Here is a 113,273-nt window from a genome sequence, read left to right as displayed (position 1 = left end):
TGTCCCCTGCATTGGCAGGTGGACTCTTAACCACTGCGCCACCAGGGAAGCCCCTCCCTTGCTTTCCTCGGTCATTTAATCCTATGTGCAGGTATCTCCAGACAAAGGCGGTTGTGGGTCTGAGACATTGATCCCATCGATTAAGTGACTCACCTTTCCCGGGGCCCAGTCTCTCTCTCCTCGAACTCTGCTGGGTGAGCTCAGCGAAGCCCCCTGAGCAATATGGATCACTCGCAACAAGGGCTGGCTTTCGTTTTCTCTTTTTCTCTTTTTCATGACCTCAGACAGTGACTCTAATCATAGGATCAATCATAGAAGATTGTCCAAGAAGACTCCTTGGAGGAGGGAGATCTGAGTTGGGAAGGATTTGGGTAGATAGAAAGGAGACGGAAGGGAATTTTTGGAAGTGGAAACAGTATAAACTAAAGCAGAGTTACCTTGAAAGCAAGTTTATAGCAAGACCCGTCGGGGCTTCTGTTGGGGAGTGGGGTGGGGGAGACACTAAGCTTGGAGAGGCATGGGTTGGAGTGGACCTGCCCTGGGCAGCGGGAGAGGAGGGGGCTGAGTATCACTTCCTTTGTCCACAAAAAACGGTACATGCTTCCTCAAGTTGGTGCAGACTCCGTAAATTGGCCAGGTAAGGCTAAGCTATGCTGAGGTAACTACAATCCTACAGTCTTAATTCTCACTCATGCAAAGTTCGCTGCAGTTCGGTGACTCTCAAGAAAAACTGCCCTCTGGGCAGTGGTATGATGATCCAGCCTGTAGGAGCTTCCACTGCCTTGTAGCTCCGAATTGGCAAACTGCAGCTCTCGGGCTGCCTCCTGTTTTTGTAAATAAAGTTTTATTGGAACACAGCTCTATTTATTTGTTTATGTATCATCTATGAGTGCTTCCGTGCTACAACAGAGCTGAGGAGTTGCAGTATGAACCACAAAGCCTAAAGCGTTTCCTATCTGTTCCTGTGCACCAGCTAGAACTTGGCAATGAGAGGCTTGGAGGGTTGAATGTCGGCAAGTAAACACTTTAGCCCAGAAGTAATACACCTCTGCTCATGGTTCATTGTCCAGAAGAATCACATAGCCTCTCCTGACTTCCAGGGAAAAGCAAAGTCGATCTTCCGCACACCCAGAAGTAGAGATCCAGGGACTGGTGAACATGAGCAGTGTCTAAACCACCTACATGCGGCTCTTCCACAGGTACCAGCCTGTTGGGCAGTGAGGACGAACCTATTTTCACTTGCTTATCTCTAAATCCCAGAGTCATAGAGGGGATATAAATGGACCAGGACTCAGCAGAACGGAGAGAAATATTGGAGAGGTCTGTAGTTTCCAGTGAGATGCTGCTTGAGGTTTTGGAGAATTTCAGAAACACAGGAAGCCAGCGTACATTTGGGGGGAAAAAAAGGGAAGGCAAGTCCTGGAGGAGAAGCATTTGTTTAAAATAAAGTCCCTGGTCATTTTTTTTTTTTTTTGCAAGTTTGGCAGTGACAGGTGCCCTCCTGTCAGGAACACAGGGCACCTCGGGTCAAATGATGGATGCGTGCTATTTCCTGACCCCAAGAGCCCACACCGCTCTTTGGAGCAAGCAGGGTGCTGTTAATAAACACAGGGCAGTGTTCCACATAAAGAGGAAGGAAGTCTCTACTGAGAATGAGAGCACTGGGTTGTACACAACAGAATTGGGAAACCACCAGAACACGCCTTGTCACCAACAAGATCCATGCCCATCAAGCCTTGGACCCTGGGAGCAGGCGGAGAAAGTCCTGTGACCTGCCCTTGGGGAGCTGCCAGGCCAGAGCTGTCCTACTGCCTGGGGTGTGTACTAAGCCCAGTCATCAGATGGGATTGTGCAAGGACACAGGATGTCTGTCCAGACCTGAAGGCGGTTCCAAAGCACAGGGTTCACCGAAGTGTCTATAGGAGAGAAGTTTAAGGCCAAGAAACACTTCCATAGACAAGAGGAGATGGGGGTCAAAGGCCTTGTTGAAAAATGGTCCTAATTCAGAGGCGGAGATGAGGTAGAAGGAAGTGGGATAAGGAAGGCAGATTAAAGTTAGAGAGACAAGGTGAAGGTGAGGTGGAGAGAAGTCCCCACGAGTCGCCCCTTTTCACTGGTGCCACTACAGAGAGAACTATGCTGCTGGCTCAGTGACCAGCAGGCCTGGCACAGGGACAGGTTTTCCCCACGGAGGCTGGTAGGACAAGCGATCTGTGGGGAAGACCTGGGGCTTTAGGCTCAGGCAGTTTCCTGCTCCCTGGTGGAGTGAGCTTCAGTTTCCTCATCTGGGAAATGGGAACAATAGTCCTACTTACCTCTAGGGGTTGTTCTGAAGATTAAATGAGCTAACGCATTCAAAAGGGCTTGGATGGAGTTATTGTTCAAAATCGATTATTCTTTGTAAGTATTTAACTAGTCATTTATCTAATGACTCTTACCCATACCGGAAACGATGTGGCCAGTCCTTCTGGGGGATTTGAAGAAACCTAAGGCCAGGGGTGTGCTGGCAAACTGGCTCTGGGGAGTGGGGGAAGCCCTGATTGGCAGCATTTGATGCTTTCTGTGGTTTAAATAGTCCCATTATGGCCAGTTTCAAGCTACTGGCCGTTTCACAACTTGGCTGGCAAAATTCCGAACAATCAGCTCTGGAGAGCAGGCCCCAGCCCAATGGGCTTTCTCTCTAGTTAGCAGATGACACATAAATGAAAAGTTAACAATGGTGGCTCACAGATACACAGCCCAGTCCACAGATGGCCTATCTAGAGGGCCTTTGAGGGTGACATTCGCTTCCAGTGCAGACACTGGGGCTGCCGTGCGTTGGGAAGAAGGAAGGGGTGCAGGCTGGCTTTTTATCTGGCCATTCAGGAACCCACAGGCGTGATGGCGGAGATGTGTTCCTGGCAGTTTGGGTTCCAATGGCGCAGAAAGGGGGTGTCTCAGGGGATCCAAGCCCTGGGCTCTGCCTCCCTCTATTGTAGTTCTATCATCTGCACCATGAAGGCAAGGGTTTGTTTTTTTTTTTTTATGTTTTGGCCGCGTGGTTTGCGGGATCTTAATTCCCTGACTAGGGATTGAAACTGGGCCCCCTGCAGTGGAAGTGTGGAGTCTTAACCACTGGACCGCCAGGGAATTCCCAAAGGCAGGGTCTTGAATGCACATCCTGGCTCAGAAATCCTGGACCCCTGACTTTAAAAAGTTATCTTTTGGGAGCTTCCCTGGTGGCGCAGTGGTTAGGAATCCGCCTGCCAATGCAGGGGACACGGGTTCGAGCCCTGGTCCGGGAAGATCCCACATGCCATGGAGCAACTAAGCCCGTGTGCCACAACTACTGAGCCTGAGCTCTAGAGCCCGCGAGCCACAACTGCTGAGCCCACGTGCCACAACTACTGAAGCCCGCATGCCTAGGGCCCGTGTTCCGCAACAAGAGAAGCCACCACAATGAGAAGCCCGCGCACTGCAACAAAGAGTAGCCCCTGTTTGCCACAACTTGAGAAAGTCCGCGCACAGCAACAAAGACCCAGTGTAGCTGAAAAATAAATAAAAAACAATTATCTTCTGGAATCCAATTGCTTCATAACAATATTTTTATTATTGAAGTTTAGTTGATTTACAATGTTGTACTAGTTCCAGGTGTACAGCACAGTGATTCAGTTATATATATCTATTCTTTTTCAGATTCTTTTCTCTTATAGGTACTAACGATTTTTTAAATCAAAAAAACGTTAGCATTTATTGAGCCCCTGCTGTGTGCCAGGAACTGTGCTAGGGCTTTACATAGCTTGTCCAACTGAATGTTCAGACAGCTCTTTGCTGTTCTCATGTTCATTTATAGAGGAGGAAACTCAGGCTCAGAAAGAATGAGGAAATTTCCCAAGACACACAGATAGTAATATAAGAACTGGGCTTAGGACCTTGTTCTGATTGGCTCCAGAGCCTGATATGCCTTTTGCTTTTGGAAGCTGGGGACATCCTGCATATAAGTACATATCAAGTGAGGTATACAGAAATTTATTCACACAATAAGACTTCTGAGAAAAGAAGAGCCAACTGTGGGCCACGGTTCTCAGAGGCGGCTTCATGGAAAAGGTCAGATTTCAGCTAAGTGGGATTGACCTCAGCACACAGGTGTGACACAAACCAGGTTTTTTATGCGCAAACACATGAGCCGGAATGACAGCTGTTTTCAGGGTACGAGCGGGGTTTATTGGGACACAGAGGGAGAAAAGGGCTCGGGGATAAAATATCTGTCTAGTGTAGGGTAATAGGGAGCCACTAAAGGTATGCGGGCAGTAACATGATGACAGGTGTGTATCAGGAAAGTTAAGCAAAGAGTGATTTTTAGAATGTATGAGAGGAAAGAGGGCCAAGATGCCGGAAAAGCAGAGAGGAAGCTGATGAAATTGCTAGACCTCTTTTTATACACAGATAGCATCTTGGACTATAAAAGGTAACAGTATATGACGAAGCAATATAATAAATATACACCTCCTGGTACATGAAAGAGATCTGAGGCTTCCAGCAGAACCACAACAGCAAGTGGTATCTCCGTTTATTACTCTGACAGGCTCAACACATGATCTTTGAAGTGTCCCTGATGAAGATAGTAGATGTCACCTAAATGGACAAGCAATTAGCTCAGGAATAAATGTGTCTTTGTAAACGGAGTCACGGAATTGGCCAGTGCTCAGACTTTAGCAGGGATGCACCGTGAGTGTGTATGTGACACTTTTAACCTGCTTGCTAAGAATCTGATCTAACCCTCGGTGGTGGGTCTCGCCCCCTTTCCTCATCTGCCCTTGGGTTCCCGTGCCTGGGAGGAGATGAATGACTGATCTGACCTCAGCTCCAATTTCAGGGGAGTAGAGGGAGTGTGTAGGGAGACTCCAGCTGAGAGAAGTTCTGTGGCTTCCTTTCGCCAGCTGGAGCTCAGGATTGGATAACTTCCACGGCAGGGTGGTTTATCGTGTGTGGGCACTGGTATCACAACAGGTGAAGATGTGTTTGTGTTGGATTTCTGAACTTATTCCTTGAGTTGATTTGTCCTCTTATACCAGCTCTAGAAGTCAACCTAATTTGCAGAAAAAGAAACCAAACCAGCAATACGGGTTTCCCACAGCGAGGCCCAGTGCGCGAAGCCTGGGATCCCTGGGTTCTGAGCCAGGCTTCCACTGCCCTGGCCTTGAGAAAGTCCCTTCCCCTCCCCAGGCTGTAGCTGCCTCATCGGTCAGGTGAGGGAGCCTGGACTAGACGGTCTTCCGACTTCTTTCAGATCTGATGCTCCAGCCAGGACTCGTGTTGTCAAGAAACCCTGGGAGACGGAAGAGAATTTGTTCTCAGTTTCTCCCTTGGATTTTCTTTTTTTTTTTTTTTTTTCACATTTAAGGATATTTTATTTTTTTTTTTTATTTTTTTTTTTTAACATCTTTATTGGAGTATAATTGCTTTACAATGGCTCCCTTGGATTTTCTAAGTAACCGCAGTTGAGCATAGAGGTGTGGAGGCTGTCACCATGCTGCCTCTTCCACATTCTGGTTTCTCTGGGTAGCAGGAGACAGATGCTGGGCTTTTTGCCTGCCTGAGTGTTTCCCCAGGAAGAGCAGAGGGGGCAGCGGATCCAAACTGGGCTGAAATGTTAGTGGCGCCTTCTTTCACGCTGACTTTACCACACAGCATGTGTGGCCCCAGATGGGGCTGAGCTCAAAACCAGAAGAAGGGCAGGGAAGTGAAGGGAGAAGCGAATGTACAGAAACGAGCTTTACGGGCTCTAGTGTTTGATAGAAACAATCTGGGACTAAGGTGAAGCAAAATAGAACGAACTCTCCTAATTTCTTTAAAGGAGTCCTTGCATGGGATTAATGTCCCAGGTCTTCCATTTCTCCAAATGCCAGATGCCTGGGCAGCAGGGCTGCAGCCAGGGTGAGGCACCTGCGTGACACTAACAACGAGTGCCAACTTCAAGGTCCCACCCCAGGCACCTCACCCCACCCAAAGCCACACCAGTGTAAACACTGTCTTTCATTTCAATCTTAACTTGAAAAGTAGATTAAGAAGCTACAAACCCAACTGTAGTCTGAACAGTTCTCCTTTGTTAGGGTCACACAGCTGAGCAGGAAATTAACAATGAAGAATTCACCCTTGGCAAGAAGCGAAATGTGAAAGGCCGATTGCTGATTGCCTAATGGGCAAGGTTATTTTCCTCAACAGAGAGCCTTAGGTCGTCAGAGGAACCGTTTGCTGGGTCTCAAAACACTTAGGCTCAGGCGCCTCTGTCAGCGTCAGCCTAGCACACTGATCTGAAGCAGGATGTGAAATTCCCTGCTTGTGCTTTTAGCTTTAATCCATTTAAGCCATGAGCTTAAGATCAGGGGCTGTGTGTTGTGACTGGGCCCATCTTTTGGATACTCAGAACAGCCGGGGCCCTAACCTTCCTGTCCCCCCAGCCCAGGCAGAAGGGCCAAGCCAACAGCCAAGAAGGGGCCTGTCTTAGCTCCTTCAGGTTCCCAAGGGATTCCCTGCTCTGCTGCCTTAGGAGCGCTGTGCTACGTACAGGGCAGCGCCCATCAGCCCTTCGCCTACAGGCTCTCTCTCCCTCCTGATACAGGAATCTGTGCAAATCTTCGAAATGAATGGATGTGTTACAAAGGTGGAAAATGCACATCTGAGCTGAAACCAGGACAGCCAAAATGAACAAAATTAAAAGCTCAAGGGGACTAGCTGACCTAGAAATTACTCATCCCTCTGTTCCCCTCCCCACAGCCTTCTCCTTTCCCCCTTGGACCCAAGGTTGAGAAGAAGGGCGAAGACCTGATAAAATACGTAGCTTCTACCTCCCTGCCTTCCTCGGATGCTTAGAGGAAACCCCTGAGACCTTTAAACGCAGGGCTCTCCGCTGGGCTGCATCCACAGCGTGGAAATGGATAGGACGCCTTGAGGCTATTCACCCAAAGGATGCATGGTATTTGCATGTAATTTCCCTATGCGCTCTGCGCCACCCCTCCCCAGACCTTTCGTTCAAGTTAAAAGTATTTTTATGGCTCTCTTGCTGGGAGTCATTTCTGGATTTTTCCTCTTGTCGGTGCCATCTTCTCCCTCAGGGCCTCTCCTTGGCCCAGATCTCTGGCAAGGGAGTCAAGAGGCACCAAGGAAGGACCTGGGAGGAATGCAGTGGCGGCTCTTCCAAGGGTTTGCTTATCTCGCTTGCACCCTGAGCACCGGTAGAGGTTTTTCTTTTCCAAAACTGTAACATTATGTGATTAGTAGACGGTGGGACTCTAATTCAATTCACAGAAAGTCTCTTTGAGCTAGAATTTTCCCTCCTTTTCTCTTCTGTCTCATGACCCTAGGCAGGGACAAGAACAGATCCTTGCAAGCAACGGGATGGCGCTGTCTCATTGAGCCACAACCTGCCTGGCTCTGGCTGGGACAAAGAAACCTGAAGACGTGGGTAAACCCATTAAGGGGATGGTGCCCCCTTTACCAAATGCTGAGGGCAGGAAGGACAAAGCCTTCTTAACAGGGTCTAAGATTATGAGACATTTTACTCTGTGAAGTGCTGAAGGCCTTCTGCTTTGAGGAGGTTTTAGATGACTTGTATCTTCCCTTTACCCAGTAGTTACAAGGTGGGCCTATGTGTGGTGAAAGGAGTATCCAGGAGGTCCCTTCCAAAGGTATGTCCAAAAGCCTTCTAGTGATGAGGGTCGAGGGCTTGGGGGGAAGGATCTGAACTCCTCTAGGGAGACCTGGTACTTGGGAGAGGCTGCCCATCCGCTCCTCTGGGCCAGGGACTTGCCCTGTCGCTCAGGCCCTCCTCGGCATCAGTCGAAAAAAATGACAGGGATGTGTTCCTGCCTTCCTGGGGACCTTGGAGAAAACCAAGGCAATTGGGCGTCAGTATCTTCGTCACCAGGTCTGAAGCTGAAGAGAGGGCGATGAAAACTACAAAAGACAATCAGGAAAGAGACTCTCTGGTATGGCTTTGCAAACCTAATCAAGGGAACTCGAGGCCCCAAACTGTACTGTGTGTAGAGACGCTCTTGAAATCATGTTCTAGCAGTTGAAGTTCTTGCTGATCAGTCCACCCTCTCAGGAAAAAACACCAGACACACACTCAAAAAAAATAAAAGGTTTAAAACACAAATTTCTGTAATTAAGCTCTGGAGTGACGTCTTCTGCCTGTCCAAGCATCCCACTGTTGTTGGGTGTGTGCTCTCATCCAAAGGAGCCCCTGCTCTGCCTGGCCCACTCGCGTCCCACTGCGTCGACTCTCCTCGCTCGCAGGGCTTTCCAAAGTTTCCAGAAGGTGCAGAGTCCGGGGTTGAATGTCTTGATCTTCCTTTGGCTTGATGGTCCCCTAACTTCAGGACTACATGAGCTGCCCAAGGGACCCATAAACAGAACATGTATAGCTTTCTGCGCTTTGAAAGGAGCTAAGTGACAGGGACGGCGACCTCGTCCTAGCGGGTCCCCAGCACTCACCAATCTCCCCGCCCCCTGGGAGCCCCTTTGGGGCTGAGGCTCTGGGGGCGGGAACCCACCCGAACTGCCCCGGCTGGGAGACTGGGGCGCCCCTCTGCGGGGTTTCTGACCACTGGCTTTGGCAGATGCTGAGGGGTGGGGCTGGAGAAGGCTTCCCCCGGGCCGGGAAGCCGCGTGCGCCTTTCGGATGTTGGGGGACAATGGTGACCAAACTCCCGGCCTCGGCCTGGAGCGCGGCGAGGAGGCGGCTCCCGCGCGGTCACCTGACGGGGTCAGCGGGCTCCGCGGGGCAACGCATCCTCGGCGCCTTCAGCCCGCGGAGGGCCGCGAGCCCCGGGTCGGCCCCGCGCGCCCGGCCGCCGCTCCGCCGCGTCCCGCTGCCCATTGGCTGGCGCGGCGCGGCGCGGCCGCTCCCGCCCCGCCCCGCCATTGGCCTTGGCCGCCGCGGTCCCCGCGCGCGAGCCGCCGCTGACATCACCAGGCCTGAGGCGGCGGCGGCGCCCCCGGCCCAGCCCGCAGCCCCCCTCGGCACAGGCGCCGCCGCGGGGCCCGGCGGAGGATGGTGCGCGGCGCGCCGGGGGCTCCTCGCCGCCACAGCCGCAGCACCGAGGCGGAGCCGTCCGCGGCGGGCAGCCGACCACCGCATCGGGCGCGGGTGGAGCGGCCGCGGTGAGGCGCCGAGGGCGGCGCGGGCGCAGCAGCCATGGGGGCCCTGACCAGCCGGCAGCATGCGGGCGTGGAGGAGGTGGACATCCCGTCCAACTCCGTGTACCGTTACCCGCCCAAGTCCGGTGAGCACGACCCAGGGCCGGGAGGAGGTCGCGGTGCTCCCGCGCGAGGGCTCCGAGGGTCCCGGGGACGCAGAGGCCGACGTCGCTGCAGAGCGATCTCGGAGGGTGGGAGGTGTTGGAGGAGGTCTGGAGGGGTGCTTTAGGGCCCTTGGCCGGGTCGCTGGAGTGGGCAGCCCTTCCGCCGGGGGACGGGAGCGGCCCCCACGCAGTCGGTCCTGTGACAGAGACGTGCGCTCGGGGCACTGCGGCTCCCGAGGGGCGGGGTGTCCGCGGCGCAGGCCGGGTTCCCGCTGGCCGCAGCGCTGCATCCCTTCCTTCCCGCCCGGTGGTCTGTTCCCCTCGGGAGCTGAGGTTTAGGTCAGGCGGGCTTGGCATCCGAAGCAGGCGCCTGTGCCAGGTGCTGGCCCTGGTGGCCTCCGGAGAGGGAGGGACAGACACAGGTTTGAATTAGGTTTCTCAGGGGAAAGCTCCCGTCGCCTGCTGGAGGATGGAGGCCGAAAATGCGTTGGCTGTACTGGTGCTTTTTAAGAGGCTGTCAGAAGAAAGAAGGTGTTTAACAGAAATGTTGAGGAATCTAGTATCAGAGTCACTCGGGTTGCCGCTTTGCCAAAGTAGTGGCAAGCCTGGTTTTTGGAATGAGGATAGCTCTGGGACAGGGCACAGGTATTTAAAATGTAGAGAAGTATTATGTTTGTTTTCAGAATCATTAAAAAGATGAATGTCTCCAGCCTCTGGTTTGGAGCACAAATATTGGAAGTGTAGGAGAATTTTGACAGCACAAAGAGGATGACTAGTGGATCGAGCACCAGCCAATGCTGAACTGCTGGCACGTGACCTAACTCTCTGCTCTTTATTTTTCCTTGCTTTTCTCAAAACTTCTGGGGACCCATGGCTATCATCTTCTCTTTGGCTTAGGACCTGATGAGGATTTTCGTGATCTTGGAGAGATGTCAGAATTGCAGCAGGAGAATAAAGACATAGTAATGAGATGAGCTGGTTTCTCAGCAGTCTGTCCAGTTTGTGCCAGCCCAAAGTAGGGACCAGACAATGAACCTGCACCCTGCAGAGTGCCTGCCAGAGCTGTGTTGCTCACTGATTTGTGCCAAAGAGTGAATCCTTGCAGAGATGAATATGCTTAAGAGCTTGCTTTAGAACAGTCTACGATAAAGCCGTGCATCATTGGTGTTTTAATAAAGCTCTAGCTGATTATGACTATAGGAAACCAGGGCTAAAGGAAGCATGCATTTTGCTTTTTAGTAGACAAAAATATGCACAAGTATTGTGGATTTTTCTTTTCTGAAATCACTTAGCTTTCATTGCTCAGAATATGGAGCAGGTTTTGCTGGCTTGGAGTTTGCAGTAGAATTTGCTGCCTCAGAAGAGTATTCACCCCTCCTTCACTCATGGGAATAAGCAAAGGTAAATCACTGGAGGGCTAGTCCTCAAAGGACATTAATACAAGTATGAATCTTGGATGGTGGTAATCAAAGGATAATGGACCAAACTAAAACTTTTCTTAACCAGCACCCTCCATACCTACAGTCTTAAATCATCCTCTCCACTCTATCAATCTTTTAAAAGTTTTACCTAATGGTAACTCTTTTTTTTTTTTAATAAATAAATAAATTTATTTATTTTTGGCTGTGTTGGGTCTTTGTTGCTGCGCGCGGGCTTTCTCTAGTTGAGGCAAGCGGGGGCTGCTCTTCGTTGCAGTGTGCGGGCTTCTCATTGTGGTGGCTTCTCTTGTTGTGGAGCATGGGCTCTAGGCACACGGGCTTCAGTAGTTGTGGCCCACGGGCTCAGTAGTTGTGGCTCGCAGTCTCTAGAGCGCAGGCTCAGTAGTTGTGGTGCACGGGCTTAGTTGCTGCGCGGCATGTGGGATCTTCCCAGACAAGGGCTCGAACCTGTGTCCCCTGCATTGGCAGGTGGATTCTTAACCACTGCACCACCAGGGAGGTCTCTGGTAACTCATTTTTAGTCAGAGCTTTTGCATGAGAGAAATCTTTGTATCAAGTGGACCAAATTATGTATGTTTAAGATAAAACACGGAAAATAGGAATCAGAACATTCATGTCCCAGTCAGCAAATCTTTGTGTACGTGAAAATATGCTGTAGTCTAGAGGCATCTCCTGTCCTTCATCTGATCTTTAGATTCACCTGACTCTTTATTGGATTATAGTATTTTATTTTTTTTTTAATTAACTAATTAATTTATTTATTTGGCTGTGCCAGCTCTTATTTGCCGTGTGCGGGATCTTTGTTGCCGCGTGTGGGATCTTTGTTGCCGCATGTGGTATCTTTAGTTGCGGCATGCAAACGCTTAGTTGGGGCATGTGGGATCTAGTTCCCTGACCAGGGATCAAACCCAGGCCCCTTGCATTGGGAATGTAGAGTCTTAGCCACTGGACCACCGAAGTCCCTGGATTATAGTATTTTAGACCCAAAGGAACCTTGCAGAGAATTGGGCCCCAGACCCGTTCATTTCACCGGTAAGAAAATGGAGGCCCAGAGAAATGAACTGGTAAGGCCAGGGTTACCCAGCAAGTTAGTGCTCTTCTTACCAAAGCCTCTGCCTTTTTCAAGGAATTGAATTTTGAACTTGTCCTTGATGGTTTGTGGAATGGAGGCTATTCTGCATCAGAATTGAGACAAAACTCAGAGGCCTGTCTCCCTGTCGAAAAATCAGACTGGGTTGATTTTGAGGTCTCCCTATCTTGAGTACGGAAAGTAGAACAAAGCAAATAGCAGAGTCAGTTTTCTCCAGGTGACTAAACTGGCTGAGCTGAGACCGCCCTCTGGCTCAATGGAAAGTCTCTGTTACTCGATGGCCTTGGAGTAGTTGTTTCAGCAAGCACATGGTCATCTGTCCCTGTAATGATGGTCACAGTGCCCAGAAGAAATTGCTTTTTCTTTCTTTTTTGTTTTTTGGCTGCGTTGGGTCTTCGTTGCTGCGCGCGGGCTTTCTCTAGTTGGTGGCGAGTGGGGCTACTCTTCATCGCGGTGCCCGGGCTTCTAATTGTGGTGGCTCCTCTTGTTGTGGAGCATGGGCTCTAGGCAGGCGGGCTTCAGTATTTGTGGCACGCAGCCTCAATAGTTGTGGCACACGGGCTTAGTTGCTCCGCGGCATGTGGGAACTTCCCGGACCAGGGCTTGAACCCTTGTCCCCTGCGTTGGCAGGCGGATTCTTAACCACTGTGCCACCAGGGAAGTCCCTCTTTTTTGTGTTTTTAAAGGAACCCCTTAGTTTTGTATGCACATTGAACTAGAAGCATTTAAAAAGTATTGAGAACAGCCGATTTCATGTTGGAACTTGGGTTTACAGCTTTTTTTTCTTTAATAGAGATAGGTGAAAATAAAATAGCCTAAAATTACTTAGAATCATTTATTTTTTTGAATAAGTAATATGGTCACGTGGTTCAAAGTTTAAAAGAATGAAAAGGCGTACAGTGAAAGTCTAGTTCTTACTGTAGCTGTTCATCCACCCAGCTCCTCCCCATACACCTCCTGTACACACGTAACCACTTTCTGGAATTCTTCCAGAGTTTCTTGTGTAAATACAAGCATAGCATGCTACTTAGACTGCTCTGCACCTTGTTTTGTATTTGTTTTGTTTACTTTCAAACATATTGGAGATCTTTTTATATTATCTCCATATTAGAGAGGGTTTTTTTTTTTTTTTTTTGCGGTATGCGGGCCCCTCACTGTTGTGGCCCCTCCCATTGCGGAGCACAGGCTCAGGATGCGCAGGCTCAGCGGCCATGGCTCACGGGCCCAGCCGCTCCACGGCATGTGGGATCTTCCCGGACCGGGGCATGAACCTGCGCCGCCTGCATTGGCAGGCGGATTCTCAATCACTGCGCCACCAGGGAAGCCCTTAGAGAGGGTTTTTTGTTGTTGTTCTTTTTATTAAAAAAAACAACTGTATAACATTCCTTTGTGTGCACATGCTATCAGTTTTTAACATAGTCTATTGGTGAACATTTGGGAGTGGTTTTTTTTTCAGTCTTTTACTATTGCAAACAATGCAGCAATGATTAATGTTATACATATGTTCTTAGGTGATTTTGGGCTTCGTTAATAAATACATAAATATTACTCATTTAAATAGCAGAAGGTATGATGGGAGTTTGTTTCTGTAGAGTATTTCTACATTATCATAGAAAGCTGTTTATAGCACTGTTCTGCATTTGGTCGTGCCTTCGTAATTTTTCAGTTGGAAACCATACGTGCTTTTAAATCCTTCTCTGAGATCTTTGCGTCTTTCAAAGCCCATGATCGTTGGTTCAGCAAAGTTAGGGCTTTGCTGAGGTGGTTGTTTTTATGCGTGTAGGCCCGACTTTTGAAAGGGGTCCCCATGTTGATATGAGTCATTATTTCTGTTTTCTCTGTCTAGGAAGAAATAGGCATACTATAAAGACAATTTAATCCATTTTAATTCAGTACCTGATAAATCTAGTTCATTTTTCTCTCACATATTTGAGCAAATTGGAAAATAGGAGTAATTCGTTTTGCTCAGGTGTTAAGAGGGAAACCTATTATAAAAATTCAGAATGGTAATCAGAGTCCTGAGCAGCTAACATCATCATCTTCCAAATTTTTGTTATATTGGAGTACACATATGCTTGTCAAGTGGGTCTGTCCTAGGGCAGACCACATTTCTAAAGCGTGGGTACTGAGCCTTTGCTTATCAAATAGTTATAAAAGTTTCTCTTAGCTTTTAGGAGCATCAGGTAAATATGTTTCGAAACCAGGGGCTTTCAAAGATGGAACTTACTGCAGAATAAAGCATTATTTGGTTTTGGCACATTTTGATTGGTATGTTACCTAAAATTAAGTAGGTTTCTGAAATTCATAGTAAATACATTTAATACCATAAAAAATGTAAAGGTTCTTCCATTTAATGATGGAATCATCAAGATCAGGAGTTCAAACGCTAGTATTATTATTATTTTTTAATAAATTTATTTATTTTTAGCTGTGTTAGGTCTTCGCTGCTGCGCGAGGGCTTTCTCTAGTTGCGGCGAGCGGGGTCTACTCTTCGTTGCAGTGCGTGGGCTTCTCATTGCCGTGGCTTCTCTTGTTGCGGAGCACAGGCTCTAGGCACGTGGGCTTCAGTAGTTGTGGCACGCGGGCTCTGTAGTTGTGACTCACGGGCTCTAGAGCACAGGCTCAGTAGTTGTGGCGCACGGGCTTTGTTGCTCTGCGGCATGTGGGATCTTCCCGGACCAGGGATCGAACCCGTGTCCCCTGCATTGGCAGGCGGATTCTCAACCACTGAGCCACCAGGGAAGCCCCAGTATTATTTTTGAACACTTAAAACGTGGTAATTCTTCTACTTTCGAAACCTCCAGTATTTTTGCTTTATTTGTACTTTACTTCATTAAGAGCAGACTGATTTCTTTCACTTCTTGATTTTGTCTTGTGATTTGGGGCCTTTCACTTACTTATATGATGGTGGTTGTGTTCTTTTGTTCTTGAGCGTCTCTTTTCTCTTTCTGTTTATTGCCATCAGTGCACATTCTTGGGCACCTGCTACGTGTTTATCATGCGTTGTGCTGTGCACCAGTGTATAGATTCTGATCCTGTGATCTTGATGCCTGTGGCAATCAGCAGGATAGAAGCCCTCAGAATCAACTTTGTAATTCATGATGTGGGTCACAGAAGGGAGGATTAACAATATAAGCTCTTTGATGGCTGTATCAGCCAGGGTTCTCCAGAGAAAGAGAACCAATGGGAGATACATACATATAATTGGCCTCCATTATTGTGGGGGCTGGCAAGTCTAAAGTTGGTAGGGCAGGCCAGCAAGCTGGAAGCTCAGACAGGAGTTGACATTGTATTCTTCAGTCTGAAATCTGTAGGACAGTCTGCCAGATGAGAAACTCAGGCAGGATTTCTATGTTAGTCTTAAAGCAGAATTTCTTTTTCTCCAGAAAACCTCAGTTTCTGCTCTTAAAGCCTTCAACTGATTGGATGAAGCCCACCCACATTATCAAGGGTAATCTGTTTTACTTAAAGTCAGCTAATTATAAATGTTAATCACATCCAGAAAATATCCTTGCAGCAACATCTAGATTAGTGTCTGGACGAACAGCTGACCACCATAGCCTAGCCAAGGTGACATAAAAATTAACAGTCATAGTGGCTTTTTTTTTTTTTTTGGCCATACCCCGCAGCCTTATGGGATCTTAGTTCCCCAACCAGGGATTGAACCCACGCTCTCAGCAGTGAAAGCACAGAGACCCAACCAATGAACTGCCAGGGAATTCCCAGTGGCTTCTTTTATTTTTTTTTATAAATTTATTTATTTGTTTATTGGCTGCATTGGGTCTTCGTTGCTGTGCGCGGGCTTTCTCTAGTTGCGACGAGCGGGGGGCTACTCTTCGTTGTAGTGCGTGGGCTTCTCATTGTGGTGGCTTCTCTTATTGTGGAGCATGGGCTCTAGGCATGCGGGCTTCAGTAGGTGTGGCACGAGAGCTCAGTAGTTGTGGCTCACGGGCTCTAGAGTGCAGGCTCAGTAGTTGTGGCGCACAGGCTTAGTTGCTCCGCAGCATGTGGGATCTTCCCAGACCAGGGCTTGAACCCGTGTCCCCTGCATTGGCAGGCAGATTCTTAACCACTGCGCCACTAGGGAAGTCCCCCCAGTGGCTTCTTATTTCAACAAGTTATTCTTGCTAAATAGGTGCTGAGCTCAACTTTTTAGTTTCTGAAAGAGTGCTTGTGCTGGGAAAACATATTTTTAAAAGTCTAAAAATTGCAGTCTTTAAAAATCATTATTTAAAAATTACGCTCCTTCCTGGACTTCCCTGGTGGTCCAGTGGTTAAGAATCCGCCTTCCAATGCAGGGGACACGGGTTTGATCCCGGGTCGGGGAGCTAGGATCCCACATGCCGCGGGGCAGGTAAGCCTGAGAGCTACAACAAAGAGCCCACATGCCGCATGAAAGATCTCGTGTGCCACAACTAAGACCTGATGCAGCCAAAAATAAAAAAATAAAAATTACACTCCTTCCAAAATTTCAGTGCTTATCATCTAGTATCAAAGATAGAATGCAGGCATACAGAGATAAATAAGAATACAGAATATACCATGACCAGGGATCTATCTCAGGAATGCAAGGTTGGTTTAATATCTGAAAAATCAATCAGTGTTAATACACCATATTGGTAGAATAAAGAATAAAAACTACATGATCATCTCAGTAGACACAGACAAAACGTTTAACAGATCCAACACCTTTTCAAGATGAAAAACACTCAGCAAACTTGTAATAGAAGGGTACTTCCTCAGTCTGATACAGGGCATCTACGAAGAGCTCATAACTACCACTCTACTTAAAGGTGAGATACAGATGCTTTCCTGCTAAGATCTAGAAGAAGACAAGGACGCCTGCTTTTGCCATTCAGTATTAACTGGAGATTCTAACTAGTACAATAAGGCAAAACAAACAAACACATTTTTAAAAAAAATTAAGGCAACCAGATTGTAAAGAAAAAAGTGAAACTGTCTTTATTCATAGATGACATGATCCTATGTATAGAAAATACCAAAGATTCCACAAAAAAACCTACTAGAACTAAAAAATGAGTGAGGAACATTGCAGATACAAGATCAGATCAACACACAAAAATCAACTGTGCTTTTATATACAAGCAATAATCTGAAAATGAAATTAAGGAAACTGTTGCCATTCCCAGTAGCATCAAAAAGAATACAGTTCTCAGGAATAAATTTCACATAGTAAGTATATGATTTGTACAATGAAAATTCTAAAATGTTGCTGAGATTGATGCTTTAACTAAAAAAGTTTAAAGAGATCTAAATAAATAGACGTTTCATGTTCATGGAATGGAAAACTCAGTATTGTTGAGATGCCAGTGTTCTCCAAATTGATCTGAAAATTGAGTACATTTTCTGGTAAAATTCCAACAGACTTTTTTTTTTTTTTTTGCGGTACGCGGGCCTCTCACTGTTGTGGCCTCTCCCGTTGCGGAGCACAGGCTCCGGGTGCACAGGCTCAGCGGCCATGGCTCACGGGCCCAGCCGCTCCGCGGCATGTGGGATCTTCCCAGACCAGGGCACGAACCCATGTCCCCTGCATCAGCAGGCGGACTCTCAACCACTGCGCCACCAGGGAAGCCCTCCAACAGACTTTTTTGAAGAAATTGACCAGCCAATTCTAAAATGTATGTGGACATTCAAAGGACCTAGAATATCCAAAACAATTTTGAAAAGGAAGAACAAACTTGGAGGATTTTCACTACCCAATTCCAAAAATTACTATCAAGCCATGGTGTGGTATTGGTACAACAAGAAGCATATAGATCAGGGACTTCCTTGGTGGTCCAGTGGTTAAGACTTCACCTTCCGACACAGGGGGTGTGGGCTCGATTCCTGGTCGGGGAGCTAAGATCCCACTGGCTTGCTGCCAAAAAACCAAAACATAAAAGAGAAGCAATATTGTAACAAATTCAACAAAGACTTTAAAAATGGTCCATATCAAAAAAGAAAAAATAGGGCTTCCCTGGTGGCGCAGTGGTTGAGAGTCCGCCTGCCAATGCAGGGGACATGGGTTCGTGCCCTGGTCCGGGAAAATCCCACATGCCGCGGAGCGGCTGGGCCCGTGAGCCATGGCCGCTGAGCCTGAGCGTCCGGCGCGTGTACTCTGCAATGGGAGAGGCCACAACAGTGAGAGGTCCGCGTACCGAAAAAAAAAAAAAAAGAAAAAATAACTTAAAAGAAACAGCATGTAGATCAATGGAACAGAATTGCAAGCCAGAAATAAATCCTTATATTTACGCTCAGCTGATTTTGACAGAAGTACCAAGACAATTCAACAGGGAAAGGATAGGGTTTTCAGCAAATGGTGCTAGCACAACTGGATATTGACAAGCAAGAAAATGAACTTAGACCCTTTCTCCACATGACCAAAAATTAACTCACAATGGATCACAGAATGAAAATACTACCCACAGAATGGGAGAAAATATTTGCAAATCTTATGTATGGTAAGGGATTTATATCTAGAATATATAAAGAACTTGTACAATTCAAAAAACAAAAAGACAACCCGATTAAAAAAGGAGCAAAGATCTTGAGTAGACATTTGTCCAACAAAGATATACAAATGGATAGTAAGCATGTCAACAATGAAAAGATGCTTAACATCATTGGCTGTTAGGGAAATGCAACTCAAAACTACGGTTAGATAATACTTCATATCCATTAGGATAGTGATAACTTAAAAAACAAATAGTAGGGCTTCCCTGGTGGCACAGTGGTTGGGAGTCCGCCTGCCGATGCAGGGGACACGGGTTCGTGCCCCGGTCCGGGAGGATCCCACATGCCGTGGAGCGGCTGGGCCCGTGAGCCATGGCCTCTGGGCCTGCGCATCCGCAACGGGAGAGGCCGCAGCCCGCGTATCACAACAAAACAGAACAGAACAAATAGTAAGTGTTGGTGAGGATGTGGAGAAATTGGAATTCTGGTCCCCTGCTGGTGGGAATGTAAAACGGTACAGTTGCTATGGAAAACAGTTTGGCTTTTTTTCCAGATTTAGCGCTACAATCTTTTAGAACCATAGAAGGTAGCTGGAAATACTAGATGCTAACAGATAATATGATACATAACCCCTGGGGTAGGAGTCAGCAGGGAGTTTGACAGAGACCACCTGTTTAGACTAAGAGCCTTTCAGTGGATTGCTAGATGGATTGGATGTGCTGCTTCAGTTGTGAGCGTTCTTTGATGGTGACAGAGCAGGCGATGACAGGCCTGGAGACCCCACCGGCTCGCCCCAGGGCCTGCCTGGAACGCACAAACACGCAGGGCATGTTCTTGTCCTCACATAGCAGTGGGAGGTGCAGGATGATCTCCAGGGGCTCGGCATCTGCAGCCATCGCAATGAACTCAGAGATGTCTCTGTTGAGGGTTTCGGTGGCCTCACTGGCTCCTTTTCGAAGCTGCTTGTAGTTACATGATTGCTGAATGAGGTCCAGTAGTTTCTTGGTGAGGTGGGCATCTGCAAGAGGGTAGGCCTTCAGATTTCCATCAGCCTCAATCTTGGCTCCAGTTCCATGGTATTGTCATTGGTCAAGGAGCACAGGCGATGTCAGAGTTGGAGCCCTCACCGCTGCAGAAAGCTCTATGGAAAACAGTTTGACAGTGCCTCAAATGTTCATTACTTCATAACTCAGCAATTACAGTCATATGTTACACACACACACATAATATATATATGCCCAAGAAAAATGAAGAAAAAATCCACACCGAAACATGTACTTGAATGTTCATAGCAGCACTGGTCATCATAGCTAAAAGGTGGAAACAACCCGAATGTTCATCACCTGGTGAATGGAACAACTGATAAAATGTGGTAAATCCATGCAATGGAGTGTTACTTGGCAACAAAAAGGAATGAAGTATTGATATTTGCTACAGCTTGGATGAAACTTGAAAAGCACTGATGGTAAGTGAAAGAAGCCAGAGGCAGAAGGCCATATATTGTATAATTCCATTTATATGACGTGTCCAGAAGCGGCAAATCCATAGACAGAAAGGAGATTAGTGGCTGCCAGTGGCCGGGGGAGGGGGAAATGAGAAGTGACTGCTAATGGGTTTCTTTCTGGGATAATGAAAATGTTCTAAAATTAGATAGTAGTGAATAGTTGCATAACTCTGTGAATATACTAAAAAAACCATTGAATGGTACACTTTAAATAGGTGAATTATATGGTATGTGAATTATAGCTCAATAAAACTTTTTTATTGTTACTTTTAAAAATATTTATTTATTTATTTGGCTGCTCTGGGTCTTAGTTGCGGCATGTGAGATTTTCGTTGCGGCGTGCAGGATCTTTTAGTTGTGGCATGGGGATCTAGTTCCCTGACCAGGATTGAACCCAGGCCCCCTGCATTGGGAGAGTGGAGTCTTACCCACTAGACTACCAGGGAAGTCCCAAAGCTGTTTTAAAAATGGACCTAAATGCAAGAGCTAAAACTATAAAACCCCTAAAAGAAGACATAGGAGAAACTATTTATTTGTTTCAGATTGGGCAGAGTTCTTTGATACAGTGCCAAAAGCAAAATCCATAAGAGAAAAAACTGATAAATTGGATTTCTTCCAAATTAAAAATGTTTCTACTTCAAAAGACAACCTTAAGGAAATGAAAGGACAAGCCACCTTCTGAATGAAAACATTTGCAAAACACATAAAGGATTTACTTCCAGAATATATCGAGAACTTTTTACAGCTCAGTATTAAGAAGACAACCCAATTTACAAATGGACAAAAGAGTTGAAGAGACATTTCACCAAAGAAGATACAGGAATGGCCAATAAATACATGGAAAGATGCTCAGCATTAGTAGTTACTAGGGAAACACAATTAAAACCACAATGAGATAGCACTTCAAAACCACTAGGAGAGCAACAATAAAAAAAGACAATATCAAGTGTCGGTGAGAATGCAGAGAAATTGGAATCCTTGTGCATGGTAGATGGGGATGTAAAATGGTAACAGCCAGTTTGGAAAAGAGTTTGGGAGTGTCTTAAAAAGTTAGGGACTTCCCTGGTGGCACAGTGGTTAAGAATCCACCTGCCAACGCTGGGGACATGGGTTCAAGCCCTGGTCTGGAAAGATCCCACATGCCGCGGAGCAACTAAGCCCGTGCGCCGCAACTACTGAGCCTGCGCTCTAGAACCCGCGAGCCACAACTACTGAACCTGTGTGCCACAACTACTGAGCCCTCACGCCTAGAGCCCGTGCTCCACAACAAAAGAAGCCACTGCAGTGAGAAGTTCATGCACCACAACGAAGAGTAGCCCCCGCTCGCTGAAACTAGAGAAAGCCTGCACGCAGCAACGAAGACCCAACACAGCCAAAAATAAATAAATAAATAGAGAAAGTTAAACATAAATTTACCTGATGATCTAGCAATTGCACCCCTATGAATCTATCCAAAAGAAATGACATAGATACACACAAAGATATGTATGCAAATGTTCATAACAGCATTGCTCATAACAGCCAAAAAGCTGGAAATAATCCAAATGTCCATCAACTGGTGAATGGATTAACAAAATGAGGTATATTCATACATTGCAATACTATTCAGCAATTTAAAGGAACGAACTATTGATATATGCTACACGATGCGGGTTAACCTCAAAAACATTGTGGTAAGTGGAAGAAGCCAGATACAAGACGATGTATTATTGTGTGAGTCCATTTATATGAAATGGCTAGAAAAGGCAGATATGTAGAGATAGAAAGCAGAGCAGTGTTTACCTAAGGCTGGGGTTGGGAGTGGGAATTAGTTGTAAATTGTCATGAGGGAGCATTTCGGGGTGGTGTTTTCAACTGGATTCTGGTGATAGTTGATTGTAGGATGGATGAATTTTATTCTGTGTATATTATACCTCAATAAAGCTGTTTTTAAAAATAACAGTACAGGGCTTCCCTGGTGGCGCATTGGTTGAGAGTCTGCCTGCCAATGCAGGGGACACGGGTTTGTGCCCCGGTCCAGGAAGATCCCACATGCCGTGGAGCGGCTGGGCCCATGAGCCACGGCCGCAGAGCCTGCGCGTCCAGAGCCTGTGCTCCGCGGCGGGAGAGGCCACAGCAGTGAGAGGCCCGCGTACAGCAAAAAAAAAAAAAAAAAAAACAACAACAGTACAGAGTGGTTTATGCCAATTGAATAAAATAAAGAGAAGAGCTTCATCATTAAGGGTGGGGCTCTTGAGAGCTAATGGCCTTGAAGGTAGACTTTGAAGGCAGGTAGAGCTCTCCAATAGTCCAATGTGGAGAATAGTATTAGTAGTGGGTAAAGGTTGCCGATGGTATTGATAGATACAGAATTACAGGTAGGAGCCAAATTTGAGAGGAAGCAAATGGTGTTTTAAGGAAGATTTATCTCTTAGAGGGATAGGTTGTGGGGCGAAAACACTGGAAGCATAGAGACTTGCTAGGAAAGTTACCTGGTAACTCACTGTAATCAAACTTGGAAAGGGCTGAGGTCTTGACGGGGTGCTTTGCACGAAGCACATGTTCACGGTTTTTGTAGCTTTGATGCCTGTACTGTTTTTAGCTTGGGAGGCAGAGAAGTGAGGCCCCGTTGACAGAAATTGGGAATATGGAGCAGAAACTGCTTTTGAATTGATTCCCAAATGTCGGCCAGGGCTTTACCGCTCCTCAAAATCTAGGTAGATTTGAGACTTCCCTGGCGGTCCAGTGGTTAAGACTCCACGCTTCCACTGCAGGGGGCGTGGGTTCGATCCCTGGTTAGAGAACCAAGATCCCGCATGCAGCACTGTGCGGCCTAACTAAATAAATAAATAATCTAGGTAGATTAGACAGAAACCCACCTATTCTCCCAAATCAGAGTACAGACTTCTGATGCCCCCTCAGAGTTTTCTGTGAATTCCCAGGTGACATGTTATGACCATGTTGGCCCCGGAGCTCCAGCTTGCTGTCTTGGCCTCATAACAAATGTAACCTCGGTCCATTATTCAGTTTCTCCAAAAAATTCCATTCACATAAATTATTCGAAGTGTGGATTCTAGGGCTCCCCTGGTGGCGCAGTGGTTGAGAGTCCGCCTGCCGACGCAGGGGACACGGGTTCGTGCCCCGGTCCGGGAAGATCCCACATGCCGCGGAGCGGCTGGGCGCGTGAGCCCTGGCCGCGGAGCCTGCGCGTCCAGAGCCTGTGCTCTGCAACAGGAGAGGCTGCAACAGTGAGAGGCCTGTGTACCGCCAAAAGAAAAAAAACACAAAGTGTGGATTCTAGTAAAGATTTGTAGGAGGATGATGAAGTTTGGGCTTACATTGGAGAAATACAAACTCCCTAATTGTATGTCAACTAGGGAGTTTTACTGGCTCTTCAGCTCACCAATCCTGGCCTTCCTCTGTCTTAATGTCTCTTTTCCTCTTACCTCTCCTTTTTTGGACTCTTCTCTTTATTATTTCCCCTGAGAAAAAAAACAACTTACTGGGACTTCCCTGGTGGTCCAGTGGCTAAGACTCTGTGCTCCCAATGCAGGGGGCCCGGGTTCAATCCCTGGTCAGGGAACTAGATCCTGAATACCGCAGCTAAAATCCTGCATGCCACAACAAAGATCCCACATGCCACAACTAAGACCCGGTGCAGCCAAGTAAATAAATAAGTGAATAAATAAATAAAACAAATTACAAAGTAGTTTGAGTGCCATTAACAAGCAACAAAAGCAACCATACTTTTGGTGTGCCATTCTCCATTCTAAGTAGCTCGTGAATGTATATTCCAAAAAAAAAATTAAGCCTTCCCTAAGAGGAGTTCTGGTGCCAACTCTTAAGATAAAATGCCTTTCATTCCACCTCCTTCCAGAAGAAAAGGTTATTCACTGAGTTTGAGGCAAAGAAGGGATACCCAGGTAAAAAGATACGGCAGGTGGTTAAAGATTTGGACTGAAACTCCAAAGAAAGATCAGAGACAAAGGTTTGGGAGTTGAGGATGGCAAAGGAGGGCCAACGTGTATTAATTGCCCGCTGGGCCTAGCCAGCTGCATAAATGTTATCTTATTAGATCCCAACAGCAATCCTTGGAAAGGGGTATTATTATCTCCATTTTACAAATAAAGAAGCCAATGCGGGACTTCTCTGGTGGCCCAGTGGGTAAGAATCCATGCAGGGGGCCTGGGTTCGATCCCTGGTTGGGGAACTAGATCCCGCATGCATGCCGCAACTAAGAGTTCGCATGCCGTAGAGAAAATCCCGTGTGCCGCCAACTAAGACCCGTTGCAACCAAAATAATAAATAAAGCCAATGCTCAAAAAAGTTAAATGATTTGTCCTAGGTCACACAGCTAGTAGACGGTGGCATCAGGACCAAATCGAGCTCTGTCTTAAGTCAGAGCCTTTGCTTTGATTCTGTGAGGAAGAGAGAGAGAGGAAGAATGAAAAAAAAGCAGAGGATGGGGCTCTTAGAGACATATCCATGTTTGGGGCTGGGTGGAAAAGTGGGGCAAGAAGAAGACTCAGAAATTCGTGTTGAAGTCTTCTGAGCGTTCGTAAGGTGAATGAATTGTGGGAAAAGACAGTTGGCCTCTTTGGTATCCCAGAGAAGAGTTTCAGTGCAGTGGTGGAAACTGTTGTAAAGATTCGAGGGGAAAAAAAAAAAGATTTGAGGAGTTGTTGGATGTGGGGTGGGAGTAGACAGAGGATGAACTGGTGGATGGATGGATGGGTGAGTGGGTGGGTCTTAAGGCACGGCAGGTGGAACTTGTTTTTGTATTTGTTTTTTTAGTCAGGGAGGGAAGACATTTGTAGAATGAGGCAAGTGGCCAGCGGAGAGAGGGGAATAGAAATCTTGAGAAAGAACGATGGTTTTTGATGAGGTCTGGAGGACATAGAGGCAGTTGGGAATGAGAACCCAGGTGAAGAAGTTAACCTTGGAATGGGGAAAAGAGGAATATCTTCTTGAGACGGGAAGAAAGTATGAATAGAAGTATGGGGAGGTTGTAAGGTGATGAAACTTTTGTAATGGAGAAGGGTTTGGGGGTTTTTTGGGGGGCTGTGCTGTGCGCGGCATGCAAAATCATAGTCTCCAACCAGGGATCGAACCCGTGCCCCCTGCAGTGGAAGCACGGAGTCTTAACCACTGGACGGCCAGGGAAGTCCCTGGAGAAGGGTTTTGAGGGAGTGCCACAAAAGCAAAGGAAGACGGGTAGAGGGGTCAGGTTTGGGGACTTGAGAATGTGGGAAAGGTTTGGGTCCATTGATATGTGCCTTGCTGTAAATACTGTAAAGCTACAGTTGTTAAAACTATATTGTACTAGTTCAGAATAGAATAGAATTCAGATCTAGGTATATATAGCATGATAAAAATAGCATTTCAAATTAGTGGGGGAAATGGAATAGTCAGTAAATGGTGTTAGTAAAATTTCCTGTTTGGAAAAAAAAAAATTCTTATCCCATACAGTCCGTGAGGACAAATTCCAAATGTAAAAACAATCAAATAGAAAGAAAAAAAAAAAAAAAAAGCAGGCAAGCAACATAAACTAGAAAGAATAGGGAGTGTTTATCAGTAGGGAAACAGTTAATTCAATGTGGGCACTCATTGGGATTACAGTGTAATGGTTAAGAGTACACACAGGCTCTGGAATAAAAATAGCTGGATTTGGGGCCTGACACTGCCTCTTACTAGCTGTGTGACCTTGGACAAAGTACTTAAACTGTCTGTGCATTCAATTCCTCTTTGGTAAAATTAAAAGAAAAAAAATTAGTAACACCCACCTTATAGGATTTTGAGGGATAACCTATATAATACTTGTTAGTACAGCACTGGTATAGAGTAAGCCCTCAATAAGAGGTGGTTATTATGTAGTCATTAAGAACAATGAGGTCGGGAATTCCCTGGCGGTCCAGTGGTTAGGACTCTGGTACTTTCACTGCTGAGGCCCGGGTTCAGCCCCTGGTTGGGGAACTGAGATCCCTCAAGCTGCTCGGAGCGAACGGGTCAAAAAAAAAAAAGAACAATGAGGCAATGAGGTCAATCCATAAGTACAGACCTGGAACGATGCCTACAGTATATTAGGGAAAAAAGCAACATGCAGATCAATATCAGTAATATCCCAATTAGGTTAATTATCAAAAGAAAGCAAAACAGAAAACCTGAATGTGTTTATATATGTATAGGAAAATCTGGAAGGCTGCAAACGGATTGTTAATAATGGAGTTACCTTTCATAGTGTTGGATTATTACTTTTTAAATTATGTACTTCTTTGTATTTTTTTTTTTGCCAAAGACAGGTATTACTTATATAATTTTTAAATTTTGTTTATTTAATTTATTTTTGGCTGTGTTGGGTCGTGGCTGCTGGGTGCGGGCTTTCTCTAGTTGTGGCGAGCAGGAGCTATTCTTTGTTGCGGTGCGTGAACTTCTCATTGCAGTGGCTTCTCTTGTTGTGGAGCACGGGCTCTAGGCACGTAGGCTTCGGTCGTTGTGGCACAGGGGCTCAGTAGTTGTGGCTCGAGGGCTCTAGAGCACAGGCTCAGTAGTTGTGGCGCACGGGCTTAGTTGCTCCGCGGCATGTGGGATCTTCCCGGACTAGGGCTCCAACACCTGTCCCCTGCATTGGCAGGTGGATTCTTAACCATTGCACCGCCAGGGAAGTCCCTATAATTTTTTTAAATAAGTGAAAAACATGAATAACAAAAGCAGCATTGTAGCATTAGAATTGACTTGAACAGTTAGAGATGTTTAAATACAATTTTGTTACTTTCCTTTTATTTTTGTGACCTTAAGCTTAAAGTATGTTATTGAAATGCCATGTAGATGAAGATTTTTCAAATATATGAAAACGTAATAGGATTTCCATAGCCAGTTTTTCCATAATTTTTTAATTTATTTTTAAAATTTTTTCCCATATTTTAATTTTGTATGAAGTTATTTTTAAGTACAATTCCATTTTCTACAATAATCAAGGATGTAACTGCATTGGTCCAAAAGTAAATAGGTGAAGATTAGTATTTTTCACTTATAGGCAGGATATCTAATTTATTTTACTGTGACCTCAATTTTAAAAAAAATACCAAAAGAAGGGAAGATTGATTAGAGATCTTGCAATAAAAACTCCCAATTAGCATGAGATAGTGACTAAAATCCAAAATATATTTTGCTTCATCTTTTACTCTATACAAATTATCACAATTTTATTGCTTCCTCGGCAGCGTCTTTGAATTTTGTTAGTTTTATAAAATATAAAGTTTCAAAAACCTTAAAATCTTTGATTTGGAATCATGCTATGACAATAAATAAATTGCTATTACCTAGAGGCCTAAACAGTTGGGTTTTTTCCCCTAACCCTTTTTCTGTAGACCAACATATTTCAGTAATATCATAGATTTGGAAAGAAAAGTTATTTTAAATTAGAATAAAATTAGAGTTTCTGTTTGTTAACATTTAGGGAACCCTTTAAATACAGAGTTGTAGAAAGACGGGAAGGAGGTTTAACTACCCTTTATTGCGTGATGTGATAATACATAGTGGTTTGGTGGCAAATGTCCGAATATCTCACTGGGACAGACATAAATTCTGGAATTCACTGAGCAACACTGAATTTCATTGTGATGTTAGGAATATGCCCTAATATCTTAATTCACTGGGTAAATTATTTAAGTTAGTGAATTCTAAGATTTTTCTCTTTGTTCTCTTGCTGAGTAACAAATAGTTGTATTTTTCTTCGTGGATAGTTGAAAAAAGAATGTGAATAACTCCTTAAAAGTTTTTATATTGATTACCTATTGAAATAATATTTTGGATCTATTGGGATATTGGAATATCCAACATTGGGATAAATAAAATATATTCAAATTAATTTTGCTTATTTTTACTTCTTAAAAATGTGGCTATTAGATAATTTAAAATTACATATGTGGCTTGCATTTATGGCTCATGGCATACATATATATATTTTTGGCCACGCCATGCGGCATATGGGATCTTAGTTCCGGGACCAGGGATTGAACCCACTCCCCCTACAGTGGAAGCGTGGAGTCTTAACTATTTGACCTCCAGGGAAGTCCTGTGTTAGCATATCTTTGTTCAGTGCTGATCTGGAAGAACAGTACTAGTGTAATTTTCTTCCCTTGTAAGTAATTTGATTTTTGTTTGTCTAGATGCCTTTTTTTCTTTAATACATTTTTTAAAATACTGAAAAAATATTGTATTAGCACTGGTCATTCTGGGCCATACGTTATGGTTGTTTTTTTTTTTCTTGATATTTATTTTTATCGTGGTCAAAAATACATAACATTAAACTTACCATCTTAACCATTTTCAAGTGTCCAGTTCATTAGTGTTAAAATCTCTAGAACTTTTTCTTCTTGCAAAACAAACTCTGTACCCATTAAACACTAATTCCCCTTTTCCCCTCCCACTCATACCTTTTGTTTTAAATATAATTTGTTTAAGAAATTATAGCCAACTAATAATGGAAAGCTTGTAGGTTATCTTCTAGTCATGTGTGTTTTTTCCCATTAGCAAATAGGCAAAGAAGTGTTTTAGTGCAGTTCTTTTTCCCCTACCATTTCTGATTTTAGAGCGCAGTTCACACTAAGAAGCAAAAATGTGTGCAAATTGTCCAGAAGGCATTTTTTTTCAAGGATTGTTAGTGTGTTTGGTGTTCCCATCTGCTGATGCGGCCGCTCTCGGTCACTGTGCCCTGATCCACACCTCTGGGCAGCCTGGGCAAACAGGCAGAATGCTTTAGCTAGGCTGCAGATAGCAAGTTTGCTCTCTCTCTAGTCTGACTGGGGTTATTAGCGAGGTGCATTTCAAAGAGAGGAAAAAACAAAATTTCGGTTGTCTTAAGTTTAATTTTCCTTTTACCTGATGATAAGTGCACCAAGGAAGATCAGCTTTTCCCAGGAACTTGGCATTGACGCTTCTCCTGAAATGAAAAATCCCCTTTTCATTTGTGGATTATTGACCTTAATTTTAGGTCTTGGTATATGTGTGCTCTTGATTTCTAATGCCAGGCAAGGCTACAGTTAGCTCTGCACTGCTTTCTGGATAATTTCTTTTAATGTCACAGCTCCTCCCAAAAGTGGCATTTCCACTAGAACACCATCATCTTTAACACTTTAACCCTGAAGCCATTAGTGCTCTTCTCTTGCTAGGATCAAATCTCCGTGGATTTCATTGTCCCCACATCCCTCACCTGACTGCTCCCAGGTACTGGAAACTCAACGTGTCCCACATTGAACTCAACCTGTACCACTCCAGACACCAAACCTGCTTCTCCCGGTTCTTTATTCATGATTTGGGCAAGCCATCCATCCATCAATGTAAACATCTTTCCCTTTTCTAATGTCACCTAATGTGTAATAAATGTATAATGTCTAATGTATAAAAAATATATTTTACTAAGGTTCAACAGTAAATGACAGATTCTTTGAGATGGCTGCCTCTGCTTATGGCAACGAGGCACCTCCCCTCTCTATAAATTATGCACGTGGAAAATAGGGCTAGTAAGTGCTAGACATAAATAATTGATAACTAAGCTTTCCTAAATGATGAATCGCACTGTTGTATCACTGCAGATGGCTGCCCTGTGTGTTTTCGTTCTGATGGGTAACTTTCAAGGGTTCCTCAGTGATTGCTTTGGTTTTGGCAGCTGTTACTTTCAAATAATGTTTTCCTGCCTGTTAGTTAATGAAAGAACTGCCTCACTTTGTGGCGAGTGATTTTATCCACGTGGTTTTGTTTAATAAGTGTTTCTAGACTAAAGCAGCTCCATGTGTAGAAAATCCAAAAAATGAACATTTGGTTCCGTTCTTCTGTTAGAACATTCTTCTCTGTCTTCCTCGCTGTGGCTTCTTCACAGGCTGAAAGTGCTGAATCTCATTTTTTTTTAGAGTTTGCTGTATACCTAAAACATTGAAACACTTACCCGAGCCGTATAACACGTAAAGAAGACTGTTGCCGATTCATCAGTTCTTTGTATTAATCCAAGAACTGGGGTGTATGAGAGCATCGATAAAGTATGTTATGGTAGGAGTCGTTCACTTTGAACAGCTTGCCTTTGTGGGGGAATTAGATTATAGAAATGTGGCTTAAGAAGCATTTTTTTTTGCTGGAAGGGGTGTGGTGAAAAGGGAACCCTTCTGCACTGTTGGCAGGAACGTAAATTGATACAGCCACTATGGAGAACAGTATGGAGGTTCCTTAAAAAAAGAAAAATAGAACTACCATATGACCCATCAACCCCACTACTGGGCATATACCCAGAGAAAACCGTAATTCAAACAGAGTCATGTACCACAATGTTCATTGCAGCACTGTTTACAATAGCCAGGACATGGAACCAACCTAAGTGTCCATCAACAGATGAATGGATAAAGAAGATGTGGCACATATATACAATGGAATATTACTCAGCCATAAAAAGAAATGAAATTGAGTTACTTGTAGTGAGGTGGATGGACCTAGAGTATGTCATACAGAGTGAAGTAAGTCAGAAAGAGAAAAAAAAAAATACCGTATGCTAACGCATATAGATGGAATCTAAAAAAAAAAAAAAATGGTACTGATGAACCTAGTTGCAGGGCAGGAATAAAGAGGTAGGCATAGAGAATGGACTTGAGGACTTGGGGTGAGAGTAGCATTGACATATATACACTACTGAATGTAAAATAGTTGGCTGGTGGGAAGCAGCCGCATAGCACAGGGAGATCTGCTCTGTGCTCTGTGATGACCTAGAGGGGTGGGATAGGGAGGGTGGGAGGGAGGCTCCAGAGGGAGGGGATGTGGGGACACGTGTATGCATATGGCTGATTCGCTTTGTTGTGCAACAGAAACTAACAGTATTGTGAAGCAATTATACTCCAATAAAGATCTATTTTTTTAAAAAAAGCATTTTTTAATTGAAATATAGTTGATTTACAAAGTGTTCATTTCTGCTGTACAGCAAAGTGACTCAATTATACATATACATACATTCCTTTTTCTATTCTTTTCCACTATGGTTTATTACAGGGTATTGAATATAGTCCCTTTGCTATGCAGTAGGACCTTGTTGTTTATCCAACATGAAAAGCATTCGTTTAATCATCAGATTTGGAAAGTGTTCCCAGATGGAATGTGCGGTGTTACCTAAGCCTCCCTTGGTGACTTAGTGCCATCAGGTCCTGGCACGGTTCTTCCTTCTATCTGGATAAGGCAGATGGGGATTCTGACCCTGACTGCTGATTGCATCTGGTTAGTGTAGAGTTGAAAATATCCCTGCCTCCTGGCTGGTCAAGGTGGGGCAAAGAGAGCCTGTGTGACTGATGTCCCTGTAACCTTGGCCATCAGCACTGCTAATGAATTTGAGAGTAGGGTTTGTGTATGTGTCTGTATCTTTCATAGCACTAAACCTGTCCAATTAAGCTACATAATCTATGTGGTAGTTGGTAGGTAAAGCCTGGGGCAGTATTATTTAAATTTGTATTTTCCTGTTAAACAATCATTTTGAAACAAATATGAAAAACAAAGAGCCTTCACTGTGGAGGGTTATGGACGTATACACATAGGTAGGTAGGTGCTGAGACTTCTGTGTATAGGTGTGAGCTGGCTTATGACAAATCTAGGCAAAGAAACGTATGTGTGTATGCGTGCTGGTACCTGCAGTTAGGATTCCTGAAGAGGTGGAGGACAAAGAATAACCGCTTCCAGTGTAAGGAAAAAAATCAGGAACAAAACACATATATATGTTCATTAACATACATATAACATAGATATGTTCATACATTATATGTTCATGTGCATTGTGGGGCCTTCTGGTCTTTTGCTTCATGGTATCATAGGCAGATCATGGTAAAGATTCAATTAAGAATGTCACAAGGAATACGGTGATCTATTTTATATTTGGTATCTTGGGTTCTCACTGCTATGATTTTGTTCATTTTGTGCCATTATCCCCAATCAAGAGAAGAACATTTCCCAGGGTTAGAAGCTGCTCTAATTGTTTGTTGAAGGGTTAACCTTTTTTTTTTTTTTTCCCGCATCAGCTTTCTCGCTTGGCTTACTTTGACTGGTTTCTGTTTGATTTTTCTGTCTCTCGCCCTCTAGGAAGCTATTTCGCCAGCCACTTCATTATGGGAGGAGAGAAGTTTGATTCAACTCATCCCGAAGGCTACCTGTTTGGAGAGAACAGCGATCTGAACTTTCTGGGGAACAGACCAGTTGCGGTATGATTGTAATCCGTTTACATCCACGCGGGGCTAAGTGGCCCAAGTCAAATGGTCTTGTCGAAATAAGTTTGTAATTGCTGGTTCAGCAGTGTCTGTAGCTTGGTCTGAGTTGAGAGGGGGCCCTGGGAGCCAGACCGCAGCCTCTTTGAGGGATCAGGGTCTCCCGGCACTCGAGGCCGCCCCGTGGAAAAGTACAGAGTCTGCCTGCGGGCGAGGACAGCTCACAAACCCCAGCTCTCCTAGGGATCTGAAGCTCTGCCTAAATGCCACCTCTGCGGACTGCCTTTGCCCAGCCCCTAGCTTGCCCTCACCTTGCTTTTCGTTCCTCTTCATCGCACTTAATACCATATAAGCGTTTATTTCTCTGTCTCCTCCTGTTTAGTATCTGCCTTCCCCATCAGAAGGTACATTTCACAGGGCAAGGGCTGTCCTACTGCTGCATCCCAGCACCCAGGACAAAGCCTGGGACATTACGATAAGCCCTTAATAAAGATCTGTTGAATGAATGACTCAGAAAGTTCCCCTTGATATCTGACCTGCTATCAGACTGTCTCTCTCTCCATTCATTCAGCTCATTCCATAAACGTTTATGGAGCACTTTCTCTGCACCCAGCCTGAGGCGTTGTAATAATAGCTTCCATATGGCTATTGAGTGGCTGCTGTGTGCTAAGGAAGGCCCTAGAGACTCCTCAGGCATTATTCCTAATCTTCACAAAGACCCACCTGACAGAGGATTTATTATCAATCCCATTTTGTAAGCGAGAGGAGTGAGGTTGCGAGAAAACTGAGGTTCCGAGAGATGAACGGCGGTAACAGCCTTTATGAAGTGCCTACTGTGTTCTGGGCCCTGTTCGAAGTGCTTTACGGAAAGTTTTCCCAAAGTCACATAACTAGATCTGCCTAGCCAGAGATCCATAACCTTTCCACTGCTTCTCGTTGCTTCAAAATATCCTGCCTTTCTCCAGAAACTCCTAGTTTAGTGGGGCAGACAAAACATAGGAACGGGAAATGTTTCAGTAGCACCCAGGGTCTGAAGGGATGGGGTTCTGTAGGAATAGGGAGTGGGGGAGGGGAGCAGCAAGGGCAGATGCTTCGGTGCTGGTGTGGAGAACAAGGCCTTGGAGGATGGCTGGGTTTTCACAAGGCGGGTGGGAAAGGGGCCTCCCGGGAGTGAGGTGCAGAGCACAGGCCTGAAAGCATTCACGTTTCTGTTGAATCGGCAACTATTTACTGAGAAACTACTGTGTACCAGGTACTGTGATAGGCGCTGGGGATACAAAGCTGAAATGAGCATGGTTTGTTCCTCCCCTGGAACAAATAAGGAAGCCAGTCTGGCGGGAGTGGACCTTTCCTGATGGCGAAACAAGATTGGAAAGGTAGGTGGGGACTCCATTACCTCGAGACGTTTTCCACTCTCTCCTGTAGGCTCTGGGGAACACTGAGGGTTTTTAGGCAGATAAGTGCCCTGGAGAAATTATTTTGTTTGTTTGTTTGTTTGCTTTTTAGGAAGGTTAATCTGGTGATGATCTTCCATCTGGAGCTTTAATTAAAAAAAGTTGTTGTTGGTGGTGATGGTTTTCATTGTTTTCTTCCTTTCTATCTGGGGTGACGGTCCCCCTCTTCAACACCTTCTAATTCTTAGTCCAGTAGTACTTTAGAAAATACCAAGTCCTTTCTGCTTCAGATTCACTTCTGACAGCTCACACTTACCAAATGTCTGTTCTCTGATTTTGCTGCTACTACCTTAGCCATTAGAGTGGAAAGATCTTTTTTTTCTGATTGAGCCAGATAAGTACTCTTCCTCATTCACCGAGAGTCAGCTTATGCCTGGAAAAATGCCCTTTCTTCTCACATGGACTTGATGTTTGTGTCCATTTCTTCCTCCCTTTTTGCTTTCCTCTGGTGTCAGAATAGTTCATGTACTTTAAAAAAGTGTAGTTGTTTTGTTTTTTCACCTTTTCAGGCCATAAAGATTATGTTATTTATTTAGTTTTGGCTGCTTTGGGTCTTTGTTGCTGCACGAGGTCTTTCTCTCGTGGCGGTGAGCGGGGGCTGCTCTTCGTTGTGGTATGTGGGCGTCTCACTGCGGTGGCTTCTCTTGTTGCAGAGCTCGGGCTCTAGGCACGCAGGCTTCAGTAGTTGTGGCTCAGGGGCTCTAGAGCGCAGGCTCAGTAGTTGTGGCGCACGGGCTTAGCTGCTCTGCGGCAGGTGGGATCTTCCCGGACCAGGGCTCGAACCCGTGTCGCCTGCATTGGCAGGCGGATTCTTAACCACTGCGCCACCAGAGAAGTCCCAAAGATGATTTTAAAACAAGGGAACGCTTCTCTAGGTTCATTTTGAGGTTTATGCCAGCTAAGGAACCTTCGCAACGTTTAACCGCCTTGCTTACACTTCTCTGTGCGCCTGTGAATGAATGAGCTCTTCCAGGAGCACAGGAGAGCAGACTTGACCTTCACTTGCAGGCGCTCTCCCAAAGGGGTATCAACACTGGCCGTTCTGTTGTTGTTTTTATGAAGTAATCATTAACTCTGCTTCATGTTGCACAGAGCAAATGTTCTCAAAAGACATCATGATTTCATGTTAAGGAAGGAAATCAGGGTCACTTCAAAGAGGGAGGTAGAAGCAGAGAAAACAGAAGAAATGTAGCACATTTCCCTTTGCTTTCCCCCTTTCTTAGTTGATAATAATAATAGCTAACATTTATTGAACACTTACAGTTTACCAGGCCCGGTTGTGCTAAGCTCTCCGTACGTGTTCTCTCGTTGTGTTCTCACCCTAACGAGTAGGGTCCTGATTTGACACATGAAGAACAAAGAGACACAAAGAATTGAAACAAAGATCGCAAAGCCTGGAAGTGACTAAATCAGGATTTGGTCCCAGCAGTCCAGCTCCAGAGCCTGGGGTCCTCTGCCCTTTCCTGCTGGTCGGGTGAGGTGCACTCAGGACCCCTGTGCGTGTCCTGTCTGTGAGTCTGTCTAAGTAGATCATCAAGTGAGGTTTGTGAGATATGGAGAGACCATCCGAAAGTAGCCAGCATGGCCATGACATGTTCTCCTGAGTGCCTCTTGACAGAGTCCATAGCTGGTGTGTAATTCCACCTGCTGACCTGACCTGGGGAGTTTGCCGTTACCGCAGGTCAGCTTGTTTAGGGGAAGGCCCATCGATTGAAGGTTGACTGGTCGCTTGAGTTCTGCAGAGCTGACCTCTACTCTCTAGTAACGTATCTCGGTGTCGGTAAATGGGCGTCAGGTTGCAGAGGAAAGCAAACAGCCTTATAAAGCCATCCAGCAGCTTCAGGCAGGAACAGCACCTCTTTCCAGAGAGATGGGGACAAAATATGTTGAAATAAATTATTAGATTAAATTATAAATGCCATAGACTTCCTGGCTTCTGGGTCTTGTTTTTCCTGTCATTTCTGAACGATCAGACTAAGATGAGTACCATTCAGTTATCGCTCAGCCTGTAGTTTTTACTGGAGCTGATCTCCCACTTAGGATGATCCATCAAAGTCAAATGTATTTTCAAGTCTTCAGGTCAGATTTAAAGAACCAGAGTGTGTGTATATGTAGAAGGATGGTTGAAGAGAGGTTGGAATCAAGATTGGAAGTTTTATGTACCTTAAACTCTTTGCAACCTTGGCAAGTCCATCACTCAGGCTCTCAAATTACCCACTTGTAAAGTGGAGGCAGTTCTGACTTTATAGGAATGTCATGCTTGAAAAATGTGTTGCAACTGCTGGATGCAAAGAGGTATGGAGCAATGTTAGCTGCACTCACTAGGCTTTCAGGTTGGTTATTTCTGCAGTTACTGATAGTTCTGGGTGGAGAGAATACCCACTGGTTTTTAAGCAACTGTCTTAAGTAGTGAACAGGGCTTCTGAAGGGCTTTCTGCCCTGGTCCCTATATAGAGGAGATAAGATGGTTGTGTTTGTACATCACAGTTGAGTAAAGGCCATTCCTCCCTTTCTTAGGTGGCAGAAGAGCTGGTGCTGATTTTTTTGGTCCTTTATTGCATTAGATCTTATTTTGTTGAGGTAAATTACTGCTCAAACTCTGAATTATCTGGAGGCTTAGTGACCTTAGGATTGTCAGGTATCAAGTGTTCTCTTGACTCTCCGGAGTTCAGATCTCTCCTGTCATCTGAGAGGAAGCAGCTGAGTTTTCGTTGGGCCCCTAATACTCCACAACCTCTTGTGTGTTTTGTCGCTTCTTCCTCACGCTCCCTACAGCCAGGCTGCACAGCTGGTGTTAAGAACCAAGGCGCACAGAGGTGGGCTTTCCTTCTTCCTCTCATAGAGATGTACCCCAAAGTGGTGCTTAAATCCAGTTGCCATAAACTGAAGCCTTTTATTCACATATGGGCAGGGAGAGCAAGCTAGTTAAAGGAACTTGGCGATATATCCATTTATGAAGCAGGATTTTACACCTATAGAGCTTTGTGTTAGCCATGGTGCCGTTTATTCATTCAGTAAATATCTGTGAGTCATATATTGTGCTCACAACGGGGAATGCAAAGGCGAGAAGGACTTGGCTCCTGCCCCGAGGAGCTCTGGCGGAGTGGGGTGGGCAGATTGCCCCTGACTGTGATGGGTCGTGGTAAGTTCTCCGAGAGAGACAGGGCCAGAGTAATCTGAAAGCGCAGGGGAGTGGGGATGCCCTCCGCCCAGGGAACTGGCTCTGAGAGAGGAGTCCTGGAACCTGGAGTGATGAGCAGGACTTCCTGGGTGGAGACTGGGAAGGTCATTAAGGCAGAATTAACAAGCGCTGCAAGGAAGCACAAAGATGCAGAAGTGCACGTCGGGCTTCCAGAATGGCAAGTAGTCTGTAAGGACTGGATCGTGAGGGATGTTGGTGGGAGATGAGGTTGGAAAGACAAACTGGGCCCGTGTTCGAAGGGCTGTGAATATTGTACTGAGAAGCTTATCCTTTTCTGTGGTAGTAGAGAAGGTCGTAGTCATGAGTGGCTTTGCCATTGACTAGCTTTGTGGTGTAGGTTAAGGTATCGGCCATCACTGAGCCTCTGTTTCCTCATCTATAAAAATACCCATCTTGGGGCTTCCCTGGTGGCGCAGTGGTTGGGAGTCCGCCTGCCGATGCAGGGGACACGGGTTCGTGCCCCGGTCCGGGAAGATCCCACATGCCGCGGAGCGGCTGGGCCCGTGAGCCATGGCCGCTGAGCCTGTGCGTCCGGAGCCTGTGCTCCGCAACGGGAGAGGCCACAACAGTGAGAGGCCTGCATACCGCAAAAAACAACAACAACAACAACAACAAAAAAACCCATCTTGGGAATTCCCCGGTGGTCCAGTGGTTAGGACTCCACGCTCTCACTGCTGCAGGCCTGGGTTCAATCCCTGGTCAGGGAACTAAGATCCCACAAGCCACACGGTGCAGCCAAAAAATTTTTTAAAAAAAGTTTAAAAAAATATCCATCTTGCTGGAATATTTTCAGAATTCAAATAATGACAACTATTGTGATTTGATTTCCATTTTAGAAAGTTAGCTCTTTAAATCAACTCACAGTGTAGAGTGGATCAGAAAGGGAGGAGATTAAAGAGACCAGTTAAGAGGTCGTAGTTTTAGTTAAGAATGAAAAGTACCTGAACTTGGATAGCGGCATTAAAAAATAAGGATGGTGCAGATTCAAAAGTTGTGGGCAGTGTGAGTTGAGGGAAAGGGAGAAGTTAAGTCAGAGGACACGGAGGAGGAGCCCCTGGGGGCAGCTACCACTTAAGTGGGATGCTCTGCACGGGTTTTGTCTGCAGGTTGGTTTGTGCCCAGGCCCCAGTGTAACCAGACCGGTTGGTCACAAGTACCCCAGTATCTACTGCCTTGGAGCCTGTATTCATCTGCCCAGGCTGCCGTAACAAAATACCACAGGCTGGGTGGCTTAAACAACACATACTCACTTCTCACAGTTCTGGAGGCTGAGAAATCCAAGATCGAGGTGCTGGAAGACTGGGTTGCTGGTGAAGGCCCTCTTCCTGGCTTGCAATGACTGCCTTCTTACTGTGTCCTCACATGGCAGAAAGAGACTGGGAGTTCCCTGGTTGCCTAGTGGTTAGGATTCCGGGCTTTCACTACTATGGCCCGGGTTCAGTCCCTGGTTGGGGAGCTGAGATCCTGCAAGCCGCACGGTGTGGCCAAAAAGAGAAAAAAAGAGAGAGACTGATATCTCTATTTCTGTTCTTATAAAGCCACTAATCCCATCTTGAGGGGCCCACCCTTATGACCTTATCTAACCCTAATTACCTCCCAAAAGCCCCATCTCCAATTATAGTCACATTGGAAGTTGGGCTTCAACGTATGAATGGGGAAGGGGGACATGAGTCCATAGCACAATGTGAAGTCCATGGAAGGAGTGGGCGTCTTTTCCGAGTGAGTGTGTGTGTGTGTGTGTGTGTGTGTGTATTAGATTGGATTTTTTGCCTTTTGCCTGCTATCTTCTTTCCTTCTTCCTTCCTTTATAATTGTACTACAACTGTTTTTGTTTTGGGCATTCAGTTTGGCAATATTTAGTAAATTTTCAGCTGTCGCCCAGCTATTTCACTTCTAGGAGTGTCCATGTAAAGGAAAAACATACTCCTGTGTTTCCTCTGCTCTCAGTATTCTACTACAATGCTGATTCACATATTTAAAATTAATTAATTAATTAATTTTTATTTATTTTATTTTTGGCTGCGTTGGGTCTTCGTTAGCTATGCTCCGGCTTTCTCTAGTTGTGGCGAGCGGGGGCTACTCTTCATTGTGGTGCACAGACTTCTCCTTTCAGTGGCTTCTCTTGTTGTGGAGCACGGGCTCTAGGTGCGTGGGCTTCAGTAGTTGTGGCACGCGGGCTCAATAGTTGTGGTGCACTGGCTTAGTTGCTCCACAGCATGTGGGATCTTCCCAGACCAGGGCTCAAACCCATGTCCCCTACATTGGCAGGCGGTTTTTAACCACTGTGCCACCAGGGAAGTCCCCTGATTCACTTTTTTCTTTTCCGATTCACTTTTTATTTATTTATTTTTGGCTGCGTTGGGTCTTTGTTGCTGCATGCGGGCTTTCTCTAGTTGTGGTGAGCAGGGGCTACTCTTCATTGCAGTGCGCAGACTTCTCACTGCGGTGGCTTCTCTTGTTGCAGAGCACGGGCTTCAGTAGTTGTGGCACGCGGGCTTAGTAGTTGCGGCTCACGGGCTCTAGAGCACAGGCTCAGTAGTTGTGGCACACGGGCTTAGTTGCTCCACAGCATGTGGGATCTTCCCAGACCAGGTTTCAAACCTGTGTCCCCTGCATTGGCAGGCAGATTCTTAACCACTGGGCCACCAGGGAATTCCCTCCTGATTCACTTTTGACACCAGATGTGTGTGGGTTTTCCACATGTCAGGCAGGAATTGTTAAATAAATTATAGTGTGTCTATACTATGAACTGGTATTCAGCCAAAAATAAAGTAGAGCTGTATCCACTGAGGTGAAAATATATCTATGACCACATCGTTTACCAAAAAAAACCAAGTTCCTATATATAATGTAGAGTCTGGTTTCATTTCTTTATTTTATTTTTTTAATATTTATTTATTTATTTGGTTGCACTGGGTCTTAGTTTCTGCAGGCAGCCTCCTTAGTTATGGCTCACTGGCTCCTTAGTTGTGGCATGTGAACTCTTAGTTGCGGCATGCATGTGGGATCTAATTCCCTGACCAGGGATTGAACCCGGGCCCCTTGCATTGGGAGCTCGAAATCTTAACCACCACGCCACCAGGGAAGTCCCTGGTTTCATTTCTGATAAAAGTAATAGTGTATAAAAATATATGCGTACATTTATGTTGATATTTACAGGTGCATAAAAATACATGAGCACAATGCATTTTAACCTGTGATGGGGTAACTCTTGGGGGTGCATCAGTGAGGGGAGGTACTTCCTTCATATTCTTCTATGTTGTTTGAATTTTCCCCAGTGAACATGGTTTCACTTTTTAATTAAAAGCATTTAAATTTTTTCTAAAAATAGAGAAGGGATTACTGCTGAGCACAGCAAGGAAATAAAATATATAGAGGAGAATATATAGAGGTAGGAAAATTAAGGAAATTCATAGAATAATGGTTTTAATTTTTTTTTTAATGAACTGCACGAAGGGTGTGGTCTGCTGAGTGGTTACGGGCTTGTGGGAAATGAGAAAAACATCAGAGTAAGCACGGAGAGGGATGGAGCGTCAGCCTTTGGGTGTCAGGCCGCGATGGTTCAGCTTTAGAAACGTCAGATTAGGTGTGGATGTGGCCTGCTTTTAACAACCTGAGAGTAAAAGAAAACCCAGATTATAAAGAGCTAAACTAGGGAATAAATATTCATACTTTAAAAGAAAGTATTTAAGGGCTTCCCTGGTGGCGCAGTGGTTGAGAGTCTGCCTGCCGATGCAGGGGACACGGGTTCGTGCCCCGGTCCAGGAAGATCCCACATGCCGCGGAGCGGCTGGGCCTGCGCATCCGGACCCTGTGCTCCGCAACGGGAGAGGCCACAGCAGTGAGAGGCCCGCGTACTGCAAAAAAAAAAAAAAAAAAAGTATTTAATTTATTTATTTTTGGCTGCGTTGGGTCTTCGTTGCTGTGCGCAGGCTTTCTCTAGTTGAGACGACTCGGGGCTATTCTTCGTTGTGGTGCATGGGCTTCTCCTTGCGGTGGCTTCTCTTGTTGCACAGCACAGGCTCTAGGCACATGGGCTTCAATAGTTGTGGCACGCGAGCTCTAGAGTACAGGCTCGGTAGTTGTGGCTCACGGGCTTAGTTGCTCCGCCATATGTGGGATCTTCCTAGACCAGGGCTCGAACCCGTGTCCCCTGCATTGGCAGGCAGATTCTTAACCACTGCGCCACCAGGGAAGCCCAAATATTCATACTTTTTAAATGCTTTTAAGGCTTTACAGACAGCTTTACGTAAGGATTTTTTAAAAACAGCATTTTTATAATACATGTCTCCCTACTTCCGGGCTCTCCCCAGAGGTGACCACCCTGCTCAGTTCAATAAGTGATCTTCTCGATCTTTTACTTTCAGTTTTTTAAAAAATGTGACAAAATACACATAACATAAAAGGTATCATCTTAACCATTTTAAGGATATAGTTCAGTACATTGACAGTGTTTTACACTCAGTCTCCAGAACTCTTTTCATCTTGCAAAACTGAAACTCTGTCCTCATTAAATACTAACTCCTCCTTTTCCTCTCCCCCCAGCCCCTGGCATCCACCGTTCTACTTTCTGTCTCTAAGAATTTGACTACTCCAGTACTCATCTAAGTGGGTTCTTACAGTATTTGTCTTTTTGTGACTGGTTTATTTCACTGAGCCTAATGACTTCAGGATTCATCCATGTTGTAGCCTGTGTCAGAATTTCCTTCCTTTTGAAGGCTGAATAATATTCCATTGTATGGATAGAGCACATTTTGTTTATCCATTTATCTGTCAGTGGACACTTGGGTTGCTTCCACCCCTTGGCTGTTATCGATAATGCTGCTGTTAACATGAGTATTACATTCAGTTTTTAAGGCACACGTGCACACCAGTATTGACCTAGGGAAGAAATGACCATTCAGTTTTAGGAACTTATTTTGATGAAATTATTGTAGGTCTTCAATTTTGAAATTTAACTTGTTTTTATATCCTTCCCCCCGAAAAAAATCCTTCTATTTATGTTACCTTTTAATTCTTAACAAAGATGAAGAAATCATTTCAAATACCTTCTTCTAGGGAAAGTTGCTTCCTGACACTTAGTGAATAAATATCAAATACATAAACAAAGACTATTTTGCAGTGTACAGATAACATCCTAGTCATTTTTCCAAATACCGAGAGAATATAACCAAATTGTAGATCTTATTCAAGAGTTAGTTTCAACTGTCTCTTGACTCCAGAGACAACATGAGAAAGCTGGTTACTTTTACATGCAGAGTAGGATAGATTCTTTTTTAGGTAAATGAAAGCATAAAATATGAGACTTAACAGTATGTGTAACGTTAGCTCCACCTTTGGATAGTAAGTTATAACATAAAAAAGACAACTTTGGAAGCTAGTTGATTGGGTCCAAGTGTTTGCTACCTGGCACTAAGAAGAGGATTTTTAGTGGCTTCTGTCTTAGTTTTCCACCTGAGAATTCTGTTTTATGGAGATGGGTTTCTGTAGTAGATGGATCATGGGATGGACAGGGGTCCCATTTGTATGACAGAGGCCAGCGAGTCACACTATCCAGGGCAGCTACACTTCATGCTGAGGTCCCAGTGATGAGAGGGGGTGCCCCCAAAGAAGTCAAATCAGCTGATAGGCCTGCTTCTGACATATGTTTCTTTTTTTTTAAATTATCTTTTCTGGAAACAAAACCCAACTGTTTTGTTTTGTTTTTGTTTTTTTGCGGTACGCGGGCCTCTCACTGTTGTGGCCTCTCCCGTTGCGGAGCACAGGCTCCGGACGCGCAGGCTCAGCGGCCATGGCTCACGGGCCTAGCTGCTCCGCGGCATGTGGGATCTTCCCGGACCGGGGCATGAACCCGCGTCCCCTGCATCGGCAGGCGGACTCTCAACCACTGCGCCACCAGGGAAGCCCCAACTGCTTTTAATTTACTTTCTATTGTTGTTTTTTTTCTTTTCACTTTTGTCTTGTGAATTGTGAAATATTTATATGGAAGCATATAAAACACATATCTACAGGTAAAGAAACTACAAACACCCTTGGACTTGCCACCCAGATCGAGAAATGGAATATCGCCAGCACCTTGGAAGTCCACCCTATGCCTGACCCTGGTCACATCTGCATTACTTTGTTAAATAACAGCTTTACTGAGATATAATTCACCATGGGTTTCTCCATGGTAGAGTTACCATCTTTCCCTTTGTAGTTGATAAGTACCTTTGGGAGGATAGTTTGAAACTGCAGCCTAGATTTCTTTTCTTTTTTTTTTTTTAATGCTCACTGTATTCTTTTTTTGTTTGTTTTAATATTTATTTATTTTATTTATTGATTTGGCTGTGTTGGGTCTTAGTTGTGACATGGGAACTCTTAGCTGTGGCATGCATGTGGGATCTAGTTCCTGGACCAGGGATCGAACCTGGGCCCCCTACATTGGAAGCACGGAGTCTTAACCACTGCGCCACCAGGGAAGTCCCAGATTTCTTTTTTTTTTTTAATTGCTCCTTTCTTAACTGCATATTAGATCTACTGCATTGCTTAGGGATATAAGACAGGGATCATGGTTCTGTGTGTCTGGTGTGTAGGCTTCAGGGTATAGTTTTATGGATTAGAGCTATAGAAAGGGGTTGTAATGTAGCCTGAAATTATGAGAGAAAGGAAAAAAAATTCTCTGGAGAAGAAACTTTGCTGGAGATGATGAGGAACAAGAACAGTGTTTAGTAGCTGTTGACCTAGTGGGTTACCTTCCCGATACAAGAATTTCAAAATCAATTTGGATTATAAAATTATGCACTGGGAGAACAAAGGAGAGAAGGAGAAGGAAACAGTTTCTTCTCCGTTCTTATCATAATTTGCTTTCTGTCCTAGTTGAGAAGATAGTTTTCTTCAATAATCATGAGGCCATGACCGCGTTGATCTCCCCCCCCCCATTACACAAATCATTGATTGGTTGACTCATTCAGTCATTCCTTCATAGGGGTTCATTTGACTGAACCCCTATCATCCTCCAGGCTCATGTTCAACACTAGAGATACAAAGATAAAATGAAATCCCTGCCTGAAGGAACTTACTTTATAACCAGGACATATGCACGAGTTGGAGGAGGGGCCGAAGAGCAAAGGCACAGAAGCATCTAACCAAGGTGACAGCTCTGCACTACAGATGATTCAATAAAATTAAAGTATAGGGTCCAGAGGGTGCAGGGGAGACACAGCAAGAGATAAGGCTGTGGATCCCGGCCTAGACCAAGGGGCCTTGTGTGCCTTCCTGCAAACTTTGGACGTTTATCCCATAGGCATGGGGAACCATTCATGGGGTATAAACTGGGAGTCATTTAATATACATTTTGAAAGATCACTCAGACGACAATGCAGAAAATCAATTAAGAGATTATTATTATTACAGTTGTCCAGATGAGATCTGATGAGGTCTGATCTCAGGTTGCAGCCGGAATAATGAAGAGGGCCCTGATCCGTGAGGCAGAATCAGTGCTGGTAACCAACGTAAGAGGCAGAGTCCAGGCTTTGGTACTCAGACTGTATCTCCCGGGCCCTCCCAAAGGGTACGGCCAGCTCATGGGTTTCCCTGCTTTATGTGCCAAACCCATTCTAGCGTGCCGGCTCCTCCAAACCTTTTGGTCTTTGCTTCCAAAGACGTCTGTGCCAGTTCTGGAATCACTTAGTGTGGTCCATTGCTCTTCCAAGCTCCTAAGAGGCCCCCTCCCCCAGCACCTATGAGACCCAGGCCTTGGCCAGGGTGTTAATTTTGAGTCATGAGAGGATGTCCTCGGGTCAGCAGCTCCTCCTCATTCTGCTCTATTCTGCTCTGTAGGCCACACCCATGACCAGCACCCTGAGGACCCACACATCCTTCCAGCTCCTGCCAACACGTGCGTCAACCCGGTCCCCTGGGATGTTTGGAATAATAACCCCTCCTCTCTTAGCCGGCCCAGCTGGCCCCGAGTGAGTGATGCAGCCAGGAGGAAGATGGGGGCAGTCCATTGTAGGGCCAGCGGTGTCCTGGAAGAGGCTTGTCTTGTTCGAGACTGCTGCCGTGGTCTTCAAGCAAGGGGGATTCCTCTGTTTTCCACTTTGCGGGCCCAGAGAATCTGGGGTTCACAGTTCTCAAGTAAATAGATACAGACATCCCCATCTCAGGCCTTAGAGTTCACCCTTTCCAACAGGGCCCTGACTTTGACGTAGGAGCCTTGCCTGGGCTGAGTTCAGCCTTCTTAGAGCTGCCACCGCTAAGCGTCAGGTCCTGAGCCTGAGGGAGGTAAGTGTCTTTAGGCTGGCTGACTGCCATACTTGGCTTCCAGTAGCTGGTGGTTGTATCCGAGACTGTCTTTTTCCGTTTTCACTGGGCAGACGGCTCTTAACAACAGCCACCCAGTTCCACAGTCCTTCTCATGACCATTTCTTCTGCACCTCCTGTACCAGAGACGTTAAACCAGTCAGCGCGTCCCCAGCCACAGGTCGCACTACTACAGCACCCTAGGGGCCGTCACCCCACTGATGGGTCCACGTTGCCAGCTGGCTGGTAAGCGACCCACCCCCAGAATTCCGCCTGCTGAAGCCACTTCCGTAGGCAACTTCTGACGCCACCTGGTCTAAGGCAGACTCTGGAAGCAAACCTGCGCTGGAGATTGTTGTGAAGACTCTTTATTGAAGAAGTGCTCTTTGGAGAAGGGGCGTAACGGAAGCCAGACGGGGCAGGGGAGCAAAACTAAGCAGCAGTGTGGTCTTGGCACAGACGTGCTCCAGCCTGGCCCTTCGGGAAAGCTCTGGAGTACAGCCTGCACCACAGACTCCCCCCATCTCGAGGACAGGGGGCTGGCCTTTTGTACCCCTCGCCGTGCTGTCGCGAACATTCTATTGGGTTTGGCCAAAAAGCTCGTTCGGTTTTAAGTGAAACTGAGACAGTGTTCATGTTCACGAAGGACGTTATTGAACAACGAACGTACTCACTACCCGAACGAACGCAGTATTGTGTGTCTTTTGTTCGGCATGTGTACGCGTATTTGTAGGAGTGCGCCCACAGTTGGCATTGCTGGGGCGCACAGCATACTGTAGAAGATACTGCCAAGCAGTTTTCCAAAGCAACGATACTAATTGTACGCCTATCAGGAGTGTTTGGAGTCCCCAGCACCTAGTATTTTCCATCTTTTTCATCACAGCCCTTCTGGTGGGAGTGCAGAATTAACTTCCATTTTCCTGATGACTCATGAGGTTGAGCACCTTTACATGTATTTATTGGCCGTTTGGATCCCTCCTTTGCAAAGTGTCAGTTCAAATCTCTTCTCTTAGCTGAGCTGCTTTTTCTTTCTTAGTGAGGAAATAATAAGGAAAACATGAGTCCTTTCTCAGGTAAATATATTGCAAATATCTTCTCCTAGGCTCTGCTTGCTTTTCACTCTGTCTTTTTAAAAATAATTTATTTATGGAGTTCCCTGGCGGACCAGTGGTTAGGACTCAGTGCTTTCGCTGCTGTGGCCCGGGTTCAATCCCTGGTTGGGGAGCTGAGATCCCACAAGCCGCACAGCGTAGCCAAAAATAAATACTAATTAATTTATTTTTATTGAGATATAATTGACGTAGAACATTGTGTTAGTGTGAGGTGTACAATGTGTTGATTTGATAAATGTATATATTGCAATATGATTACTACCAACGTGTTAGCTAACACCAGCATCAGGGCCCGTAATTATTATTTCTTTTTTGTGGTGAGAACATTTAAGATCTAGTCTCTTAGCAACTTTGAAGCTTATGCCTTTTCACTCTCTTCCCAGTATCTTTAGTTGAACAGAAGTTCTAAATGTTAATATAGTCCAATTTATCAGTTTTTTTCTTATATGGTAGCACTTTTTGTATCCTATTTAAGAAATCTTTCAAATACCAAAGTCATGAAGATGCTCTGATTTTCCTCTAATAGCTTTGTCTAACCTTTCACACTTAGACTTGTCATCCATCTGGAATTGATTTTGGGGTGTGCTGTGAAGTAGGGACCAAGGTTCTTTTCCTCCTTTTTCTTTTGTTTAAATTGACCCAGCACCGACCGTGGAAAAGACCATCCATCATTTCTCACGGCACTGCAGGATCGCCTTTGTCATAAATCAAGCGACGGTAACTAGTTTCTCCAGTGAAGAATCCACTCATGTCGGGCCTGGGGGTGGGGGACAGAGGGGAAGGGGTTGAAAGTCTGACGGCCGGGTTCCAGAAGATGAGCGGGGAAGGGGCTGTGTGGTCTCAGCAAGCCTCCGTATGGAGACCTTGACTTCGGCCCGTGTTTTCAAAGAGCTCCCTTGCCCTTGGTTGTGCCCGGTGTCCCTGGGACTGTCAAATCCTCTGATTGGTAAACGTCTTCTCTTAGAGAGGGGACAGGTGGCCTCCTGGCCACCTGGCGTCTGGGAAAAGATCTCAGAGTCGAAATGCTCTTCATTCAGACCTTCCCAGTCACCTCTTTCAAACCTCAGTGTACCCCGCTTTTATGACGACCTGCTGCCTCCAATTCCTAAGCCTTTCTGGGATTCTGGGCATAAATATGTTTCTGCCGTTTCGAATTTCAGCCTTTTCTGTTCTCCTAAATCAGTTTCCACTTGTCTGTGTGTGATACAGCTTCCAATTGTTTATTTCCTCTCCCATTCTCTCTGTTCTTGTGGTTTTAGACTTTTTTCTTCTCTTTCAATCCCTTTGCTGTCATTTCAGTGGGAATTCAGAGGGAGCAGAAGTCAGTACAAGTGTTTAATCTGTTGTGGGTGCTGGGAGGTCTGTCCTAAACCCTTGCATTCATTTCTTCACATTTTCAAATCTGTGCTGATGGGAACTGGGAAGCACTGTTTGACTTTAAATTCTCTATCATTTCTTCAAACTACATCTCAAATTTTTTAATAAATTTATTTATTTTTGATTTTGGCTGCATTGGGTCTTTATTGCTGCATGCGGGCTTTAGTTGCGGTGAGCGGGGGCTACTCTTCGTTGCAGTGCGTGGGCTTCTTATTGCGGTGGCTTCTCTTGTTGCAGAGCATGGGCTCTAGGCTCATGGGCTTCAGCAGTTGTGGCATGCGGGCTCAGTAGTTGTGGCGCTCGAGCTCTAGAGCACAGGCTCAGTAGTTGTGGCACATGGGCTTAGTTGCTCCACGGCATGTGGGATCTTCCCGGGCCAGGGCTCGAACCTGCGTCCCCTGCATTGGCAGGCGATTCTTAACCACTGCGCCACCAGGGAAGCCCTATACATCTCAAAATTTGATAGCTAACCACTTATATATCTAATATGAAATATAAGATATAAAATAATTTATTACATAGAGTAGAGAGGGAATGAGTAAGCAGTATAATTGGGGCTTTGAAATTTTAGGGCAAGGATCTTCTGTGCGTAAAAATTTTAAATTAAAAAAAAAAAGCTGTAATGTGACCTTGTATTGTGCTAGAAGGTAATTTGCAATTTCCCTCACTCTCGATTTGCCAGGGAACTCGAAATTGTCCCTTTTTTTGCATTTATACGTTCTTTGTACTCCGCTTCATGTTAGCCTGAAGTTGTGTAGGAAGCTCTTGAGTGATTCTTAAAGAATTCAGTAAAAGTTCAGTATTTTGCTAGGCACAAAATAACTCACTGTGCGGTCAAGCCAAATCTGATAGGCTGGAAGGACATTCTACTGGAACTCAAGCTTTTTAGCTTAACAGAATTTTCTTATTAATCTATATTCTATTTCAGCTACTGTAATTTATGTTTTCTTTTAATACCAAAAGCTCAACCAAACCAGAAGGAAATCTGGTTGTGTCTTGTACCATACGATCATGGAGGAAGGAACCCGGATATTCCATAGAGAGACAGTTTAAAATAAGAGGTCTTTGTCTTCGGATGTAGAAGAGCTGCTTCTCAGCTCACGAAGACGCCTCCTGCGCTCTGTAGAGCTTGTGAAGTCATCTACGCTGCAGTGAATGTTGCCGCCCTTTGCACCCATCAGACCCTGTGTTCTCCCCTCCAGATATACACGAGGGGCTCATAGGGCAGCTGAACATACGGTGATCTGTGCAGAGTTCAGTGAGGCCTTTGGCTATTTTATTTAAGCATGGAAAGAATGTGTCTTGTCATTCTGGAAAGGACAAAACTGTAGGGATGGGAAACAGATGAATGGTTGCTAGGTACTGCTGGGTGCAGGGAGGGGTTGGCTGCAGAAGGGAATGAAGGAACATTGTGGGGGGATGGAAGTGTGCTATACCTTGATTACAGTGGTGGTTACAGAGCTGTATGCGTTTGTCAAAATTCATAGAACTGTACACTAAAATGGGTGAATTTTACTGGCTGTAAATTACACCTCGATAAACCTGACTTAAAAAAAAAAAAAAAAAGGAATGTCTTGGAAAGAAGGAGTGGGTCACAGATATGCCAGTGCTCTCTGTGGCCTGGTGTCCATGTGGCCCAGGGAGCCCCTGCTTATGGCCATGTACCACCAAGAGGCGGTGGACGTGTGCCCCAGATGCCGTGTGTGCACGTGGTAGTAGCGGGGGGGTGGGGCAGGGGGCGGGTCAGCATTGCTTCTGCATCAGCAGCCCTCAGCCAGAGGGGTCAATCCTAGTACCCCAGCAGCAGGGAAAAACTATAATGGAAAAGAATATTAAAAAACGATTGTCTATATGCATAAAACGGAGCCACTCTGCTGTACAGAGATTGGCACAGCATTGTAAATCAACTACGCTTCAATAAAAAGGTAATAAAATAAAAAACAAAAAACACATGGCAATCTGTTGTTTAGTTATTTTGTGAGTATTAATTGTGCCAACCTGCCGTTCAGGGCAAATGTGTGCAACCCAGATGGTCACCATGGGCACATGCTGTGCTCTTCTGAAGACCTTATTCATATATTCAGTCTACACATACCTAGTTTTATCTTTTATGTGTGCTGGTCTAATCACTCTGGGTGATACAAAGATATCTCTAACCTAGACTTTGCCCTCAAGCTTATAATCTCGCAGGAAGCTCAGACACTATATACACACAAAGAGGGAAGTGATAAATGAAGTGTAGACAGAGCTTCCAGAAGCTCTGAGAAAGGAACTTTACTTTGTGACATAAGTTTTGCTGACTTGGAAAGTACTGCTTGAACTTTTGGTTTGTTGTTTAAGGCTGTGTTTCTTAACAAACCAGGGCACAAAGAACTGCTGCGGTTTTCAACAGTGAAACTAAAGCATCTGTGTTGTAGGAAGTTCCTCGACATTTCTTTGAAACCTACTGAAACTAAGTGTGCACACTCTCACCTCTGTTTCCTGTTGTCAGGGTCCGCCCCAGCTTACGGGAAACTATATGTATTGGCGTTGCATTTCAAAGAAAAATTTGGTTAACTTTTTCAGCTTTTAAAGAGATGCATAATGGCCTTAAATTGTAATGAAAGTGTTCTTACAAAAGTCTATAAAAGTCAAAGACTTCTGGGTCAAATAGCCCGGTTACATGTAAATAGCATCCCTGAGCAACACACTTATTTCACTCAACTAAAATAGTAGCCCTGACTATTACAGAAATGAATCAGGCATATGCTTTATCTTTAGAAGACAGCTCTGACAAAGCGAGCTTTGCAGTAAAGGTTGCTATAATTATAGAATAGAATGTCGTCCCATATTTTCCATTTATTAAAAATTTAAATGCTTTTAACACCAAAGGTGCATATCCTCTGTTAATCCATACTGTTAAATATTTTTTAAAGAAAGAAGGGGAGAGGGCTTCCCTGGGGGTCCAGTGGTTAAGACTCCGTGCTTCCACTGCAGGGGTCACGGGTTCGACCCCCTGGTCGGGGAACTGAGATCCCCGCAAGATGCGTGGCGTGACAAAAAAAAAAAAAGAGGGAGAGTTAGCTCAGGCACTTAATAGAAGTAATGAAAATAATAAGTACCAGTGGGTAACAGTCTACAGTTACAGAGTCTACAGTTACAGAGTCTACAGTCTACAGAGTTGTTTCACAGTTAGCAGTTCAGCTGTTGTCTCCCAGCCCCAAACCACCCTCTAACCTGGGCTGGGTAATGCTGGGGTAGGGACTCTTCGGCCAGGTTTCTCCATTTCCAGGCTCTGCCAACAGAGGGCGCCAGAGGGTCTGCAGGGCTGGAGGAAGAGAAAGGGTGGTACCCAGAGACCAGAGTCCCACCCCCAGGGGGCCTCTAGGCTGATAGCCCCCACCTCTCCCCTTGATTCCCTCAGCCCCAGGGGTTGTTGCCGCTTCCTGAGGTGACTCTGTGTCAGCTCGGTGTCCCCTTTTTGTGTTTTGGTTCTCCGGTGCCTGTTTAACCAGTTCGATTAAATTCTCTGTTAAAATACCTGGTGTGGTTTGTTTTCCTGACTGGACTAATACAACCTTTATTTTTATTTTTATTTTTATTCATTTATTGGCTGCATTGGGTCTTCGTTGCAGTGCGGGCTTTCTCTAGTTGTGGCGAGCGGGGGCTACTCTTCGTTGCGGTGCATGGGCTTCTCACTGCGGTGGCTTCTCTTTGTTGCGGAGCATGGGCTCTAGGCAGGCGGGCTTCAGTAGTTGTGGCGGGAGGGCTCAGTAGTTGTGGCTTGCGGGCTTAGTTGCTCCGCGGCATGTGGGATCTTCCCGGACCAGGGCTTGAACCCGTGTCCCCTGCATTGGCAGGCAGATTCTTAACCACTGTGCCACCAGGGAAATCCCTAATACAACCTTTAATCTCACAAATTATAAGGTAGCTATTATCAAGCACATTTTACTGGTGAGGAAATAGAGACTTAGTAGGGTACAGCAATTTGTGTAAAATTGCACAACCACTAACAGAAGGGCCAAGACCTACACCTTCCACTTTGGGATCCTTTGCTCTCCATTTCCTCTCAGCACTTCTCTTGCTGGACTTTTTTTTTTTTTTTTTTTTTTAAATACTTAACAGGAGAATTGCAAAGGTAGTAGGGAATTCCCATATTCCCTCCACCCAGCTATCTCTGATGTTAACGTCTTACACAACCATGGAGCATGTATCCAAACTAAAAATTAGCATAGGTACATTACTATTTTTCAAAACTACAGATTTTATTAGGACTACACCGGTGTTTCCACTAATGTCTTTTTTTAGTCCCAGTTACCTTTGGTTGTCACGTCTCCTTCATTTCTTCCAATCTTTAACAGTTTCTCAGTTTTTCCTTGTTTTTCATGACCATGACAGTTTTGAGATGTACTAGTTAGATATTTTGTAGAACTCCCATCAATTTGGGTTTTCTGATGTTTTCTTGTGATTAGACTAGGGTTATGGATTTGCGGAAAGAATACCACAGAGGTAAGTGCCCTTATTACATCATATCAGAGGCACGTAACAGTTCATGACATACTCCCAGTGATGGCAACCTTGATCGCTTAGTGAAGGTGGGCTCTGTCAGGTTTACCCACTACAAATCTTTCCTTTTCCATAATTGATTTGTTTAGAAGCCAGTCACTGAATCCTCTTGCTGAACTTCCCACTTAATCCTGGCTGTGCTTTCTTGGCAGATTATTAAGTAGTGCTTAAAGAATCTTTGAATTGGCCAGGCTGAGAATTATAAACCTAGGAGCCAGACTAACTGTGTTAGGAGATATGACCATGTGTTGCTTCTTGGGAAATCATTATCTGTTTTGCCGTCTTTTTTTGCACTACGTTTAAACTTGGAACTTGGCTCCTTTTAGTCTCAGAAAGCTTATGGTTAATGCTAGGACACCTGTTTTTTTCTTGATGAACTGGAATCACTTCTGACAAGCCTGTAAAGATGCTCAGAAGCCCAGGGTCTTAATAGCATGCAGGAAATCAGTAAAAAGAGGAAGAGCCATAGAGAAGTGTTGGCTGAGAATAGGAAAATCGGAGATGTTGAAGGATGTGGTTAAAGGAGTGAAGACTTACAAGGATGGACTGAGAGGTGATAGGTGACTGGTGGAGGGACACAGAGATGTCAGGTAGGAGGTCAAGGAAGGGATGAGGATGGAACACAGGATGAGAGAGAAGCCAGTGACGTGAATCAACCTTGGGATTGGACTCTGTGCATGATATATTGTAAATACTTGTATTTTATCTCTGAGATTCACCATCTAGAACATAAGAGTTATACTTCTAGCTCTAGATTTCATTACAGACAGACTTTAAGTGAGCTTAGACTTTAATATATTTAATATATATTTAACATGTAAGCCAAAGAAATTAGTTCAGTTGGTTTATATAACCTTGGCTACTCACTGCTATTTTTTTAATTTATTTTTGGCTGCGTTGGGTCTTCGTTGCTGCATGTGGGCGTCCTCTAGTTGCGGCGAGCGGGGCCTACTCTTCATTGCGGTGCGCGGGCTTCTCATTGCGGTGGCTTCTCTTGTTGCAGAGCACAGGCTCTAGGCACGCAGGCTTCAGCAGTTGTGGCGTGCGGGCTCAGAAGTTGTGACTCGCGGGCTCTAGAGCACAGGCTCAGTAGTTGTGGCGCACAGGCTTAGCTGCTCCCTGACATATGGGATCTTCCCGGACCAGGGCTCAAACCTGTCTCCCCCGTACAGGCAGGCGGATTCTTAACCAGTCCTACGCACTGCTATTAAGGAGTGAGTGAAGAATAATCAGAGCTCTCAAGACTTTTGGAAGCTTAGCAGGGCAAAGTGAAACAGATTGGTACCTTGTTAAATTAGCTGCAAATTACAGAACTTTTTTTAAATTAAATATTTATTTATTTATTTTTGGCTGTGTTGGGTCTTAGTTGTGGCACGCGGGATCTTTCATTGAGGCGTGTGGGCTTCTCTCTAGTTGTGGCGCGTTGGCTCTGGAGTTGTGGGGTGCTGGCTTAGTTGCCCCGCAGCATGTGGAATCCTAGCTCCCTGACCAGGGATCAAACCCCCGTCCCCTGCATTGGAAGGCGGATTCTTAACCACTGGACCACCAGGGAAGTCCCTACAGATCTTAGTATTAACAATTTAGAAATTAAAACTATCATACATATGCTATAGGGTTTTTTGTTTTTGTTTATAAACAGCAGTAATTTTTAAAATTTTTATTTTATTTTAATTTATTTATTTTTTGACTGTGTTGGGTCTTTTTTATTTTTACATCTTTATTGGAGTATAATTGCTTTACAATGGTGTGTTACTTTCTGCTTTATAACATATAGGTTTTTATTTTATGCTATTTTGTTCTAGTTATATGGGGTTTCCGTATCTCATGATGAGCTAACCAAAATAAAATCTCATTAGGGTTTTTGAATTACTAATGGCCTTCTTCCTGGGCCTAGGGCTGTATCTGCAAATAGGTAGCTTAGCCAAAGAAACTGACCTTACCTGGGCTTAGAATTCTGTATTTGATTGGCTTATAAACTTAAATGTTTCTGTATTTCATACTATTCTTTTTCTGAAGCTGAGATTCCTAACATAGCAGACTTCAGCATATTTTTTTTTAAGATTTATTTATTATTTATTTATTTAATTTATTTTTGACTGCATTGGGTCTCAGCTGCGGCACGCGGGATCTTCGTTGAGGCGTGCGGGCTCTTCGTTCTGGTGCGCGGGCTTCTCTCTAGTTGTGGCGTGCGGGTTTTTCTCTTCTCTAGTTGTGGTGCACGGGTTCCAGAGCACGTGGGCTATGTAGTTTGTGGCACGTGGGCTCTAGTTGAGGCGTGTGAGCTCAGTAGTTGTGGCGCATGGGCTTAGTTGCCCCGTGGCATGTGGGATCTTAGTTCCCTGACCAGGGATCGAACCCCCGTCCCCTGCACTGTAAGGTAGATTCTTTACAGCTGGACCACCAGGGAAGTCCCTCAGAGCATATTTCCTTGCAGAAATATGAGATGGAGACTTGAAACTCTTGTAATTGATCTTGGCTCTTACAGAGATAGTTTTAGGGTCAGTATATTTCAGGAGGGGCACAGGTGGGCAGCTTGGAGTTTTTCAACTTGAAGACCAGCGTACAGTTTTTAGTTTTTAAAATATAGACTGAGGAGGACTTTGGTCCACTTGCTCTTTTTAATAACTGGCCTACTGAAAACACCTCTGTTAAATAAAATGACTGGAAAACTAATACTTGGTGGCATTAAAACATTCATATGCTTCTTTGGAAAAAATATATATGTTGTGTATTTTATCGTTTTAATTATTTTTTAATTTTTTTAACATCTTATTGGAGTATAATTGCTTTACAATGGTGTGTTAGTTTCTGCTTTATTGTTGTGTATTTTCAAATACCTGTTTTAGGGCTTCTCTGGTGGTGCAGTGGTTGAGAGTCCGCCTGCCAATGCAGGGGACGCGGGTTCGCACCCCGGTCCGGGAAGATCCCACATGCCGCGGAGCGGCTAGGCCCGTGAGCCATGGCCGCTGAGCCTGCGCGTCCGGAGCCTGTGCTCCGCAGCGCGAGAGGCCACAACAGTGAGAGGCCCGCGTACCGCAAAAAAAAAAAAAAAAAAAAAAAAAAAACCCAAAAATAAAATACCTGTTTTGGCTGATACTGGTGTTTGAGCATATTCTTTACCTACACTATTAAGCATCTCAAAATCTCTTACTTAAAACTGGATTCTTATTTGTGAGCTGGGTTACCAGTCTCCTGACCAGATGAAATCTGGAAGTCAGGCATCTAGAATGGGGTGCTGGTCTGAAAGGAGTCGTTTCTCTGACCATTAGTCATTATTTACCAACTTGCTGGAGGGAAAAGATGACAGTGTCTGCTTTACTAAAAGCCCTTTTTTCCCTTTTAACTCTCCTTAAAATGAGCTGGTGTTAGTCAGAACCCTTTGTATCTAAAAGCAGCTCATCTTCAGAAAGATACTTTTATTGTAGAAGCGCAGGATGACTGGGTAGTGTTTTATCCCGATGGGAGGGGCTTTCAGTCAGGGGAACCGGAAGTTGAGTAGGTTTCACTTGTCGTCAAAGCAGCACACGTAGCCCTGGAGGTGCATTTGATGTCAGCGTGTACGCAACCTGTTGCCCGGTCTGAGTACTCCTGAACGATATGAGTCAAGACCCAAACCATAAGTAGAGGGAGGAAATGGGTCTGTGACGGTTGTTCACAGAGACCAGGGCGATTTTGTGATGGGTGCTTTTCTCTGCAGTGGATCCTTCATGCTCTTGTTATCAAAGAGAACTGGTTAACTGGGCATACTCGTAGTAGGGTTTAAATATTTTGGAAAGATCAACCTTAGAGGTGATGTCATATAGCCAGGACATTGGTCCCATGTGCACCCTGCCAGGGGACCCAGCGGAGGAGTTAACAGACTATAGATAGACTGCCATCTTGAGTGGATTCCTTTGGTAAGCAAACCTGAACACAGAGCATCTTTGAGTTAAGGTCATCATGTGACACCCTCGTGGTATCTCCCTCACATCTTTGATTTGAGTGAAAAAAATGTCTTTTCACATCTTGTCAGCTTTGTGGTCACCAGCCTTTCTACATGGGTGATTGACTCCCCACGAGGATTGGATGGAAAATTAGTGAAAAGGGGTTTTACTGCTGTAAATATAGCTCATTGATGTTTTGGTGGACAGCAGGCACAGTACAGTCTGTCCCAGGGCTACAGCTGGTTAAATAGGCAAATTTGTATTCATTTCACATCATTCACCCAGAGTAAACTGTTCTCCCTGATGTGGATCTAAGAAAATGTTATAAAGTATCACAAGTCTAAATATATCCACTGGTAAGTCTTGGACACACTACATAGCTGAGAAGAGGGGAAGTAGAGAAAGCTGAGAAAATAACCAGGCATCAAATAAGAAGGAACTGAATTTTAAATATAAAACTCCTAAAATCTATAAAAGCAAGAGCTTATGTAAATGAGTGCTGTAAATGAGCTATTCATATGATCCCAGATGTTGATTTCCATATTAACTATTATTTCTTTCTCTGACACAAATATTACATGTCTATGTGTAAAATGAGTACTTTTCTCTTTTAGTCATAAATTGCCTAAAAATAATTTCCTTTCTCTTCAGAGGCAGATTTTTGGCATTTGGGGCTTTTTTCTTCTTAAGTAAAAACTGCATTAGGTCATATTCATTTGTTTTTCTTTTACATCACCCCCCCTCCTTTTTCCTATTAAGTTTCCTTTCAGGGAATGTTTATTGCATCATTGTTTGTAATACTGAAAACTGGAAGCAGAGCAAGTGTTCACTGGTAAAAGATTAGTGAATACATGGTGGTCTGAGGTAGACGTCTCTAAAAAGGAACCAGGGATCCTTGGAGACGTGATCAATTCCAGGGAGGGGACAGAAAAACACAACATCAACTTAGAATATCTTGTGGTGCCAGAAAGTAAGGAAGTGCTCAGAAAGTGATGGGGCGAGTCAAAAGGACACAGGAGCCAACTGAGGGAGTTCCCAGTGGCCAAATCCAGGATGCTATGTGTGTATATGGTCAGGCCTCAATCTAATAGCAAATGTTAGCAAATTATGTACCTTAAAAAAAACCTTTTTATGGAAATTAATTATTTATTTTTATGAATGGGTTATAGGTCCTTTTACAGACTACTGGGAATTACCCAATAATTTACAATTGAAGTAAGATCCTTTTATCGCGTATGCACTGGGACCATATTTTCTACAGCAAAAATGTGAGTGCAGACATGGGGGGTAGTTTAACAAAATACTTGAAATTAGAATGGTTAGAAAATCTAGGATACATGGTTGATATATACATACATATATATATGTGTATATGAATATATACGTATGTGTACCCCGCCACACACACACACACACACACACACACACACACACACACACACACACACACATCCATATCCATATCCGGTCTAACTGAACCGGCAGTTCCACATTTAGCCGCCAAGTGGCACTTTGCCGGTGTAAGGAAAACTAACAAGGAAACTGACGAGCACCAGGATAAAAGGTCAAAGAGGCGCTTGCTCTGTATTCACATGAGCCTTGATCGCCAACCCCCTGGGGCCCATTGAAAGAGTTCCTCTGGCTGAGTGGGTACTATACCCCCATCCTGGGCTTGAGGTGCTTGGGATTTAAATTATTCTGAGATTTAGGCTTATTTCAGCGCGGACACAAGCAGGCCGGTCCTGGGCCGGGGGGGGGGGGGGGGGGGGTTCGCTGCTGGTACCTGAGTGCAGGGCGCCAGATGCAAGCTCTGTTGTGGGCCCCTTACAGGTGGAACTAAGAGAGACGTGCCTGGTCCATCACCAAATCCAGGCTAGCATAGCGCTCAGGGCATAGTGAACGTGTTGAATGAATTGGTAGATAGATGTCTTTGTTCTTCAAAAATAATTTAGAGGAGAAACCACCGTACTTTAGGAATATCTATCAGTAACATATTGGAGCATCTTGGGCAGAAGGTAAACAGTGATGAACATCTCCCCTGCTTCTGCTGACGTTCTCTGACGTCACAGCCTGAATATACCTTTGTATCTTCTGCAGGTGCTGTTAGCTCTTGCAGACAAAGGGAATTTGTCATACAGTGCTCCAAGAAAGCTTTCCTCTGAGAAGACCTTAGATACTCCTGTTAAAATTTAAAAGGAGTGTGGCATTAGATATGCTTTTGTATGTACTGCTGCCTAAGCATAAGGGTGTAATCCAGAGAGTTTCGACCAGCCTCTAGAACCTGAACAGGATTCGGTACCTTCTGCAGTGATCGTTTAACGTTCAGACTCTCTCTACACTCTACTCAGGTACCTGGAACACTCCTGGGATCAGAACAACATGTAGCCGTGCCCTGCTGTAGCCAAGGCAGCTGCAGGACAAACAGTGTGGCTTTTGGATTCAAATCCTGGTTCTGCTACTCATTAGCCCTGAGACCTTGAATAATTACGTGAATCTTTTGAGTCTCAGTTACTTTATCTGCAAAATGGGGGTGTTAATACTGATATTCTTCATTTATCCAGTCAACGAACATATTTCTTGAGGTCCTCCTTCATTTCAGACTCTCCTCCCAGAGCTTACAGACTGGTGGGCATGGCCGACGTGTCTACTAGTGTTTAGAATATTAAGTAAGAAGGTATCTAAACCAGAGCTCCATGGTAGTGATGATAGCACAGGACACGTGAATGCATTTGCTGCCACTGGACTGCGTGCTTAAAAATGGCTAAGGTGATACATTTCATGTTATATATATTTTATAAATGAAATAAAGTAAAATGAAAAAAAAAATCTAAAGAACCCAGCATGTTGCCCGGCCCATAGTAAGTACTCAGTAAACGTTTCCCTATGTTCCCTTTTTTCATGGATGGGCATTGGCAAGCTGTCATTGCAACAGTTACCCAAATTTTACCCCATTAAGAGGACTTTCTTCTGGCAGCATTTCTGCTTAGATGAATAGAGTGGAGGGACCTGAGCCTTAATTCTCTGTCAACACATTACTGACCCGGCAGGTTTGGGCCACAAGTCCCTGAGCAGACCCGATTTCATTCTTTGCACATTAGTCTTTATAAGCCTGTCTTCATTATGAAAAGTGAAAGAGAATTCTGGAAGCTGTTTTTAAGGTCCTTCGTAAGGTGGTGAGAGTTTATTTACTCCAGGATGTTGTCTGAGAAACGGGAAGACGTCTCCTAAGCCCATACTGAGCTTGAGGCAGGAAGTGAGGATACGGCTTGCAGAAGGCCTGTGGGTCCTCCTCCATCTGTGCGCCTGGCGGCATGTTGTGTGCAAGACAGAAAAGGCCACTTCTCCCCATTTACTGGCCTAGTTATGCCAGAGCGCTTGCATCTGAGAAAAATAAATTCTGTCTGACCTTTCTTGTCATCACTCACTCCCTAATGAGGTACAACTGGGGCTGAGAAAATTACGGTTCCAAGGTCATAAGAAAGCAAGTGGAAACTGTGGATGTGAACTGAGAAACGGTTATTGATGCTGTTCTGAGCACAGTGGAATGACCGGTGAGCGGCTCCTTCGGGGTGGTGCTTGGACCCGAGTCCATCCTGACCTTCATCTCCTTCGGTCCCAAGAAGATGTTACTTTGCCTTCATGTCACACGTATCTGTTAGCATAGGAGTGAAATCTCTGGTCTTGAAGTGAGCTAAGATACTTTTTCTTTCTCTAAATATAGTACAGTAATGGTGCATGTGTTAAAGAGGTACTGTAGGCAAACAAAATAGTTCATCAGTGCCTTGCTAAGAAAAAAGAATGAACAAAGACATAGGTTAGTGTTTTCAGATCTTTTAATAACTGGTACTTCAATCCCTTCGTCATCTCTAGGTTAAGCAGCTGTATCCAGGAGTATCTTAGAGAAAGATGGAGGTAGAATGTGTTCAAACCTCAACTCTTCTCCCTAAAACTTGTGGGACTTTGGAAGGTGATACTGAACCTGTTCCTATGTCAATGTCCTTATCTGCAAAAAGGGAAGAACTATCTCTCCCTCACAGGATTGTTCCAAGGATAACTAAGATAATGTATGTAAAGAGCTTAGTATAGTGCCCGGCACCTAGTAAGTGCTCAATAAATGATCGTTTTAAAAGCGAAGATCACGAAGAAGCTTAGAGTCACGGTGGGCTAACCTGGCCTAGAGAGGTAGGGGAGGCGACTCTAAGAGCAGAGTATTTTCTTTAGTTTGCCTCTGTTCCTGCTGTCTCCTCTGTCTTCCCTGTCATCTCTGAATTTACAAATTACGTTTATCCTTCAAGATCCCAGATCAAATACCACCTCCTCCATGAAGCCTTCTGGATTACCTCAGCCAGAAGCGGTCACTTCCTGTATCGTTGCCCTTTTTGTGGCATTTCTGTTTAGTGTTACAGTTATTTGTGTAACTATATCATCTTCCTTATAATGCTGCTTCCTGAAAGAGCAGGACCTTATCTTTTCCACTTTAAGTCTTTCTTTACACCCAGCACTGAGTATTGCCGGTAGACTCTGATTGGGTACGTGAATGGCCACTAAGGCAGAAGCTTTGGTAGGTACGAGCCTACAAACAGGATTAGTTTCTCCTAAACAGATTTTCAATGGTTTTCTTTTGGCGGGGCAGAGGGTAAAGAGCTAAAAATGTTAAGTGTGGATTTATTATACTATAAGGATAGTTTATGTATATAAACAATTGATCCCACGGTTGCCTTTCCCTGAGCAGCGAATAACTTGTGTTCCATTGCCAGTTATCATCAAATGTAATATTCTAAACGGAAGGTGAAGAACACTAACTCCCTGCCCCCCACCGCCTTCCTTTTGTTTTTCTTTTTTTTTTTTGCGGGGGTAGGGAGGATATAGAGGGGAAAGGGCAAAGAGTGAAGGGAAAACCTCTGGGTTTTTTTTGAACTCAGGTAGGAGTTAAGGTAACTCCCAAGTACCCGTGCAAACGAATATGATTAACTTCGCTACTCCAGAAAAAAATTTTAATCCCAAAGTCATTTATTTTGGCTTTAGAATAGACAAGCATTTGTGTTGGGTTTTCCTGCCTAATTACTTTTTGCTTAAGCTTATTTAAAAATTGTTTTAAATTCTTTTAGTGTGACAGCCCAGCAAAGGGGGTGGGGGGTGTGTGGAGAAATGGGCCACAGATGGGATCTGAACTATAGGATTTCAGCTTTCCTGTATAAAAGCCTCCTGATACGCTGCAAGCAGGAGGGCAGAGTTGCAATCAGCTTTTCCGGAGAACAATTTGGCAAAATAGTTTTAAAAGTCTTAAAAATATGCTTACTCTTTGATCCAGTAATTCCACTTCTAGGAATGTCTTAAGGAAATAATCAAAGAGGCACGCAGAAATGTAGGGACAAAGCATTCACCACGACATTTGTATCAGGAAAAAAAAAAAAAAAGTAAAACCAACTGAAAACACTGAATAATGTGGAACTGATTAAAGTAGGCCCCTGTCTCTAATGTGTGTAGTTATATTGTCAAATTATAGGCTTTAAAACATTTGCCACATCTTTCTAAGTGAAAGAGAGACAATAAAAGAGTAGGTACAGTTTGAAACAGTGCAGAGAAGTAGAGCGGGGGGAGGGAGAGAGGAGGTGGGTGGGTGGATGGATGCCTATCCCAAAAGACACATTCTGCAAATGTTAACTTTGGTATCACTGAGTAGTGAAATTATGGCTGGTTTTGTACTTTATTGTGTTTTTCAAGTTTTCTGCTTAAACGTGTATTGCTTTGTAATCAGGAAAACCAACTGTCATATATTTTAAAAGAATATATGTTTAAGGTGAGAATTCCCTGGCGGTCCAGTGGTTAGGACTCCACACTTCCACTGCAGAGGGCCCGGGGTTCGATCCTTGGTCGGGGAACTAAGATCCCGCAAGATGCGCTGCCTGGCCAAAAAAAAAAAACAAAAACAGAATATACGTTTAAGGTATCAGTGAAAAAATAAAATGTTGCTACACAATACCCACAAAGCAATAATCTGAATGCACAGCTGATAGTTTGGATTAAATGTATTTTCTTAAGGGTCACATTCATGCACATGAAGTATCAGGGATCACAATACACAAAATCAGACGTACCATAGGTTCAATTACGTTTCCCAAGTAAAACAGCAAAAATCTGGGAAGACACAGAGTTTCATGTGGACGTTCTGTTTCCTGAGACCCGCACGAGGGGGTAGACTCTTCAGAGCTAAGAGGACCACGGTTTTGCAAAGCTCCAAACACTAGTAGGTCTTCTGGGAATCATATGTAAAAAATGTTTACTGCCCGAATGACGTTATAAGAATAGCGGGAACATTTTAAATCACTCAATCTTCTCAAAGCCGTTCCCAGTGAAATGTTTTACTCTGTCCCCTTTCTCATCTCCTCATTGTCATCAACGCACAACTCCAAACCCACATGTTTAAACAGGGAAAGAGAGTGAAAGCGTGAGGTAAATGATGGGCAACCACAAACCCTTGATGACCCCAAAAGAGCTCTTTGGCTCACTTTCTTTTAAAAAAACTCTCCTTTATATGATCAGCTGCGGAGGAAATTTGTTCTTCACTGTTTGCAGGCCCCCACTCTGTACACATGACGGGGTTCTCTTGTGTTTGCAGTTCCTAAATTCCTCAGACACCATGTGGCTTCACTGAAGGAAAATCCTTGCAGGTCCGGCTCCCCGTTGTGTAAGGTCAGGTGGAAAAGCCTTTTGTGATTAACTCGGCCACCGTGTGTCCCTTGGTATTTGGAACTTCAGTGGGAGTTTTTATTAGGTGTCCGCATTTTGAATGCTGACTCACATAAGCTTCATCTAATGGGAAAAGCAGATAAATGTAGCGCTTTGGACACCAAGTCGGATCCCAGCTCTCCCAGTAGCTGTGACCTCGAGCACGTCCCCTTACTATGGTTATCCGTCTTTCTAAACACAGTCTTCTCCCACTTTGTTTCCGACACAGTTTCCTTACGCTGCCCCTCCTCCCCAAGAACCAGTGAAGACTCTGAGAAGCCTGATCAACATCCGAAAGGATACACTAAGACTCGTCAAGTAAGTTCAAGTTCCCAGCCGGCGGGGGCCAGGTTCCAGGGGCCCTTCTTCGTGAAGGGGCAGCCGACTCCCCAGGGGACCCACAGAGCGGTTTCTGCCAAACCCAGAGCCCGGCCTCTAGGCCTCCGGGCCGTGGGCTGCTTGCATGAGGGGTCTCCGCACCTAGATTGTTCAGAACTTTCTCTGATAGTCAGTGTTTGGGAAGAACTTTCACTCTCCTGGAAGCTGTCATGATTACCCCGATTTGGTGAACCTTCCAGAAAAAGAACAGTTGGAGGAGAAAGTGAATTCTGCAGATACCTCGACAAGCCTGTGTGAAGATGGGATGTTTGAACTTGGTGCAGGAAATCCTTATTTTATTGCCTATATTTCCTTTGTAATTTATTCTTAATCTCATGTGCCCTTCCTCTGGTGCACTGGGTTTGTTGTTTAATCACCACTGTCAGTACTAATTATCATCAGCATCTGTCTTCTTTGTGCTGTCCCTGAGATAGCACAATTTTTTTTTTTTTTTTTTTTTTTTTTTTTTTGGCTGCATGGCAAGGCTTGTGGGATCTTAGTTCCCTGACTGGGGATTAAACCCGGGCCCCCTGCAATGGAAGCACGGAGTTCTAACCCTGGACCACCAGGGAAGTCCCAGAGATAATGTGATTTCTAAACAGATACTGCTCTCCAGATAGCAAGTCTGTCTACTAAGACTCACTGGTTCCCTGGGGAGACAGATTTGGTTAGGGCAAACCAGAGGTCCCACATTCTTCTCAGCTGACAAAAGAAGATGACTCGGAGAGCATTTTATGCTTCTATAGATCAGGGAGTTTATTTCTCTCTGATCATCTTTTTAAAATACAACCACTTCAGGGACTTCGCTGGCGGTCCAGTGGTTAAGGCTCCGCACTTCCAATGCAGGGGGTGTGCGTTCGATCCCTGCTCAGGGAGCTAAGATCCCACATGCCTCGAGGCCAAAAAACCAAACTATAAAACAGAAGCAATATGGTAACAAATTCAATAAAGACTTTAAAAATGGTCCACATCAAAAAAAAAAACTTAAAAAATAAATTTTTAGGAATAAAATATAACCATTTCATTGAGATATAGTTCATATACCATACAGTTCATTCATTTAAAGTGTACAATTCAGTGATTTTTTTTTTTTTTAGTATTTATTTTTTTATTTGGTGGCACCGGGTCTTAGTTGCGGCAGGCAGGCTCCTTAGTTGTGGCATGCAAACTCTTAATTGTGGCATGTGAAGTCTTAGTTGCGGCATGCACGTGGAATCTAGTTCCCTGAGCGGGGATCAAACCCGGGTGCCCTGCATTGGGATCGCGGAGTCTTATACGCTGTGCCACCAGGGAAGTCCCCCGATTCAGTGATTTTTAGTTATTCACAGAGTTGTGCAACCATCACTACTATCTAATTTTAGAACATTTTCATCACCCCGAAAAGAAACCCGATACTCATTATTACCCGATACTCATTATTAATCATCCCCCATTTCCCCCCGAAACCCCTCTTCCCGGCCTAAGCAGCCACTAATCTGTTTTCTGTCTCAGTTTTTTAATATTTTATTTGTCCCTGAGGTTTTCAACTGCCTCCCCAGCCGCTCACACCCCCGGGGTCAACCCTGGGGACGGCGCAGGCAAGGGGAAACTCTTTCGCTGCAGAAGAGTCTGCAGCCAGCCTTCCCCCCTCCACCGGGGAGTTCCTGCCGCAGCAGGATAGATGGAGGCTACTGAGGCCTCGGGAGCCTGCCAGCTGTCAGCTGCTCCGGCTACTTGTTTCTCTCATCACATATGGTCTGCTCGCGTATTTGATGGAGATGGATTCAGGGGTCTGAGCCCCCTTGAGGTCCTGGCCTCGGACGTGGCAGCCTGGCTGCAGCTCTAGAATAAAATGAGGCAACTGCTCTGAGCTTCTGGTTCTCACCTGTAAAATAGTGAACCAACCTTACCTTTCATGGCTGTTGTCAAAATTAAAGGGGATAATGAAAGGGAAAGCACCTGGTGATCAATAAATGTTAAGATGAAGGGTGAGTTTTGATTTTGTTTTTTCTGAGATGGGACTAAAGTAAATTCTGATTCTCAGATTTCCAGGTAAAGATGGAGGATTGAACGTGTACCTTTGCTTCCTCTCCAAACCCCACTAAACAATAATGAGTATTGTTAAACAGCACAAATCCACAAAAATTGGGAGAGTGGGAAAGGAGCAACGGCAACAAAATTTTAGAGGCTGGGGCTTCCCTGGTGGCGCAATGGTTAAGAATCTGCCTGCCAATGCAGGAGACATAGATTCGAGCCCTGGTCCGGGAGGATCCCACATGCCACGGAACAGCTAAGCCCGCGAGCCACAACTACTGAGCCTGCGCTCTAGAGCCTTCGAGCCACAGCTACTGAAGTCCACGCGCCTAGAGCCCATGCTCCGCAACAAGAGAAGCCACCGCAATGAGAAGCCCACGCACCACGACAAAGAGTAGCCCCCGCTCGCCGCAACTAGACAGCCCACACACAGCAACGAAGACCCAACGCAGCCAAAAATAAATAAATAAATAAATAAATTTAAAAAAATTTTAGAGGCTGGAAACAGGTGGTGAATGTTAAATAACTTACTAAACCTGAGAAATCAAGATCCTGAACAAACAGAAGGAAAAGCTGAGAATCACCAGTTTGTACTGTGGTTTCCCCCAGAAGGCTCAGGAATTGGCAGTTCCAGGTACCTCTGGACATCTTGGGGGTGGGGGTGGCTAAAAGGAGGGAGGTTAGTGGAAAGTCTGCTTGAGAGGTATTCAGATCCCCATCCCCCCTCCCTTAGACTACACAGCCAGAACTGCCCTCCCACACCCTGGCAAAAGGCTGGCAGACGATGCTCACTGGAAAAGTTCAAACAAAGAATCTCTGGACTTGGGGGACCGAGGCACAGCTAAGGGCTGGACTCAGTACTGAAATCAGGGGGTTAAGTGAATTCAGAAACGTTGGATGCTGAGCCCTCCAGCCTGCCCCCCAACCCCAACTCTAAGCCCAGAATGCCAGCAGTCAGGCCATTTTTAGAAGAGAGGAAAACTGTTCTTTGGACAATCAGACGCCCCCAGGTGGGAAGACCAAAGAGACTGGTTTTGGAGGTCCCTCGCCTGACCCAGATGAGTCCCCAGGGAAGCCTAGCATCCCCAAGCCCCACCGTGCACTCAGTTCCCATCAGGATTTTATTATTATTTTGGCCGCGTGCCATGAGGATCTTAGTTCCTTGACCAGGGATCGAACCCATGCACCCTGTAGTGCAAGCGTGGAGTCCTAACCGCTGGACCGCCAGGGAAGTCCCCATGGACCACAATTAGGGGGTTTAAATGTCTTAGTATGAGCAGACAACCAAAGATTCTCAGATGTATAAGGAACGCCTATCGTGTGAAAGACAATTGTAAAACAAGCCAACAGGGGGAAAAAGTGGAAATAAAAACTGTGCAGGAAGAGGAAACCTTGATTTGTAGCCTCAGAGACATAGAGAAGATACTGCCTTCTTATTTCACGGACGCAGTGACACAAAGCGTTTAGCAAACAAACAAGGCTCTCAGAGCTTAAAAACGTAGAAATGAAAAAACCAATAGAATATCGGAAGAAAAGTTGAAATGTTCTAGGAAGTGGAGCATAAAGGTAAAGCTATGGAAAACAGAAGAGGAAAGATACGAAGAATAGAAGGTCCAACAGCCAACTAATGGTTCCAGAAAGAGAGAATGGAGAACATAGAAGGAAGGAATTACCGATGACGTACATAATTTAAGAGTTTCTACAAAGGTCCACCGAGTGCTCGACCCTGGGAGCTAAAAGATAACGCAGCAATGCTCTGAAATGACTTTTTTAAAGTATTTATAATCCAGAATTCTTCACTCAGCCAGACTTTTTTTTTTTTTTTTTTTTTTTTGGCCTCGTGGCTTGCAGGATCTTAGCTCCCCAACCAGGGATTGAACCTGCATCCTCAGCAGTGAAAGCACCGAGTCCTAACCACTGGACCACCAGGGAATTCCCTCAGCCAGACTTTCAATGACGCGTGATTGTATAATAAAATCTCTCGAAAAGTTTATCCCTCCAACACACCCTTTTTCAGGATGCTACTGGAAGTTGTGCTCCAGCAAAAGGAAAGCGTAACCCAAGAAAGAGGAAGCCAGGAGGTGCAGGAAGCATGCGATTCTCCAGGAGAGAGGCAAAAGGGACACACAGGGAGATGGGACAGGGAGAGTCCAGGGTGGCAGCCATGTGCAGGTACGGAGGGATCAGGGTCCAGATGGAGCAGGTCAGAAGGCTCCATAAGTGTCCTGCTCAAAAAGACAAGGTGCACAGAATACCTGGTACGTCTGAACGTCGAGATGTAGACAGCCAAAGAGTTTGAATTTGAATTAGTGACTAGTGCATAAAAGACTAAGCAACTGAAAAAAAAGCAAAATGAGTACAAGCTCTAAGAAAAACTTATGCAGGAAAGGAAAAATTATTAGAGATTACTCTGTGGCTGAACTGTGAATAATGTTGATGGACTCACAGTCGTATAGACGAAGATGTCCTGAGCTAACAAAATCATGGTGTATCACATGGTGGAAGGGGTGTCCCAATATGGAGCAGAGTGAGGAAAGAGAAAGTCTCATTTCCATAGTAGGAGGTCAATAGATAATGCCTAAAACTGAAAAATGAACATGCAGATAAATGCCAAAATGGTCAGCTACAGAGGTAAAGGCAGTTTTCTCTAAAGAAGAGGAAAAGGGACAGAAAGAGACCTGCTGGTTTTTTGTCACAAGCCTTGTGGAAACTATTTAAACTATGTGATTAGTAACTTTGATTAAAATTTAAAACTTTTTTTTGTAAAGCCTGGCAAACGCACAAGGATGTTAACTGTGGCGCCGTGAAATATCGGAAATCCCCTAAATGCCCCCTGATAGCGGTAACAAAGTGCTCTGCCGTCATTCAAAATGAGGATGGAAAGTGTATGATCACAGAGGGAAGCCCACAATACGTTCAATTAGAAAAAGAAAACAAGGGACATCCCTGATGGCGCAGCGGATAAGACTCCTCGCTCCCAATGCAGGGGGCCTGGGTTCAATCCCTGGTCAGGGAACTAGATCCCACACGCATGCCACAACTAAGGAGCCCTCGAGCCGCAACTAAGACCTGGTGCAACCAAATAACTAAATATTCAAAAAAAAAAAAAGAAGGGAATTCCCTGGCAGTCCAGTGGTTAGGACTCTGCACTTCCACTGCAGAGGGCATGGTTCCATCCCTGGTCAGGGAACTAAGATCCCACAAAAAAAAAGAAAAAAGATTACTTTTAAAATATTAATTTGCTACTCCCAAATGCTGAGTCTTTGTGGTTTTCTAGATGTGCCGAGGAAGTGAAGACCCCGGGGGAAGAGGCCGGCAGAGCGAAAGTCCACTACAACGTGGAGTTCACCTTTGACACGGATGCTCGGGTGGCCATCACCATCTATTATCAGGCCACCGAAGAGTTCCAGAATGGGATTGCCAGGTAAGAACAAAGGACCGGGGAGCCACATCCTTCCTAGACAGGTTAGGGTCTGTGCCTGACGTGCTCACCTGTGGAGGAAAACATTCTTTTTCTACACCCAGGTGAGAGCTGGTTCCTGAATTTGGATTTTCTTCTACCCAGCCTTACTTTTTCACCTTTCCCCTTCAAACTATGTCATCTTGGTACCGTGACAGATAGCAGCATAGTCCTTCAGGTCATCATGATGCTGTTAAAAATCTATTAAGCTACCTTTCTGTGGATATGTGGGTTGATAGATAACTTTAATAGCATTACCAAGCAAGGGCAAAGGAAAGAGATTATAAAGAAGATCTTTTCTTCTCTTTTCTCTTCCACTCTATACCGAGAACCTGTTGATAACTGAGAACAGGCCTGAGACAGAGGAAACTGTCAGTAACTTTTGCTTTGCTTCCCACTTTGATCAACAGCTACATCCCCAAAGACAACAGCCTGCAGTCAGAGACGGTGCACTACAAGCGTGGGGTGTGCCAGCAGTTCTGCCTGCCCTCCCACACCGTGGACCCCTCCGAGTGGGCTGAAGAGGAGGTGAGCTGCCGGCTGGCGGAGGGGCCCGGCCACTGGGAGAAAGCGCAGGGCAGGTTCTGCCCACAGACCCACAGGGCGTGGGAGCTACTCAGGACCCTGGCCAGCAGCAAAGGATGGGCCCGGGTACTCGAAGGCCATGCTCCCCTTCAGCCTTGTAACGTCTTCACGCCCTGGGAAGGATACATCTAATTTTTCTATCCCAGAGTAGCCCATTAACCCAGGATATTTTGAGAAAGCCGTGCCCAAAGGAAAGACCTGCAGGTTAGAAGCCTTTACATCTAGGGGACTTTTTACAAAGAGACTGGTGGCCTTCAATTCTACGGACTTAGGTAGTTAACCAGGTTGATGGAAGAGGAACAGAGATGAGGTTCGGGCTTCCTGACGAGACCTCCCTTTTCTGACGGATTACTGTGCCCTTTAAATGTGTTAAGTCCCTTGTGTTTTTTCTTTTTCCTTTTCTTTCAGCTTGGCTTTGACCTGGACAGAGAGGTTTACCCGTTAGTGGTCCATGCTGTGGTGGATGAAGGAGATGGTATGGGTGCTTCCTGTCTTCTTGGGCTGCACACGTGCCCGTATGTAGCGTGCAGTCCTGGCAGCGACTGAGGCCTCAGAACAGCACACCTCCCCCCGTGGGTATCAGGCAGTTCCCACATCCCCACGCACTTTTTCTCCCACGCTTCTCGGGCAACGAGAGTCCTACTGGGTGACGTAACCTGCCCCTCCCCGTGACAGCCAGAGGGTTCGTGTTGCCAGACTGTGGGACCCGGGGAAGGTGAGTGGAATCGAGGTGTGTTGTGGGCTTTCTTCTTCTTCATCCATGTGCCTTTATTTGTTTCAGAGTATTTTGGCCATTGCCACGTCCTGCTGGGCACTTTTGAAAAGGTCAGTGGGTAATGTTCCAGGGCCTCACTTTGGTACACGCTGCTCTGTCTTTCCTGTGAGGACACGTGGATCCCTGTTCGCTGGCTGCCTGGGCTCGGCTCCGAGGCTGCGCAGGGAGCCAGGGGAAGCACCACACCGGGGGCTACGCCACCAACCTGCTGCATGACCTTCAGCTCCTTAGGCCTTGTTTCCTCTTCTTTTTTTTTTAATATTTATTTATTGGCTGCGTCGGGTCTTATTTATGGCACTCAGGATCTTCGTTGTGCTGCCAGGGCTTCTCTCTAGTTGTAGTGCATGGGCTCAGTAGTTGCGGCGCTCGGGCTTAGTTGCCCCACGGCACGTGGCATCTTAGTTCCCTGACCGATTCTTAACCACTGGACCACCAGGGAAATCCATCATTTCCTCTTCTTAAAGAAGAAGGGCTAGACTATGTGCTTGAAGACCCTTCCTGTATTAGGAGTCTGTCATTCCACACTGGCAGGGTGGGGGGCGCTGGGGGGGCCTCCAGGAGGTATGTAATTGAGAGAAGTAACAAAAGAACAGCTGATCCTCGTTGCCCTCCTTCATAACTGTGTATTTTCGCTCCAGCACACAGACGGGACTTTCTGTGTCAAGCCCCTCAAACAGAAACAAGTAGTAAGTATTCGAGGGCCAGGGACTGTTGGTATACCCCCTTCTCTCTCTCTCCACTCTTTTGCTAAAGCACTCTTCTTTCCCTCCCACCACCACCCCCCTTTTTTTAAATCAAAGAAGAAAAGCAAACAGGGAATGCTTTTCTGCGTTGGAAACTACTTGGGTGGCCTGAAAGGAACACTGATTTTTGGTATCTCTGTTGTTCCCGAATTGTTGGTGGTGAGGTAGCCATTATCTGAGCAGGGGACTTTAGAAAATGAAAGGACAAGATTTATCTCCTGACTGTAGGTTTAGGGAGAATGTTTTTATTTAAAATGCCAGGGTGAGAGACATTTCCAGCTAAAGGATAAAAGTATTGGGATCCAGTTCAAGGCCAACTGGAGCTCTTGGCGTAATTTATCCCAACATTCCTTTTCTCACATTCCAAGTTTGCTGGCCATCTGCCCCCTCCCAGAATGATCAGGCAAGTTACGCATATGTTGCTGGAAGTCCTAACCCCCGCTGTGTGCCAGCACTTTCCTTCCACTCTTGCAGAGGCAGGAGGAGGGTCATGGAAGACAAGGAGGGGAGAGGTGTCAGTGGCATTGCCAAGGGAAGGTGTGTCGTCACACAAGGGTGTGGAGCAGTCGGGTGGGGGGCAGGGTAGACCTCGGGTTGAGATGCAAAGAAAGCCCCCCCCCCCGCAGATGGGTGACAGATATCTGAAATTCTACATCATTCATTCTTCAGGTATTAAGTGCTCTCCACCCTTAATGAGGTCAATAGTAGTCAGTAATACTTTAGTATGAATTTGTTGATAATGTCCTTTCCAATATAATCACTGTGTTAAAGCAAGTTTTAAGAGAGGCAGAGGAGATAACAGATCCTGAGCCCAGGGTACGGCCTGGAAAGGCCTGGCCTCAGTGAGTTGCCTCATGGGAAGGCCTGGTTCCCCAGGACTCCTGGATGGGATGGAAAGGCTAGGGTAGCTCAAGGGAAATGGTTTATCTCTTCTTCTGTCGCTAGATTGGCATCAGCAACAGCCTTTGTCAGACTGGAGAGTGGGTGACAGGCTGGGCCTTAGGGGCAGGGATAACTGGGACAGGGTGGGGCAGGGGAGAGGAGTGAGCAGACGTAAAGAAACAAGGGAGGGGCCAGCTTTGGCACCAACATGGCCCAAGCTAGTGGGAGTCAAACGGGGCATTGAAGTTGAGGTTCTCATGTTTTCTGGCTTTTGGGGGGTTTTTTTTGGCTGTGCTTCGGGGCTTGCGGGATCTTAGTTCCCTGACCAGGGATTGAACCCAGGCCCCCTGGCCGTGAGAACGCTGAGTCCTAACCACTGGACCACCAGGCAGTTCCCAAAGTTGAGGTTTTAAGGAGCAGGGCCAACAGAGGTCATATTTTGCTGCGTGTTGGAGATGGGGTGGCTCCGTGGCCCTGGAGGGGGCGCAATCGGCCCCTCCTTCAAGGTCCTGCTCTCTCTTTGCTTCTGCATTTTCCCTTCCCCTCTTTTCCTTGCCCATTTCTTCTCTTTCTTTCCCATTCCCATTGCTTCCCGTTTGTAATGTCTAAACTTAGCTTTTATTATTACATAGCCGATGCTTCTGACACGTGGTCTTCCATCCTTTTCCTAGTTTCTGCCTTCCTTGACTGTCCGTTACAGCGACCTGCAGTACGAGTGTTACTGTTGTATTTGCGCACGTTCCCTGTCGGGCATAAGGGCGGGTGAATGAAGCATTTGATTTCCGTTCCCCTCCCAGAGAGAACACATTAGTAAATAAGAACCTCCTTTACTCTTCTAGGCCTTTGATTTTTTTCATTGTGAATCAGTAGTCCTTGGTTACCGAAGGAGGTTGGGGGGTGGGGGGTGAGTTCCCACTCATCTCTCGGTAGAACCAGCCTCTGCCCTTGAACTTTTCCATTGGCTCTTCAGGTGGATGGGGTCAGCTACCTCCTTCAGGAGATCTATGGAATTGAAAACAAGTACAACACGCAAGAGTGTAAGGCAAGTTCCCTCCGCAGTTCTGAATGTACTCTTCCCAGGAGGCAGAGTGAGAACTTCTCTGATCCAGCCAGGACCTAGGAACTTAGCATGCCAAGCTCTGGAATCCATTTGGTCCTAGAAGGGCACTCCTTCTTCCTCGTTTCAGATGATTATACTTATGTAACGCGGGAAATGAGAATACAGGCTGGTTTGGGTCGGTTCTTCGGCAGGGCTCTGCTCACTCAGTTCATTGCTCCCCACTTCCCTGGGTGGCCTCCTGGGCCCCTTCAGCTCCGACTTTCAGACAGGACCAGATGTCAGCCTCAGAGGACGAGCTTGAGACAAACAGTTGCCAGAAGAAGTGAAACTGAGTGTGCCAGCGCACTTGGTAAACAACCAAGTTCAACGTAGTTTACCAAGTGCATTGTCTCAGCTCTGCAGGCAGGCTGCCTTCGAAAGAAAGTGTGTGACGTGAGGGTCTTTGTGACACTGGCTAAATTTCTGTCCCCCGGCCAGGTGGCTGAGGATGAAGTGAGTGATAACAGCGCCGAGTGTGTGGTGTGTCTCTCAGACGTGCGGGACACCTTGATTCTGCCCTGTCGTCACCTCTGCCTGTGTAACACCTGCGCCGACACCCTGCGCTACCAGGCCAACAACTGCCCCATCTGCCGACTGCGTAAGCCCCGGAGGCCCTGCTGGGTCCCCGAGGTCAGCCCTCGGGGGGAGAAGGGGTCGTGGCTTCTGTGCGGGCTCTTGTCCATCCTGACTCCTGCATCACCGTGTCCTGATGGCCTGTTTTCTTCTTCACAGCCTTCCGGGCACTGCTTCAGATCAGAGCCATGAGGAAGAAACTGGGCCCTCTGTCCCCAACCAGCTTTAACCCCATCCTCTCATCCCAGACATCCGACTCAGAAGAGCATTCAGTAAGTTGGGCTTTTTTCACCTTTTGTCCTTCTTCACGTGACTTTGTGGCAAGTAATTAAACCTTGGCATTCTGAAGTACTGAGTAAGCTGGGCGAGATCATGTTGTGTTAAAAACCAGCCAATAGTACAGTGGAAAATGAGGTTCTGATCATTAAAAGCTCCCCTTTCCACCTTGGGGACTCAGCGTCCAGCTAACATTTACCATCCCTAGAGCTGTCAGCTTGCTGTTTCACTCCAGTGTCCAGGCGGATGGGGGTGGGGATGGGGTCCAGCTCTGGAACGCCCCCAAGCAGAAACAAGGGGATGATTGTTTGGGATTTAGATACAATTTACTATTTTTATCTGAATCCTCCGAGAAGGTAACTGTTTTTCTTTGTCTTATTTCGTGGCTTCAGGGACTGGGAGCCACGTAGATGAAATAATTCACCGCTGTCTCGTGGTGTAAGTGATGGTGTCAAGCCTCCACGCTTTGTAGTTATAGACCAGAAGGTCTTGTCTTTAGGTTAACACGCTAGTGGAAGAGATTAATTACCAATTATTCACTAAATGGTATTGGAATGATTAGGTAGTGCTTTAGGGAGCAACAATGAGTTTAGCACTTCAGTTCTTACCAGATAACAAATTCCAGGCGGAGTAACTAGTTAACTGCACTGAAAACAGAGCAAGCCAAACATTAAAAACCTAGAATAAATTATAGATGATTCTTTAGTTGACTATGGATGGGAGAGGGCTCTCTAAGCTTGAAAACAATGGAATGCTACCAAAACAAGAACCTGTAGATTTTTTTTTTTTTTTTTTTTTGGCCACGCCGCGTGGCATGTGGGATCTTAGTTCCCCGACCAGAAATCAAACCCGCACCCCCTGCAGTGGAAGTGCGGAGCCTTAACCACTGGACCGCCAGGGAAGTCCCGAACATGTAGATTTTATCGCATAAAAATTTTTTTTTTAGATGTGTAGAAGATGACCAAAGTTAAAACCAAACAGCAAATCATCTAAAGAAAAAAAATGTACTCACAACATTTGCATCAGAGGAAAGGCTGGTATCTTTACCATAACTCACTTGAATGAAATAGTAGCTAAATGGGCAAAGGATATATAAAAAATTTCTCAGAAGAGGAAACGTAGCTGGTCAACAGTCATTTTTTAAAAAGTCAACCACGTTAAAAATCAACAACATGCAAATTAAGATGAGAGACCATTTTTCACCTTTCACCTTTAAAAACTTCCTTTTTTAAAGATACCCCATGCTGGCCAAGAAGCAATTAAAACAGGTAGTCTGTACTGCTTGTAAGGGTGTAACTAGAAAAATCACTGAAAATAAACAAAACAGCTGTATATATTAAGAGCCTTAAAAACATTTGTACTTGGTAATCTAAGGTCTTAGAATTTAATACCCAGAAAATGATCTGAGAAAAAGAGATTTATGCACAATAGATGAACAGATGTTCATCAAAGTGTTGTTTACAGCAGGAAATGGGCACAGCTAAATAGCCAACACCAATGGAAGAGTAAGGAAATGTATGGTATCTATGAAAAGGGTTGCATGTGAAGGAAAATATTTATGTTCTGTGAGGTAAGCGGGGTATAAAATTATCATTAACACATTGATCACAACTGTGGAAACAGTACAGAGGAAAAAACACTGGAAGAAAATAACACCAGAATGCTAACAAAAGTTATCACTTTGGGTGATTTGATGGTTGATGACTTTTTTCCTTCTTTCCACTTTTATGTATTTTCCAAATTTCCTGTAATGAACATATATTTCTACCGTAATCGGAAAAAATAAACAGTATTAAGAAGAAGTTCATCAGTAAGCAGCGTCAAGGAACACGCGGTTCTCTGATAATTTATCTTTCTTCTGCTTCTAATACGGCTTCCCTTTGCCAGAGCCCCAGACTAGATGTAAAAGAAAGCGTTTTTCCAACGCAGAGGAAGAAACAACGCTCATACCATAAAAGGAAGAGTATTTAATTAATTTCCCAACCTGTCTCTGATTCCCCTAGTCCTCAGAGAACATTCCACCGGGTTATGAAGTGGTATCTCTTCTGGAGGCCCTCAATGGGCCCCTTACCGCATCCCCGGCAGTCCCCCCACTCCACGTGCTTGGAGACAGACACCTCTCGGGAATGCTGCCTTCCTACGGCAGTGACGGCCACCTGCCTCCTGTCCGGACGCTCTCCCCCCTCGACCGCCTGTCCGACTGCAGCAGCCCAGGACTCAAGCTCAGAAACAGTCTCTCCAAGTGAGTAGCCAGCATGCAGTAGTGTTGGCCCTGGGGTCCTTGATGAGGTGCTTTCAATCCATCTTTCACCTCCTCGGTGCTGGCTCGAGTCCCAAGTCCCAGGGCAGTGTAGACCCTCTGGCCTGTTCCCAGAGCTGCTCATTGCACTGAAGACCTGGGCTAGCACCTGAGGGGTAGTTATCCCATCCCTTGGGAGAGGAAAATAAGATGCTACATGGGTACTTAGGAGGATCCAGACGGACGAACCTCTCATGGGTTCTGTTGTGGGAGGAGAGTATGGGGTATAGGGACGATGACAGCGTTAGGGTCATTCAGGCCCCTGGGAGCATCACTTAGTCTGAGGACCAAAGGGACCTTGTGATCTGTGTTTCTTAGGCGTTTACATCCAACTAGGAGCAAGTCATAATAAGCTTCCGCGGCAGAGGAAAGGAAGGTATTTTACACATGAAAATATTGAAACCCCAGACATGTCAGTGGTTTTCCCCCAGTTCAGACACAATTGTCTGAAAGAGCTAAAGGTAAAACTCCGATTTTCCGACGCCCAGAAGAGTTCTCAGACCCTCTGGTGCCCTTTCTCACGTCCCCGCTCCTTCCTAAGATTTAGGTTCCCCTCAGGGCCCTCTTCTCCCTGTGACGTCTGGTTAATGGGAGTGCGGGCGAGTTCTGTTCTTTAAGGGGCATTGGCTGCAGCTGCTTCTCCCTCCGGGCTTATGCAGGTCCATCTCCCAGAATTCTTCTGTGCTGCACGAAGAGGAAGATGAGCGTTCATGCAGCGAATCTGAGACGCCCCTGTCTCAGAGACCGTCAGCCCAGCATCTCAGAGAGGTGATGTGCAGTGTCCTTCCGTGTTTGGTTTTGGACTCCAGGTGCTCTGCTTCCTGCCTGCTGGCCTCTTCCGGCCTGTCTGCTCTCATTCATTCATCAAACGCCCTTTGAACACTCTCTGAGACAGCAGCAAAGGTGTCACCAGACTCAGTCTTTTATCAGTGTACGGGGCCTGTGTTACTGACCAGGCATATGATCCTTTATGCAGAGGACAGCAGCAGTGGGGACACACAAAAGTCCTGCCCTCCTGGCGCTTACAGGCTTCATGGTTGGGGTGGGGTGGACACAAAAGACAGTCAGTACAAAACGTACGTGTCAGGTGTTACCGGGGATCCGTGTGTCACGTAAGGGTCGGGAGGCTCGCTTTAAAAAGTGGTCCATGGGGCTTCCCTGGTGGCGCAGTGGTTGAGAGTCCACCTGCCGATGCAGGGGACGCAGGTTCGTGCCCCGGTCTGGGAGGATCCCACATGCCGCGGAGCGGCTGGGCCCGTGAGCCATGGCTGCTGGGCCTGCGCGTCCGGAGCCTGTGCTCCGCAATGGGAGAGGCCACAACAGTGAGAGGCCCGCGTACCAAAACAAAAAAAAAAGTGGTCCATGGACAAGGGGACTCCCCTGGCAGTCCAGTGGTTAGGACTCCGTGCTTCCACTGCAAGGGATGTGGGTTCGATCCCTGGTTGGGGAACTAAGATCCCACATGCCACGCAGTTGCAGGTAAAAAGAAAAGTGGTCCATGGGCAGAGGAGGTGAGATGAACTGGGAAGATGTCTGAGGAGGGTGGGTTCTGGACGCAGGCGCAGCCGGTGGAAAAGCCGGGCGGCTGAGTGGAAGATGGGATCCTCTACCCTGTGCGCCTCTACCCTGGTTTTATGTAACAGAGGTCAGCGGGCTGTCGAGCCCACCCCTGGTAAGGCGGTGGGCTAGGTGCAGCGGAGCATAGGGAGGTGAAAAGCGGTCCATGTCCTGAGGAGCTCATGGTCCAGTAGGAGACAGGACATGTACATGAATAACAACACCACACCTGGCACATAGGTGTTAGTAAGTGTTTGTTGAATGAGTGAATGAATTTTAACCAGAGAAAGGAAGCGCTCCCAAAACAGAGACACTGACATGCTGTGGAGGATCGCGCTAAGTGGAGGGAGCCAGAAGCAGTGTGATGGCGGGGCAGCGTTTGAGCTGAATGTCAAAATTCCTTAGACACGAAGAGACAGGTGAGAGAAACATTCCTGGCGGCAGGGACAGTACACGTGAAGCACGGAGCAGAAGTGGGGGCCCTGAGCAGGCCAGTGGTACAGTGGGAACGTGGCTTCACGAGGGCCCACCTGGCGGAGGTGTGCAGACTGGATTAGGCAGGAGACAGACCGAGCCAGGCAGGAGGGTTGCCTGAACCAAGGTTTGTTTTTTTTTTTAATTTATTTGGTTTTTTTGGCTGCGCTGGGTCTCCGTTGCTGCGCACGGGCTTTCTCTAGTTGTGGCGAGCGGGGACTACTCTTCATTGCGGTGCGTGGGCTTCTCATTGCGGTGGCTTCTCTTGTTGCGGAGCACAGGCTCTGGGCACGCAGGCTTCAGTAGTTGTGGCACGAGGGCTCAGTAGTTGTGGCTCACGGGCCTAGTTGCTCCGCGGCATGTGGGATCTTCCCAGACCAGGGCTCGAACCCGTATCCCCTGCGTTGGTAGGCGGATTCTTAACCACTGCACCACCAGGGAAGCCCATAAACCAAGGTTTTAAGAAAAGAAGACCTGGAAGAGAGAACACAGGCTGTAGAGAGAGAATCCGTAGGCCTTTGCATCTGCCCTGGGGTGCACGGAGGTTGCGAGCCCAGGTGACTGATGGGGGTGCCGGGCGCGGGCTGGGGGGCAGGCGGTGTTTGTATTAGATCCATCGAGCTGGAACTAACCCTCCATCCCAGAGGAGGAGCCCAGCAGGTACCGGGGCCTCCGCCGGTTTTGTGTTCTCTCCCTTCAGAAGGAGAGCTGTTTGTAATCCTGGGGAAACCTGGGGTGTTCCCGTGTCACAGCTGCTGGGTGACCTGTGTCACCTGAGCTGCGGTCTTTGTGTGGCTCCAGCAGCTGCTGGGCCTCGGGCAGGATGTGCTTGCCCCCCCCCCCACCCCCCCGGAGACAGCCACTCAGGGTCAGGGCTGCACAGAAGCGATGAGAGGAGGAACTGGCCCTCCCTCTGCATGTCGCCTCCTGCCGCCCCGCCCCGATCTCCGCCTCTCCCAGGCCCCGCCCCGCCCCGATCTCCCCTCTCCCAGGCCCCCCGCCCTGACCCCTCTCCTCTAACGTGTTTGATTGGTGCTTACTTCTTTCCCCCCAGGAATGTGGCATCACCCCAGAAAGTGAGAACCTGACCTTGTCGTCATCAGGAGCTATTGACCAGTCGTCCTGCACGGGGACGCCTCTCTCCTCCACAATTTCCTCCCCAGAAGGTACGCGATGGTGGGCGGGAGCAACTGCAGGTCCTTCCCCGTCAGCCGAGTCCGTAGTGCTTCTAATATTTCCTCCCGGATGGACTGGGGAGCAGCAAATTAATACCTAAGCAGCAGACAGAACAGGCCCCGGCTTGAGAGGAAGTGAGACTCACTCTCTGGCAATGAGAGGGCGGTCTAGCAGCTGAGCTGGGGGAGAAGCAGGTATCTCACTCCCAGTCCTGCTGTCGTAAGGTTTTCTTTAACATTATGACAGGGAAAAGCAAATCCCTCATCCCTGAGGTTGCGTTTGGAGCTCTAAAACGTAAAGGAGCCAAACCTTGGAAAACCTTCCATCTAAACCCTGTTTGGTGAGGGCAAGGCCAGGCCGCTGGTGTCCTCACTGCCTGGGTGCAGCGAGAGAGCTCTGCCCCCAGTCCTCTCACAGCAGCCGGGCCTGACCTCCGTGTCCTTCCTCCAACTCCTGTCTCCAAAGACCCTGCCAGCAGCAGTCTGGCCCAGTCGGTCATGTCCATGGTGTCCTCCCAGATCAGCACCGACACCGTCTCCTCCATGTCCGGCTCCTACGTCGCCCCCGGCACGGAAGAGGACGGGGAGGCTCTCCCCTGCCCCCGGGCCTCCAGCAGGACCCCCTCAGAGGAAGGAGAGGTAAGAGAGGAGCATGGGCTCGCCCTCGCCGCTCTGCTCTGCTCTGTACTCGAGTCCCAGGGAGCTCAGTCCAGGGCCTGCCAGGGAGGTCGGCAAAGCCCCGCAGCGCTCGGAAGGGGAGCCCCGGAAGACAGGGGACCGTGTTGTTGAATCAAAGGCTCCCTCAGATGTGATCTTCCGTGTGGTACCACTTCTGTCCTGAGGACTTGGTTTGGGTTTGCTGCCAGGCGAGCTGGGTAGGAGGGCCGGTGGCATCTGCACCTTGACTTTCGTCGCTCCTTTGCAGGTGACACCAGCGGCGTCTCCAGACTGCAACTTCGCGGGCCTCGCCGCCGCCGCCGAAGAGCAGGATGCAGAGGTGAGAGCAAGGTGGACGCTGGTGCCCCCTCCCCGGTCAGAGGGCCTGCCGGTGCCGCCAGAGGATGCAGATAGCATGGGGGCCGTTCTGGAGGAAGCCTTCCAAGGGGGCGCACTTGGATCTGTTAGAGGCAGGGTGCAGAGCAGAGGGACTGTCCGATTAGCAGAGGGCGCTGGTCTCAGCGTAGTAGGCGTGGGGTGAGTTCTAGAGGGAAGTCTTCCAGGCCAGACCCTTGAGAGGGTGTCTGTCCTCCAATTCACTTAGTAGTTACCTGGGACAGGCGTCTCGCGTCTTCCTGGCACTGGGGGCCACAAAGACCGAGTGACATGGCTTTTGCCTGCCCACCCCCCACCAATCCCCCCATCCCGGAGCGCCGTCTGATGGAGGAATCAGAGTTATAACTCAGCGTGAGAAGTGCTCTGACGGAGGCGTGGCCGAAGTATATGGAACGCCCAGCTCACAGTGGGGACTCTACAACTTTCTCTTGAGCCAGATGTTCTCAAAGGAGCATCTGGATAGGGTTGGGGATCCTAAAGGATTTCTGGAAGTTTTGTGATCTCACGGTTTGCTTTTTCATTTGACAACTTTTATTTCCACCTGAGAGAAACAGTGTGAGCTAAAACTATGACCAAGGGTATTCCTGATAGTCCTAGGGTCCCTCTGTAACGTGCTTCAGACCTGGTCCCTACAGGCCGATCCTGCCTCGCCAAACAAAATCTGCCTCTGCTGGGCCTCCCAGCCATCTCACACGGACAGGAAATGTATAGACACCATGAGGGTGACGAGTTCTGTCTTCTGACGATCCATAGACTCATTTCACTGCTTTCTGGACTCATAGTGCCCTCCTTCTGTCCTAGGGAAATGATGTTCTAGAAGCAGAGGACGGATCACCCACACAAGAAGATGGTAAAGGACCTGGTCTTTTGCTCCCTTTTGTTATATTTCTTTCCCGGGTATTGTCTAAAGGGTACAGAAAGGGGCCCTGGTGTGACTTGGTGGCACTGCTCAAGGGTGTGGCTTTGGGGAAAGGTTGTCTTCTTGGTGGAATATCAAAGCGAGCAGGGTATCTGAGGACCTCAGCACCCTTCCCGGCTCTCTCTGGGCCTCTGAGCCAAGGCTACAGAAGATACATGGAGTTCTCCGTTTACGTTGAGTAGGTCCTGAGGCTTCTTGGGCAACTCCCGTCACCTTCCTTCCTGCTTCAGCTTCTCAGCTGAGTCTCACAGAACGGCTCTAGCAGCCCCAAAGTTCAGCTGCAGCAGGAGAACAGCTTCCTCCCCTTGGGGGAACCGACTGTTAGGCAGTAGGTTTTCCAGCCTTAGTGAAGAAAACGGCTGATGTTACAGTAGCAGAAGGATCACAGCCCTGGCGGCACAGCGAAGGTGAGGTGAAGAGACGTCAGCAGCTCAGCGTAGGCTAGTGTTTGTAGGCTATTGGAACGATTCTCTTTACCATCATTCAGGCCTCAAGTATATATTTTTTTTAATTGGAATAGTTGGTTTACAATGTTGTGTTAGTTTCTGCTGTACAGCAAAGTGAATCAATTATACATATACATATATCCACCCTTTTTTAGATTCTTTTCCCATATAGGCCATTACAGGGTATTGAGTGGAGTCCCCTGTGCTCTGCAGTAGGTCCTTATTAATTATCTATTTTATATATAGTAGTGTGTATATGTCAATCCCAATCTCCCAATTTATCCCTCCCCTCCCTTCTCCCCCCCCATAACCATAAGTTTGGTTTCTACATCTGTGACTCTATTTCTGTTTTGTAAATAAGGTCAATTATACCTTCAGTCGGAAGAATTTTGTTTCTAGTAAGCCGAGAAGCGAAGGAACGACCTACATATAGAGCAAGGAAGCAGGGGGGGCGGACTGGGAATCCCACCTGGGAGTGCAGGACCAGGCGTCCCAGGAACCGGTGTCTCTTCCCTCTGCTCCTCTGAGGTGCCTCCGCAGAAGGGCAACCTCCAGAGCAGACCTGGATCCCAGCCTGGGTGCAGATGGCATGCTAGTCGCTTCTGCTTTGGCCCTGGCAGTTGCTTGGGGGGCGGTGTGGTGTGCAGGGGGTGCGCATGCACACTTGACCACTCTCTCCTGGCCAAGTAGTGCCGGAGGAGGGGTGGTCGCCCAGGCTGTGCCTCTGCCGCACGCGTGCGCCAGCCAAGCCGGGGTTGGGCGCCACCTCCCCTCGGTTGATGTCTTCAGGGCTCAAGGCTCCGAGTTCTCCATTGTGATTGTCGCCCCCCCATAGAATATTTGCTTCTAAAAGGCACAGGGCAGTACGTGGTTTCCACCTCACATTCCATATGTGGTTTCCGCCTGACATGCCATACGCAGTAGATGTATGTTTCTTCCTCTCCCTTTCACCAAGGAAACAAAGCGGGGTGGGGGGCTTGAAAAAATAACATCTAAAACTGTCCGCTTCCCATCTTACACGACTAGGTTTCTGGTCAGCCCCTTAAAACATACTCAGAAGAGCAAATTAAGTCGCAAAGAAAATAAATCATAATTTTGCGAACGAAGCGATTCTTTGATTTGAGGTGCAAAATATGGAACCCAAGAGCTTTAATTGCCGTTTTATGTATTAGTCATTTCGCAGAGTCTTGTGGTCATAAACACACCCCACGTCCACCAACAGACACAGGCCGGAGCCAGGGTCGCTTCCCCCGTGGCTCTCCTAGCTCTTCCAGCCTGGCTTAGCTCTGCTCTGGGCCCGGGTCTGCGTGTCCGTATCCCACAGACCTCCCCAGGGTCTGATTTCCCAGGAACGAAGGCTGGAAAGGGGCCAGTTAAGGAAACAGAGCAGAACAGAGCGAGAACACAAACATACCCACACAGTTTCCTTTATTGTCCACTCTTTACCCACTTAATTATTGTCTTTTTTTTAACATATGATTTGATTTTTTTGTCTCCATCCTTAAGATTTTTATTTTAAGGACAGCAAAGCAGAGAAAAACACAGCCAGGCCCTCTCTAACTGCCTTAACTCCGTTACAGGCCAGAGGACATTCGCATTTCTAGGTATGGAGTGTGACAATAACAATGACTTTGACATCGCCAGCGTGAAAGCACTGGACAATAAGCTGTGCTCTGAGGTCTGCTTACCCGGTGAGTGGCAGTCTGCTGAACATGAACTTGGTGGGACCCCTGCTCTCACCCTGGGACACCCATCTCCTGCCCTACAGTTCCTGCAAGAAGGCATGGGCTTTGCTAAGATGCTGGGAGCCAGTTGCTGAAAGGAAGTGAGGCGGCCTCGGGGGAGTCCTTGGGCAAAAAGCGACTCTGCTCTAAGCGAGACTATTTGGGCATGAAGAAAGGCGCAAAAATCCCTCCAAATCCTTCCGATTTGGCCTGACCGTGCCCCCTCCATCATGATCTTGCAGATGCCATGGCAGGGGGCCTGGTCTTGTTTCCATCAACAGGCAGTTTAAGGCAGACACGGCCTCTGTGAGAAGGTCTTGGAAAGAGAGCCTGAGCCCTTGAAAAGGGAACCTGTAGCTCCTCAGAGGAGAGTGTTTAGTTAGGATCAGAGAGGAGTTTCAAAGCCAGCGTTTTATAGACTAGCTCTGTGACCCAGTGAGCCCCGGGCTACCACCAGTTGCCTTGTGCTCCCTAGATTTGGATCCCAAAGGAACGATCAGGGGTCGAGGGTGACTCTTCTCCCTGGAGCCCTAACTCTGTAAATTCGATCAGGGCCGTCGACATGCCCCTTGTTCCTTCTCATGACACTAAACTGAATCTGGGATGAGTTCTCAGGGGGAGCCCACCTGTCAGTCACACTCTGGGCACTGACGTCCCTCTGCTCCATGCTCACCAAGGGCTCCACCAACCATGGCTCTAAAGCCACGTCTTGCCCAGTGGACTAGGTCGAAATTGCCCCTTCTGGGTTCACGGCAGAGACTGCCTTCATGTTGCGTGGTTTGTAATCTCTTAAACATGCCCTGGACATGTTTAAGCTTCAGGACAGCCACGTCTCGTCGTGGGTCCAGTGCTTTACTCTCTTGGCGACGTGGCTACAGGCGCTGGAGGGACACAAACTCCTGTGGTTGCCACTCTCCATCAGCTTGCAAAAGACCCAGGTCCTCACCCCTCTGGCCCCATGCAGGCTTGTGGTGGAGGAAGCCGTAATCCCTGGAGACACCTCCCACGGCCTTCCCAAGGGCTCTCCGGTCCCTTCCCACTTAGCGTTGACCCAGCCAGGCCTGGGCCAGAGCAGCTGAGGTCCAGGGTACACTTCACTTCCTGCCTTCCCACTCTTTACCTGGCTTCTGTCTGTCCATTTGTTTCTCATGTCTTTTTGCCAAATGTACGTCTGTCTGTCCAGTTTGTTTATTTTGAAACTCATTTATGTTATCCAGACTTCGTGTGAAAGTTCATGTTCACCCACACCCAACCCCAAGCTTGCTGGGCGTGCGCACATCCGAGGGGCTCTCGCTGAGGCTTCCATTCCTAACTGGCAAGAGCCTGTATTTTAATATGCTGAAATTTTCCAGGAAAAAGAAATATTTGTGAGAATAGATGAATCCCTGTTCCACAAAAGCGGGGATGCTTCTGTGGCAAAGGTTACAGGCAGGATTTGTTTTGGTCACTAGTTGGGGAAGATGACATCTCTGCCCTCACTCCGCCCTGTGTCTGTGGCAGCTGTGCCGGCCAGCCGCTCACTGGGCTTCAAGAGAGGAATCTAGGCTCCTGCCTCCCCCCAGCGGCTCCCCACCAACCCCCGTTTTTTGGCAGAGAGAGCTACTGGGATTGTTTCAGCCACCCATGCTGGTGGAAGCTGACCCCAGGCCTCTGCTTCCTCCTGTCCCTAACTCCTTCCGGCCAAGCTGCTGGTAGATGTTTATTCCACGCTGGGATTGCGGCAGGGGAGCGAGACCTGGAAGGAAAACAGTGCCTGGGCTTCCTTACGGTGATCTCGGGAGCCAGCCATTCTCAGATTAAACTGGCTCCACCCTTCAGGCCAGACGTGAAACCCAATGACAGTGGCGGCTGCCGGAAGAGGGACTTGAGGGTCACATCGTAGCCTCACCCCGAGGTCTCAAGGACTCTTACGGAGAAGGAAAATGCATCTGCTCTCTTGGTAAAATGTTTCTCGGGTTCTGCTGTTAGCATCACACTGGTAGCAAAGTGCTGGGGAACTCTCTGGAAGCATCTGTCGGGTTAATGACAGGAGTATCCACTTTGGTAGGTCCCGTGGAATCAACAGGCCTCACCACGCTCAGCTGTAAGGTCAAAGTTCCATCCTATGACTGAGGTGCCTCAGTCTGGCTTGGCCGTCAGGACAGCTTCTCAGGCACTTGGTCCCCCTCTCCACGCTGTTTCCCTCCCCACACGGATGCCACTCCCCTCACGGAGCGCCCACAAGGAGGGAACCCAGGGAGCATCCCATGGTCCACCCTCCCCAGGCCCACACGTGCTCTGCCAGGAGCCCCAGCTGGCGGCAATGATGGCTCAGGTCCCCATTCTCGCTGCTCTCATCACCCTTGTGGGAGTGACGCTGAGAGAGCACCTGTGTCATTCCAGCCCCTCTTCCCCTAAGAAGCCTCTGGGTCTTCTTTGGCCCCAAGACCAAGGTCGGGGGGCGATGGTATGTTCTGAGATTGTTCTGCAAGGTTCTCAAAGGGAGGAAATCTGAGTTGACCATTGTAGGTGGTGAGCCGATTAGAATTGCGAGGCCGTGCTAGGTAGACGGGGCTCCAGGGAATCTGATGGAGTATCACACAGGCGGCAGGATAGTGGTCAGGGGACCAGTGACAATCCTGTGAAAAGGCTCTGGGGAGTGTGATGGGAAAAAGCAAAGGTAATTTGGGTTTATTAGTGGAAATACAAATTTTGTGTGTGTGTGTGTGTGTGTGTGTGTGTGGTACGCGGGTCTCTCACTGTTGTGGCCTCTCCCGTTGCGGAGCACAGACTCCGGACGCGCAGGCTCAGCGGCCATGGCTCACGGGCCCAGCCGCTCCGCAGCATGTGGGATCTTCCCGGACTGGGGCACGAACCCGTGTCCCCTGCATCGGCAGGCGGACTCTCAACCACTGCGCCATCAGGGAAGCCCGATACAAATGTTTTTAAATGACGGCATTGGACGGGAGTGGGCATACCGATGAAATCTAAAAGTACTTATGGAGGGAATTCCCTGGAAGTCCAGTGGTTAGGACTCAGCACTTTCACTGCAGTGGCCTGGTTCAATCCCTGGTCGGAGAACTAAGATCCTCCAAGCCACTGCGCAGCCCAAAGCAAAACAAACAGAGAAAAGTACTTATGGAGACCTGAACTAGCCCAAGATTAAGACGCCACTAGGAAGGGTTACGCTTCGCAGATACTAAGGAGAAATCTGAATTAATTTTCTCTTTTCCTGGAGAGAAACTCTACAAGATGGTGGAACTGTTACAGACCTTAAATTTAATTAGTGGCTGGGTAGAGGCAGGAAAGAGCTGTGCGGAATCCCCCTAGATGTGCTACCCAAATCTGCCTCTAGAGGTCTCTTCACGCCCCCATTTCTGAGCCTGAGGATGGAATTAAGTGGGAAGCACCTTTCTCTACCTCCTGTGAAGGATTGTGAATCTCCAGGCCCCCTTTTCTGGCTGAGGGCTGGACGGAATGGTAGCACTCGCTCAGGAAGTCCTCCTGCGCCTTCCAGGCTTACCTTCTGCATCCAGGATGCGCGGAGTGGCAGGGTTTTGCTGAGGGTCTGGCAGAAGCCTTTTTAGAGGAAAGAGCACCACCGACTGTACCAAGAAGCCGGGAGAACAGAGACTTCAGGTCTGAGTCTTGAGGCTGCTTCAGAAGGAGCCAGTTTTCAGCCCTGGCTCAGAATCTGGACAGGTGGTGTTTGTAGCAAGGACTCATGAATTAAGAGCCAGGCAGTCTGGCAGCCAGTGGTGGTGGCGGCGAGGCTGTGGCAGTGTTTTGATTTGAGTGTGTGTGTGTGTGTGTGTGTGTGTGTGTGTGTGTGTGTGTGTGTCTTCTCTCCTGTTTACCATTTGCTTTTGGTCTTTCCTACCAAACAGCTGCAGTTCCTGAGTCCTGCCCCATAAACACTGAGGAATAAGTATGAGATCTACCAAATGAACGAACAACTTATTTCATCTGGGGGTTCCTAACTTAAAAGCGCAATCTTGCCTGCTCTTCATCCTGTCACCCTTAGAGGGGAAAAGCACTATGGACCCATGTGCCGGACTCCGGTACCCCCAGGGAATAGAGATCCCCACATTCCATCTGGCTGCGAGAGATACCTAAAAATTTCCTGTCCCACTCACTCCCCTTCCCCTGGGGTCCACCTCCACAGGCTATTATTAGAGCCTTAGGGCGGATTATCGCACCAGGACATTTATGGGAAATACACAGTTTATACCCACTTAATCCTAGTGTTTCTGCCATTAAAGGGTTTCGTGTCTTGGGCTGGCCTAACCTGAAGCTGACCCCAGACATTCGTGAGTGGCCTCCCTCAAACGTGACACAGTGAGCCTCACGCCCACCCTCCAGGGTCGGCCAGCTCCGTCCACGAACTGAGCCCTCTGATGGGCCAGGCATGGCTCTCGGCTCTGCCCGGGAGGAGATCACAGTGTGATGGAGGGTTCAGCAGTTTCCACACGGCGTGAGAAATTGGCTGGTGGTTCAGGCCGGTGCGGGGGGGACCACTTCGGAGCACGCTGGACCCCATCTGGCTTGGGGGGGGGCCTTCTGGGGGCAGGTGCTGGGAGAGGCAGCTCAGCAGTCCTCGGCCAGAGGATGGAAGGCTTTCCCCAACCTCAGGGGGTTAGGGCTTCATTCTCTCCCTTCAGAAGGGGCATCTCGCTGCACTGGAGGGAATGAATCAGATGGAGCCAGTCTGTGGGCTGGGAGGACGACTGGGGGGAGATGAGTGTGGCCTGAACAAGGCCTGGGGGACGGCTGGTTGTCGCGCACATTCTATGAGTCAGGCGCCCTGCTCACCGCTCTCCCATGTCACCTCGCTTAGTCTCACAGCACCCCTGGCGGGGGGGTAAGTACTCGTCTCCCATCTGATGGATGGGAAAACCAGGGCTCCAAGTACAATGACCTGCCCAGGGTCACACAGTCAGTACGTTACAAGCTGGGGCTGTACCCCGGTTTTCTGACTACAGATTTAGACATTACTAGAGCTTGAACAAGCAGGAGGTCATAATGGACTGGATACAGAGCACGAAGGAGAGAAAAGCACCGAGAGTGGGTTTCCAGCAGGGGCAGCGGGTGCTTCTTGTGCAGGAACTGCAGTACAAGGGGGGAAGATGATGAGTTTTGTGGATGGTACCCGGGGGACCCCAAAGCTCTGGAGCTCATGTCTCCTGGGGTTGTTGACACCAGCTGATAGCAAATCCCGGTGGGCTGTTCGGGTGCAGAAAGAGAGGAACAGGCGCCACTCTGTTCTCCCCCATGCCATTTGGTCCCTGGCACCCTGCTGGGCAGCCCGTCACTTCCTGCCCCACCCTGGCCCCCACAGCAAACACTAACTCTGAGCCCAAATTAACACACTCTTCTCCCTCCCCTTCGTCTCCTCCTGCTCTCGTGAAAGTCTCAGCCAGACTCAGTTTCTTTTCCTGTAACACTTAGGCAAACTTCAAGACCAAATAAAGACACAAAAGTGGATCCTAGGGCAAAGCTCACAAAACAAGGACCATCCTGCATGTCCCTCCATCAATGGGCCACAGTGGCCATGACTGTCCCTAGCCCAGTGGGCGCCAGTGCTCCCAAGTTTCACGTGCTGTGGTTTGCACCCTGTGGGAGTTCCAGGTAACGCGCGTCCTGCCAGTTTTCGTGCCAAACTCCCGGACTGTCCTGCCAGAGACACCATCTGGACCAAACCAAAGGTCCAGTAACCTTCCTTTCCTCTTCTCAGGTGCCTGGCAGGCTGATGACAACGTGGTCAGTCGTCGGAACACGCAGCGCCGACGCCTATCTTCTGCCAGCCTGGAGGACCCTGAGAACCGGCTCTGCGTGTGGGGTCCTTTGGCCATCTGAGAGCCCTAGCCCCTGAACCAGGGCTCTCCTCCCGCCCTCGCATCCCATCCTGGCCTCATGGCACCACGGACCTCCCGGGCATCCTCAGCAAAACACATGGAGACTTTTTAGATCCACGTGAAAGCTGGATGCTGAGGGCACCTGCCCGTTCTCCCAGACTCATCTTCCACAACCGTGATCCTTCCTCTCTCAGAAGGGACCGGAAGCCTCTTTTCTCTTTGTGGGCTAAAGCCACTCGATGAACTGCAGCTTATGAGACCCTTTGCAGAGAGTCTCCGGAATGTTTCCACTGTATCTTGACCTTCAGGTGGAGCTGTGGTCCACAGACTGGTTATTTCTCGTGCAGGAGGTAGACCTTAGGAGGTAGACCAAGAAGACTCAAGAGTTTGGGTGACTTCATTTTTTTTTTCTCCTTAGGAGGTAGACCAAGAAGACTCAAGAGTTTGGGTGACTTCATTATAAACACCCATCTGGCATTTTCTAGTCTCTGGGACATCATAACCAATCTGAAGCCTGCAGTTGGGGGTGGCGTTGGGGGATGACTCCTGTGAGAAGGGAAAGCCATATTGCACTGTAAGTGGGGTTTCCCTCGAAATGCGTTAGGAGCGCCTTTCTCAAGGACAAGAAGCAGTGGCAACCACCAGAAGGTTGGTTGGGAAAACAGTTCTTGCTTCTGGTAGCAGAGGCTGTGCCTCGTGTGTCTGTCTGCTTAGGAAGGAGGCCTTGAATCTGAGAATCCCTCAGTTAAATGATTACCTACCGGGGAGTTATTTATGATCAAGTGCACTCAGGAAGGCCTGGGGCTCCATCCTAAGGTGACACTGCAAAGGTATTTTTGATGCCCTCTATGTACCAGGCACTTGTTAGGGACTGTCGTATATTATCACGTTTCATCACTACCGCCCTGGCAGGTGGCATTCTTATCCCTGCCGCCCCCGTTTCCACCCCACTTTTCTTAAATAGTTGAAGAAATAGTCTGAGAGAGGGGTGGACCGGTGGTTCTCATCTGGTGCCCAGGAACCCCAAAGGAGGTTGGGGGAAGGGCTGAGCTGGGGTCAGTGGTGGTCTGGGAGGCTCCCCACCCCACCGGTTTTCCTCCCCTGTCCGCCAGATCAGCTGAGCCTGATGGGGGGAGGGGGAGGTACTGCCTTCCGTAGGCTCATTAGAGATGTAGAGATATTGTTCAAACCACATGTCCACCCCACCTCAGTCCAGTGTAGGGCATATAAATAACAGCCTGAAACAGCAAGACCGTAAGCTGTTGGGTATTCGTCTCTCAACACTAGTGTTATCAATGGATTCCTCGTAGCCCTCTGATAGATGCATTGTCTGCTGGCTTTTGGAAGAGGTGGTGGTTTCGTGGAGCATGAGATTGAGAAGCAAAGTGGGATCCAACAGTTTGTGGGGTTGAGATGTGACGGAGTCCTAGGCTGCGCCCACCATGATGGCCTGAATTAGTAGTTGGAATTGTTGCCCCGGAAGAGCTTTTCAGGGTCCTTCCCAAGGCCTCAAAGAGAGCCCAGTGCCGGGGATCTTCTGCACCTCCTGTGTGGCTTCTTTGCCCTGCCAGGTGGGTGGTGACCCTCACTGCCTGGTGGTTGTGATTCACATCCTGCCCTGGGGGTGGGCAGGGGGAGGCCTGTGGTCCTGACAGACACTACATGAGCCAAGCCTGAATCTCAGCTTCTGCCTTGAGTTCCCGTGTCCACCCGCTCTGAAATCCTGCAGTGGACTCCGCTGTTTCAGGCCCCATTTAATGTCCTTTCTTTCCCCGAAACATTCTTACAGCCCCTTTCATATTGAAGATTCGAGCAATAACCCCACTTCCTGATTTCCTTGAAGTCTGAGCCCCAGAAGCACTAGGGAAGGGGGCGCTCCCTTAGCCTGGGCTGGTGGCATACAGATCCACCTCCTCTCCCGGCAGGTAGTATTCACAGTGTGGTGTTACCTGAGATGAAGGAGATGCAGGTAAACAGACGCCACGGTGGCCAGGAACCCTAAGAGGAAGCCATTGTCTTCACCCTTTCTGGAGGGTCTGTCTTCTCCCAGGAAGAGGCTCAGAGAGATTCCTCAAGGCCTTGGTTCCATAACCAAGACATACCCGGGTGAGAAATGGCCTTTCACTCCTGTTTCTCAGACAGTTCCTGCTCTCTCCCCCATCCCCTCACCTCTTTGCCCTCATTTAGCTCTTTGGCGAACAGAAATATCCCATCCAAAAGGGCTGGGATCAGGGAACAGGGCTCAGAGCCTGGTCAGGGAACAGGGCAGCTGCCCCAGTCATCGTCTGGAGATGGTCATGTTGTTAGCAGTTGACCCAGAGAGAATATGACGGGGCCTGGCTTCTCACACAAGGACACAGACTAACCGAAGGCCTGCGGCTCCTTCCTGCCACACTCAGGTCGGAGCTCACCTATGAGCTCACTTCCGAGTGGTGCGGCGATCCCAGCCTTCTCACAGAGCCCTTTTTCCTTCTCCTCCCCAGTCCCATCCCATCAGAGGTCATGCCCACGCTGGGGCATCTCCTGGGCACGGATCCACACACGTTAAGCCATCTCACCTGGGGAGAGTTTGTGTCCTGTTCACCTGACCTTGGCATGCTGGTTGTTCACTTTGCTTTAGGATCTGCACACCTAGTGTGTGTAAGTATGTGTGTACTGTTGTGCCATCTGTGTACCCCTCACTCCCTGGAGTACACTCGTGGGCACACTACAGTGGGGACGTCAAGGATGCAATATTTATGGATTGCTGCATGATTCTTAAAAATGAATAAAACTGTTCACAAGGGAAGGAGAGCTGTTAACTGCGCAGTTGGCTTATTTGTGAAAGTTTCTGTCCGACTTTCTCCAGCATGCTTTTAATACTTTTACTCAAGACAAGCTGGACATGGAGGAGTGAGAGAGGGCAAGGGGTAGGGAAAGACATGTTTCTGGGTGGGAGTTGGTGTACCATCCCCCGGGCACAGCTCCTGCACAGAGGCCTGATAAGGAGCCCTCACCCCCACCCCCTTCAACCGGAGAACTTCCAACTGCAGCTCCTCAATAATTGAAGAGCGGGAAAGCTGGTGACTGGAGGGAGGCTGGGGGAAGGGAGGAGGAAGGACCACAGTCCACCGTTAGTCCGTCACTTGAAGGTTGGTGATATGAGTGGGGCAAATGACCCCAGTAAGAGAATTTGGCAAGTCCACGGCTTTTCTGAGTTTCACCCACCGGCTCTGCTTCCTCGGTTATCTGGAAAGGAGGGAGAGCACTTCCGAAGAAGCCTCTGGAATGTCAGCTTCTGGGAATCTTGCTGAGGCCGGGGCGGGGAGGGAGCGCTTACCGGGAAACACTGGATTACCCTAGCCACCTTGGGGTGTCTGCGACCGGGGCTGCGGTTTCTGCGGACCTGAGCGGCAGGTGGCATCGGAGAGTCAGACCTGCTTGCGGGCACCAAGACGACACTCGGTCTGGAGACAGGGACAAGCCGCAGAAACGTGAGACTGCCACTCGCAGCCCAGAGGAGAGGAAAGGAAACCCCCAAGCATGCACCCAGCCTTGGCCCCCGCGCCACAGGCTGCGTCCCAGGAGCCGTCGACACCTCTGAGCAGCCCAGATGGGAAGTGGGTGGGGCGGAGCACGGTTCCCGCGACCTCTGCGGGAGCCCCGAGCCGCGCGCCTCTCCGAGCTCTGCGCGGGGCCCTCGGGCGGGAATGCGCGGAGCCGGGACGCGGTGGCGGGTAGGGAGCTGGGTGGCGCGGGAGAGGGCGGCCAGGAGGGAGTTCGAAGAGAGTTACCGCCTGAGAGAGTGGTAAGAGCCCGCGGTCTCCTTGGAGACACCCTGACCAATGGCAGAAGCGGAAGCTGTTTATATGGGCGGGGCGTCGCCATGGCAGCAGGAGAAGCCTTCCGAGCGGCTACTTAATGCCGGTCCCCGGGCCGCTGGCGTTCAGACAGGCGCCGTCGGGCGTTGGGGGCGACGAGGATTACTGGCTGGGCCCTCGAGCTGGGGGCAGAGAGCCGCGGTGGGGGTGGGCGGTAGGAGGAATTTCTTCGAGAACCTTCCTTTGGCCCGGGCTGCGCTCTGAGCCAGGTAAGGGACGGGGAGGGCTGCAGGCCGTGGGAAGGGAGGGCGTCGGTACCAGCCCGCTCTCCCATCCGTCCCCGACGGAAGTGGTGGGCCCGGGGACTGACATCAGAGGAGTTTGGGGGACACTCACTTCCCGCCCCCTTATAACTCTCTGTTTTGTTTCCTTCCTTCCCCTTGATCCCCATCCTATTATCCCTTTTCAAAGAATAGACGACCTCCCCCGCCCCCCGCCCCGTCCTACTGCCCTCCTGGACTCTCTCGCCCCATTTCCATTTGTTGTGGAGGGAGAGAGGGGGGTTAATTTCCCGCTTTGAGGGAGAAGGGGGTGGCCTCGCCTGCCCCTACACTATTCCCTCGTTTGGCTAATTAAGTCTCCTCTAAAAGATCAAAGAGGAAAAGAGCGAGGCGAACCTCCGTGTGGGTCGGACCCCCGGGCACAGCTTCTGTTTCCCAGACCTCGGCAGTAAAAGATCCTCCCCAGCTGCAGGAACGATTTTAGTAAGAGCCTCCCCCCCTCGCACACACTCTCCCCTCGGGAGTGGGGAAAGAGGGCTCAGTTCCCGCTATGGTCCCCGCAGGCACCACATTCAGCTCGGAGGAGGCTACCCCCGCATCGCGGGATGGAAGCACGCTTCCGGGAGGCTGTGTAACTGAAGCCGCGGGAGTCAGCGGGCTGGAGAGCTCGGCGGCCACCCTCGGCTCGGCTCGTGGATGTTGACCGCCCCCTCGGAGAGTCCCCGCAGATATGGCGGAGAGCTGGCTACGCGTCTCGGGAGCAGGGGCATCGGAGGAGGCCGGACCGGAAGGCGGCCTGGAGGAGTCCGACGCCCTGGATGACAGCCTGACCAGCCTGCAGTGGCTGCAGGAATTCTCTATTCTCAACGCCAAGGCCCCCGCCCTGCCTTCGGGGGGCACCGACCCCCACGGCTACCACCAGGTGCCAGGCTCGGCCGCGCCGGGGTCTCCCCTGGCGGCCGACCCCGCCTGCCTGGGGCAGCCGCACACGCCCGGCAAGCCCACGTCGTCGTGCACGTCGCGGAGCGCCCCCTCGGGGCTGCAGGCCCCGCCTCCCGACGACGTGGACTACGCCACCAACCCGAACGTGAAGCCGCCCTACTCGTATGCCACGCTCATCTGCATGGCCATGCAGGCCAGCAAGGCCACCAAGATCACCCTGTCGGCCATCTACAAGTGGATCACGGACAACTTCTGCTACTTCCGCCACGCTGACCCCACCTGGCAGGTAGGGGAGGCCCTCCCTCCCTCCCCATGCCCGCGCGGACTGGTCTCACGTCCCAGATCCGCAGGCCAAGTAGGCGCGGTACGGCCAGGGCCCCGAGAGAAGGAAGGCCGTCGAGGAAGGACCTCAAGGGAGCCCAGTGCTTGGACTGCTGCCCCTTTGACTTCAGAGAGGGAGGAGGGAGGATGTTCAGAGGGCTTTAGGGGTGCCGACATAGAGGTTCAAGTGGAAAGAACTTGTCACTCATCCAGCAGGCTCAGCCCAAAGACCAGGGCTGAACTATGCGTGGACACAGCCCCCCAGGGTAGGTTGATGGACTGAGGGACACATTTTTGTCTCAAGTCCTAGAATTCCTAGACACTACCCTACTCAAGGTCAGTTTGTCAGGGCCTGACTGGAAGCAGAGCATCGTTCCCGCCAGGCTCTGCATCCTGCCTGCTTTCAGTTGGCTGGAGGGGGTCTGGGAGAGGAGAGGGGCGTGCTGTGGGGTGTGAAGGCCAGCTGTGTCCCAGTGGAAGGGCTACGGGGCCTTCCTAAAGCTGCTGTGCCAGCCCCCCCCAACCCCTCCCTAGTTTCCTGCCTACACGCCTCCCCCTCTTCTCATCAACCTCCCTGGGGGGACAATTACCTCAGCCAGGTGCTTTCCACAGGGGCTCCTGCCTCCCACACTGGCTTCATGTTCCAAGTCTCCGGAACCTGGCACAGAGCAGCCAGGGGGCCCAGGTCACCGTGTAAACATCCCAGTCTTGCCAGGGGGCACTACTCACCTGCGGCCCCACTGACCAGGCCCCAGACCCCTGTGCCCCAGCGTGGTTTGGGCTGTGCACCCAGGCGTGAACAAGCCAGGATGGTGATTCAAGGCCGGGCACACACTGCCCTGAGCATCTTCGACCATCAGAATCAGGGGCTACTTGGGGACAGAGAGCCTGAGGATGCACAGATCCTTCCCTGCGGCACAGGGTCACAGTTCCTGTGGTCACAGCTATTCCACGTTCGCTTGGGCCTGACCCTGGGGCAGGTACCGTTTGTAACCTTGGTGAGAAAGCAGAGACCCTCCACCACCCCCCACCCTACCCCAAGCCTGAGAGGCCCCAGGAATGAGCGCTATGCTCTTGGCTGGGTAATAATCAACTGAGGCCTCAGAGCCTGGGGTGGGAGGAGGGGGACATGGTGGGTGAGGGCCCAGGCCAGCAGCCGGCTCTACAAACAAGGAAAGTCATCAGATCCTCCCACACTTCATCCCCCCCCCCCCCCACACACACACCCTCACACCCACTCACTCATTTCACAAACAGAGAAGGCCAGCCAGGCCCAGGCAGAGGGAGATGGCCGTCCAGGCCCTGGGGGAGCCAAGGCCTTTGGCCAGAGGCTGCAAGCGGCGGGGTGAGAGAGGGAGGGCAGGACAGGGTGGCACTGAGAGCCACCCTGCGGCTCAGGGCTCGGATGACTGAGCAGGCAGATATCCTGGCAACAGGGAACAAAAGCCCCCGACAGCACTCCCAGCTCCTGGTGCCCCGTGGCTGGTGTCCCAGAGCCTCCCGGTCGGAGCAGCGCCTCTGTCTCCCCTGCCCCCATCGGAGGGAAGGCGGTGGCGGGACTGGCAGTGGCGCTAGGAACCCCCCCATCACTGACCCCACCTACTCACCCAGCTGTCTTCCTTCTCTCCTATCTCCCTGTGTCCAGAACTCCATCCGCCACAACCTGTCCCTGAACAAGTGCTTCATCAAGGTGCCTCGGGAGAAGGACGAGCCAGGCAAGGGGGGCTTCTGGCGCATCGACCCCCAGTACGCCGAGCGGCTGCTGAGTGGGGCCTTCAAGAAGCGGCGGCTGCCCCCAGTCCAAATCCACCCAGCCTTTGCCCGCCAGGCCGCGCCCGAGCCCAGCGCCGCCCTGTGGGCCGGGCCACTGACCGTGAACACCGAGGCCCAGCAGCTGCTGCGCGAGTTCGAGGAGGCCACTGGGGAGGCGGGCTGGGGTGCGGGCGAGGGCAGGCTGGGGCATAAGCGTAAACAGCCGCTGCCCAAGCGGGTGGCCAAGGTCCCGCGGCCCTCCAGCACCCTGCTGCTGACCCAGGAGGAGCAGGGCGAGCTGGAACCCCTCAAGGGCAACTTTGACTGGGAGGCCATCTTCGACGCCGGCACGCTGGGCGGGGAGCTGGGCACGCTGGAGGCCTTGGAGCTGAGCCCGCCGCTGAGCCCCGCCTTGCACGGGGACGTGGACCTCACCGTCCACGGCCACCACATCGACTGCCCTGTTACCTGGGGGCCTCCGGTGGAGCAGCCTACCAACAGCCTGGACTTCGACGAGACCTTCCTGGCCACATCCTTCCTGCAGCACCCCTGGGACGAGAGCGGCAGTAGCTGCCTGCCCCCCGAGCCCCTCTTTGAGGCCGGGGATGCCACCCTGGCCTCTGACCTGCATGACTGGGCCAGCATGGGCGCCTTCTTGTAAGAAGCCAGGCCCTGCCCCACCTCCAGACAGCGCCCAAGTCTGGGCCCAGACTGCCCCCCCCCCCACCAGTGCAGGCCCATGGACACCCTACCGCCCAGGCAGGGGCTGGGCCCGGTCACCCCGTGAGGCCACACGGCCCCCAGCCCAGGCCATCCTCAGATTCTAGTCCAGCAGGCTGAGAATTGGGGCCCAGAACCAAAATTGCTGCCTCCGCTGCCCAGTCCCCCATACACACAGTGTTTCATTGATCCACTTCTTCCCTGCCCCAAGGACACGCTAAGGGCCCTACGCTATGAGAGCTGCGGCTTGGAGGGACCCTGGCCAAGCTGGAAGCATCAGTACAGTTCCCGCCCCAGAGCATCTTAGCTTCGAAGCTTCTCTCTCTCCCGCTCTCCTCCCCAGGTCTCTATCCAGAGAAAGTTCCCAGGTACAACAAATGCTGATTAGGTGACTGCAAATTAACGCCCTAGAGGCCTCTCCCGGCAGAGCTTCCCTGGGGCTGGGGCCGGCAGTCTGTGAGGCGCAGCTCCGGGGAGTGGGGAAGAGTGAGGAGACAGAAACGAGGCCGGGGTGCTGGGTGGAGCCAGGAGATTTTCTAAGGCCTCTGGGGTCTTCTGGCTTCATCCCTAGAGGTGGGGCAGAGGGTATATATCCCTAATCTTTGAGCCCAACGTGAGGCTGAGAGCAGCGGGGAGTTGGGGTTCTGGGGGTTAGGGGCTGGGGCAGCCAAGCTGCAGAGGGAAAGGGGACAGACAGACTAATGTAGTGAGTGTAGCTATAGCTGAGGCTTAACTGGGAGGGACACAGTGCTTGCTGGAACTACTGGGACCAGGAAGCGGGGATGGCCCTGTGCCCTTGCTTGCACTCCTGTGGGGGAGTATCTTGCTCCACCCTAAGCCCCCTGGGCTGCATTCCACAACCACCCTCCTGCCCCATTGGGCAATTTAACCTTTTTCATGGAAAGTTATTTACAATAAAAAAATTTTTAAAAATAAAGTTTTAAAAAATCTCAAAATGAACCTGCTTGCAACTTTCTCTGGGGAAAAGCATGGGCCAGTTTTGGAGAGGCCAAGGCCCAAGGGGGAATGGCTGGGAGGAAGATGGGAGGCACCAAAGGCCTGCAGAGTGCCCCCTGGTGCACTCCCCATGACCTCTGGGTCCCCAGAGAGAAAGGGGCTGAGAGGCAGTCCTCGAGGGTCCCCTGCAGCCAGGGCCTCGACACCTCTATCTGTGCAACGGGGAGACTGTACCCACAGCCCCCAGGAGCAGGCGGCAAAGGAGGCACAGCCCCCTCCCTGGCCCTGGGGACTCACAAAGGCCGAGCTTGCCCAGGGCTCGGCTCACGTCCCCCACCTCGCCCACCTCGAGGGCCTGCCCAGGCTTGCCTGCGGTCCTCGCCTGGGCCTGTGTCCAGCTCCTCCCTCCCTTGGTCCCTTCCTGAAGGGACAGGGTGTGAGGTCAGAGGGCCCCAGCCCCTGGAGCCCCACTTGCCACCCTGGGGTTCATTCACCCCACCCAGCACCTTCCCTCCAATGCAGGTTGGGGCTGAGGGAGGCCATCAGGGAAGACAGAAGACGGGGTGCCTAGACCCTACAGCTCCAGCCTGTGAGGAGCCAACGTACCAGAGTTCTGATGGGGAAACTGAGGCACAGCAAATATGTGACACTCAGCAGGCATCTTTCAACCCCCTCACCGCAGCTTTGCCTGGAACCCATCTCTCCCCCGAGCCCACACCTGCCCCGCCAGCATGCCCTTGTGGTGCACAGCCTCTTCCCCCAGCATTCACGCGCGCGCGCGCGCACACACACACACACACACACACACACACACAGGCACTGTCCTACACAATCCTGCCCAGCCTCCACGGGCCCCTTTCTCCTGAAGCCCCTTTCTTTCCTTGCACTGGAGGCTGGCTCCAGGCCAACCTGGCATTCCCCCGCCAACTTGCTGCTTTCACTTGCTAATTATTCCAAATATTTCAGAAGGGTGCACACACTGCAGGGCCAGCCGGGTTGGGGCCTTACCGAGCTCAGGAGGCAGCCCATCCCCTTCCCACCGCTCGCTGAGGAGGCTGCCCCAGCCTCCCTCTGAGACTCCCTTCACCCCCTAAGCAACGGCTCCCTCCCTCTCCCCACCACCCGCCGGCACTGGGGGAACATGGGGGCTCCAGCCTCTCCACTGGTCCCCAGGATCAGCCTTCAGCCCCCCGCCAAAAGGGGTCTACCCTGGATTGACAGGTGGGGCCTGTCCCTGTCCCCCCTCCTCACCCTCTGCCTGGGCCCGTGCTGGGGAGGAGGGGCGAGGTCAGGGGCTGGCAGAACTGCCTGCCAGCTAAGGAGAGGCTGAAGAAGCTTCTGGCTGCCAGGAAGGATCACCAGGAGCTCCTGAAAATCCCGATGCCTGGGACTAGCGTCTCTGGGGGTGGGACCCAGACGCTGGCACTTTTAAGGGTCCGTGGATGCTGCCAACGAGCAGCCAGAGCTAAGAGGGGGCTCCGAAGGGGCCGGAGCACAGGGCTTCACACACCCCTTCAGCAGGCAGCGTTTGGGGGTTGGCGGTTGAGGGGGCGGGAAGCGTGAGTGGATCCTGTCCCTCCTACTCACCCCTGCCCTGGCCCTTGGCTGGGTGGCTTTTTTAAAAAGACGTTCAGTGACTCCGTATTTATTTATAGATTCAACGTAATCCCAGTCAATATATATTTTGCACCATTAACAGTAAGTTGCAGACAGGATGCCCCATCAGCACTAGATACTTTAGCGTGTATTTCCTTAGAACAAGGACACGCCTCCATAATCCTAGTGCCACCATCACAATCAGGAAATTAACATTGACCCGGCAATCCCATCTACCCGCAGACCCCATTCACATCTTGCAGATCACCCCAGTAATGCTCCTCTCCATTCCAACACCCCAGTCCAGGACCCCATGTTGCACTGAGTTGTCCTTTCTCTTTTGCGCTGTGTGGCTTCGAGCCCAGGTTTCACATTTCCTTCGATCTCCACTTCTGAGGTGAGAAGCCCTTCAGCCACTTCACCCTCAGGTGTGGTACAGTTCCTTCCCAGAGCAAGAAGCCACCTTTCTGTCTCTTAACTTTCCACCTCTTTCCTCCCCTCCCTCCCCCATGTATCCCCAGCCAGGAAAGGGATGAGGGGGAAAGGGCAGGAACTCAGACTTTGGGGACCCTCCCCGTCTGCCCAGAGTACATCCTGTTCCACGGGACAGGCCACCCCCAGCTCCAGTGACTGGAAGGCCCCCGGGATGGGATTCCATGCTGGCCTGGAGCAAATGCACCAGGCCGCCTGAAGAGCTGAGCTGAGGGCAGGAAACACTCTTCTGCCTGCCTCTGCCCCCCTCAACATACTGGGGACCCAGACTTGCAGAAGGAGGCAGGTGAGCTGGAGGGCAGGAAAGAAGGTCTGTGAGGGCGGGTGGGAGGAGACGGTCAGGAGTCAGGCGAGCTTCCATCCCGGGCTGAGGCCCAAAGGTAAACAGGTGTATTTGGACTCCCGGCAGGGGGGAGTGGGCTGGCCCTGCGGGGCAGGCCTGGGCCTGTCAGGGGTGGGGCTGTGGAGAGGGGCTGCATTAACAATGGGGTGGGAGAGTGGCCCCAGGTCCCGCTGACATTCTTGTGTGATGAAGAGGAAAACACAGGTGACAAGGGAGGGGAGGCACTGGGACAGGGGAGGGCGCTTTTTGAGGCCACCCAGGCTGGGCCTGTGCTGGCCATTGTGAGCCAGGGAGGTGCATGGAAGCCCTGGGGGGTCACCTTCCTCCTGGGGCACGTGTGTCCAGCCCACTCTGAGGCTCCCAGGTGGGACAGGTCAGAGGCTCCGTGACTGGAATGCTCGGGCCTGAGCTTTCTCTGTGAGTGCAGGAGCCGGAGGGAGCAGCTGAAGGGTCGGGTCCCCCAGAAGCCAACCAGGCTGAGTGGCAGGACAGGGGAGGCGGGGTACACATTACCCAAGGCGGGAGACCTCGCTGCTGCCCCCCGCTCCAGCTCCCAGCAGAGCCCTGTCACCCAGATGCTGATCTGGGGGCAGGACAGCAGCCTGGGTCTGAGCCCCAGACTCCTTTCTCCTTGAAGCAAGCAGCTCGCTGAGCTCCCAGGAAAGCAAGAGTTCCAGGAACTGGGGAGCACAGGCTGCTTGCATACATCCCACCCTACCCACGGCCCCCAAGACCCTTTGAAGCCACAGTGGACTGCCGGCAGCCTTCCCAGGGCTGCTATTCGCCCAGGGAATTAAGCTGAGGCTGAGGGGCTGCCAACTGTTCTCTCCCCTTCACCCAGCCACGCCGCTTCTGTCAGTGGCTCTGCCCCCTTGCCCAGACCGCCCTGCGCCCCGCCCCCTGCCTCAATCTGCATACCACGCCCTATCCCCCCGCCCCGGGTGCTTCCTGATGCCCCCAGGGGTGCAGAGCATTCAGCCAGGGGGGCCTCTGAGGAAACTCCATACTGCCCTGTTCTGGAAACAATTAAGAGGCCCCCCTTGCTGACTCTGTGGGTTTGGGTGAGGTAATAAAAGAGGGAGTAGGGCCCTGAGTGCCACCTGAAGCTTGAGTGGGACATGTGGCTGGTGCGAGCCAGGGGAGGGGGGAGGGAGAGGGGATACGGGACAAGAGGGAAGGGCTGGAGGGCAGTGGGAGAGGCCTGGCCTGTCTCACTCTCATCTGCTCCTCTGGTCCCCAACTCTCCTGGAGCCTAGGCCCTAGGAATAAGGATCACAGAGGCCCGAGATGCAGGGTTGGTGTGGTGAAACCAGCATTCAACCCCTTCACACACATATCTTTTATTACCCCACCCAAGTTCACAGGGTCAGCAAATGGCCTTTGACATGTTTGCACCCGACAACAAGGTCACCAGGTCAGAGCTGTGCCCAGCTCAGCTGTCCCTGCTGGGCCCGCCCCACCGTGCACCACGACAGGCCCTGGGGCCACTGAGCTGGACAGCTGTGGAGCCCAGCTACTCAGTGTCCAAGCTGGGACTGGGAGCTCTGTGAAGGGCCCGAGAGCCCCTGCTGCCTGCTGTTTGGCTAAAGATGAAGCCCGGCCTGATGGAGATGGCCCGAGAGGCTGGACCCAGAGCTGGCACTGTGCCACAAGGCCGGGTGGGCTTGGGCCCACAGTTCAAGGCCAGTTTTGGAGAGAAGGGTGGGGTGTCCAGGTGTGGCGGGCGGACCTCACAGGGGGCTGGGGCTCAACCCCCAGCCACATTACCCGGCTCTATTTCATGTGTGGGTTCTATTGCGAGGGGGATTAAGGGTCTCCCAGGCAAAGAGGAAGAGAAACAGCAACTCGGCCCAACGACCTCCATGCAGGGAGAAGTGGGTCACGAAGAGAGGGCAATCCCCACCCTGGCCCCCCACCCAAACGCTCAGCTCAAAGGCCCTGCCACCCTTGGGCCCAGGAAGCTTTTATCTGAAGGACAATTCGCCTCCCAGACCCCTCCATGAAGATGACCCGTGGTGACCTCCAAAGGGACTTGGGAAGAGACAGGTATAAGTGACAACCAAAGACGTGGCTACAAAATGAAAATGAATCCCACCTAGAGAAATGGAGGGCAGCGTGAAGCAGTGGAGAGCGACAGACATTTGTTGAATTCACAGGCCACGAATAATCCTATGAATTAGTAAACGAAGTGGAACCATTTGGGGGAGGGGGGAGATGACAATGGTGTTAGTCCTGTCCTGTGGAGGTCACCCCAGGTTATGCGGTGGAATCTGCTGGTGAACAAATACGATGCTCAAAACCGGAAGGAGATAGAGCCAGGACTAGGACACAGTCCCAAGGGACCTGGTGAAGGTAAAGGCTGCAGCCCAGGTGCACAGACTCTTCCAGAAGGGAGACCAGAGAGGAGAGCAGAGAGTAAGGAGCCTGGAGAAGGGCCACCATTAGGGCAGGAGGGAGCCCCCTCCCCCACCCCTCCCCCCCTCCTTGCCCCCTACACACACCTACATGGACGCACCTGTTCCTGGCTGGCCCCGCCCCACGGAGCCTGCAGTGAGAGTCAACAGGCCAGAGTGGGCTCCGGAAGGAAGGAAGCCAGCCAGCATTTGCCCAGGGAAGGCCTGTGGCCTCCCACAGGGCATTTCATTAGCAGGACAGGGGTAGAACCCAGAGTCTGAGGACAGGCTGCCAACTCCGAGCTCAGATCAGGGTGAAAGGAAGGAGAGGGCGGGCAGTGGTGAAGACACCAAGGGAAGCTGTTTTAAGATGGGGTGACCTGCGTGTGCTTGAAGGAAGGAAGGGGCTAGCCTGGGGAGAGGGTGAATTGCAGATGCTGGGGAGACGGGATGCTGGGAGAGCAAGGACGGACCCTTCTGGTGGCAGCACAAGGCAAAGGGTCTCAGAGGAGGTAGGAAGGGAGAGCTCTGCCCCAGCCCAGGGCAGCGGTCACTCTGCAGTGCCTCTTGCTTGCAGAGCGAAGAAGAAGGTGGCAGGGCGGGGGTGGGGTGAGGAGTAGAGGGGGCGGGGGCTGTGCCGGGATGCACAAGAGGATTGTGGGGACCTTTGGTTCCCGCTCCAGCTAGAGGGCAGCGCAATGGGAGTAAGGAGGGAGGAGAGATCTGGAGGGACATGGGAGGGCACTCAGGAGCCGGGGACACGAAAAGGAGGAATGGGAACAAGGGGAGGCCAGCCTCGGCCCTTGAGACTCTGCAACGGGCCAGCCCCGCCGGCACGTCTGCCTCCAGCTGGCAGGACTCAGGGGGATTCCCAGCTGCGGGGAGGAAGGCCAGGGTCCCAGGTGCTGGAAACCCTGGTCAGTCATCACCTGGTTGCTTGGTCAATGTTTCCTTTCACCTGCGGACCTGAGTCTGCGTGGACACAAAGATGGGTGAGATCTGTTCTTAGAGAGATTTCCCAACCCACTGAGCTGGGTTGCGGCGTGGTCTTGCCAGGACAACTCTCCAATTTCACTCCCACGATCATGCAGAGGGGTTTTCTCAGGGCTCGGAGGCCACAACAAGAGATGACTGGGGACTGGTGGCCGGCAATGCCATCATCCCCTGAGTGGGGAATGCAGAATGAAACAGAAGGGAAGGGGGGGAGTTAGGCTGGGGGTACAGAGAGTTTGAAGCACACGTGGCACAGTTGAGGGGTGGCTGAGAGGCTTCTGGGTAATGAAGGATGGTTCTAGGAGACTCAGCTTGGAAAAGGAACCACACTGTGTGAGCAGAGCCCAGTCAGCCCCTCCTGGCCCCTCCACTCCGCAAGCAACAACCACTAATTCGATTTCTATCGCCATAGGTCAGTTTTTCCTGTTCTAGAATTTCATATAAATGGCATCATACACTTTTACTCTGTGCTTGGCTTCTTTCACTGAACACATTATTTTTGAAATTTAACTACGTTGTCACATGCATCAGTAGTTTGTTCCTTTTCACAGCTGAGTAGTATTCCATCGGATGACTATAGCAATTTGTTTATCCGTTCTCCACTAGATGGACACCTGGGCTGCTTCCAGTTTGGGGCTATTGTAAATGAAGGTGCTATGAACATTCTTGTACAATGTTTTCTGTGGGTTTTTTTGTTGTTGTTTTGGTTTTTTTGCTGTACCACACAGCACGCAGGATCTTAGTTCCCTGACCAGTGATCGAACTTGGGCCCCCTGCAGTGGAAGTGTGGAGTCTTAACCACTGGACCGCCAGAGAAGTCTCAGGGGTTTTTGTAGTAGGGCTTTAAAAAAGAAGCCTTTTGATTTGAATGGCGCTTGGGAAGAGAAGACATAAACATGTGTGGCCCAGCTGCCATGCTTCTCTGGACCATGCTGAGTTGATTCTTAAAAGGGTCAGCAGGGGTATTCAGCAAGATGCAGAGAGGACAGGAGTTACAGGCAGAAGGAGAGGAGGTGGGAAAGGGCATGCAGGTGGACACCCGGCTGGCTGGCTCAGTGCAGGGGAGGGTTCGTGGGACTCTTCTCAAGTACACTTCTGGCCATGTCACTCATCTGTTGAGAACCCTACAATGACTTCCCTCGCCTACAGAAGACTCCAAACACCATCAAGATCCTCCCCTGCTCGCCACTCATCTTCCCACCTACCCCTCCCTCCGTGATCAGTCACACTGATGTATCGCCCAGAATCACTGTTTCCTCCCTCTGTCTCCTACCCCTGCCCTCTGCCCTGCGCGAACACCCTCCCACTCTCCCCCTTCACCTATGTAACTTTTCAGGACCTAGTTTCAGGGTCCCATCATGAGTCCCCAGCTGTGGTCCCCCAGCTGGAAGGACCCTAATATCCTGGTAGAACTCACACCAACCCTTTCCGCACTTCTGCTTGAGAAGGCAGTTGGTTACACATATTGGGGTCCCCAGATTGGTACCCGAATTGAGGACAGCACCAGCGGGGACATATCCTCACGGAAGGGTGGGGCAGGCTGGAGCAGTGTCCTCCAGCTGGCCAGAGCTCTGGAAAGCCCACCCACCACGGTCCGCTCTTGACTCTGAACCCTTTTATTTGGTGGATCTAGAACTCAGTTTGGGGGATGACCTCCATCACAACCCCTTTTCCTTCTTCACCCCAGCAGTCTGTTGCATGACTCAAGGTCAGAGGACAAGTTCTGGGGGTTCTGTCCTCCTCCTGCCCGGTGCTCATGCCTTTCCCCTGCTGCCAGCACAGACTGCCCAACCTGGGGCTCCTGGCTGCTGTCTGGAATTCAAGTTTGTTGGGGAAAGTCTTGGGCTGAGCCCTGAGCTCCAGGAGCCCACCACATCAGCTGGCTGGGCCTCTGGCAGACCCCAGGATCTTCAAGCCCAGACTCCGGGGGATGAAGGGGCAACGCTGGTCTGTTTGTTCCCTCTGCGGGAGCGAGGGGGTAGCTGGAATGGTCCTCAGTCATAGAGGCATAGACCTTAATCTGCAGGAAGTATTAGGAGCCTTCTGGTGTCTGCAGAAGAGGAAACTAAGAGAGAGGACCCAGCTCTGAGGATGTCAGCACAGATGAGGTTGGCTTCTCCTGGGCACTACTGGCTGGGGGACCCATCTGGACATCTGCCGCCTCTCCACCCACTGCCGCCCTCCAGTGCCCTTTATTTCACCATGTTGGCAGCATGGGCCTCTCCTGCTGGATTGGGAGCTCCAGGAAGGCAGAGGCAGTGCCTGGTTCTCCATGGCACCTGCCAGGAGTTGGGAGTGGCACATGGTGTGTGCTCAACAGAGCATGGCGGAATGGATGGAGGGGGTGGGAGTGCACGCCCCATTTCTCACAGTGACTTAGATCCAGAAGCCAGCACTCTGACCTGGGCAGACAGTGGAGAGCCAGAGGAAAGGCAGCTCAGCCTGTCTTCCCTGCCCTCAGGGACCCCAGGCCTTGACTCCCAGCTCACCCCTCTTCCTTGGCCTTATTAAAAAGCCCTTGCTGAAGATGTGATTGTGTGTGGTGCCCTGCCGGTGGTGTACACTGAGAACCGCATTTGCCTGTCACTGGTCTCTGTGCTCATTCACTCATTCAACAAATCTCAGACAGATGGGAAGACCCTTCCATTGGGTGTGGAGGGCAAGCACACAACAGAAGACCAAACGCACAGAGCAAGTGGGTCCCAAGAGTGCACCAGGGGACTTCCCTGGCGGTCCAGTGGTTAGGACTCTGCACTTCTACTGCCGGGAGCCCGGGTTTGATCCCTGGTCAGGGAACTAGATGCCATGTGCTACAACTAAAAGTTCACATGCTGCAACTCAGGATCCCACAACTAAGACCCAGCACAGCCAAATAAGTTAAAAAAAAAAAAAAAAAGAACTAGGGATGTAATGTACAACATGATGACTCTAGTTAACACTGCTATGTGAGACAGGAAAGTTGTCAACAGAGTAGATCCTGAGTTCTCATTGCAAGGAGAATTTTTTTTTTTCCTTTTCTTTTGATTCTATTTGAGATGATGGATGACAACTAAACCTACTGTAGTAATCATTTCGCAATACAGTTGACCCTTGAGCAGCAGGGGTTAGAGGAACTGACCCTGGGGCAGTGGAAAATTCACACAGAACTTTACAGTTGGCCCTCCCTATCCACAGTACTATTGTGTACTACCGTAATATGTACTCATTGAAAACAATCCAGGTATAAGTGGACCCCCAGAGTTCAAACCCATGTTGTTCAAGGATCAACTGTATGTGTAAATCAAACGATCATGCTGTACACCCTTTGTTTTTTGGGGTGTTTTTGGCTGCACCGGAGGGCATGTGGGATCTTAGCTCCACCACCAGGGATCAAACCACACCTCCTGCATTGGAAGTGCATAGTCTTAACCACTGGACCACCAGGGAAGTCCCAACACCTTATACAGTGACGTATGTTAATTATTTCTCAATAAAACTGGAGAAAATAAATTAATTTTAAAAAGCCAGCAGAAGGGGTCCAGTGCACCCTGCGCAGGCTGCGAGCCCCTTAAGACACGCTGCCCTCTCTTTCTCCCCCTGCCTACAGTAGCCCCTGGGGTTAATGAAAAAAATGATTGAACCTGCCCCTCCCCACAAAGATTCACCTGCCTGTCAGGAGGGACTATGTAAGGGCGCTTCCAGGCCCCTGCCGGCAGGCAGAGGGAGGATGCGGGTGGGTCCATCCCTGAGGCTGGGGTCTCCACGCCCCCAAGCCCAAGGCCAGGCGGGTCAGGACGCTCTAGGCGCAGAAAAAGCGCTGAGTCACGTTCTGGGCACGCGACACCCAGAGAGAGGGGCCTTCCGGGAACGGGGCTGCGGGGACGCGAGTGCGCCCGGGGCTGCAGGGTGCAGGGGCGCGCAGGCCGCCCGCGTGTGCGGGGCTGCGGGAGCGCGCCCGGACCGGCGGGGGCGCGCGGGCCGCCCGGTTACCCGAGAACAGCAGCCCGGCCGCCGGCGTCCTCGGTTACCAGGAGTTTCGGGGCCGGAGTGCGGTGGGTGCCAGCGCCTGGCGTCACCGCTGCCCGCCGGACCGGACCGCCCCTTCCGGGGCCCGTTTGGGAAATGGGGGGAGGGGAACCCCGCAGAAAGGCCCCGAACGTCGGCCCCAGCCACCCTGTTAGTGCCCCTCTTCCCGCAGGTTCCCTTCTCCGTGTCCTCTCGAGTTTTGTCCTCATTTATTTGCTTTCCACGTTCCTCTCCTTTTCAGGGCCCCATTTGCTCCCGCCTTTTCTGTTTCCATCCATCACCTGCCTTTAGACCTCTCTCCTCATTTCCTTGCACCCCCCGGACATTCGCGGTGGGGGGGGAGGGGCGCAGTGGAAAGGTACCGGTGGGCGTCGGGCGCCCCCTCGCGGCCCAGTTGTCCCGGCGTGGCCTCCGGCCTGGGAGGGGACCGGCCACTCGCCACCCCCCAGCCCCCACCCCCTACCCGCCCAGGTCTGGGGTTCAGGTTCTGGGTTAGCGGGAGCCGCGCGCCCCCCAGCGGCACAGTCACATCCTCAAAACCCACTCTCTGGGTTCTGGAAAGTGGAAAGCGGCCTCCAGAAAAAGGGACCTTGAGACTGAAGGTAAGCAGGCTGGGGAGAGGCGGATGTTGCTGCTAGCTGAGGTAGAAGGAAGAGTAAAGTCTCAGTTTGTTTGTTTGTTTTAATTTTTGTTTTGCTTTCTTTTTTTTTAATTTTTAAAATTTTATTTGATATTAGAGTATATTTGATTTACAATGTTGTGTTAATTTCAGGTGTACAACAGAGTGACTCCTTTATACATATACATATATCCATTCTTTTTCAAATTCTTTTCCCATGTAGCTTATTACAGAATATTGAGTAGCGTTCCCTGTGCTCTACAGGAGGTCCTTGTTGATTATCTACTTTATGTACAGTAGTGTGTATTTGTTAATCCCAAACTCCTAATTTATCCCTCCCCGCCCCACATTTCCCCTTTGGTAACCGTAAGTTTGTCAGTGAGTCTGTTTCTGTTTTGTAAATAAGTTCAGAAAAGTCTCAAAATTCTTCACCCATTTTTCCGTAGAGTTAGCACAGGGATGTGCTGGGAAGTCTGCAGTTTGAAATGGAGGGAAACGTGTGTTTTAGGACAGGGGCAGAGGTGGGGGAATCGAGCCAGGAGTAAAGGGACAGGGAGGGAGCAGTAGCCACGAGGAATCATCAGGCCTTGGTGGACTGGGCCTCCCCAGCCGGCCTCCTGCCAGGCCTTAACCCTGGGATCAGAAGCACATCCCTGCCGTCCTCCAAGCCCCACTGATGAGAGTTTAAAAAGACTTTAAAAAGCGAATGGGAAATTTTCCCTCAAGTGTCGGTCCCCCTCCAAATCCAGACAGTGGAGAGCCTCTTGCCTGGCGACCAGGATCCCTGATGTCCTGGAGGCAAAGGCTCACTAGGCCCAGGGACAGCGGCAGGGCTGTGACACGCAGACTCCAGCAGCAGGGAAGTAGCTGGGTGCCTCCTTGACCCACACTCTCTCTTTGGGACCCGAAAGGCTGAGTCCTTCAGGGTCTCCCCAGGTGGGATGGTGGCTGTGGGCCTAGAGTGTTCCAGCTGGTCCCAGGAGGGTCATTCTGATGTACCTGTGTGAGCCAGCCTGCCACATGATGAAGGATAAAAATGGAGCATCTGCTTCCTGGCTCTGGCACCTTCCAGACACTTCTGTGCACCTTGGTTCCCGCTCCCATGAAAACAAAAATACTCACCTCCCCCTGCAGGAGACACAGGTGGTTGTGAGGATTCTGGGAGGTGACCATTTTAAAGGCTCAGCATGGTGTCGGCACATGGTAGCGCTCATACCTCAGGCTTACTTCCTGGTCTGTAAAATGTGGTCAGTGTCACTCTTGTGTTCCCCTCAGCCAGTGCCTTGTGGCCTCCGCTCTTTAAACAATCCATCAGCATTTGGCTCTCACTACGTCTTTTTTCCTTTAATTAAAGTATAGTTGATTTACAATGTTGTGTTCGTTTCAGGTGTACAGCAAAGTGATTCAGATATATATATATATTTTTTTCTTTTTCAGATTCTTTTCCCTTATGGGTTATTACAAGATACTGAGTAGAGTTCCCTGTGCTATACAGTAAGTCCTTGTTGGTTATCTATTTTATGTATAGTATTGTGTATATGTTCATCCCAAACTGCTAATTTATCCCTCCCCCCTTTCCCCTTTGGCAACCGTAAGTTTGTTTTCTATGTCTGTGAGTCTGTTTCTGTTTTGTAAATAAGTTCATTTGTATCATATTTTAGATTCCACATATACCTGATGTCATGTGGCATTGGTCTTTCTCTCTCTGACTCCACTTAGTATGATAATCTCTAGGTCCATCCATGTTGCTGCAGTGGCATTATTTCATTCTTTTTTATGGCTGAGTAATATTCTATTGTGTGTAGAATAGATGTATACCACATCTTCTTTATCCATTTATCTGTTGATGAACATTTAGGTTACTTCCATGTCTTGGCTATTGTAAATAGAGCTGCAGTGAACATTGGGGTGCATCCTTGATCTTTAAGAATGACCTCAGTGGATGGGACCAGGGCCAGGCCACTCAGGATGCTATCGGTGACTCAGGACTGTTTGGGGGGCAGACAGCAGGAGTTGGTGAGGTTCCAAAGGTGCTAGATAAATCAACAATTTGGATCTCAGAACACATTGCTAGGGGAATTCCCTGGCAGTTCAGTGGTTAGGGCTCTACGCTTCCACTGCAGGGGGCACAGGTTCAATCCCTGGTCGGGGAACTAAGATCCCATAAGTTGCACAGCACAGCCAAAAAAAAATTTCTACGCAGAAATCAATTTACTTCCTAATATACTCGAGCTATAGCTGGAAAGGCCAGCCAAGGAACGTCTGGGGTAGGCACTGGTTAACATCCCTTGAGCACCTGCTGTGTGCCGGGCCCTTTATATTTGCTGTGTCACTTAATTCCCGTGAAATGTTATTCAGAGGGACGCTCCCTTGGCTGAAGTCACATGGCTCATGGGTGGCAGGGCTGGGAGCAGATGAGCCCCATCTGACCTCACACCTGGTTCTCACTCCCCCTCTCTGTGCCATTATCGCCCTGGCTGTGATTGCCACAGGGGTCAGCCACCACGGGGAACACACTCCTATGGGAACACGTGTCCAAAGCCAGACCCCCACCTGCTCCACAGACCTCTCCTGGCACCTCCCCTGGGTAAGGGGACAAGTGAGGGTGGGAGGCTGGGGCGGGGGTCCCCAGAGGGGCAGGAAGGGTCAGTGATTCTCTTCAGCCACATCTCTGTGGGGTGTTTCTACTCCTCCTGAGTGTGTGGCTGTAATTCTCAGGGCAGATAGTCTCACGGTTGCCTCAAAAAAGTACACCTGCCCTCCTTCCCCTGCTTGCCCGTTCTGGAACACATACCCGCCAGTTTCTCTCACCCTTTTGGTCCTCCCTCCAGGCCCCTGCTCCTCCCTTGCCCTCCTGGATTTAGCTGTCACACACTTATTTGTTCCTCACAGATTGGTTGGGCGTCCCCTCTGTGTCAGGCCAAGGCTGGGTGCTGGAGACAGCCCTTTGGAAGGCTGGCCCAGGGTCTTCCTGTCACCTGGCTTTCCTCTCACTTTTGTCACTCAGCTGTGAAGAACGATTGCTTCATGCCTGCCTTTGATCTGCCTTCAGCAAGGCTCCCGTGTCCTGGTCACTCCTCGCTCCAGCTCTTGCCTGTGAGGTCCTTCTTCTTGGCGTGGCCGCTGAACAGGCTCCGCTGGAAGGACTGTGGTCCAGCCTTCCAGCCCTCCCTTTCCAAGCTCACTTTGCCTCAGTCCCTCAAGCAGGCATGGATCCCCAGGTGATGTCCCAGCCTTTTTGAGGACCTTCATTCAAACCAGTTTACTCTGGGGACATTCAATTTGCAGTTGTGAAAATAATGTTAAAGCTCACCTGAAAAAAATAAACAAAATTAGAATATCTAAGAAGTTTTTATTGATTAAAAAAAAAAGGCCAAGAAGGAAGGGTATGTCCACCAAAAATTAAATTAAATATAATTAAGTCATAAAGCTACATTACCTTAGCTGGTTTGGTACTGGTGCTGACCTAGGTAAAAGCAGTTCATTTGAATAGAATATACCCCAAATATCTATGGGGAGTTATTTATGATATAGGTGGCATTTCAAACCAGTGGTTGAGTAATTATTGAAAAAAATGATATTGGGACAATTGGGTATCCATCCAGGAAAATATGCAGATGGCTCAATGTTGTAAACATTAAAAAAAAAGCAGATGAAGAAAAAAGAAGAAATTAGTAGGAAAAAAACAGGAGCGTTTAAAAAAAAAAGAAAGAAAGGGCTTCCTTGTTGGCGCAGTGGTTAAGAATCTGCCTGCCAGTGCAGGAGACATGGGTTCGAGCCCTGGTCCGGGAAGATCCCACATGCCACGGAGGAACTAAGCCCACGTGCCACAACTACTGAGCCTGCACCCTAGAGCCCGTGAGCCACAACTACTGAGCCTGCGTGCCACAACTACTGAAGCCCGCATGCCTAGAGCCTGTGCTCTGCAACAAGAGAAGCCACCACCATGAGAAGCCCGTGCATCGCAATGAAGAGGAGCCCCCACTCGCTGCAACTAGAGAAAAGCCCGCGTGCAGCAACGAAGACTCAACGCAGCCGAAAATAAATAAATAAAATAAATAAATTTATAAAAAAAGAAAAAAGCTTAGACCAGGGTAAGCCTTTCCAAGCAAGACACAAAACCAAAAAGCTATAAAATAAAAAGTCTGATAAATATGAATAAATTAAAAAATTAAAACTCTAGTAGAAAAAAATCAGCAACAACAAAAAACTAAGCCACATAATAACAAAAAAGGAAAAAAATTTTTCCACATAAATGTTAAAGGCTAATTTCTTTAATATCTAAAGAATTCTGAAACACTAATATGGCCATTAACCAAGAAAGATACTCAACTTTTATTTTTTTAAATATTTATTTATTTTGTTTTATTTTTTGGCTGTGTTGGGTCTTCGTTGCAGCGTGCGGGTTTCTCTCTAGTTGTGGCACACGGGCTCCAGAGCACATGGGCTCTGTAGTTTGCGGCACGCAGGCTCTCTCTTTGAGGAATGCGAGCTCAGTAGTTGTGGCACATGGGCTTAGTTGCCCCACGGCATGTGGGATCTTAGTTCCCTGAACAGGGATGAACCCCTGTCTCCTGCATTGTAAGGTGAATTCTTTACCATTGGACCACCAGGGAAGTCCCTCAACTTACTTTTTTTAAAAAAGATTTTATTTATTTATTTATTTTTGGCTGCGTTGGGTCTTTACTGCTGTACGCAGGCTTTCTCTAGTTGCAGCGAGCAGGGGCTGCTCTTTGTTGTGGTGCACGGGCTTCTCCTTGCAGTGGCTTCTCTTGTTGCAGAGCACAGGCTCTAGGCACACAGGCTTCAGTAGTTGTGGCACGTGGGCTCAGTAGTTCTGGCACTCGAGCTCTAGAGCTCAGGCTCAGTAATTGTGGTGCACGGGCTTAGTTGCTCCGAGGCATGTGGGATCTTCCCGGACCAGGGCTCGAACCCGTGTCCCCTGCATTGGCAGGCAGATTCCTAACCACTGTGCCACCAGGGAAGTCCCTCAACTTACTTTTAATTGAAGAAAAAAATTGGACATGAGATGCCATTGAAAGATTTTTTATTAATAAACTTTATTTTTAGTGAATTTTTATGTTTACAGAAAAAAATTGTGCAGAAAGTACAGAGTTCCCATATGCCCCTTCTTTTCTTATTGCATTAGCTAGGACTTCTAGTATGATGTTGAATAGAAGTGGTAAGAAGAGGACA

General features: G+C 48.7%; 2 protein-coding genes and 1 pseudogene across 7 annotated transcripts; 2 read left to right on the top strand and 1 right to left on the bottom strand.

Annotated features, from left to right (window-relative positions):
- Window positions 1–9,129: 9,129 nt before the first annotated feature.
- RNF157 (ring finger protein 157) lies at window positions 9,130–88,864 on the top strand (the record flags this gene model as incomplete). 5 transcript variants are annotated; one of them, XM_082860159.1, is made up of 19 exons in its annotated part: window positions 9,130–9,266; window positions 31,852–31,970; window positions 62,828–62,916; window positions 68,267–68,413; window positions 68,860–68,977; window positions 69,443–69,509; window positions 69,816–69,859; window positions 70,448–70,495; window positions 72,405–72,476; window positions 72,972–73,131; window positions 73,266–73,378; window positions 75,386–75,624; window positions 76,341–76,449; window positions 78,767–78,878; window positions 79,354–79,526; window positions 79,813–79,884; window positions 80,742–80,790; window positions 82,886–82,996; window positions 88,743–88,864. In XM_082860159.1, exons 1-19 carry the CDS (start codon window positions 9,179–9,181, stop codon window positions 88,862–88,864), a joined length of 2,052 nt encoding a protein of 683 aa, XP_082716285.1. In that variant the 5' UTR covers window positions 9,130–9,178. The 5 variants fall into 5 exon arrangements, with proteins under 5 accessions (XP_082716285.1, XP_082716288.1, XP_082716286.1 ...); XM_082860162.1 differs by lacking the exon at window positions 88,743–88,864 and adding an exon at window positions 86,896–86,936 and having other exon boundaries at window positions 31,852–31,967; XM_082860160.1 differs by lacking the exon at window positions 88,743–88,864 and adding an exon at window positions 86,896–86,936 and having other exon boundaries at window positions 78,816–78,878; window positions 79,245–79,526.
- On the bottom strand, window positions 18,941–19,571 carry LOC309975542 (NHP2-like protein 1; annotated as a pseudogene). The gene is made up of 2 exons: window positions 19,545–19,571; window positions 18,941–19,324 (listed from the first exon to the last, which is right to left on the bottom strand). The product of its transcript is annotated as an NHP2-like protein 1 (transcript).
- A 4,810-nt stretch (window positions 88,865–93,674) lies between the features above and the next one.
- FOXJ1 (forkhead box J1) lies at window positions 93,675–96,620 on the top strand (the record flags this gene model as incomplete). The annotated part of the gene is made up of 2 exons (XM_082860268.1): window positions 93,675–94,172; window positions 95,853–96,620. The coding sequence occupies 2 exons, from the start codon at window positions 93,675–93,677 to the stop codon at window positions 96,618–96,620; spliced, it is 1,266 nt and encodes a 421-aa protein (XP_082716394.1).
- Window positions 96,621–113,273: the final 16,653 nt, after the last annotated feature.

Source organism: Leucopleurus acutus (genome assembly GCF_964270905.1).
Source record: "Leucopleurus acutus genome assembly, chromosome: 19".
Classification (NCBI taxonomy): Eukaryota; Metazoa; Chordata; class Mammalia; order Artiodactyla; family Delphinidae; genus Leucopleurus; species Leucopleurus acutus.
This window is presented reverse-complemented; position numbering and strand designations above follow the sequence as displayed.